Here is a 134,895-nt window from a genome sequence, read left to right as displayed (position 1 = left end):
GGAAGGAGGCTTTGGTAGCCTAATAACAAAGACGGAAGGTATAACGGAAGAACGGAAGACAAAACGGAAGAACGTAAGAACGGAAAAACGGAAGATGTTGCTTGTACAACGATCCAATAACGAATATCTTTATTCAGCATGACAGTTGCGCAGCACACTGTCATGTCCAATGGTCATAATTCACTCTGACATTTCGAAAGCTCTTCACAATGATACCGGTTGCGGACCTGACACTACAGTATATTACACAATGCTTTAAACTCAAAAAATAATAAAAAAGGGCCGATTACATTATGTACTTTTGCTTGGTTTTTACCATGGTAGAATGTGTCAAAATAACTTCAAACTGCACTATTTGACAGAAAACACCATGGCTCATGTGTAATCGCAATCTTGGAACAAAGTTGGTTTTTTCTATCCTACCACACGGTGACAGAATCTACACAGGACAAACCGAATGTTTTTTACCATGCCTTGGTAGAATCTGTCAAATCGATTTTGACACATTCTACCATGGTAAAAACCAAGCAAAAGTACATAATGTAATCGGCCCTAAAATCAGAAAAAAATTTTAAAAAAATTTTCAACTCGAAAATTTCATAAGGCTTACCCCTTACGATTTTTTTGAGAAATTTTGCAAAAAAAATTAAATTGATTTATTTTAATGCCAATTGGTTGCAATGTGTTTCTTTTCACTCAAGTAATGCTTTAAATTAAAAAAAGAGTGAAAAATAATAAAAAAATCAAAAAATTCAAAAAAATAAACATTTACTAAGGCTCATTTTTGCACCAAGTTTTGCCTATAACTCGGTCGGCATCCAACGGATCGCCAATCTTTAACTTGTGGTCGATAGATGGCACCAATGGCTACATTTTCTTCTTAGACAGCCATGCTCTCAGGTGTCCATGCCGGAAGTTATTCGAGGAACCAAGTTCCTTACCCTGTTTGAGAAAATGTAAAATTTTCCTCATTTTTGAGCGATTCAGCAAAATTTAAAAAAATGATTTATTTTAATGCGAATTTGTTGCAATGTGTTTCTTTTCACTCAAATAATGCTTTAAACTAAAAAAATAATAAAAAATCAGAAAAAAATTTTTAAAAAATTTTCAACTCGAAAATTTCATAAGGCTTACCCCTTACGATTTTTTTGGAAAATTTTGCAAAACAAATTAAATTGATTTATTTTAATGCCAATTGGTTGCAATGTGTTTCTTTTCACTCAAGTAATGATTGAAATAAAAAAAAGAGTGAAAAATAATGAAAAAATCAAAAAATTCAAAAAAATGAAAATTTACTAAAGGTCATTTTCGCACCAAATTTTGCCTATAACTCGGTCGGTATTAAACGGATCGCCAATCTTTAACTTGTGGTCGATAGATGGCACCAATGGCTACATTTTCTTCTTGGACAGCCATGCTCTCAGGTGTCCATGCCGGAAGTTATTCGAGGAACCAAGTTCCTTACCCTGTTTGAGAAAATGTAAAATTTTCCTCATTTTTGAGCGATTCAGCAAAATTTAAAAAAATGATTTATTTTAATGCGAATTTGTTGCAATGTGTTTCTTTTCACTCAAATAATGCTTTAAACTAAAAAAATAATAAAAAATCAGAAAAAAATTTTTAAAAAATTTTCAACTCGAAAATTTCATAAGGCTTACCCCTTACGATTTTTTTGGAAAATTTTGCAAAACAAATTAAATTGTTTTATTTTAATCCCAATTGGTTGCAATGAGTTTCTTTTCACTCAAATAATGATTGAAATAAAAAAAAGAGTGAAAAATAATGAAAAAATCAAAAAAATTCAAAAAAATGAAAATTTACTAAGGGTCATTTTTGCACCAAATTTTGCCTATAACTCGGTCGGTATTAAACGGATCGCCAATCTTTAACCTGTGGTCGATAGATGGCATCAATGGCTACATTTTCTTCTTGGGCGACCATGCCCTCAGATGTCTGTGCCAGAAGTTATTCGAGGAACCAAGTTCCTTACCCTGTTTGAGAAAATGTAAAATTTTTCTCATTTTTGCACCAACTTTTGCCTATAACTCGGTCGGTATCCAACGGATCGCCAATCTTTAACTTGTGGTCGATAGATGGCACCAATGGCTACATTTTCTTCTTGAACGGCCATACCGTCAGATGTCTGTGCCAGAAGTTATTCAGGGAACCAAGTTCCTTACCCTGTTTTTGAACAATTTAGCAAAATTGAAAAATGTGATATATTTTAATGGGAATTTGTTGCAATATGTTTCTTTTCACTCAAATAATGCTTTAAACTAAAAAAAGAATAAAAAATCGAAAAAAAAATTTCAAAAAAATTTCAACTCGAAAATTTCATAAGGCTTACCCCTTACGTTTTTTATGAGAAATTTTGCAAAAAAAATTAAATTGATTTATATTAATGCCAATTGGTTGCAATGAGTTTCTTTTCATTCAAATAATGATTGAAATAAAAAAAAGAGTGAAAAATAATGAAAAAATCTAAAAATTCAAAAAAATGAAAATTTACTAAAGGTCATTTTCGCACCAAATTTTGCCTATAACTCGGTCGGTATTAAACGGATCGCCAATCTTTAACCTGTGGTCGATAGATGGCATCAATGGCTACATTTTCTTCTTGGACAGCCATGCCCTCAGATGTCTGTGCCAGAAGTTATTCGAGGAACCAAGTTCCTTACCCTGTTTGAGAAAATGTAAAATTTTTCTCATTTTTGCACCAACTTTTGCCTATAACTCGGTCGGTATCCAACGGATCGCCAATCTTTAACTTGTGGTCGATAGATGGCACCAATGGCTACATTTTCTTCTTGAACGGCCATACCGTCAGATGTCTGTGCCAGAAGTTATTCAGGGAACCAAGTTCCTTACCCTGTTTTTGAACAATTTAGCAAAATTGAAAAATGTGATATATTTTAATGGGAATTTGTTGCAATATGTTTCTTTTCACTCAAATAATGCTTTAAACTAAAAAAAGAATAAAAAATCGAAAAAAAAATTTCTAAAAAATTTCAACTCGAAAATTTCATAAGGCTTACCCCTTACGTTTTTTTTGAGAAATTTTGCAAAAAAAATAGAATTGTTTTATTTCAATCCCAATTGGTTGCAATGAGTTTCTTTTCACTCAAATAATGATTGAAATAAAAAAAAGAGTGAAAAATAATGAAAAAATAAAAAAATTCAAAAAAATGAAAATTTACTAAAGGTCATTTTCGCACCTACTTTTGCCTATAACTCGGTCGGTATGCAACGGATCGCCCATCTTTAACTTGTGGTCGATAGATGGCACCAATGGCTACATTTTCTTCTTGAACGGCTATACCGTCAGATGTCTGTGCCAGAAGTTATTCAGGGAACCAAGTTCCTTACCCTGTTTGAGAAAATGTAAAATTTTTCTCATTTTCGCACCTACTTTTGCCTATAACTCGGTCGGTATGCAACGGATCGCCCATCTTTAACTTGTGGTCGATAGATGGCACCAATGGCTACATTTTCTTCTTGAACGGCCATACCGTCAGATGTCTGTGCCAGAAGTTATTCAGGGAACCAAGTTCCTTACCCTGTTTTTGAACAATTTAGCAAAATTGAAAAATGTGATATATTTTAATGGGAATTTGTTGCAATATGTTTCTTTTCACTCAAATAATGCTTTAAACTAAAAAAAGAATAAAAAATCGAAAAAAAATTTCTAAAAAATTTCAACTCGAAAATTTCATAAGGCTTACCCCTTACGTTTTTTTTGAGAAATTTTGCAAAAAAAATAGAATTGTTTTATTTTAATCCCAATTGGTTGCAATGAGTTTCTTTTCACTCAAATAATGATTGAAATAAAAAAAAGAGTGAAAAATAATGAAAAAATCAAAAAAATTCAAAAAAATGAAAATTTACTAAGGGTCATTTTTGCACCAAATTTTGCCTATAACTCGGTCGGTATTAAACGGATCGCCAATCTTTAAACTGTGGTCGATAGATGGCATCAATGGCTACATTTTCTTCTTGGACGGCCATGCCCTCAGATGTCTGTGCCAGAAGTTATTCGAGGAACCAAGTTCTTTACCCTGTTTGAGAAAATGTAAAATTTTTCTCATTTTTGCACCAACTTTTGCCTATAACACGGTCGGTATCCAACGGATCGCCAATCTTTAACTTGTGGTCGATAGATGGCACCAATGGCTACATTTTCTTCTTGAACGGCCATACCGTCAGATGTCTGTGCCAGAAGTTATTCAGGGAACCAAGTTCCTTACCCTGTTTTTGAACAATTTAGCAAAATTGAAAAATGTGATATATTTTAATGGGAATTTGTTGCAATATGTTTCTTTTCACTCAAATAATGCTTTAAACTAAAAAAAGAATAAAAAATCGAAAAAAAAATTTCTAAAAAATTTCAACTCGAAAATTTCATAAGGCTTACCCCTTACGTTTTTTTTGAGAAATTTTGCAAAAAAAATAGAATTGTTTTATTTTAATCCCAATTGGTTGCAATGAGTTTCTTTTCACTCAAATAATGATTGAAATAAAAAAAAGAGTGAAAAATAATGAAAAAATCAAAAAATTCAAAAAAATGAAAATTTACTAAAGGTCATTTTCGCACCAAATTTTGCCTATAACTCGGTCGGTATTAAACGGATCGCCAATCTTTAACCTGTGGTCGATAGATGGCATCAATGGCTACATTTTCTTCTTGGACGGCCATGCCCTCAGATGTCTGTGCCAGAAGTTATTCGAGGAACCAAGTTCCTTACCCTGTTTGAGAAAATGTAAAATTTTTCTCATTTTTGCACCAACTTTTGCCTATAACTCGGTCGGTATCCAACGGATCGCCCATCTTTAACTTGTGGTCGATAGATGGCACCAATGGCTACATTTTCTTCTTGAACGGCCATACCGTCAGATGTCTGTGCCAGAAGTTATTCAGGGAACCAAGTTCCTTACCCTGTTTTTGAACAATTTAGCAAAATTGAAAAATGTGATATATTTTAATGGTAATTTGTTGCAATATGTTTCTTTTCACTCAAATAATGCTTTAAACTAAAAAAAGAATAAAAAATCGAAAAAAAATTTCTAAAAAATTTCAACTCGAAAATTTCATAAGGCTTACCCCTTACGTTTTTTTTTGAGAAATTTTGCAAAAAAATAGAATTGTTTTATTTTAATCCCAATTGGTTGCAATGAGTTTCTTTTCACTCAAATAATGATTGAAATAAAAAAAAGAGTGAAAAATAATGAAAAAATCAAAAAATTCAAAAAAATGAAAATTTTCTAAGGGTCATTTTTGCACCAAATTTTGCCTATAACTCGGTCGGTATCCAACGGATCGCCAATCTTTAACCTGTGGTCGATAGATGGCACCAATGGCTACATTTTCTTCTTGAACGGCCATGCCCTCAGATGTCTGTGCCAGAAGTTATTCGAGGAACCAAGTTCCTTACCCTGTTTGAGAAAATGTAAAATTTTTCTCATTTTTGCACCAACTTTTGCCTATAACTCGGTCGGTATCCAACGGATCGCCAATCTTTAACTTGTGGTCGATAGATGGCACCAATGGCTACATTTTCTTCTTGAACGGCCATACCGTCAGATGTCTGTGCCAGAAGTTATTCAGGGAACCAAGTTCCTTACCCTGTTTTTGAACAATTTAGCAAAATTGAAAAATGTGATATATTTTAATGGGAATTTGTTGCAATATGTTTCTTTTCACTCAAATAATGCTTTAAACTAAAAAAAGAATAAAAAATCGAAAAAAAAATTTCTAAAAAATTTCAACTCGAAAATTTCATAAGGCTTACCCCTTACGTTTTTTTTGAGAAATTTTGCAAAAAAAATAGAATTGTTTTATTTTAATCCCAATTGGTTGCAATGAGTTTCTTTTCACTCAAATAATGATTGAAATAAAAAAAAGAGTGAAAAATAATGAAAAAATCTAAAAATTCAAAAAAATGAAAATTTACTAAAGGTCATTTTCGCACCAAATTTTGCCTATAACTCGGTCGGTATTAAACGGATCGCCAATCTTTAACCTGTGGTCGATAGATGGCATCAATGGCTACATTTTCTTCTTGGACGACCATGCCCTCAGATGTCTGTGCCAGAAGTTATTCGAGGAACCAAGTTCCTTAGCCTGTTTGAGAAAATGTAAAATTTTTCTCATTTTCGCACCAACTTTTGCCTATAACTCGGTCGGTATCCAACGGATCGCCAATCTTTAACTTGTGGTCGATAGATGGCACCAATGGCTACATTTTCTTCTTGAACGGCCATACCGTCAGATGTCTGTGCCAGAAGTTATTCAGGGAACCAAGTTCCTTACCCTGTTTTTGAACAATTTAGCAAAATTGAAAAATGTGATATATTTTAATGGGAATTTGTTGCAATATGTTTCTTTTCACTCAAATAATGCTTTAAACTAAAAAAAGAATAAAAAATCGAAAAAAAAATTTCAAAAAAATTTCAACTCGAAAATTTCATAAGGCTTACCCCTTACGTTTTTTTTGAGAAATTTTGCAAAAAAAATAGAATTGTTTTATTTTAATCCCAATTGGTTGCAATGAGTTTCTTTTCACTCAAATAATGATTGAAATAAAAAAAAGAGTGAAAAATAATAAAAAAATCTAAAAATTCAAAAAAATGAAAATTTACTAAAGGTCATTTTCGCACCAAATTTTGCCTATAACTCGGTCGGTATTCAACGGATCGCCAATCTTTAACCTGTGGACGATAGATGGCATCAATGGCTACATTTTCTTCTTGGACAGCCATGCCCTCAGATGTCTGTGCCAGAAGTTATTCGAGGAACCAAGTTCCTTACCCTGTTTGAGAAAATGTAAAATTTTTCTCATTTTTGCACCAACTTTTGCCTATAACTCGGTCGGTATCCAACGGATCGCCAATCTTTAACTTGTGGTCGATAGATGGCACCAATGGCTACATTTTCTTCTTGAACGGCCATACCGCCAGATGTCTGTGCCAGAAGTTATTCAGGGAACCAAGTTCCTTACCCTGTTTTTGAACAATTTAGCAAAATTGAAAAATGTGATATATTTTAATGGGAATTTGTTGCAATATGTTTCTTTTCACTCAAATAATGCTTTAAACTAAAAAAAGAATAAAAAATCGAAAAATAAATTTCTAAAAAATTTCAACTCGAAAATTTCATAAGGCTTACCCCTTACGTTTTTTTTGAAAAATTTTGCAAAAAAAATAGAATTGTTTTATTTTAATCCCAATTGGTTGCAATGAGTTTCTTTTCACTCAAATAATGATTGAAATAAAAAAAAGAGTGAAAAATAATGAAAAAATCAAAAAATTCAAAAAAATGAAAATTTACTAAAGGTCATTTTCGCACCAAATTTTGCCTATAACTCGGTCGGTATTAAACGGATCGCCAATCTTTAACCTGTGGTCGATAGATGGCATCAATGGCTACATTTTCTTCTTGGACGGCCATGCCCTCAGATGTCTGTGCCAGAAGTTATTCGAGGAACCAAGTTCCTTACCCTGTTTGAGAAAATGTAAAATTTTTCTCATTTTTGCACCAACTTTTGCCTATAACTCGGTCGGTATCCAACGGATCGCCCATCTTTAACTTGTGGTCGATAGATGGCACCAATGGCTACATTTTCTTCTTGAACGGCCATACCGTCAGATGTCTGTGCCAGAAGTTATTCAGGGAACCAAGTTCCTTACCCTGTTTTTGAACAATTTAGCAAAATTGAAAAATGTGATATATTTTAATGGGAATTTGTTGCAATATGTTTCTTTTCACTCAAATAATGCTTTAAACTAAAAAAAGAATAAAAAATCGAAAAAAAAATTTCAAAACAATTTCAACTCGAAAATTTCATAAGGCTTACCCTTTACGTTTTTTTTGAGAAATTTTGCAAAAAAAATAGAATTGTTTTATTTTAATCCCAATTGGTTGCAATGAGTTTCTTTTCCCTCAAATAATGATTGAAATAAAAAAAAGAGTGAAAAATAATGAAAAAATAAAAAAATTCGAAAAAATGAAAATTTACTAAAGGTCATTTTCGCACCTACTTTTGCCTATAACTCGGTCGGTATGCAACGGATCGCCCATCTTTAACTTGTGGTCGATAGATGGCACCAATGGCTACATTTTCTTCTTGAACGGCCATACCGCCAGATGTCTGTGCCAGAAGTTATTCAGGGAACCAAGTTCCTTACCCTGTTTTTGAACAATTTAGCAAAATTGAAAAATGTGATATATTTTAATGGGAATTTGTTGCAATATGTTTCTTTTCACTCAAATAATGCTTTAAACTAAAAAAAGAATAAAAAATCGAAAAAAAAATTTCTAAAAAATTTCAACTCGAAAATTTCATAAGGCTTAACCCTTACGTTTTTTTGAGAAATTTTGCAAAAAAAATAGAATTGTTTTATTTTAATCCCAATTGGTTGCAATGAGTTTCTTTTCACTCAAATAATGATTGAAATAATAAAAAGAGTGAAAAATAATGAAAAAATCAAAAAATTCAAAAAAATGAAAATTTACTAAAGGTCATTTTCGCACCAAATTTTGCCTATAACTCGGTCGGTATTAAACGGATCGCCAATCTTTAACCTGTGGTCGATAGATGGCATCAATGGCTACATTTTCTTCTTGGACGGCCATGCCCTCAGATGTCTGTGCCAGAAGTTATTCGAGGAACCAAGTTCCTTACCCTGTTTGAGAAAATGTAAAATTTTTCTCATTTTTGCACCAACTTTTGCCTATAACTCGGTCGGTATCCAACGGATCGCCAATCTTTAACTTGTGGTCGATAGATGGCACCAATGGCTACATTTTCTTCTTGAACGGCCATACCGTCAGATGTCTGTGCCAGAAGTTATTCAGGGAACCAAGTTCCTTACCCTGTTTTTGAACAATTTAGCAAAATTGGAAAATGTGACATATTTTAATGGGAATTTGTTGCAAAATGTTTCTTTTCACTCAAATAATGCTTTAAACTAAAAAAAGAATAAAAAATCGAAAAAAAAATTTCTAAAAAATTTCAACTCGAAAATTTCATAAGGCTTACCCCTTACGTTTTTTTTGAGAAATTTTGCAAAAAATATAGAATTGTTTTATTTTAATCCCAATTGGTTGCAATGAGTTTCTTTTCACTCAAATAATGATTGAAATAAAAAAAAGAGTGAAAAATAATGAAAAAACCAAAAAATTCAAAAAAATGAAAATTTACTAAAGGTCATTTTCGCACCAAATTTTGCCTATAACTCGGTCGGTATTAAACGGATCGCCAATCTTTAACCTGTGGTCGATAGATGGCATCAATGGCTACATTTTCTTCTTGGACGGCCATGCCCTCAGATGTCTGTGCCAGAAGTTATTCGAGGAACCAAGTTCCTTACCCTGTTTGAGAAAATGTAAAATTTTTCTCATTTTTGCACCAACTTTTGCCTATAACTCGGTCGGTATCCAACGGATCGCCAATCTTTAACTTGTGGTCGATAGATGGCACCAATGGCTACATTTTCTTCTTGAACGGCCATACCGTCAGATGTCTGTGCCAGAAGTTATTCAGGGAACCAAGTTCCTTACCCTGTTTTTGAACAATTTAGCAAAATTGAAAAATGTGATATATTTTAATGGTAATTTGTTGCAATATGTTTCTTTTCACTCAAATAATGCTTTAAACTAAAAAAAGAATAAAAAATCGAAAAAAAAATTTCTAAAAAATTTCAACTCGAAAATTTCATAAGGCTTACCCCTTACGTTTTTTTTGAGAAATTTTGCAAAAAAAATAGAATTGTTTTATTTTAATCCCAATTGGTTGCAATGAGTTTCTTTTCACTCATATAATGATTGAAATAAAAAAAAGAGTGAAAAATAATGAAAAAAACAAAAAATTCAAAAAAATGAAAATTTACTAAAGGTCATTTTCGCACCAAATTTTGCCTATAACTCGGTCGGTATTTAACGGATCGCCAACCTTTAAACTGTGGTCGATAGATGGCATCAATGGCTACATTTTCTTCTTGGACGGCCATGCCCTCAGATGTCTGTGCCAGAAGTTATTCGAGGAACCAAGTTCCTTACCCTGTTTGAGAAAATGTAAAAATTTTCTCATTTTTGCACCAACTTTTGCCTATAACTCGGTCGGTATTAAACGGATCGCCAATCTTTAACCTGTGGTCGATAGATGGCATCAATGGCTACATTTTCTTCTTGGACGGCCATGCCCTCAGATGTCTGTGCCAGAAGTTATTCGAGGAACCAAGTTCCTTACCCTGTTTGAGAAAATGTAAAATTTTTCTCATTTTTGCACCAACTTTTGCCTATAACTCGGTCGGTATCCAACGGATCGCCAATCTTTAACTTGTGGTCGATAGATGGCACCAATGGCTACATTTTCTTCTTGAACGGCCATACCGTCAGATGTCTGTGCCAGAAGTTATTCAGGGAACCAAGTTCCTTACCCTGTTTTTGAACAATTTAGCAAAATTGAAAAATGTGATATATTTTAATGGGAATTTGTTGCAATATGTTTCTTTTCACTCAAATAATGCTTTAAACTAAAAAAAGAATAAAAAATCGAAAAAAAAATTTCTAAAAAATTTCAACTCGAAAATTTCATAAGGCTTACCCCTTACGTTTTTTTTGAGAAATTTTGCAAAAAAAATAGAATTGTTTTATTTTAATCCCAATTGGTTGCAATGAGTTTCTTTTCACTCAAATAATGATTGAAATAAAAAAAAGAGTGAAAAATAATGAAAAAATCTAAAAATTCAAAAAAATGAAAATTTACTAAAGGTCATTTTCGCACAAAATTTTGCCTATAACTCGGTCGGTATTAAACGGATCGCCAATCTTTAAACTGTGGTCGATAGATGGCATCAATGGCTACATTTTCTTCTTGGACGGCTATGCTCTCAGATGTCTGTGCCAGAAGTTATTCGAGGAACCAAGTTCCTTACCCTGTTTGAAAAAATGTAAAATTTTCCTCATTTTTGCGCCAAGTTTTGCCTATAACTCGGTCGGCATCTAACGGATCGCCAATCTTTAACCTGTGGTCGATAGATGGCATCAATGGCTACATTTTCTTCTTGGACGGCCATGCCCTCAGATGTCTGTGCCAGTCTGTTCTCATTTTTGCACCAACTTTTGCCTATAACTCGGTCGGTATCCAACGGATCGCCAATCTTTAACTTGTGATCGATAGATGGCACCAATGGCTACATTTTCTTCTTGAACGGCCATACCGTCAGATGTCTGTGCCAGAAGTTATTCAGGGAACCAAGTTCCTTACCCTGTTTTTGAACAATTTAGCAAAATTGAAAAATGTGATATATTTTAATGGGAATTTGTTGCAATATGTTTCTTTTGACTCAAATAATGCTTTAAACTAAAAAAAGAATAAAAAATCGAAAAAAAATTTCTAAAAAATTTCAACTCGAAAATTTCATAAGGCTTACCCCTTACGTTTTTTTTGAGAAATTTTGCAAAAAAAAATAGAATTGTTTTATTTTAATCCCAATTGGTTGCAATGAGTTTCTTTTCACTCAAATAATGATTGAAATAAAAAAAAGAGTGAAAAATAATGAAAAAATCAAAAAATTCAAAAAAATGAAAATTTACTAAAGGTCATTTTCGCACCAAATTTTGCCTATAACTCGGTCGGTATTAAACGGATCGCCAATCTTTAAACTGTGGTCGATAGATGGCATCAATGGCTACATTTTCTTCTTGGACGGCCATGCCCTCAGATGTCTGTGCCAGAAGTTATTCGAGGAACCAAGTTCCTTACCCTGTTTGAGAAAATGTAAAATTTTTCTCATTTTTGCACCAACTTTTGCCTATAACTCGGTCGGTATCCAACGGATCGCCCATCTTTAACTTGTGGTCGATAGATGGCACCAATGGCTACATTTTCTTCTTGAACGGCCATACCGTCAGATGTCTGTGCCAGAAGTTATTCAGGGAACCAAGTTCCTTACCCTGTTTTTGAACAATTTAGCAAAATTGAAAAATGTGATATATTTTAATGGGAATTTGTTGCAATATGTTTCTTTTCACTCAAATAATGCTTTAAACTAAAAAAAGAATAAAAAATCGAAAAATAAATTTCTAAAAAATTTCAACTCGAAAATTTCATAAGGCTTACCCCTTACGTTTTTTTTGAGAAATTTTGCAAAAAAAATAGAATTGTTTTATTTTAATCCCAATTGGTTGCAATGAGTTTCTTTTCACTCAAATAATGATTGAAATAAAAAAAAGAGTGAAAAATAATGAAAAAATCTAAAAATTCAAAAAAATGAAAATTTACTAAAGGTCATTTTCGCACAAAATTTTGCCTATAACTCGGTCGGTATTAAACGGATCGCCAATCTTTAAACTGTGGTCGATAGATGGCATCAATGGCTACATTTTCTTCTTGGACGGCTATGCCCTCAGATGTCTGTGCCAGAAGTTATTCGAGGAACCAAGTTCCTTACCCTGTTTGAAAAAATGTAAAATTTTCCTCATTTTTGCGCCAAGTTTTGCCTATAACTCGGTCGGCATCTAACGGATCGCCAATCTTTAACCTGTGGTCGATAGATGGCATCAATGGCTACATTTTCTTCTTGGACGGCCATGCCCTCAGATGTCTGTGCCAGAAGTTATTCAGGGAACCAAGTTCCTTACCCTGTTTTTGAACAATTTAGCAAAATTGAAAAATGTGATATATTTTAATGGGAATTTGTTGCAATATGTTTCTTTTCACTCAAATAATGCTTTAAACTAAAAAAAGAATAAAAAATCGAAAAAAAAATTTCAAAAAAATTTCAACTCGAAAATTTCATAAGGCTTACCCCTTACGTTTTTTTTGAGAAATTTTGCAAAAAAAATAGAATTGTTTTATTTCAATCCCAATTGGTTGCAATGAGTTTCTTTTCACTCAAATAATGATTGAAATAAAAAAAAGAGTGAAAAATAATGAAAAAATCAAAAAATTCAAAAAAATGAAAATTTACTAAAGGTCATTTTCGCACCAAATTTTGCCTATAACTCGGTCGGTATTAAACGGATCGCCAATCTTTAACCTGTGGTCGATAGATGGCATCAATGGCTACATTTTCTTCTTGGACGGCCATGCCCTCAGATGTCTGTGCCAGAAGTTATTCGAGGAACCAAGTTCCTTACCCTGTTTGAGAAAATGTAAAATTTTTCTCATTTTTGCACCAACTTTTGCCTATAACTCGGTCGGTATCCAACGGATCGCCCATCTTTAACTTGTGGTCGATAGATGGCACCAATGGCTACATTTTCTTCTTGAACGGCCATACCGTCAGATGTCTGTGCCAGAAGTTATTCAGGGAACCAAGTTCCTTACCCTGTTTTTGAACAATTTAGCAAAATTGAAAAATGTGATATATTTTAATGGGAATTTGTTGCAATATGTTTCTTTTCACTTAAATAATGCTTTAAACTAAAAAAAAGAATAAAAAATCTAAAAAAAAATTTCAAAACAATTTCAACTCGAAAATTTCATAAGGCTTACCCTTTACGTTTTTTTTGAGAAATTTTGCAAAAAAAATAGAATTGTTTTATTTTAATCCCAATTGGTTGCAATGAGTTTCTTTTCCCTCAAATAATGATTGAAATAAAAAAAAGAGTGAAAAATAATGAAAAAATAAAAAAATTCAAAAAAATGAAAATTTACTAAAGGTCATTTTCACACCTACTTTTGCCTATAACTCGGTCGGTATGCAACGGATCGCCCATCTTTAACTTGTGGTCGATAGATGGCACCAATGGCTACATTTTCTTCTTGAACGGCCATACCGTCAGATGTCTGTGCCAGAAGTTATTCAGGGAACCAAGTTCCTTACCCTGTTTTTGAACAATTTAGCAAAATTGGAAAATGTGATATATTTTAATGGGAATTTGTTGCAATATGTTTCTTTTCACTCAAATAATGCTTTAAACTAAAAAAAGAATAAAAAATCGAAAAAAAAATTTCTAAAAAATTTCAACTCGAAAATTTCATAAGGCTTAACCCTTACGTTTTTTTGAGAAATTTTGCAAAAAAAATAGAATTGTTTTATTTTAATCCCAATTGGTTGCAATGAGTTTCTTTTCACTCAAATAATGATTGAAATAATAAAAAGAGTGAAAAATAATGAAAAAATCAAAAAATTCAAAAAAATGAAAATTTACTAAAGGTCATTTTCGCACCAAATTTTGCCTATAACTCGGTCGGTATTAAACGGATCGCCAATCTTTAACCTGTGGTCGATAGATGGCATCAATGGCTACATTTTCTTCTTGGACGGCCATGCCCTCAGATGTCTGTGCCAGAAGTTATTCGAGGAACCAAGTTCCTTAGCCTGTTTGAGAAAATGTAAAATTTTTCTCATTTTTGCACCAACTTTTGCCTATAACTCGGTCGGTATCCAACGGATCGCCAATCTTTAACTTGTGGTCGATAGATGGCACCAATGGCTACATTTTCTTCTTGAACGGCCATACCGTCAGATGTCTGTGCCAGAAGTTATTCAGGGAACCAAGTTCCTTACCCTGTTTTTGAACAATTTAGCAAAATTGGAAAATGTGACATATTTTAATGGGAATTTGTTGCAAAATGTTTCTTTTCACTCAAATAATGCTTTAAACTAAAAAAAGAATAAAAAATCGAAAAAAAAATTTCTAAAAAATTTCAACTCGAAAATTTCATAAGGCTTACCCCTTACGTTTTTTTTGAGAAATTTTGCAAAAAATATAGAATTGTTTTATTTTAATCCCAATTGGTTGCAATGAGTTTCTTTTCACTCAAATAATGATTGAAATAAAAAAAAGAGTGAAAAATAATGAAAAAACCAAAAAATTCAAAAAAATGAAAATTTACTAAAGGTCATTTTCGCACCAAATTTTGCCTATAACTCGGTCGGTATTAAACGGATCGCCAATCTTTAACCTGTGGTCGATAGATGGCATCAATGGCTACATTTTCTTCTTGGACGGCCATGCCCTCAGATGTCTGTGCCAGAAGTTATTCGAGGAACCAAGTTCCTTACCCTGTTTGAGAAAATGTAAAATTTTTCTCATTTTTGCACCAACTTTTGCCTATAACTCGGTCGGTATCCAACGGATCGCCAATCTTTAACTTGTGGTCGATAGATGGCACCAATGGCTACATTTTCTTCTTGAACGGCCATACCGTCAGATGTCTGTGCCAGAAGTTATTCAGGGAACCAAGTTCCTTACCCTGTTTTTGAACAATTTAGCAAAATTGAAAAATGTGATATATTTTAATGGTAATTTGTTGCAATATGTTTCTTTTCACTCAAATAATGCTTTAAACTAAAAAAAGAATAAAAAATCGAAAAAAAAATTTCTAAAAAATTTCAACTCGAAAATTTCATAAGGCTTACCCCTTACGTTTTTTTTGAGAAATTTTGCAAAAAAAATAGAATTGTTTTATTTTAATCCCAATTGGTTGCAATGAGTTTCTTTTCACTCATATAATGATTGAAATAAAAAAAAGAGTGAAAAATAATGAAAAAAACAAAAAATTCAAAAAAATGAAAATTTACTAAAGGTCATTTTCGCACCAAATTTTGCCTATAACTCGGTCGGTATTTAACGGATCGCCAATCTTTAAACTGTGGTCGATAGATGGCATCAATGGCTACATTTTCTTCTTGGACGGCCATGCCCTCAGATGTCTGTGCCAGAAGTTATTCGAGGAACCAAGTTCCTTACCCTGTTTGAGAAAATGTAAAAATTTTCTCATTTTTGCACCAACTTTTGCCTATAACTCGGTCGGTATTAAACGGATCGCCAATCTTTAACCTGTGGTCGATAGATGGCATCAATGGCTACATTTTCTTCTTGGACGGCCATGCCCTCAGATGTCTGTGCCAGAAGTTATTCGAGGAACCAAGTTCCTTACCCTGTTTGAGAAAATGTAAAATTTTTCTCATTTTTGCACCAACTTTTGCCTATAACTCGGTCGGTATCCAACGGATCGCCCATCTTTAACTTGTGGTCGATAGATGGCACCAATGGCTACATTTTCTTCTTGAACGGCCATACCGTCAGATGTCTGTGCCAGAAGTTATTCAGGGAACCAAGTTCCTTACCCTGTTTTTGAACAATTTAGCAAAATTGAAAAATGTGATATATTTTAATGGGAATTTGTTGCAATATGTTTCTTTTCACTCAAATAATGCTTTAAACTAAAAAAAGAATAAAAAATCGAAAAAAAAATTTCAAAACAATTTCAACTCGAAAATTTCATAAGGCTTACCCTTTACGTTTTTTTTGAGAAATTTTGCAAAAAAAATAGAATTGTTTTATTTTAATCCCAATTGGTTGCAATGAGTTTCTTTTCCCTCAAATAATGATTGAAATAAAAAAAAGAGTGAAAAATAATGAAAAAATAAAAAAATTCGAAAAAATGAAAATTTACTAAAGGTCATTTTCGCACCTACTTTTGCCTATAACTCGGTCGGTATGCAACGGATCGCCCATCTTTAACTTGTGGTCGATAGATGGCACCAATGGCTACATTTTCTTCTTGAACGGCCATACCGTCAGATGTCTGTGCCAGAAGTTATTCAGGGAACCAAGTTCCTTACCCTGTTTTTGAACAATTTAGCAAAATTGGAAAATGTGATATATTTTAATGGGAATTTGTTGCAATATGTTTCTTTTCACTCAAATAATGCTTTAAACTAAAAAAAGAATAAAAAATCGAAAAAAAAATTTCTAAAAAATTTCAACTCGAAAATTTCATAAGGCTTAACCCTTACGTTTTTTTGAGAAATTTTGCAAAAAAAATAGAATTGTTTTATTTTAATCCCAATTGGTTGCAATGAGTTTCTTTTCACTCAAATAATGATTGAAATAATAAAAAGAGTGAAAAATAATGAAAAAATCAAAAAATTCAAAAAAATGAAAATTTACTAAAGGTCATTTTCGCACCAAATTTTGCCTATAACTCGGTCGGTATTAAACGGATCGCCAATCTTTAACCTGTGGTCGATAGATGGCATCAATGGCTACATTTTCTTCTTGGACGGCCATGCCCTCAGATGTCTGTGCCAGAAGTTATTCGAGGAACTAAGTTCCTTACCCTGTTTGAGAAAATGTAAAATTTTTCTCATTTTTGCACCAACTTTTGCCTATAACTCGGTCGGTATCCAACGGATCGCCAATCTTTAACTTGTGGTCGATAGATGGCACCAATGGCTACATTTTCTTCTTGAACGGCCATACCGTCAGATGTCTGTGCCAGAAGTTATTCAGGGAACCAAGTTCCTTACCCTGTTTTTGAACAATTTAGCAAAATTGGAAAATGTGACATATTTTAATGGGAATTTGTTGCAAAATGTTTCTTTTCACTCAAATAATGCTTTAAACTAAAAAAAGAATAAAAAATCGAAAAAAAAATTTCTAAAAAATTTCAACTCGAAAATTTCATAAGGCTTACCCCTTACGTTTTTTTTGAGAAATTTTGCAAAAAATATAGAATTGTTTTATTTTAATCCCAATTGGTTGCAATGAGTTTCTTTTCACTCAAATAATGATTGAAATAAAAAAAAGAGTGAAAAATAATGAAAAAACCAAAAAATTCAAAAAAATGAAAATTTACTAAAGGTCATTTTCGCACCAAATTTTGCCTATAACTCGGTCGGTATTAAACGGATCGCCAATCTTTAACCTGTGGTCGATAGATGGCATCAATGGCTACATTTTCTTCTTGGACGGCCATGCCCTCAGATGTCTGTGCCAGAAGTTATTCGAGGAACCAAGTTCCTTACCCTGTTTGAGAAAATGTAAAATTTTTCTCATTTTTGCACCAACTTTTGCCTATAACTCGGTCGGTATCCAACGGATCGCCAATCTTTAACTTGTGGTCGATAGATGGCACCAATGGCTACATTTTCTTCTTGAACGGCCATACCGTCAGATGTCTGTGCCAGAAGTTATTCAGGGAACCAAGTTCCTTACCCTGTTTTTGAACAATTTAGCAAAATTGAAAAATGTGATATATTTTAATGGGAATTTGTTGCAATATGTTTCTTTTCACTCAAATAATGCTTTAAACTAAAAAAAGAATAAAAAATCGAAAAAAAAATTTCTAAAAAATTTCAACTCGAAAATTTCATAAGGCTTACCCCTTACGTTTTTTTTGAGAAATTTTGCAAAAAAAATAGAATTGTTTTATTTTAATCCCAATTGGTTGCAATGAGTTTCTTTTCACTCAAATAATGATTGAAATAAAAAAAAGAGTGAAAAATAATGAAAAAATCTAAAAATTCAAAAAAATGAAAATTTACTAAAGGTCATTTTCGCACAAAATTTTGCCTATAACTCGGTCGGTATTAAACGGATCGCCAATCTTTAAACTGTGGTCGATAGATGGCATCAATGGCTACATTTTCTTCTTGGACGGCTATGCCCTCAGATGTCTGTGCCAGAAGTTATTCGAGGAACCAAGTTCCTTACCCTGTTTGAAAAAATGTAAAATTTTCCTCATTTTTGCGCCAAGTTTTGCCTATAACTCGGTCGGCATCTAACGGATCGCCAATCTTTAACCTGTGGTCGATAGATGGCATCAATGGCTACATTTTCTTCTTGGACGGCCATGCCCTCAGATGTCTGTGCCAGTCTGTTCTCATTTTTGCACCAACTTTTGCCTATAACTCGGTCGGTATCCAACGGATCGCCAATCTTTAACTTGTGGTCGATAGATGGCACCAATGGCTACATTTTCTTCTTGAACGGCCATACCGTCAGATGTCTGTGCCAGAAGTTATTCAGGGAACCAAGTTCCTTACCCTGTTTTTGAACAATTTAGCAAAATTGAAAAATGTGATATATTTTAATGGGAATTTGTTGCAATATGTTTCTTTTGACTCAAATAATGCTTTAAACTAAAAAAAGAATAAAAAATCGAAAAAAAATTTCTAAAAAATTTCAACTCGAAAATTTCATAAGGCTTACCCCTTACGTTTTTTTTGAGAAATTTTGCAAAAAAAAATAGAATTGTTTTATTTTAATCCCAATTGGTTGCAATGAGTTTCTTTTCACTCAAATAATGATTGAAATAAAAAAAAGAGTGAAAAATAATGAAAAAATCAAAAAATTCAAAAAAATGAAAATTTACTAAAGGTCATTTTCGCACCAAATTTTGCCTATAACTCGGTCGGTATTAAACGGATCGCCAATCTTTAAACTGTGGTCGATAGATGGCATCAATGGCTACATTTTCTTCTTGGACGGCCATGCCCTCAGATGTCTGTGCCAGAAGTTATTCGAGGAACCAAGTTCCTTACCCTGTTTGAGAAAATGTAAAATTTTTCTCATTTTTGCACCAACTTTTGCCTATAACTCGGTCGGTATCCAACGGATCGCCCATCTTTAACTTGTGGTCGATAGATGGCACCAATGGCTACATTTTCTTCTTGAACGGCCATACCGTCAGATGTCTGTGCCAGAAGTTATTCAGGGAACCAAGTTCCTTACCCTGTTTTTGAACAATTTAGCAAAATTGAAAAATGTGATATATTTTAATGGGAATTTGTTGCAATATGTTTCTTTTCACTCAAATAATGCTTTAAACTAAAAAAAGAATAAAAAATCGAAAAATAAATTTCTAAAAAATTTCAACTCGAAAATTTCATAAGGCTTACCCCTTACGTTTTTTTTGAGAAATTTTGCAAAAAAAATAGAATTGTTTTATTTTAATCCCAATTGGTTGCAATGAGTTTCTTTTCACTCAAATAATGATTGAAATAAAAAAAAGAGTGAAAAATAATGAAAAATCTAAAAATTCAAAAAAATGAAAATTTACTAAAGGTCATTTTCGCACAAAATTTTGCCTATAACTCGGTCGGTATTAAACGGATCGCCAATCTTTAAACTGTGGTCGATAGATGGCATCAATGGCTACATTTTCTTCTTGGACGGCTATGCCCTCAGATGTCTGTGCCAGAAGTTATTCGAGGAACCAAGTTCCTTACCCTGTTTGAAAAAATGTAAAATTTTCCTCATTTTTGCGCCAAGTTTTGCCTATAACTCGGTCGGCATCTAACGGATCGCCAATCTTTAACCTGTGGTCGATAGATGGCATCAATGGCTACATTTTCTTCTTGGACGGCCATGCCCTCAGATGTCTGTGCCAGAAGTTATTCAGGGAACCAAGTTCCTTACCCTGTTTTTGAACAATTTAGCAAAATTGAAAAAATGTGATATATTTTAATGGGAATTTGTTGCAATATGTTTCTTTTCACTCAAATAATGCTTTAAACTAAAAAAAGAATAAAAAATCGAAAAAAAAAATTTCAAAAAAATTTCAACTCGAAAATTTCATAAGGCTTACCCCTTACGTTTTTTTTGAGAAATTTTGCAAAAAAAATAGAATTGTTTTATTTCAATCCCAATTGGTTGCAATGAGTTTCTTTTCACTCAAATAATGATTGAAATAAAAAAAAGAGTGAAAAATAATGAAAAAATCAAAAAATTCAAAAAAATGAAAATTTACTAAAGGTCATTTTCGCACCAAATTTTGCCTATAACTCGGTCGGTATTAAACGGATCGCCAATCTTTAACCTGTGGTCGATAGATGGCATCAATGGCTACATTTTCTTCTTGGACGGCCATGCCCTCAGATGTCTGTGCCAGAAGTTATTCGAGGAACCAAGTTCCTTACCCTGTTTGAGAAAATGTAAAATTTTTCTCATTTTTGCACCAACTTTTGCCTATAACTCGGTCGGTATCCAACGGATCGCCCATCTTTAACTTGTGGTCGATAGATGGCACCAATGGCTACATTTTCTTCTTGAACGGCCATACCGTCAGATGTCTGTGCCAGAAGTTATTCAGGGAACCAAGTTCCTTACCCTGTTTTTGAACAATTTAGCAAAATTGAAAAATGTGATATATTTTAATGGAATTTGTTGCAATATGTTTCTTTTCACTTAAATAATGCTTTAAACTAAAAAAAAGAATAAAAAATCTAAAAAAAAATTTCAAAACAATTTCAACTCGAAAATTTCATAAGGCTTACCCTTTACGTTTTTTTTGAGAAATTTTGCAAAAAAAAATTAGAATTGTTTTATTTTAATCCCAATTGGTTGCAATGAGTTTCTTTTCCCTCAAATAATGATTGAAATAAAAAAAAGAGTGAAAAATAATGAAAAAATAAAAAAATTCAAAAAAATGAAAATTTACTAAAGGTCATTTTCGCACCTACTTTTGCCTATAACTCGGTCGGTATGCAACGGATCGCCCATCTTTAACTTGTGGTCGATAGATGGCACCAATGGCTACATTTTCTTCTTGAACGGCCATACCGTCAGATGTCTGTGCCAGAAGTTATTCAGGGAACCAAGTTCCTTACCCTGTTTTTGAACAATTTAGCAAAATTGGAAAATGTGACATATTTTAATGGGAATTTGTTGCAAAATGTTTCTTTTCACTCAAATAATGCTTTAAACTAAAAAAAGAATAAAAAATCGAAAAAAAAATTTCTAAAAAATTTCAACTCGAAAATTTCATAAGGCTTACCCCTTACGTTTTTTTTTGAGAAATTTTGCAAAAAATATAGAATTGTTTTATTTTAATCCCAATTGGTTGCAATGAGTTTCTTTTCACTCAAATAATGATTGAAATAAAAAAAAGAGTGAAAAATAATGAAAAAACCAAAAAATTCAAAAAAATGAAAATTTACTAAAGGTCATTTTCGCACCAAATTTTGCCTATAACTCGGTCGGTATTAAACGGATCGCCAATCTTTAACCTGTGGTCGATAGATGGCATCAATGGCTACATTTTCTTCTTGGACGGCCATGCCCTCAGATGTCTGTGCCAGAAGTTATTCGAGGAACCAAGTTCCTTACCCTGTTTGAGAAAATGTAAAATTTTTCTCATTTTTGCACCAACTTTTGCCTATAACTCGGTCGGTATCCAACGGATCGCCAATCTTTAACTTGTGGTCGATAGATGGCACCAATGGCTACATTTTCTTCTTGAACGGCCATACCGTCAGATGTCTGTGCCAGAAGTTATTCAGGAAACCAAGTTCCTTACCCTGTTTTTGAACAATTTAGCAAAATTGAAAAATGTGATATATTTTAATGGTAATTTGTTGCAATATGTTTCTTTTCACTCAAATAATGCTTTAAACTAAAAAAAGAATAAAAAATCGAAAAAAAAATTTCTAAAAAATTTCAACTCGAAAATTTCATAAGGCTTACCCCTTACGTTTTTTTTTGAGAAATTTTGCAAAAAAAATAGAATTGTTTTATTTTAATCCCAATTGGTTGCAATGAGTTTCTTTTCACTCATATAATGATTGAAATAAAAAAAAAGAGTGAAAAATAATGAAAAAAACAAAAAATTCAAAAAAATGAAAATTTACTAAAGGTCATTTTCGCACCAAATTTTGCCTATAACTCGGTCGGTATTTAACGGATCGCCAATCTTTAAACTGTGGTCGATAGATGGCATCAATGGCTACATTTTCTTCTTGGACGGCCATGCCCTCAGATGTCTGTGCCAGAAGTTATTCGAGGAACCAAGTTCCTTACCCTGTTTGAGAAAATGTAAAAATTTTCTCATTTTTGCACCAACTTTTGCCTATAACTCGGTCGGTATTAAACGGATCGCCAATCTTTAACCTGTGGTCGATAGATGGCATCAATGGCTACATTTTCTTCTTGGACGGCCATGCCCTCAGATGTCTGTGCCAGAAGTTATTCGAGGAACCAAGTTCCTTACCCTGTTTGAGAAAATGTAAAATTTTTCTCATTTTTGCACCAACTTTTGCCTATAACTCAGTCGGTATCCAACGGATCGCCAATCTTTAACTTGTGGTCGATAGATGGCACCAATGGCTACATTTTCTTCTTGAACGGCCATACCGTCAGATGTCTGTGCCAGAAGTTATTCAGGGAACCAAGTTCCTTACCCTGTTTTTGAACAATTTAGCAAAATTGAAAAATGTGATATATTTTAATGGGAATTTGTTGCAATATGTTTCTTTTCACTCAAATAATGCTTTAAACTAAAAAAAGAATAAAAAATCGAAAAAAAAATTTCTAAAAAATTTCAACTCGAAAATTTCATAAGGCTTACCCCTTACGTTTTTTTTGAGAAATTTTGCAAAAAAAATAGAATTGTTTTATTTTAATCCCAATTGGTTGCAATGAGTTTCTTTTCATTCAAATAATGATTGAAATAAAAAAAAGAGTGAAAAATAATGAAAAAATCTAAAAATTCAAAAAAATGAAAATTTACTAAAGGTCATTTTCGCACCAAATTTTGCCTATAACTCGGTCGGTATTAAACGGATCGCCAATCTTTAACCTGTGGTCGATAGATGGCATCAATGGCTACATTTTCTTCTTGGATGGCCATGCCCTCAGATGTCTGTGCCAGAAGTTATTCGAGGAACCAAGTTCCTTACCCTGTTTGAGAAAATGTAAAATTTTTCTCATTTTTGCACCAACTTTTGCCTATAACTCGGTCGGTATCCAACGGATCGCCAATCTTTAACTTGTGGTCGATAGATGGCACCAATGGCTACATTTTCTTCTTGAACGGCCATACCGTCAGATGTCTGTGCCAGAAGTTATTCAGGAAACCAAGTTCCTTACCCTGTTTTTGAACAATTTAGCAAAATTGAAAAATGTGATATATTTTAATGGGAATTTGTTGCAATATGTTTCTTTTCACTCAAATAATGCTTTAAACTAAAAAAAGAATAAAAAATCGAAAAAAAAATTTCTAAAAAAATTCAACTCGAAAATTTCATAAGGCTTACCCCTTACGTTTTTTTTGAGAAATTTTGCAAAAAAATAGAATTGTTTTATTTTAATCCCAATTGGTTGCAATGAGTTTCTTTTCACTCAAATAATGATTGAAATAAAAAAAGAGTGAAAAATAATGAAAAAATCTAAAAATTCAAAAAAATGAAAATTTACTAAAGGTCATTTTCGCACCAAATTTTGCCTATAACTCGGTCGGTATTAAACGGATCGCCAATCTTTAAACTGTGGTCGATAGATGGCATCAATGGCTACATTTTCTTCTTGGACGGCCATGCCCTCAGATGTCTGTGCCAGAAGTTATTCGAGGAACCAAGTTCCTTACCCTGTTTGAGAAAATGTAAAATTTTTCTCATTTTTGCACCAACTTTTGCCTATAACTCGGTCGGTATCCAACGGATCGCCAATCTTTAACTTGTGGTCGATAGATGGCACCAATGGCTACATTTTCTTCTTGAACGGCCATACCGTCAGATGTCTGTGCCAGAAGTTATTCAGGGAACCAAGTTCCTTACCCTGTTTTTGAACAATTTAGCAAAATTGAAAAATGTGATATATTTTAATGGTAATTTGTTGCAATATGTTTCTTTTCACTCAAATAATGCTTTAAACTAAAAAAAGAATAAAAAATCGAAAAAAAAATTTCTAAAAAATTTCAACTCGAAAATTTCATAAGGCTTACCCCTTACGTTTTTTTTGAGAAATTTTGCAAAAAAAATAGAATTGTTTTATTTTAATCCCAATTGGTTGCAATGAGTTTCTTTTCACTCAAATAATGATTGAAATAAAAAAAAGAGTGAAAAATAATGAAAAAATCAAAAAATTCAAAAAAATGAAAATTTACTAAAGGTCATTTTCGCACCAAATTTTGCCTATAACTCGGTCGGTATTAAACGGATCGCCAATCTTTAAACTGTGGTCGATAGATGGCATCAATGGCTACATTTTCTTCTTGGACGGCCATGCCCTCAGATGTCTGTGCCAGAAGTTATTCGAGGAACCAAGTTCCTTACCCTGTTTGAGAAAATGTAAAATTTTTCTCATTTTTGCACCAACTTTTGCCTATAACTCGGTCGGTATGCAACGGATCGCCCATCTTTAACTTGTGGTCGATAGATGGCACCAATGGCTACATTTTCTTCTTGAACGGCCATACCGTCAGATGTCTGTGCCAGAAGTTATTCAGGGAACCAAGTTCCTTACCCTGTTTTTGAACAATTTAGCAAAATTGAAAAATGTGATATATTTTAATGGGAATTTGTTGCAATATGTTTCTTTTCACTCAAATAATGCTTTAAACTAAAAAAAGAATAAAAAATCAAAAAAAAAATTTCTAAAAAATTTCAACTCGAAAATTTCATAAGGCTTACCCCTTACGTTTTTTTTGAGAAATTTTGCAAAAAAAATAGAATTGTTTTATTTTAATCCCAATTGGTTGCAATGAGTTTCTTTTCACTCAAATAATGATTGAAATAAAAAAAAGAGTGAAAAATAATGAAAAAATCAAAAAATTCAAAAAAATGAAAATTTACTAAAGGTCATTTTCGCACCAAATTTTGCCTATAACTCGGTCGGTATTAAACGGATCGCCAATCTTTAAACTGTGGTCGATAGATGGCATCAATGGCTACATTTTCTTCTTGGACGGCCATGCCCTCAGATGTCTGTGCCAGAAGTTATTCGAGGAACCAAGTTCCTTACCCTGTTTGAGAAAATGTAAAATTTTTCTCATTTTTGCACCAACTTTTGCCTATAACTCGGTCGGTATCCAACGGATCGCCAATCTTTAACTTGTGGTCGATAGATGGCACCAATGGCTACATTTTCTTCTTGAACGGCCATACCGTCAGATGTCTGTGCCAGAAGTTATTCAGGGAACCAAGTTCCTTACCCTGTTTTTGAACAATTTAGCAAAATTGAAAAATGTGATATATTTTAATGGGAATTTGTTGCAATATGTTTCTTTTCACTCAAATAATGCTTTAAACTAAAAAAAGAATAAAAAATCGAAAAAAAAATTTCTAAAAAATTTCAACCCGAAAATTTCATAAGGCTTACCCCTTACGTTTTGTTTGAGAAATTTTGCAAAAAAAATAGAATTGTTTTATTTTAATCCCAATTGGTTGCAATGAGTTTCTTTTCACTCAAATAATGATTGAAATAAAAAAAAGAGTGAAAAATAATGAAAAAATCTAAAAATTCAAAAAAATGAAAATTTACTAAAGGTCATTTTCGCACCAAATTTTGCCTATAACTCGGTCGGTATTAAACGGATCGCCAATCTTTAACCTGTGGTCGATAGATGGCATCAATGGCTACATTTTCTTCTTGGACGGCCATGCCCTCAGATGTCTGTGCCAGAAGTTATTCGAGGAACCAAGTTCCTTACCCTGTTTGAGAAAATGTAAAATTTTTCTCATTTTTGCACCAACTTTTGCCTATAACTCGGTCGGTATCCAACGGATCGCCCATCTTTAACTTGTGGTCGATAGATGGCACCAATGGCTACATTTTCTTCTTGAACGGCCATACCGTCAGATGTCTGTGCCAGAAGTTATTCAGGGAACCAAGTTCCTTACCCTGTTTTTGAACAATTTAGCAAAATTGGAAAATGTGATATATTTTAATGGGAATTTGTTGCAATATGTTTCTTTTCACTCAAATAATGCTTTAAACTAAAAAAAGAATAAAAAATCAAAAAAAAAATTTCTAAAAAATTTCAACTCGAAAATTTCATAAGGCTTACCCCTTACGTTTTTTTTGAGAAATTTTGCAAAAAAAATAGAATTGTTTTATTTTAATCCCAATTGGTTGCAATGAGTTTCTTTTCACTCAAATAATGATTGAAATAAAAAAAGAGTGAAAAATAATGAAAAAATCTAAAAATTCAAAAAAATGAAAATTTACTAAAGGTCATTTTCGCACCAAATTTTGCCTATAACTCGGTCGGTATTAAACGGATCGCCAATCTTTAAACTGTGGTCGATAGATGGCATCAATGGCTACATTTTCTTCTTGGACGGCCATGCCCTCAGATGTCTGTGCCAGAAGTTATTCGAGGAACCAAGTTCCTTACCCTGTTTGAGAAAATGTAAAATTTTTCTCATTTTTGCACCAACTTTTGCCTATAACTCGGTCGGTATCCAACGGATCGCCCATCTTTAACTTGTGGTCGATAGATGGCACCAATGGCTACATTTTCTTCTTGAACGGCCATACCGTCAGATGTCTGTGCCAGAAGTTATTCAGGGAACCAAGTTCCTTACCCTGTTTTTGAACAATTTAGCAAAATTGGAAAATGTGATATATTTTAATGGGAATTTGTTGCAATATGTTTCTTTTCACTCAAATAATGCTTTAAACTAAAAAAAGAATAAAAAATCGAAAAAAAAATTTCTAAAAAATTTCAACTCGAAAATTTCATAAGGCTTACCCCTTACGTTTTTTTTGAGAAATTTAGCAAAAAAAATAGAATTGTTTTATTTTAATCCCAATTGGTTGCAATGAGTTTCTTTTCACTCAAATAATGATTGAAATAAAAAAAAGAGTGAAAAATGATGAAAAAACCAAAAAATTCAAAAAAATGAAAATTTACTAAAGGTCATTTTCGCACCAAATTTTGCCTATAACTCGGTCGGTATTAAACGGATCGCCAATCTTTAACCTGTGGTCGATAGATGGCATCAATGGCTACATTTTCTTCTTGGACGGCTATGCCCTCAGATGTCTGTGCCAGAAGTTATTCGAGGAACCAAGTTCCTTACCCTGTTTGAGAAAATGTAAAATTTTTCTCATTTTTGCACCAACTTTTGCCTATAACTCGGTCGGTATCCAACGGATCGCCAATCTTTAACTTGTGGTCGATAGATGGCACCAATGGCTACATTTTCTTCTTGAACGGCCATACCGTCAGATGTCTGTGCCAGAAGTTATTCAGGGAACCAAGTTCCTTACCCTGTTTTTGAACAATTTAGCAAAATTGGAAAATGTGATATATTTTAATGGGAATTTGTTGCAATATGTTTCTTTTCACTCAAATAATGCTTTAAACTAAAAAAAGAATAAAAAATCGAAAAAAAAATTTCTAAAAAATTTCAACCCGAAAATTTCATAAGGCTTACCCCTTACGTTTTTTTTGAGAAATTTTGCAAAAAAAATAGAATTGTTTTATTTTAATCCCAATTGGTTGCAATGAGTTTCTTTTCACTCAAATAATGATTGAAATAAAAAAAAGAGTGAAAAATAATGAAAAAATCAAAAAATTCAAAAAAATGAAAATTTACTAAAGGTCATTTTCGCACCAAATTTTGCCTATAACTCGGTCGGTATTAAACGGATCGCCAATCTTTAAACTGTGGTCGATAGATGGCATCAATGGCTACATTTTCTTCTTGGACGGCCATGCCCTCAGATGTCTGTGCCAGAAGTTATTCGAGGAACCAAGTTCCTTACCCTGTTTGAGAAAATGTAAAATTTTTCTCATTTTTGCACCAACTTTTGCCTATAACTCGGTCGGTATCCAACGGATCGCCAATCTTTAACTTGTGGTCGATAGATGGCACCAATGGCTACCTTTTCTTCTTGAACGGCCATACCGTCAGATGTCTGTGCCAGAAGTTATTCAGGGAACCAAGTTCCTTACCCTGTTTTTGAACAATTTAGCAAAATTGAAAAATGTGATATATTTTAATGGGAATTTGTTGCAATATGTTTCTTTTCACTCAAATAATGCTTTAAACTAAAAAAAGAATAAAGCATCGAAAAAAAAATTTCTAAAAAATTTCAACTCGAAAATTTCATAAGGCTTACCCCTTACGTTTTTTTTGAGAAATTTTGCAAAAAAAAATAGAATTGTTTTATTTTAATCCCAATTGGTTGCAATGAGTTTCTTTTCACTCAAATAATGATTGAAATAAAAAAAAGAGTGAAAAATAATGAAAAAATCAAAAAATTCAAAAAAATGAAAATTTACTAAAGGTCATTTTCGCACCAAATTTTGCCTATAACTCGGTCGGTATTAAACGGATCGCCAATCTTTAACCTGTGGTCGATAGATGGCATCAATGGCTACATTTTCTTCTTGGACGGCCATGCCCTCAGATGTCTGTGCCAGAAGTTATTCGAGGAACCAAGTTCCTTACCCTGTTTGAGAAAATGTAAAATTTTTCTCATTTTTGCACCAACTTTTGCCTATAACTCGGTCGGTATGCAACGGATCGCCCATCTTTAACTTGTGGTCGATAGATGGCACCAATGGCTACATTTTCTTCTTGAACAGCCATACCGTCAGATGTCTGTGCCAGAAGTTATTCAGGGAACCAAGTTCCTTACCCTGTTTTTGAACAATTTAGCAAAATTGGAAAATGTGATATATTTTAATGGGAATTTGTTGCAATATGTTTCTTTTCACTCAAATAATGCTTTAAACTAAAAAAAGAATAAAAAATCAAAAAAAAAATTTCTAAAAAATTTCAACTCGAAAATTTCATAAGGCTTACCCCTTACGTTTTTTTTGAGAAATTTTGCAAAAAAAATAGAATTGTTTTATTTTAATCCCAATTGGTTGCAATGAGTTTCTTTTCACTCAAATAATGATTGAAATAAAAAAAAGAGTGAAAAATAATGAAAAAATCTAAAAATTCAAAAAAATGAAAATTTACTAAAGGTCATTTTCGCACCAAATTTTGCCTATAACTCGGTCGGTATTAAACGGATCGCCAATCTTTAAACTGTGGTCGATAGATGGCATCAATGGCTACATTTTCTTCTTGGACGGCCATGCCCTCAGATGTCTGTGCCAGAAGTTATTCGAGGAACCAAGTTCCTTACCCTGTTTGAGAAAATGTAAAATTTTTCTCATTTTTGCACCAACTTTTGCCTATAACTCGGTCGGTATCCAACGGATCGCCAATCTTTAACTTGTGGTCGATAGATGGCACCAATGGCTACATTTTCTTCTTGAACGGCCATACCGTCAGATGTCTGTGCCAGAAGTTATTCAGGGAACCAAGTTCCTTACCCTGTTTTTGAACAATTTAGCAAAATTGGAAAATGTGATATATTTTAATGGGAATTTGTTGCAATATGTTTCTTTTCACTCAAATAATGCTTTAAACTAAAAAAAGAATAAAAAATCGAAAAAAAAATTTCTAAAAAATTTCAACTCGAAAATTTCATAAGGCTTACCCCTTACGTTTTTTTTGAGAAATTTAGCAAAAAAAATAGAATTGTTTTATTTTAATCCCAATTGGTTGCAATGAGTTTCTTTTCACTCAAATAATGATTGAAATAAAAAAAAGAGTGAAAAATGATGAAAAAACCAAAAAATTCAAAAAAATGAAAATTTACTAAAGGTCATTTTCGCACCAAATTTTGCCTATAACTCGGTCGGTATTAAACGGATCGCCAATCTTTAACCTGTGGTCGATAGATGGCATCAATGGCTACATTTTCTTCTTGGACGGCTATGCCCTCAGATGTCTGTGCCAGAAGTTATTCGAGGAACCAAGTTCCTTACCCTGTTTGAGAAAATGTAAAATTTTTCTCATTTTTGCACCAACTTTTGCCTATAACTCGGTCGGTATCCAACGGATCGCCAATCTTTAACTTGTGGTCGATAGATGGCACCAATGGCTACATTTTCTTCTTGAACGGCCATACCGTCAGATGTCTGTGCCAGAAGTTATTCAGGGAACCAAGTTCCTTACCCTGTTTTTGAACAATTTAGCAAAATTGGAAAATGTGATATATTTTAATGGGAATTTGTTGCAATATGTTTCTTTTCACTCAAATAATGCTTTAAACTAAAAAAAGAATAAAAAATCGAAAAAAAAATTTCTAAAAAATTTCAACCCGAAAATTTCATAAGGCTTACCCCTTACGTTTTTTTTGAGAAATTTTGCAAAAAAAATAGAATTGTTTTATTTTAATCCCAATTGGTTGCAATGAGTTTCTTTTCACTCAAATAATGATTGAAATAAAAAAAAGAGTGAAAAATAATGAAAAAATCAAAAAATTCAAAAAAATGAAAATTTACTAAAGGTCATTTTCGCACCAAATTTTGCCTATAACTCGGTCGGTATTAAACGGATCGCCAATCTTTAAACTGTGGTCGATAGATGGCATCAATGGCTACATTTTCTTCTTGGACGGCCATGCCCTCAGATGTCTGTGCCAGAAGTTATTCGAGGAACCAAGTTCCTTACCCTGTTTGAGAAAATGTAAAATTTTTCTCATTTTTGCACCAACTTTTGCCTATAACTCGGTCGGTATCCAACGGATCGCCAATCTTTAACTTGTGGTCGATAGATGGCACCAATGGCTACCTTTTCTTCTTGAACGGCCATACCGTCAGATGTCTGTGCCAGAAGTTATTCAGGGAACCAAGTTCCTTACCCTGTTTTTGAACAATTTAGCAAAATTGAAAAATGTGATATATTTTAATGGGAATTTGTTGCAATATGTTTCTTTTCACTCAAATAATGCTTTAAACTAAAAAAAGAATAAAAAATCGAAAAAAAAATTTCTAAAAAATTTCAACTCGAAAATTTCATAAGGCTTACCCCTTACGTTTTTTTTGAGAAATTTTGCAAAAAAAAATAGAATTGTTTTATTTTAATCCCAATTGGTTGCAATGAGTTTCTTTTCACTCAAATAATGATTGAAATAAAAAAAAGAGTGAAAAATAATGAAAAAACCAAAAAATTCAAAAAAATGAAAATTTACTAAAGGTCATTTTCGCACCAAATTTTGCCTATAACTCGGTCGGTATTAAACGGATCGCCAATCTTTAACCTGTGGTCGATAGATGGCATCAATGGCTACATTTTCTTCTTGGACGGCCATGCCCTCAGATGTCTGTGCCAGAAGTTATTCGAGGAACCAAGTTCCTTACCCTGTTTGAGAAAATGTAAAATTTTTCTCATTTTTGCACCTACTTTTGCCTATAACTCGGTCGGTATGCAACGGATCGCCCATCTTTAACTTGTGGTCGATAGATGGCACCAATGGCTACATTTTCTTCTTGAACGGCCATACCGTCAGATGTCTGTGCCAGAAGTTATTCAGGGAACCAAGTTCCTTACCCTGTTTTTGAACAATTTAGCAAAATTGGAAAATGTGATATATTTTAATGGGAATTTGTTGCAATATGTTTCTTTTCACTCAAATAATGCTTTAAACTAAAAAAAGAATAAAAAATCGAAAAAAAAATTTCTAAAAAATTTCAACTCGAAAATTTCATAAGGCTTACCCCTTACGTTTTTTTTTTGAGAAATTTTGCAAAAAAAATAGAATTGTTTTATTTTAATCCCAATTGGTTGCAATGAGTTTCTTTTCACTCAAATAATGATTGAAATAAAAAAAAGAGTGAAAAATGATGAAAAAACCAAAAAATTCAAAAAAATGAAAATTTACTAAAGGTCATTTTCGCACCAAATTTTGCCTATAACTCGGTCGGTATTAAACGGATCGCCAATCTTTAACCTGTGGTCGATAGATGGCATCAATGGCTACATTTTCTTCTTGGACGGCCATGCCCTCAGATGTCTGTGCCAGAAGTTATTCGAGGAACCAAGTTCCTTACCCTGTTTGAGAAAATGTAAAATTTTTCTCATTTTTGCACCTACTTTTGCCTATAACTCGGTCGGTATGCAACGGATCGCCCATCTTTAACTTGTGGTCGATAGATGGCACCAATGGCTACATTTTCTTCTTGAACGGCCATACCGTCAGATGTCTGTGCCAGAAGTTATTCAGGGAACCAAGTTCCTTACCCTGTTTTTGAACAATTTAGCAAAATTGGAAAATGTGATATATTTTAATGGGAATTTGTTGCAATATGTTTCTTTTCACTCAAATAATGCTTTAAACTAAAAAAAGAATAAAAAATCTAAAAAAAAATTTCTAAAAAATTTCAACTCGAAAATTTCATAAGGCTTACCCCTTACGTTTTTTTTGAGAAATTTAGCAAAAAAAATAGAATTGTTTTATTTTAATCCCAATTGGTTGCAATGAGTTTCTTTTCACTCAAATAATGATTGAAATAAAAAAAAGAGTGAAAAATAATGAAAAAATCAAAAAATTCAAAAAAATGAAAATTTACTAAAGGTCATTTTCGCACCAAATTTTGCCTATAACTCGGTCGGTATTAAACGGATCGCCAATCTTTAACCTGTGGTCGATAGATGGCATCAATGGCTACATTTTCTTCTTGGACGGCTATGCCCTCAGATGTCTGTGCCAGAAGTTATTCGAGGAACCAAGTTCCTTACCCTGTTTGAGAAAATGTAAAATTTTTCTCATTTTTGCACCAACTTTTGCCTATAACTCGGTCGGTATCCAACGGATCGCCAATCTTTAACTTGTGGTCGATAGATGGCACCAATGGCTACATTTTCTTCTTGAACGGCCATACCGTCAGATGTCTGTGCCAGAAGTTATTCAGGGAACCAAGTTCCTTACCCTGTTTTTGAACAATTTAGCAAAATTGAAAAATGTGATATATTTTAATGGGAATTTGTTGCAATATATTTCTTTTCACTCAAATAATGCTTTAAACTAAAAAAAGAATAAAAAATCGAAAAAAAAATTTCTAAAAAATTTCAACTCGAAAATTTCATAAGGCTTACCCCTTACGTTTTTTTTTGAGAAATTTTGCAAAAAAAAATAGAATTGTTTTATTTTAATCCCAATTGGTTGCAATGAGTTTCTTTTCACTCAAATAATGATTGAAATAAAAAAAAGAGTGAAAAATAATGAAAAAATCAAAAAATTCAAAAAAATAAAAATTTACTAAAGGTCATTTTCGCACCAAATTTTGCCTATAACTCGGTCGGTATTAAACGGATCGCCAATCTTTAAACTGTGGTCGATAGATGGCATCAATGGCTACATTTTCTTCTTGGACGGCCATGCCCTCAGATGTCTGTGCCAGAAGTTATTCGAGGAACCAAGTTCCTTACCCTGTTTGAGAAAATGTAAAATTTTTCTCATTTTTGCACCAACTTTTGCCTATAACTCGGTCGGTATGCAACGGATCGCCCATCTTTAACTTGTGGTCGATAGATGGCACCAATGGCTACATTTTCTTCTTGAACAGCCATACCGTCAGATGTCTGTGCCAGAAGTTATTCAGGGAACCAAGTTCCTTACCCTGTTTTTGAACAATTTAGCAAAATTGGAAAATGTGATATATTTTAATGGGAATTTGTTGCAATATGTTTCTTTTCACTCAAATAATGCTTTAAACTAAAAAAAGAATAAAAAATCGAAAAAAAAATTTCTAAAAAATTTCAACTCGAAAATTTCATAAGGCTTACCCCTTACGTTTTTTTTGAGAAATTTTGCAAAAAAATAGAATTGTTTTATTTTAATCCCAATTGGTTGCAATGAGTTTCTTTTCACTCAAATAATGATTGAAATAAAAAAAAGAGTGAAAAATAATGAAAAAATCTAAAAATTCAAAAAAATGAAAATTTACTAAAGGTCATTTTCGCACCAAATTTTGCCTATAACTCGGTCGGTATTAAACGGATCGCCAATCTTTAAACTGTGGTCGATAGATGGCATCAATGGCTACATTTTCTTCTTGGACGGCCATGCCCTCAGATGTCTGTGCCAGAAGTTATTCGAGGAACCAAGTTCCTTACCCTGTTTGAGAAAATGTAAAATTTTTCTCATTTTTGCACCAACTTTTGCCTATAACTCGGTCGGTATCCAACGGATCGCCAATCTTTAACTTGTGGTCGATAGATGGCACCAATGGCTACATTTTCTTCTTGAACGGCCATACCGTCAGATGTCTGTGCCAGAAGTTATTCAGGGAACCAAGTTCCTTACCCTGTTTTTGAACAATTTAGCAAAATTGGAAAATGTGATATATTTTAATGGGAATTTGTTGCAATATGTTTCTTTTCACTCAAATAATGCTTTAAACTAAAAAAAGAATAAAAAATCAAAAAAAAAATTTCTAAAAAATTTCAACTCGAAAATTTCATAAGGCTTACCCCTTACGTTTTTTTTGAGAAATTTTGCAAAAAAAATAGAATTGTTTTATTTTAATCCCAATTGGTTGCAATGAGTTTCTTTTCACTCAAATAATGATTGAAATAAAAAAAAGAGTGAAAAATGATGAAAAAACCAAAAAATTCAAAAAAAATGAAAATTTACTAAAGGTCATTTTCGCACCAAATTTTGCCTATAACTCGGTCGGTATTAAACGGATCGCCAATCTTTAACCTGTGGTCGATAGATGGCATCAATGGCTACATTTTCTTCTTGGACGGCTATGCCCTCAGATGTCTGTGCCAGAAGTTATTCGAGGAACCAAGTTCCTTACCCTGTTTGAGAAAATGTAAAATTTTTCTCATTTTTGCACCAACTTTTGCCTATAACTCGGTCGGTATCCAACGGATCGCCAATCTTTAACTTGTGGTCGATAGATGGCACCAATGGCTACATTTTCTTCTTGAACGGCCATACCGTCAGATGTCTGTGCCAGAAGTTATTCAGGGAACCAAGTTCCTTACCCTGTTTTTGAACAATTTAGCAAAATTGGAAAATGTGATATATTTTAATGGGAATTTGTTGCAATATGTTTCTTTTCACTCAAATAATGCTTTAAACTAAAAAAAGAATAAAAAATCGAAAAAAAAATTTCTAAAAAATTTCAACCCGAAAATTTCATAAGGCTTACCCCTTACGTTTTTTTTGAGAAATTTTGCAAAAAAAATAGAATTGTTTTATTTTAATCCCAATTGGTTGCAATGAGTTTCTTTTCACTCAAATAATGATTGAAATAAAAAAAAGAGTGAAAAATAATGAAAAAATCTAAAAATTCAAAAAAATGAAAATTTACTAAAGGTCATTTTCGCACCAAATTTTGCCTATAACTCGGTCGGTATTAAATGGATCGCCAATCTTTAAACTGTGGTCGATAGATGGCATCAATGGCTACATTTTCTTCTTGGACGGCCATGCCCTCAGATGTCTGTGCCAGAAGTTATTCGAGGAACCAAGTTCCTTACCCTGTTTGAGAAAATGTAAAATTTTTCTCATTTTTGCACCAACTTTTGCCTATAACTCGGTCGGTATCCAACGGATCGCCAATCTTTAACTTGTGGTCGATAGATGGCACCAATGGCTACCTTTTCTTCTTGAACGGCCATACCGTCAGATGTCTGTGCCAGAAGTTATTCAGGGAACCAAGTTCCTTACCCTGTTTTTGAACAATTTAGCAAAATTGAAAAATGTGATATATTTTAATGGGAATTTGTTGCAATATGTTTCTTTTCACTCAAATAATGCTTTAAACTAAAAAAAGAATAAAAAATCGAAAAAAAAATTTCTAAAAAATTTCAACTCGAAAATTTCATAAGGCTTACCCCTTACGTTTTTTTTGAGAAATTTTGCAAAAAAAAATAGAATTGTTTTATTTTAATCCCAATTGGTTGCAATGAGTTTCTTTTCACTCAAATAATGATTGAAATAAAAAAAAGAGTGAAAAATAATGAAAAAATCAAAAAATTCAAAAAAATGAAAATTTACTAAAGGTCATTTTCGCACCAAATTTTGCCTATAACTCGGTCGGTATTAAACGGATCGCCAATCTTTAACCTGTGGTCGATAGATGGCATCAATGGCTACATTTTCTTCTTGGACGGCCATGCCCTCAGATGTCTGTGCCAGAAGTTATTCGAGGAACCAAGTTCCTTACCCTGTTTGAGAAAATGTAAAATTTTTCTCATTTTTGCACCTACTTTTGCCTATAACTCGGTCGGTATGCAACGGATCGCCCATCTTTAACTTGTGGTCGATAGATGGCACCAATGGCTACATTTTCTTCTTGAACGGCCATACCGTCAGATGTCTGTGCCAGAAGTTATTCAGGGAACCAAGTTCCTTACCCTGTTTTTGAACAATTTAGCAAAATTGGAAAATGTGATATATTTTAATGGGAATTTGTTGCAATATGTTTCTTTTCACTCAAATAATGCTTTAAACTAAAAAAAGAATAAAAAATCGAAAAAAAAATTTCTAAAAAATTTCAACTCGAAAATTTCATAAGGCTTACCCCTTACGTTTTTTTTGAGAAATTTTGCAAAAAAAATAGAATTGTTTTATTTTAATCCCAATTGGTTGCAATGAGTTTCTTTTCACTCAAATAATGATTGAAATAAAAAAAAGAGTGAAAAATAATGAAAAAATCAAAAAATTCAAAAAAATAAAAATTTACTAAAGGTCATTTTCGCACCAAATTTTGCCTATAACTCGGTCGGTATTAAACGGATCGCCAATCTTTAAACTGTGGTCGATAGATGGCATCAATGGCTACATTTTCTTCTTGGACGGCCATGCCCTCAGATGTCTGTGCCAGAAGTTATTCGAGGAACCAAGTTCCTTACCCTGTTTGAGAAAATGTAAAATTTTTCTCATTTTTGCACCAACTTTTGCCTATAACTCGGTCGGTATGCAACGGATCGCCAATCTTTAACTTGTGGTCGATAGATGGCACCAATGGCTACATTTTCTTCTTGAACAGCCATACCGTCAGATGTCTGTGCCAGAAGTTATTCAGGGAACCAAGTTCCTTACCCTGTTTTTGAACAATTTAGCAAAATTGGAAAATGTGATATATTTTAATGGGAATTTGTTGCAATATGTTTCTTTTCACTCAAATAATGCTTTAAACTAAAAAAAGAATAAAAAATCAAAAAAAAAATTTCTAAAAAATTTCAACTCGAAAATTTCATAAGGCTTACCCCTTACGTTTTTTTTGAGAAATTTTGCAAAAAAAAATAGAATTGTTTTATTTTAATCCCAATTGGTTGCAATGAGTTTCTTTTCACTCAAATAATGATTGAAATAAAAAAAAGAGTGAAAAATAATGAAAAAAACAAAAAATTCAAAAAAATGAAAATTTACTAAAGGTCATTTTCGCACCAAATTTTGCCTATAACTCGGTCGGTATTAAACGGATCGCCAATCTTTAAACTGTGGTCGATAGATGGCATCAATGGCTACATTTTCTTCTTGGACGGCCATGCCCTCAGATGTCTGTGCCAGAAGTTATTCGAGGAACCAAGTTCCTTACCCTGTTTGAGAAAATGTAAAATTTTTCTCATTTTTGCACCAACTTTTGCCTATAACTCGGTCGGTATCCAACGGATCGCCAATCTTTAACTTGTGGTCGATAGATGGCACCAATGGCTACATTTTCTTCTTGAACGGCCATACCGTCAGATGTCTGTGCCAGAAGTTATTCAGGGAACCAAGTTCCTTACCCTGTTTTTGAACAATTTAGCAAAATTGAAAAATGTGATATATTTTAATGGGAATTTGTTGCAATATGTTTCTTTTCACTCAAATAATGCTTTAAACTAAAAAAAGAATAAAAAATCGAAAAAAAAATTTCTAAAAAATTTCAACTCGAAAATTTCATAAGGCTTACCCCTTACGTTTTTTTTGAGAAATTTTGCAAAAAAAAATAGAATTGTTTTATTTTAATCCCAATTGGTTGCAATGAGTTTCTTTTCACTCAAATAATGATTGAAATAAAAAAAAGAGTGAAAAATAATGAAAAAATCTAAAAATTCAAAAAAATGAAAATTTAGTAAAGGTCATTTTCGCACCAAATTTTGCCTATAACTCGGTCGGTATTAAACGGATCGCCAATCTTTAACCTGTGGTCGATAGATGGCATCAATGGCTACATTTTCTTCTTGGACGGCCATGCCCTCAGATGTCTGTGCCAGAAGTTATTCGAGGAACCAAGTTCCTTACCCTGTTTGAGAAAATGTAAAATTTTTCTCATTTTTGCACCAACTTTTGCCTATAACTCGGTCGGTATCCAACGGATCGCCAATCTTTAACCTGTGGTCGATAGATGGCATCAATGGCTACATTTTCTTCTTGGACGGCCATGCCCTCAGATGTCTGTGCCAGAAGTTATTCGAGGAACCAAGTTCCTTACCCTGTTTGAGAAAATGTAAAATTTTTCTCATTTTTGCACCAACTTTTGCCTATAACTCGGTCGGTATCCAACGGATCGCCAATCTTTAACTTGTGGTCGATAGATGGCACCAATGGCTACATTTTCTTCTTGAACGGCCATACCGTCAGATGTCTGTGCCAGAAGTTATTCAGGGAACCAAGTTCCTTACCCTGTTTTTGAACAATTTAGCAAAATTGAAAAATGTGATATATTTTAATGGGAATTTGTTGCAATATGTTTCTTTTCACTCAAATAATGCTTTAAACTAAAAAAAGAATAAAAAATCGAAAAAAAAATTTCTAAAAAATTTCAACTCGAAAATTTCATAAGGCTTACCCCTTACGTTTTTTTTGAGAAATTTTGCAAAAAAAAAATAGAATTGTTTTATTTTAATCCCAATTGGTTGCAATGAGTTTCTTTTCACTCAAATAATGATTGAAATAAAAAAAAGAGTGAAAAATAATGAAAAAATCTAAAAATTCAAAAAAATGAAAATTTAGTAAAGGTCATTTTCGCACCAAATTTTGCCTATAACTCGGTCGGTATTAAACGGATCGCCAATCTTTAACCTGTGGTCGATAGATGGCATCAATGGCTACATTTTCTTCTTGGACGGCCATGCCCTCAGATGTCTGTGCCAGAAGTTATTCGAGGAACCAAGTTCCTTACCCTGTTTGAGAAAATGTAAAATTTTTCTCATTTTTGCACCAACTTTTGCCTATAACTCGGTCGGTATCCAACGGATCGCCAATCTTTAACTTGTGGTCGATAGATGGCACCAATGGCTACATTTTCTTCTTGAACGGCCATACCGTCAGATGTCTGTGCCAGAAGTTATTCAGGGAACCAAGTTCCTTACCCTGTTTTTGAACAATTTAGCAAAATTGGAAAATGTGATATATTTTAATGGGAATTTGTTGCAATATGTTTCTTTTCACTCAAATAATGCTTTAAACTAAAAAAAGAATAAAAAATCAAAAAAAAAATTTCTAAAAAATTTCAACTCGAAAATTTCATAAGGCTTACCCCTTACGTTTTTTTTGAGAAATTTTGCAAAAAAAATAGAATTGTTTTATTTTAATCCCAATTGGTTGCAATGAGTTTCTTTTCACTCAAATAATGATTGAAATAAAAAAAAGAGTGAAAAATAATGAAAAAATCTAAAAATTCAAAAAAATGAAAATTTACTAAAGGTCATTTTCGCACCAAATTTTGCCTATAACTCGGTCGGTATTAAATGGATCGCCAATCTTTAAACTGTGGTCGATAGATGGCATCAATGGCTACATTTTCTTCTTGGACGGCCATGCCCTCAGATGTCTGTGCCAGAAGTTATTCGAGGAACCAAGTTCCTTACCCTGTTTGAGAAAATGTAAAATTTTTCTCATTTTTGCACCAACTTTTGCCTATAACTCGGTCGGTATCCAACGGATCGCCAATCTTTAACTTGTGGTCGATAGATGGCACCAATGGCTACCTTTTCTTCTTGAACGGCCATACCGTCAGATGTCTGTGCCAGAAGTTATTCAGGGAACCAAGTTCCTTACCCTGTTTTTGAACAATTTAGCAAAATTGAAAAATGTGATATATTTTAATGGGAATTTGTTGCAATATGTTTCTTTTCACTCAAATAATGCTTTAAACTAAAAAAAGAATAAAAAATCGAAAAAAAAATTTCTAAAAAATTTCAACTCGAAAATTTCATAAGGCTTACCCCTTACGTTTTTTTTGAGAAATTTTGCAAAAAAAAATAGAATTGTTTTATTTTAATCCCAATTGGTTGCAATGAGTTTCTTTTCACTCAAATAATGATTGAAATAAAAAAAAGAGTGAAAAATAATGAAAAAACCAAAAAATTCAAAAAAATGAAAATTTACTAAAGGTCATTTTCGCACCAAATTTTGCCTATAACTCGGTCGGTATTAAACGGATCGCCAATCTTTAACCTGTGGTCGATAGATGGCATCAATGGCTACATTTTCTTCTTGGACGGCCATGCCCTCAGATGTCTGTGCCAGAAGTTATTCGAGGAACCAAGTTCCTTACCCTGTTTGAGAAAATGTAAAATTTTTCTCATTTTTGCACCTACTTTTGCCTATAACTCGGTCGGTATGCAACGGATCGCCCATCTTTAACTTGTGGTCGATAGATGGCACCAATGGCTACATTTTCTTCTTGAACGGCCATACCGTCAGATGTCTGTGCCAGAAGTTATTCAGGGAACCAAGTTCCTTACCCTGTTTTTGAACAATTTAGCAAAATTGGAAAATGTGATATATTTTAATGGGAATTTGTTGCAATATGTTTCTTTTCACTCAAATAATGCTTTAAACTAAAAAAAGAATAAAAAATCGAAAAAAAAATTTCTAAAAAATTTCAACTCGAAAATTTCATAAGGCTTACCCCTTACGTTTTTTTTGAGAAATTTTGCAAAAAAAATAGAATTGTTTTATTTTAATCCCAATTGGTTGCAATGAGTTTCTTTTCACTCAAATAATGATTGAAATAAAAAAAAGAGTGAAAAATAATGAAAAAATCAAAAAATTCAAAAAAATAAAAATTTACTAAAGGTCATTTTCGCACCAAATTTTGCCTATAACTCGGTCGGTATTAAACGGATCGCCAATCTTTAAACTGTGGTCGATAGATGGCATCAATGGCTACATTTTCTTCTTGGACGGCCATGCCCTCAGATGTCTGTGCCAGAAGTTATTCGAGGAACCAAGTTCCTTACCCTGTTTGAGAAAATGTAAAATTTTTCTCATTTTTGCACCAACTTTTGCCTATAACTCGGTCGGTATGCAACGGATCGCCAATCTTTAACTTGTGGTCGATAGATGGCACCAATGGCTACATTTTCTTCTTGAACAGCCATACCGTCAGATGTCTGTGCCAGAAGTTATTCAGGGAACCAAGTTCCTTACCCTGTTTTTGAACAATTTAGCAAAATTGGAAAATGTGATATATTTTAATGGGAATTTGTTGCAATATGTTTCTTTTCACTCAAATAATGCTTTAAACTAAAAAAAGAATAAAAAATCAAAAAAAAAATTTCTAAAAAATTTCAACTCGAAAATTTCATAAGGCTTACCCCTTACGTTTTTTTTGAGAAATTTTGCAAAAAAAATAGAATTGTTTTATTTTAATCCCAATTGGTTGCAATGAGTTTCTTTTCACTCAAATAATGATTGAAATAAAAAAAAGAGTGAAAAATAATGAAAAAAACAAAAAATTCAAAAAAATGAAAATTTACTAAAGGTCATTTTCGCACCAAATTTTGCCTATAACTCGGTCGGTATTAAACGGATCGCCAATCTTTAACCTGTGGTCGATAGATGGCATCAATGGCTACATTTTCTTCTTGGACGGCCATGCCCTCAGATGTCTGTGCCAGAAGTTATTCGAGGAACCAAGTTCCTTACCCTGTTTGAGAAAATGTAAAATTTTTCTCATTTTTGCACCAACTTTTGCCTATAACTCGGTCGGTATCCAACGGATCGCCAATCTTTAACCTGTGGTCGATAGATGGCATCAATGGCTACATTTTCTTCTTGGACGGCCATGCCCTCAGATGTCTGTGCCAGAAGTTATTCGAGGAACCAAGTTCCTTACCCTGTTTGAGAAAATGTAAAATTTTTCTCATTTTTGCACCAACTTTTGCCTATAACTCGGTCGGTATCCAACGGATCGCCAATCTTTAACTTGTGGTCGATAGATGGCACCAATGGCTACATTTTCTTCTTGAACGGCCATACCGTCAGATGTCTGTGCCAGAAGTTATTCAGGGAACCAAGTTCCTTACCCTGTTTTTGAACAATTTAGCAAAATTGAAAAATGTGATATATTTTAATGGGAATTTGTTGCAATATGTTTCTTTTCACTCAAATAATGCTTTAAACTAAAAAAAGAATAAAAAATCGAAAAAAAAATTTCTAAAAAATTTCAACTCGAAAATTTCATAAGGCTTACCCCTTACGTTTTTTTTGAGAAATTTTGCAAAAAAAAATAGAATTGTTTTATTTTAATCCCAATTGGTTGCAATGAGTTTCTTTTCACTCAAATAATGATTGAAATAAAAAAAAGAGTGAAAAATAATGAAAAAATCTAAAAATTCAAAAAAATGAAAATTTAGTAAAGGTCATTTTCGCACCAAATTTTGCCTATAACTCGGTCGGTATTAAACGGATCGCCAATCTTTAACCTGTGGTCGATAGATGGCATCAATGGCTACATTTTCTTCTTGGACGGCCATGCCCTCAGATGTCTGTGCCAGAAGTTATTCGAGGAACCAAGTTCCTTACCCTGTTTGAGAAAATGTAAAATTTTTCTCATTTTTGCACCAACTTTTGCCTATAACTCGGTCGGTATCCAACGGATCGCCAATCTTTAACTTGTGGTCGATAGATGGCACCAATGGCTACATTTTCTTCTTGAACGGCCATACCGTCAGATGTCTGTGCCAGAAGTTATTCAGGGAACCAAGTTCCTTACCCTGTTTTTGAACAATTTAGCAAAATTGGAAAATGTGATATATTTTAATGGGAATTTGTTGCAATATGTTTCTTTTCACTCAAATAATGCTTTAAACTAAAAAAAGAATAAAAAATCAAAAAAAAAATTTCTAAAAAATTTCAACTCGAAAATTTCATAAGGCTTACCCCTTACGTTTTTTTTGAGAAATTTTGCAAAAAAAATAGAATTGTTTTATTTTAATCCCAATTGGTTGCAATGAGTTTCTTTTCACTCAAATAATGATTGAAATAAAAAAAAGAGTGAAAAATAATGAAAAAATCTAAAAATTCAAAAAAATGAAAATTTAGTAAAGGTCATTTTCGCACCAAATTTTGCCTATAACTCGGTCGGTATTAAACGGATCGCCAATCTTTAACCTGTGGTCGATAGATGGCATCAATGGCTACATTTTCTTCTTGGACGGCCATGCCCTCAGATGTCTGTGCCAGAAGTTATTCGAGGAACCAAGTTCCTTACCCTGTTTGAGAAAATGTAAAATTTTTCTCATTTTTGCACCAACTTTTGCCTATAACTCGGTCGGTATCCAACGGATCGCCAATCTTTAACTTGTGGTCGATAGATGGCACCAATGGCTACATTTTCTTCTTGAACGGCCATACCGTCAGATGTCTGTGCCAGAAGTTATTCAGGGAACCAAGTTCCTTACCTTGTTTTTGAACAATTTAGCAAAATTGGAAAATGTGATATATTTTAATGGGAATTTGTTGCAATATGTTTCTTTTCACTCAAATAATGCTTTAAACTAAAAAAAGAATAAAAAATCAAAAAAAAAATTTCTAAAAAATTTCAACTCGAAAATTTCATAAGGCTTACCCCTTACGTTTTTTTTGAGAAATTTTGCAAAAAAAATAGAATTGTTTTATTTTAATCCCAATTGGTTGCAATGAGTTTCTTTTCACTCAAATAATGATTGAAATAAAAAAAAGAGTGAAAAATAATGAAAAAATCTAAAAATTCAAAAAAATGAAAATTTACTAAAGGTCATTTTCGCACCAAATTTTGCCTATAACTCGGTCGGTATTAAATGGATCGCCAATCTTTAAACTGTGGTCGATAGATGGCATCAATGGCTACATTTTCTTCTTGGACGGCCATGCCCTCAGATGTCTGTGCCAGAAGTTATTCGAGGAACCAAGTTCCTTACCCTGTTTGAGAAAATGTAAAATTTTTCTCATTTTTGCACCAACTTTTGCCTATAACTCGGTCGGTATCCAACGGATCGCCAATCTTTAACTTGTGGTCGATAGATGGCACCAATGGCTACCTTTTCTTCTTGAACGGCCATACCGTCAGATGTCTGTGCCAGAAGTTATTCAGGGAACCAAGTTCCTTACCCTGTTTTTGAACAATTTAGCAAAATTGAAAAATGTGATATATTTTAATGGGAATTTGTTGCAATATGTTTCTTTTCACTCAAATAATGCTTTAAACTAAAAAAAGAATAAAAAATCGAAAAAAAAATTTCTAAAAAATTTCAACTCGAAAATTTCATAAGGCTTACCCCTTACGTTTTTTTTGAGAAATTTTGCAAAAAAAAATAGAATTGTTTTATTTTAATCCCAATTGGTTGCAATGAGTTTCTTTTCACTCAAATAATGATTGAAATAAAAAAAAGAGTGAAAAATAATGAAAAAACCAAAAAATTCAAAAAAATGAAAATTTACTAAAGGTCATTTTCGCACCAAATTTTGCCTATAACTCGGTCGGTATTAAACGGATCGCCAATCTTTAAACTGTGGTCGATAGATGGCATCAATGGCTACATTTTCTTCTTGGACGGCCATGCCCTCAGATGTCTGTGCCAGAAGTTATTCGAGGAACCAAGTTCCTTACCCTGTTTGAGAAAATGTAAAATTTTTCTCATTTTTGCACCAACTTTTGCCTATAACTCGGTCGGTATCCAACGGATCGCCAATCTTTAACTTGTGGTCGATAGATGGCACCAATGGCTACATTTTCTTCTTGAACAGCCATACCGTCAGATGTCTGTGCCAGAAGTTATTCAGGGAACCAAGTTCCTTACCCTGTTTTTGAACAATTTAGCAAAATTGGAAAATGTGATATATTTTAATGGGAATTTGTTGCAATATGTTTCTTTTCACTCAAATAATGCTTTAAACTAAAAAAAGAATAAAAAATCAAAAAAAAAATTTCTAAAAAATTTCAACTCGAAAATTTCATAAGGCTTACCCCTTACGTTTTTTTTGAGAAATTTTGCAAAAAAAATAGAATTGTTTTATTTTAATCCCAATTGGTTGCAATGAGTTTCTTTTCACTCAAATAATGATTGAAATAAAAAAAAGAGTGAAAAATAATGAAAAAAACAAAAAATTCAAAAAAATGAAAATTTACTAAAGGTCATTTTCGCACCAAATTTTGCCTATAACTCGGTCGGTATTAAACGGATCGCCAATCTTTAACCTGTGGTCGATAGATGGCATCAATGGCTACATTTTCTTCTTGGACGGCCATGCCCTCAGATGTCTGTGCCAGAAGTTATTCGAGGAACCAAGTTCCTTACCCTGTTTGAGAAAATGTAAAATTTTTCTCATTTTTGCACCAACTTTTGCCTATAACTCGGTCGGTATCCAACGGATCGCCAATCTTTAACCTGTGGTCGATAGATGGCATCAATGGCTACATTTTCTTCTTGGACGGCCATGCCCTCAGATGTCTGTGCCAGAAGTTATTCGAGGAACCAAGTTCCTTACCCTGTTTGAGAAAATGTAAAATTTTTCTCATTTTTGCACCAACTTTTGCCTATAACTCGGTCGGTATCCAACGGATCGCCAATCTTTAACTTGTGGTCGATAGATGGCACCAATGGCTACATTTTCTTCTTGAACGGCCATACCGTCAGATGTCTGTGCCAGAAGTTATTCAGGGATCCAAGTTCCTTACCCTGTTTTTGAACAATTTAGCAAAATTGAAAAATGTGATATATTTTAATGGGAATTTGTTGCAATATGTTTCTTTTCACTCAAATAATGCTTTAAACTAAAAAAAGAATAAAAAATCGAAAAAAAAATTTCTAAAAAATTTCAACTCGAAAATTTCATAAGGCTTACCCCTTACGTTTTTTTTGAGAAATTTTGCAAAAAAAAATAGAATTGTTTTATTTTAATCCCAATTGGTTGCAATGAGTTTCTTTTCACTCAAATAATGATTGAAATAAAAAAAAGAGTGAAAAATAATGAAAAAATCTAAAAATTCAAAAAAATGAAAATTTAGTAAAGGTCATTTTCGCACCAAATTTTGCCTATAACTCGGTCGGTATTAAACGGATCGCCAATCTTTAACCTGTGGTCGATAGATGGCATCAATGGCTACATTTTCTTCTTGGACGGCCATGCCCTCAGATGTCTGTGCCAGAAGTTATTCGAGGAACCAAGTTCCTTACCCTGTTTGAGAAAATGTAAAATTTTTCTCATTTTTGCACCAACTTTTGCCTATAACTCGGTCGGTATCCAACGGATCGCCAATCTTTAACTTGTGGTCGATAGATGGCACCAATGGCTACATTTTCTTCTTGAACGGCCATACCGTCAGATGTCTGTGCCAGAAGTTATTCAGGGAACCAAGTTCCTTACCCTGTTTTTGAACAATTTAGCAAAATTGAAAAATGTGATATATTTTAATGGGAATTTGTTGCAATATGTTTCTTTTCACTCAAATAATGCTTTAAACTAAAAAAAGAATAAAAAATCGAAAAAAAAATTTCTAAAAAATTTCAACTCGAAAATTTTATAAGGCTTACCCCTTACGTTTTTTTTGAGAAATTTTGCAAAAAAAAATAGAATTGTTTTATTTTAATCCCAATTGGTTGCAATGAGTTTCTTTTCACTCAAATAATGATTGAAATAAAAAAAAGAGTGAAAAATAATGAAAAAATCTAAAAATTCAAAAAAATGAAAATTTACTAAAGGTCATTTTCGCACCAAATTTTGCCCATAACTCGGTCGGTATTAAACGGATCGCCAATCTTTAAACTGTGGTCGATAGATGGCATCAATGGCTACATTTTCTTCTTGGACGGCCATGCCCTCAGATGTCTGTGCCAGAAGTTATTCGAGGAACCAAGTTCCTTACCCTGTTTGAGAAAATGTAAAATTTTTCTCATTTTTGCACCAACTTTTGCCTATAACTCGGTCGGTATCCAACGGATCGCCAATCTTTAACTTGTGGTCGATAGATGGCACCAATGGCTACATTTTCTTCTTGAACGGCCATACCGTCAGATGTCTGTGCCAGAAGTTATTCAGGGAACCAAGTTCCTTACCCTGTTTTTGAACAATTTAGCAAAATTGGAAAATGTGATATATTTTAATGGGAATTTGTTGCAATATGTTTCTTTTCACTCAAATAATGCTTTAAACTAAAAAAAGAATAAAAAATCAAAAAAAAAATTTCTAAAAAATTTCAACTCGAAAATTTCATAAGGCTTACCCCTTACGTTTTTTTTGAGAAATTTTGCAAAAAAAATAGAATTGTTTTATTTTAATCCCAATTGGTTGCAATGAGTTTCTTTTCACTCAAATAATGATTGAAATAAAAAAAAGAGTGAAAAATAATGAAAAAATCAAAAAATTCAAAAAAATGAAAATTTACTAAAGGTCATTTTCGCACCAAATTTTGCCTATAACTCGGTCGGTATTAAACGGATCGCCAATCTTTAAACTGTGGTCGATAGATGGCATCAATGGCTACATTTTCTTCTTGGACGGCTATGCCCTCAGATGTCTGTGCCAGAAGTTATTCGAGGAACCAAGTTCCTTACCCTGTTTGAAAAAATGTAAAATTTTTCTCATTTTTGCACCTACTTTTGCCTATAACTCGGTCGGTATGCAACGGATCGCCCATCTTTAACTTGTGGTCGATAGATGGCACCAATGGCTACATTTTCTTCTTGAACGGCCATACCGTCAGATGTCTGTGCCAGAAGTTATTCAGGGAACCAAGTTCCTTACCCTGTTTTTGAACAATTTAGCAAAATTGAAAAATGTGATATATTTTAATGGGAATTTGTTGCAATATGTTTCTTTTCACTCAAATAATGCTTTAAACTAAAAAAAGAATAAAAAATCGAAAAAAAAATTTCTAAAAAATTTCAACTCGAAAATTTCATAAGGCTTACCCCTTACGTTTTTTTTGAGAAATTTTGCAAATAAAATAGAATTGTTTTATTTTAATCCCAATTGGTTGCAATGAGTTTCTTTTCACTCAAATAATGATTGAAATAAAAAAAAGAGTGAAAAATAATGAAAAAATCAAAAAATTCAAAAAAATGAAAATTTACTAAAGGTCATTTTCGCACCAAATTTTGCCTATAACTCGGTCGGTATTAAACGGATCGCCAATCTTTAACCTGTGGTCGATAGATGGTATCAATGGCTACATTTTCTTCTTGGACGGCCATGCCCTCAGATGTCTGTGCCAGAAGTTATTCGAGGAACCAAGTTCCTTACCCTGTTTGAAAAAATGTAAAATTTTTCTCATTTTCGCACCTACTTTTGCCTATAACTCGGTCGGTATGCAACGGATCGCCCATCTTTAACTTGTGGTCGATAGATGGCACCAATGGCTACATTTTCTTCTTGAACGGCCATACCGTCAGATGTCTGTGCCAGAAGTTATTCAGGGAACCAAGTTCCTTACCCTGTTTTTGAACAATTTAGCAAAATTGAAAAATGTGATATATTTTAATGGGAATTTGTTGCAATATGTTTCTTTTCACTCAAATAATGCTTTAAACTAAAAAAAGAATAAAAAATCGAAAAAAAAATTTCTAAAAAATTTCAACTCGAAAATTTCATAAGGCTTACCCCTTACGTTTTTTTTGAGAAATTTTGCAAAAAAAATAGAATTGTTTTATTTTAATCCCAATTGGTTGCAATGAGTTTCTTTTCACTCAAATAATGATTGAAATAAAAAAAAGAGTGAAAAATAATGAAAAAATCTAAAAATTCAAAAAAATGAAAATTTACTAAAGGTCATTTTCGCACCAAATTTTGCCTATAACTCGGTCGGTATTAAACGGATCGCCAATCTTTAACCTGTGGTCGATAGATGGCATCAATGGCTACATTTTCTTCTTGAACGGCCATGCCCTCAGATGTCTGTGCCAGAAGTTATTCGAGGAACCAAGTTCCTTACCCTGTTTGAGAAAATGTAAATTTTTTCTCATTTTTGCACCAACTTTTGCCTATAACTCGGTCGGTATCCAACGGATCGCCAATCTTTAACTTGTGGTCGATAGATGGCACCAATGGCTACATTTTCTTCTTGAACGGCCATACCGTCAGATGTCTGTGCCAGAAGTTATTCAGGGAACCAAGTTCCTTACCCTGTTTTTGAACAATTTAGCAAAATTGAAAAATGTGATATATTTTAATGGGAATTTGTTGCAATATGTTTCATTTCACTCAAATAATGCTTTAAACTAAAAAAAGAATAAAAAATCGAAAAAAAAATTTCTAAAAAATTTCAACTCGAAAATTTCATAAGGCTTACCCCTTACGTTTTTTTTGAGAAATTTTGCAAAAAAAATAGAATTGTTTTATTTTAATCCCAATTGGTTGCAATGAGTTTCTTTTCACTCAAATAATGATTGAAATAAAAAAAAGAGTGAAAAATAATGAAAAAATCTAAAAATTCAAAAAAATGAAAATTTACTAAAGGTCATTTTCGCACCAAATTTTGCCTATAACTCGGTCGGTATTAAACGGATCGCCAATCTTTAACCTGTGGTCGATAGATGGCATCAATGGCTACATTTTCTTCTTGGACGGCCATGCCCTCAGATGTCTGTGCCAGAAGTTATTCGAGGAACCAAGTTCCTTACCCTGTTTGAGAAAATGTAAAATTTTTCTCATTTTTGCACCAACTTTTGCCTATAACTCGGTCGGTATCCAACGGATCGCCAATCTTTAACTTGTGGTCGATAGATGGCACCAATGGCTACATTTTCTTCTTGAACGGCCATACCGTCAGATGTCTGTGCCAGAAGTTATTCAGGGAACCAAGTTCCTTACCCTGTTTTTGAACAATTTAGCAAAATTGAAAAATGTGATATATTTTAATGGGAATTTGTTGCAATATGTTTCTTTTCACTCAAATAATGCTTTAAACTAAAAAAAGAATAAAAAATCGAAAAAAAAATTTCTAAAAAATTTCAACTCGAAAATTTCATAAGGCTTACCCCTTACGTTTTTTTGAGAAATTTTGCAAAAAAAATAGAATTGTTTTATTTTAATCCCAATTGGTTGCAATGAGTTTCTTTTCACTCAAATAATGATTGAAATAAAAAAAAGAGTGAAAAATAATGAAAAAATCAAAAAATTCAAAAAAATGAAAATTTACTAAAGGTCATTTTCGCACCAAATTTTGCCTATAACTCGGTCGGTATTAAACGGATCGCCAATCTTTAACCTGTGGTCGATAGATGGCATCAATGGCTACATTTTCTTCTTGGACGGCCATGCCCTCAGATGTCTGTGCCAGAAGTTATTCGAGGAACCAAGTTCCTTACCCTGTTTGAGAAAATGTAAAATTTTTCTCATTTTTGCACCAACTTTTGCCTATAACTCGGTCGGTATCCAACGGATCGCCCATCTTTAACTTGTGGTCGATAGATGGCACCAATGGCTACATTTTCTTCTTGAACGGCCATACCGTCAGATGTCTGTGCCAGAAGTTATTCAGGGAACCAAGTTCCTTACCCTGTTTTTGAACAATTTAGCAAAATTGAAAAATGTGATATATTTTAATGGGAATTTGTTGCAATATGTTTCTTTTCACTCAAATAATGCTTTAAACTAAAAAAAGAATAAAAAATCGAAAAAAAAATTTCTAAAAAATTTCAACTCGAAAATTTCATAAGGCTTACCCCTTACGTTTTTTTTGAGAAATTTTGCAAAAAAAATAGAATTGTTTTATTTTAATCCCAATTGGTTGCAATGAGTTCCTTTTCACTCAAATAATGATTGAAATAAAAAAAAGAGTGAAAAATAATGAAAAAATCAAAAAATTCAAAAAAATGAAAATTTACTAAAGGTCATTTTCGCACCAAATTTTGCCTATAACTCGGTCGGTATTAAACGGATCGCCAATCTTTAAACTGTGGTCGATAGATGGCATCAATGGCTACATTTTCTTCTTGGACGGCCATGCCCTCAGATGTCTGTGCCAGAAGTTATTCGAGGAACCAAGTTCCTTACCCTGTTTGAAAAAATGTAAAATTTTTCTCATTTTTGCACCTACTTTTGCCTATAACTCGGTCGGTATGCAACGGATCGCCCATCTTTAACTTGTGGTCGATAGATGGCACCAATGGCTACATTTTCTTCTTGAACGGCCATACCGTCAGATGTCTGTGCCAGAAGTTATTCAGGGAACCAAGTTCCTTACCCTGTTTTTGAACAATTTAGCAAAATTGAAAAATGTGATATATTTTAATGGGAATTTGTTGCAATATGTTTCTTTTCACTCAAATAATGCTTTAAACTAAAAAAAGAATAAAAAATCGAAAAAAAAATTTCTAAAAAATTTCAACTCGAAAATTTCATAAGGCTTACCCCTTACGTTTTTTTTGAGAAATTTTGCAAAAAAAATAGAATTGTTTTATTTTAATCCCAATTGGTTGCAATGAGTTTCTTTTCACTCAAATAATGATTGAAATAAAAAAAAGAGTGAAAAATAATGAAAAAATCAAAAAATTCAAAAAAATGAAAATTTACTAAAGGTCATTTTCGCACCAAATTTTGCCTATAACTCGGTCGGTATTAAACGGATCGCCAATCTTTAACCTGTGGTCGATAGATGGCATCAATGGCTACATTTTCTTCTTGAACGGCCATGCCCTCAGATGTCTGTGCCAGAAGTTATTCGAGGAACCAAGTTCCTTACCCTGTTTGAGAAAATGTAAAATTTTTCTCATTTTTGCACCAACTTTTGCCTATAACTCGGTCGGTATCCAACGGATCGCCAATCTTTAACTTGTGGTCGATAGATGGCACCAATGGCTACATTTTCTTCTTGAACGGCCATACCGTCAGATGTCTGTGCCAGAAGTTATTCAGGGAACCAAGTTCCTTACCCTGTTTTTGAACAATTTAGCAAAATTGAAAAATGTGATATATTTTAATGGGAATTTGTTGCAATATGTTTCTTTTCACTCAAATAATGCTTTAAACTAAAAAAAGAATAAAAAATCGAAAAAAAAATTTCTAAAAAATTTCAACTCGAAAATTTCATAAGGCTTACCCCTTACGTTTTTTTTGAGAAATTTTGCAAAAAAAATAGAATTGTTTTATTTTAATCCCAATTGGTTGCAATGAGTTTCTTTTCACTCAAATAATGATTGAAATAAAAAAAAGAGTGAAAAATAATGAAAAAATCTAAAAATTCAAAAAAATGAAAATTTACTAAAGGTCATTTTCGCACCAAATTTTGCCTATAACTCGGTCGGTATTAAACGGATCGCCAATCTTTAAACTGTGGTCGATAGATGGCATCAATGGCTACATTTTCTTCTTGGACGGCCATGCCCTCAGATGTCTGTGCCAGAAGTTATTCGAGGAACCAAGTTCCTTACCCTGTTTGAGAAAATGTAAAATTTTTCTCATTTTTGCACCAACTTTTGCCTATAACTCGGTCGGTATCCAACGGATCGCCAATCTTTAACTTGTGGTCGATAGATGGCACCAATGGCTACATTTTCTTCTTGAACGGCCATACCGTCAGATGTCTGTGCCAGAAGTTATTCAGGGAACCAAGTTCCTTACCCTGTTTTTGAACAATTTAGCAAAATTGAAAAATGTGATATATTTTAATGGTAATTTGTTGCAATATGTTTCTTTTCACTCAAATAATGCTTTAAACTAAAAAAAGAATAAAAAATCGAAAAAAAAATTTCTAAAAAATTTCAACTCGAAAATTTCATAAGGCTTACCCCTTACGTTTTTTTTGAGAAATTTTGCAAAAAAAATAGAATTGTTTTATTTTAATCCCAATTGGTTGCAATGAGTTTCTTTTCACTCATATAATGATTGAAATAAAAAAAAAAGAGTGAAAAATAATGAAAAAAACAAAAAATTCAAAAAAATGAAAATTTACTAAAGGTCATTTTCGCACCAAATTTTGCCTATAACTCGGTCGGTATTTAACGGATCGCCAATCTTTAAACTGTGGTCGATAGATGGCATCAATGGCTACATTTTCTTCTTGGACGGCCATGCCCTCAGATGTCTGTGCCAGAAGTTATTCGAGGAACCAAGTTCCTTACCCTGTTTGAGAAAATGTAAAAATTTTCTCATTTTTGCACCAACTTTTGCCTATAACTCGGTCGGTATTAAACGGATCGCCAATCTTTAACCTGTGGTCGATAGATGGCATCAATGGCTACATTTTCTTCTTGGACGGCCATGCCCTCAGATGTCTGTGCCAGAAGTTATTCGAGGAACCAAGTTCCTTACCCTGTTTGAGAAAATGTAAAATTTTTCTCATTTTTGCACCAACTTTTGCCTATAACTCGGTCGGTATCCAACGGATCGCCAATCTTTAACTTGTGGTCGATAGATGGCACCAATGGCTACATTTTCTTCTTGAACGGCCATACCGTCAGATGTCTGTGCCAGAAGTTATTCAGGGAACCAAGTTCCTTACCCTGTTTTTGAACAATTTAGCAAAATTGAAAAATGTGATATATTTTAATGGGAATTTGTTGCAATATGTTTCTTTTCACTCAAATAATGCTTTAAACTAAAAAAAGAATAAAAAATCGAAAAAAAAATTTCAAAAAAATTTCAACTCGAAAATTTCATAAGGCTTACCCCTTACGTTTTTTTTGAGAAATTTTGCAAAAAAAATAGAATTGTTTTATTTTAATCCCAATTGGTTGCAATGAGTTTCTTTTCACTCAAATAATGATTGAAATAAAAAAAAGAGTGAAAAATAATGAAAAAATCAAAAAATTCAAAAAAATGAAAATTTACTAAAGGTCATTTTCGCACCAAATTTTGCCTATAACTCGGTCGGTATTAAACGGATCGCCAATCTTTAACCTGTGGTCGATAGATGGCATCAATGGCTACATTTTCTTCTTGGACGGCCATGCCCTCAGATGTCTGTGCCAGAAGTTATTCGAGGAACCAAGTTCCTTACCCTGTTTGAGAAAATGTAAAATTTTTCTCATTTTTGCACCAACTTTTACCTATAACTCGGTCGGTATCCAACGGATCGCCAATCTTTAACTTGTGGTCGATAGATGGCACCAATGGCTACCTTTTCTTCTTGAACGGCCATACCGTCAGATGTCTGTGCCAGAAGTTATTCAGGGAACCAAGTTCCTTACCCTGTTTTTGAACAATTTAGCAAAATTGAAAAATGTGATATATTTTAATGGGAATTTGTTGCAATATGTTTCTTTTCACTCAAATAATGCTTTAAACTAAAAAAAGAATAAAAAATCGAAAAAAAAATTTCTAAAAAATTTCAACTCGAAAATTTCATAAGGCTTACCCCTTACGTTTTTTTTGAGAAATTTTGCAAAAAAAATAGAATTGTTTTATTTTAATCCCAATTGGTTGCAATGAGTTTCTTTTCACTCAAATAATGATTGAAATAAAAAAAAGAGTGAAAAATAATGAAAAAATCAAAAAATTCAAAAAAATGAAAATTTACTAAAGGTCATTTTCGCACCAAATTTTGCCTATAACTCGGTCGGTATTAAACGGATCGCCAATCTTTAACCTGTGGTCGATAGATGGCATCAGTGGCTATATTTTCTTCTTGGACGGCCATGCCCTCAGATGTCTGTGCCAGAAGTTATTCGAGGAACCAAGTTCCTTACCCTGTTTGAGAAAATGTAAAATTTTTCTCATTTTTGCACCAACTTTTGCCTATAACTCGGTCGGTATCCAACGGATCGCCAATCTTTAACTTGTGGTCAATAGATGGCACCAATGGCTACATTTTCTTCTTGAACGGCCATACCGTCAGATGTCTGTGCCAGAAGTTATTCAGGGAACCAAGTTCCTTACCCTGTTTTTGAACAATTTAGCAAAATTGAAAAATGTGATATATTTTAATGGGAATTTGTTGCAATATGTTTCTTTTCACTCAAATAATGCTTTAAACTAAAAAAAGAATAAAAAATCGAAAAAAAAATTTCAAAAAAATTTCAACTCGAAAATTTCATAAGGCTTACCCCTTACGTTTTTTTTGAGAAATTTTGCAAAAAAAATAGAATTGTTTTATTTTAATCCCAATTGGTTGCAATGAGTTTCTTTTCACTCAAATAATGATTGAAATAAAAAAAAGAGTGAAAAATAATGAAAAAATCAAAAAATTCAAAAAAATGAAAATTTACTAAAGGTCATTTTCGCACCAAATTTTGCCTATAACTCGGTCGGTATTAAACGGATCGCCAATCTTTAAACTGTGGTCGATAGATGGCATCAATGGCTACATTTTCTTCTTGGACGGCCATGCCCTCAGATGTCTGTGCCAGAAGTTATTCGAGGAACCAAGTTCCTTACCCTGTTTGAGAAAATGTAAAATTTTTCTCATTTTTGCACCAACTTTTGCCTATAACTCGGTCGGTATCCAACGGATCGCCAATCTTTAACTTGTGGTCGATAGATGGCACCAATGGCTACATTTTCTTCTTGAACGGCCATACCGTCAGATGTCTGTGCCAGAAGTTATTCAGGGAACCAAGTTCCTTACCCTGTTTTTGAACAATTTAGCAAAATTGAAAAATGTGATATATTTTAATGGGAATTTGTTGCAATATGTTTCTTTTCACTCAAATAATGCTTTAAACTAAAAAAAGAATAAAAAATCGAAAAAAAAATTTCTAAAAAATTTCAACTCGAAAATTTCATAAGGCTTACCCCTTACGTTTTTTTGAGAAATTTTGCAAAAAAAATAGAATTGTTTTATTTTAATCCCAATTGGTTGCAATGAGTTTCTTTTCACTCAAATAATGATTGAAATAAAAAAAAGAGTGAAAAATAATGAAAAAATCTAAAAATTCAAAAAAATGAAAATTTACTAAAGGTCATTTTCGCACCAAATTTTGCCTATAACTCGGTCGGTATTAAACGGATCGCCAATCTTTAAACTGTGGTCGATAGATGGCATCAATGGCTACATTTTCTTCTTGGACGGCCATGCCCTCAGATGTCTGTGCCAGAAGTTATTCGAGGAACCAAGTTCCTTACTCTGTTTGAGAAAATGTAAAATTTTTCTCATTTTTGCACCAACTTTTGCCTATAACTCGGTCGGTATCCAACGGATCGCCAATCTTTAACTTGTGGTCGATAGATGGCACCAATGGCTACATTTTCTTCTTGAACGGCCATACCGTCAGATGTCTGTGCCAGAAGTTATTCAGGGAACCAAGTTCCTTACCCTGTTTTTGAACAATTTAGCAAAATTGAAAAATGTGATATATTTTAATGGGAATTTGTTGCAATATGTTTCTTTTCACTCAAATAATGCTTTAAACTAAAAAAAGAATAAAAAATCAAAAAAAAAATTTCTAAAAAATTTCAACTCGAAAATTTCATAAGGCTTACCCCTTACGTTTTTTTTGAGAAATTTTGCAAAAAAAATAGAATTGTTTTATTTTAATCCCAATTGGTTGCAATGAGTTTCTTTTCACTCAAATAATGATTGAAATAAAAAAAAGAGTGAAAAATAATGAAAAAATCAAAAAATTCAAAAAAATGAAAATTTACTAAAGGTCATTTTCGCACCAAATTTTGCCTATAACTCGGTCGGTATTAAACGGATCGCCAATCTTTAAACTGTGGTCGATAGATGGCATCAATGGCTACATTTTCTTCTTGGACGGCCATGCCCTCAGATGTCTGTGCCAGAAGTTATTCGAGGAACCAAGTTCCTTACCCTGTTTGAGAAAATGTAAAATTTTTCTCATTTTTGCACCAACTTTTGCCTATAACTCGGTCGGTATCCAACGGATCGCCAATCTTTAACTTGTGGTCGATAGATGGCACCAATGGCTACATTTTCTTCTTGAACGGCCATACCGTCAGATGTCTGTGCCAGAAGTTATTCAGGGAACCAAGTTCCTTACCCTGTTTTTGAACAATTTAGCAAAATTGAAAAATGTGATATATTTTAATGGGAATTTGTTGCAATATGTTTCTTTTCACTCAAATAATGCTTTAAACTAAAAAAAGAATAAAAAATCGAAAAAAAAATTTCTAAAAAATTTCAACTCGAAAATTTCATAAGGCTTACCCCTTACGTTTTTTTTGAGAAATTTTGCAAAAACATAGAATTGTTTTATTTTAATCCCAATTGGTTGCAATGAGTTTCTTTTCACTCAAATAATGATTGAAATAAAAAAAAGAGTGAAAAATAATGAAAAAATCTAAAAATTCAAAAAAATGAAAATTTACTAAAGGTCATTTTCGCACCAAATTTTGCCTATAACTCGGTCGGTATTAAACGGATCGCCAATCTTTAAACTGTGGTCGATAGATGGCATCAATGGCTACATTTTCTTCTTGGACGGCCATGCCCTCAGATGTCTGTGCCAGAAGTTATTCGAGGAACCAAGTTCCTTACCCTGTTTGAGAAAATGTAAAATTTTTCTCATTTTTGCACCAACTTTTGCCTATAACTCGGTCGGTATCCAACGGATCGCCAATCTTTAACTTGTGGTCGATAGATGGCACCAATGGCTACATTTTCTTCTTGAACGGCCATACCGTCAGATGTCTGTGCCAGAAGTTATTCAGGGAACCAAGTTCCTTACCCTGTTTTTGAACAATTTAGCAAAATTGAAAAATGTGATATATTTTAATGGGAATTTGTTGCAATATGTTTCTTTTCACTCAAATAATGCTTTAAACTAAAAAAAGAATAAAGCATCGAAAAAAAAATTTCAAAAAAATTTCAACTCGAAAATTTCATAAGGCTTACCCCTTACGTTTTTTTTGAGAAATTTTGCAAAAAAAATAGAATTGTTTTATTTTAATCCCAATTGGTTGCAATGAGTTTCTTTTCACTCAAATAATGATTGAAATAAAAAAAAGAGTGAAAAATAATGAAAAAATCAAAAAATTCAAAAAAATGAAAATTTACTAAAGGTCATTTTCGCACCAAATTTTGCCCATAACTCGGTCGGTATTAAACGGATCGCCAATCTTTAAACTGTGGTCGATAGATGGCATCAATGGCTACATTTTTTTCTTGGACGGCCATGCCCTCAAATGTCTGTGCCAGAAGTTATTCGAGGAACCAAGTTCCTTACCCTGTTTGAGAAAATGTAAAATTTTTCTCATTTTTGCACCTACTTTTGCCTATAACTCGGTCGGTATGCAACGGATCGCCCATCTTTAACTTGTGGTCGATAGATGGCACCAATGGCTACATTTTCTTCTTGAACGGCCATACCGTCAGATGTCTGTGCCAGAAGTTATTCAGGGAACCAAGTTCCTTACCCTGTTTTTGAACAATTTAGCAAAATTGAAAAATGTGATATATTTTAATGGGAATTTGTTGCAATATGTTTCTTTTCACTCAAATAATGCTTTAAACTAAAAAAAGAATAAAAAATCAAAAAAAAATTTCTAAAAAATTTCAACTCGAAAATTTCATAAGGCTTACCCCTTACGTTTTTTTTGAGAAATTTTGCAAAAAAAATAGAATTGTTTTATTTTAATCCCAATTGGTTGCAATGAGTTTCTTTTCACTCAAATAATGATTGAAATAAAAAAAAAGAGTGAAAAATAATGAAAAAATCAAAAAATTCAAAAAAATGAAAATTTACTAAAGGTCATTTTCGCACCAAATTTTGCCTATAACTCGGTCGGTATTAAACGGATCGCCAATCTTTAACCTGTGGTCGATAGATGGCATCAATGGCTACATTTTCTTCTTGGACGGCCATGCCCTCAGATGTCTGTGCCAGAAGTTATTCGAGGAACCAAGTTCCTTACCCTGTTTGAGAAAATGTAAAATTTTTCTCATTTTTGCACCAACTTTTGCCTATAACTCGGTCGGTATCCAACGGATCGCCAATCTTTAACTTGTGGTCGATAGATGGCACCAATGGCTACATTTTCTTCTTGAACGGCCATACCGTCAGATGTCTGTGCCAGAAGTTATTCAGGGAACCAAGTTCCTTACCCTGTTTTTGAACAATTTAGCAAAATTGAAAAATGTGATATATTTTAATGGGAATTTGTTGCAATATGTTTCTTTTCACTCAAATAATGCTTTAAACTAAAAAAAGAATAAAAAATCGAAAAAAAAATTTCAAAAAAATTTCAACTCGAAAATTTCATAAGGCTTACCCCTTACGTTTTTTTTGAGAAATTTTGCAAAAAAAATAGAATTGTTTTATTTTAATCCCAATTGGTTGCAATGAGTTTCTTTTCACTCAAATAATGATTGAAATAAAAAAAGAGTGAAAAATAATGAAAAAATCTAAAAATTCAAAAAAATGAAAATTTACTAAAGGTCATTTTCGCACCAAATTTTGCCCATAACTCGGTCGGTATTAAACGGATCGCCAATCTTTAACCTGTGGTCGATAGATGGCATCAATGGCTACATTTTCTTCTTGGACGGCCATGCCCTCAAATGTCTGTGCCAGAAGTTATTCGAGGAACCAAGTTCCTTACCCTGTTTGAGAAAATGTAAAATTTTTCTCATTTTTGCACCTACTTTTGCCTATAACTCGGTCGGTATGCAACGGATCGCCCATCTTTAACTTGTGGTCGATAGATGGCACCAATGGCTACATTTTCTTCTTGAACGGCCATACCGTCAGATGTCTGTGCCAGAAGTTATTCAGGGAACCAAGTTCCTTACCCTGTTTTTGAACAATTTAGCAAAATTGGAAAATGTGATATATTTTAATGGGAATTTGTTGCAATATGTTTCTTTTCACTCAAATAATGCTTTAAACTAAAAAAAGAATAAAAAATCAAAAAAAAATTTCTAAAAAATTTCAACTCGAAAATTTCATAAGGCTTACCCCTTACGTTTTTTTTGAGAAATTTTGCAAAAAAAATAGAATTGTTTTATTTTAATCCCAATTGGTTGCAATGAGTTTCTTTTCACTCAAATAATGATTGAAATAAAAAAAAGAGTGAAAAATAATGAAAAAATCAAAAAATTCAAAAAAATGAAAATTTACTAAAGGTCATTTTCGCACCAAATTTTGCCTATAACTCGGTCGGTATTAAACGGATCGCCAATCTTTAAACTGTGGTCGATAGATGGCATCAATGGCTACATTTTCTTCTTGGACGGCCATGCCTTCAGATGTCTGTGCCAGAAGTTATTCGAGGAACCAAGTTCCTTACCCTGTTTGAAAAAATGTAAAATTTTTCTCATTTTTGCACCTACTTTTGCCTATAACTCGGTCGGTATGCAACGGATCGCCCATCTTTAACTTGTGGTCGATAGATGGCACCAATGGCTACATTTTCTTCTTGAACGGCCATACCGTCAGATGTCTGTGCCAGAAGTTATTCAGGGAACCAAGTTCCTTACCCTGTTTTTGAACAATTTAGCAAAATTGAAAAATGTGATATATTTTAATGGGAATTTGTTGCAATATGTTTCTTTTCACTCAAATAATGCTTTAAACTAAAAAAAGAATAAAAAATCGAAAAAAAAATTTCTAAAAAATTTCAACTCGAAAATTTCATAAGGCTTACCCCTTACGTTTTTTTTGAGAAATTTTGCAAAAAAAATAGAATTGTTTTATTTTAATCCCAATTGGTTGCAATGAGTTTCTTTTCACTCAAATAATGATTGAAATAAAAAAAAGAGTGAAAAATAATGAAAAAATCTAAAAATTCAAAAAAATGAAAATTTACTAAAGGTCATTTTCGCACCAAATTTTGCCCATAACTCGGTCGGTATTAAACGGATCGCCAATCTTTAAACTGTGGTCGATAGATGGCATCAATGGCTACATTTTCTTCTTGGACGGCCATGCCCTCAAATGTCTGTGCCAGAAGTTATTCGAGGAATCAAGTTCCTTACCCTGTTTGAGAAAATGTAAAATTTTTCTCATTTTTGCACCTACTTTTGCCTATAACTCGGTCGGTATGCAACGGATCGCCCATCTTTAACTTGTGGTCGATAGATGGCACCAATGGCTACATTTTCTTCTTGAACGGCCATACCGTCAGATGTCTGTGCCAGAAGTTATTCAGGGAACCAAGTTCCTTACCCTGTTTTTGAACAATTTAGCAAAATTGGAAAATGTGATATATTTTAATGGGAATTTGTTGCAATATGTTTCTTTTCACTCAAATAATGCTTTAAACTAAAAAAAGAATAAAAAATCAAAAAAAAATTTCTAAAAAATTTCAACTCGAAAATTTCATAAGGCTTACCCCTTACGTTTTTTTTGAGAAATTTTGCAAAAAAAATAGAATTGTTTTATTTTAATCCCAATTGGTTGCAATGAGTTTCTTTTCACTCAAATAATGATTGAAATAAAAAAAAGAGTGAAAAATAATGAAAAAATCTAAAAATTCAAAAAAATGAAAATTTACTAAAGGTCATTTTCGCACCAAATTTTGCCTATAACTCGGTCGGTATTAAACGGATCGCCAATCTTTAAACTGTGGTCGATAGATGGCATTAATGGCTACATTTTCTTCTTGGACGGCCATGCCCTCAGATGTCTGTGCCAGAAGTTATTCGAGGAACCAAGTTCCTTACCCTGTTTGAAAAAATGTAAAATTTTTCTCATTTTTGCACCTACTTTTGCCTATAACTCGGTCGGTATGCAACGGATCGCCCATCTTTAACTTGTGGTCGATAGATGGCACCAATGGCTACATTTTCTTCTTGAACGGCCATACCGTCAGATGTCTGTGCCAGAAGTTATTCAGGGAACCAAGTTCCTTACCCTGTTTTTGAACAATTTAGCAAAATTGAAAAATGTGATATATTTTAATGGGAATTTGTTGCAATATGTTTCTTTTCACTCAAATAATGCTTTAAACTAAAAAAAGAATAAAAAATCGAAAAAAAAATTTCTAAAAAATTTCAACTCGAAAATTTCATAAGGCTTACCCCTTACGTTTTTTTTGAGAAATTTTGCAAAAAAAATAGAATTGTTTTATTTTAATCCCAATTGGTTGCAATGAGTTTCTTTTCACTCAAATAATGGTACTCATCGCGAAGCAATCTTTCCACCAGTGGAATAACATATCGACCAATAACTTGACTGTCATGGCGGATTGCTATCGCAACGCATCACATTTTTCAACCCGTAAAACGGTGGGAACAATAGTCATGGCAACCGTACAAATCGTAAGGAAAACGTCGAGCAGTAGATAAAAAAATGGCGAATTTGTATCGGGAATGAAATATTTTTTCCACTGCGATCGAAATAAATATCTACTGCTTCGACCCAGTAGATACACAGTGGAAAACTCATTTCACGTGGAGATTCGAGAGTTCAGCTCTTTTTAGTTGTGTTTTAATAGAGTTGTTTTAATAGAATTATTTATGTGCCATGCTATTGGAAGCATGAAAATTTCAACGTAATTAATTAAATTTATATTTAATTAAAAAAATATGTTATACTCATAAAGCGACCACGGGTAGATTTTGCTGCTAAAATAAACAAAAAATTGTTCACAGGTTTGTTTAACATTTTAATAGTCAAGGAAATGAGTATGTTCCAACGATAAGGTCAGTTGTTTCACCATTCATTCTAAGCGACTACCGAAGGTTCACAGGCAAAAGCGGGTTTTCGTACAAGCGGACCAAGCGGCAGCGTGGGACCCCCGTCTTGAAGAATCCTCGAGCTCAAGTATCAAACGAATTGGTTCAGAGCGATAACTGAGAAGATGCTTGGGGATGCGTATGTCATCGTATTTTTTTGGGGGAGGGAGGAGAGAGTTGATGCCTCAAAAAAATACTCCTCTCGCCCGGTCAGCACTTTTGAAATTAGTTCACTACGCGGTCAGTATTGCCAAAATTTGGCTTCTCGCGAACGGATATAGTCGACGAATGCCAAATAAATCTCGTTGATTTAAATTTATCAACAGTGCTACCATCTTCAGTTTTGGGGCTCGAACTACCATTCAGCTTTGGGCCTCCGAGAAGCTTGGTCCGCAACTGTTCACAGGCACAATGCCTATTTATTGCGCCGTATACGATGATTGAAGCGAGTCTAGCCGTTTGCGCATTTGCCTACGGTGTCCTGCCAGATTTTTCCCAAGATTATCACTATCACTCATGAAAAATAAAACATTTAACTGATTTTAATGCACTTTTCCGAATCATTACACGTTTTCTTTAACCAACTAGCGTCGTAAAATGTAAACATGTATAATTGCAAACTCTAGATTTCACAACTAGCGTAGCTACTAGATGGGTAGATACATATTGGTTGCTTTGATTTTATCGACCCGAAAGTGAAAAGCGTTCGCGATGCCATTTCGAGTAGATAAAGTTATTGGTCGATATAGTAAAACCAGTGGAATTGATTCCACTGTTTTTAACGACTGCTTTGCCGATACCAGCCAATGATTGAAATAAAAAAAAGAGTGAAAAATAATGAAAAAATCTAAAAATTCAAAAAAATGAAAATTTACTAAAGGTCATTTTCGCACCAAATTTTGCCTATAACTCGGTCGGTATTAAACGGATCGCCAATCTTTAACCTGTGGTCGATAGATGGCATCAATGGCTACATTTTCTTCTTGGACGGCCATGCCCTCAGATGTCTGTGCCAGAAGTTATTCGAGGAACCAAGTTCCTTACCCTGTTTGAGAAAATGTAAAATTTTTCTCATTTTTGCACCAACTTTTGCCTATAACTCGGTCGGTATCCAACGGATCGCCAATCTTTAACTTGTGGTCGATAGATGGCACCAATGGCTACATTTTCTTCTTGAACGGCCATACCGTCAGATGTCTGTGCCAGAAGTTATTCAGGGAACCAAGTTCCTTACCCTGTTTTTGAACAATTTAGCAAAATTGGAAAATGTGATATATTTTAATGGGAATTTGTTGCAATATGTTTCTTTTCACTCAAATAATGCTTTAAACTAAAAAAAGAATAAAAAATCAAAAAAAAATTTCTAAAAAATTTCAACTCGAAAATTTCATAAGGCTTACCCCTTACGTTTTTTTTGAGAAATTTTGCAAAAAAAATAGAATTGTTTTATTTTAATCCCAATTGGTTGCAATGAGTTTCTTTTCACTCAAATAATGATTGAAATAAAAAAAAGAGTGAAAAATAATGAAAAAATCAAAAAATTCAAAAAAATGAAAATTTACTAAAGGTCATTTTCGCACCAAATTTTGCCTATAACTCGGTCGGTATCCAACGGATCGCCAATCTTTAACCTGTGGTCGATAGATGGCATCAATGGCTACATTTTCTTCTTGGACGGCCATGCCCTCAGATGTCTGTGCCAGAAGTTATTCGAGGAACCAAGTTCCTTACCCTGTTTGAGAAAATGTAAAATTTTTCTCATTTTTGCACCTACTTTTGCCTATAACTCGGTCGGTATCCAACGGATCGCCCATCTTTAACTTGTGGTCGATAGATGGCACCAATGGCTACATTTTCTTCTTGAACGGCCATACCGTCAGATGTCTGTGCCAGAAGTTATTCAGGGAACCAAGTTCCTTACCCTGTTTTTGAACAATTTAGCAAAATTGAAAAATGTGATATATTTTAATGGGAATTTGTTGCAATATGTTTCTTTTCACTCAAATAATGCTTTAAACTAAAAAAAGAATAAAAAATCGAAAAAAAAATTTCTAAAAAATTTCAACTCGAAAATTTCATAAGGCTTACCCCTTACGTTTTTTTTGAGAAATTTTGCAAAAAAAATAGAATTGTTTTATTTTAATCCCAATTGGTTGCAATGAGTTTCTTTTCACTCAAATAATGATTGAAATAAAAAAAAGAGTGAAAAATAATGAAAAAATCTAAAAATTCAAAAAAATGAAAATTTACTAAAGGTCATTTTCGCACCAAATTTTGCCTATAACTCGGTCGGTATTAAACGGATCGCCAATCTTTAAACTGTGGTCGATAGATGGCATCAATGGCTACATTTTCTTCTTGGACGGCCATGCCCTCAGATGTCTGTGCCAGAAGTTATTCGAGGAACCAAGTTCCTTACCCTGTTTGAGAAAATGTAAAATTTTTCTCATTTTTGCACCAACTTTTGCCTATAACTCGGTCGGTGTCCAACGGATCGCCAATCTTTAACTTGTGGTCGATAGATGGCACCAATGGCTACATTTTCTTCTTGAACGGCCATACCGTCAGATGTCTGTGCCAGAAGTTATTCAGGGAACCAAGTTCCTTACCCTGTTTTTGAACAATTTAGCAAAATTGAAAAATGTGATATATTTTAATGGGAATTTGTTGCAATATGTTTCTTTTCACTCAAATAATGCTTTAAACTAAAAAAAGAATAAAAAATCAAAAAAAAAATTTCTAAAAAATTTCAACTCGAAAATTTCATAAGGCTTACCCCTTACGTTTTTTTGAGAAATTTTGCAAAAAAAATAGAATTGTTTTATTTTAATCCCAATTGGTTGCAATGAGTTTCTTTTCACTCAAATAATGATTGAAATAAAAAAAAGAGTGAAAAATAATGAAAAAACCAAAAAATTCAAAAAAATGAAAATTTACTAAAGGTCATTTTCGCACCAAATTTTGCCTATAACTCGGTCGGTATTAAACGGATCGCCAATCTTTAAACTGTGGTCGATAGATGGCATCAATGGCTACATTTTCTTCTTGGACGGCCATGCCCTCAGATGTCTGTGCCAGAAGTTATTCGAGGAACCAAGTTCCTTACCCTGTTTGAAAAAATGTAAAATTTTTCTCATTTTTGCACCTACTTTTGCCTATAACTCGGTCGGTATGCAACGGATCGCCCATCTTTAACTTGTGGTCGATAGATGGCACCAATGGCTACATTTTCTTCTTGAACGGCCATACCGTCAGATGTCTGTGCCAGAAGTTATTCAGGGAACCAAGTTCCTTACCCTGTTTTTGAACAATTTAGCAAAATTGGAAAATGTGATATATTTTAATGGGAATTTGTTGCAATATGTTTCTTTTCACTCAAATAATGCTTTAAACTAAAAAAAGAATAAAAAATCGAAAAAAAAATTTTAAAAAAATTTCAACTCGAAAATTTCATAAGGCTTACCCCTTACGTTTTTTTTGAGAAATTTTGCAAAAAAAATAGAATTGTTTTATTTTAATCCCAATTGGTTGCAATGAGTTTCTTTTCACTCAAATAATGATTGAAATAAAAAAAAGAGTGAAAAATAATGAAAAAATCAAAAAATTCAAAAAAATGAAAATTTACTAAGGGTCATTTTTGCACCAAATTTTGCCTATAACTCGGTCGGTATTAAACGGATCGCCAATCTTTAACCTGTGGTCGATAGATGGCATCAATGGCTACATTTTCTTCTTGGGCGACCATGCCCTCAGATGTCTGTGCCAGAAGTTATTCGAGGAACCAAGTTCCTTACCCTGTTTGAAAAAATGTAAAATTTTTCTCATTTTTGCACCTACTTTTGCCTATAACTCGGTCGGTATGCAACGGATCGCCCATCTTTAACTTGTGGTCGATAGATGGCACCAATGGCTACATTTTCTTCTTGAACGGCCATACCGTCAGATGTCTGTGCCAGAAGTTATTCAGGGAACCAAGTTCCTTACCCTGTTTTTGAACAATTTAGCAAAATTGGAAAATGTGATATATTTTAATGGGAATTTGTTGCAATATGTTTCTTTTCACTCAAATAATGCTTTAAACTAAAAAAAGAATAAAAAATCGAAAAAAAAATTTTAAAAAAATTTCAACTCGAAAATTTCATAAGGCTTTACCCCTTACGTTTTTTTTTGAGAAATTTTGCAAAAAAAATAGAATTGTTTTATTTTAATCCCAATTGGTTGCAATGAGTTTCTTTTCACTCAAATAATGATTGAAATAAAAAAAAGAGTGAAAAATAATGAAAAAATCTAAAAATTCAAAAAAATGAAAATTTACTAAAGGTCATTTTCGCACCAAATTTTGCCTATAACTCGGTCGGTATGCAACGGATCGCCCATCTTTAACTTGTGGTCGATAGATGGCACCAATGGCTACATTTTCTTCTTGAACGGCCATACCGTCAGATGTCTGTGCCAGAAGTTATTCAGGGAACCAAGTTCCTTACCCTGTTTTTGAACAATTTAGCAAAATTGGAAAATGTGATATATTTTAATGGGAATTTGTTGCAATATGTTTCTTTTCACTCAAATAATGCTTTAAACTAAAAAAAGAATAAAAAATCGAAAAAAAAATTTTAAAAAAATTTCAACTCGAAAATTTCATAAGGCTTTACCCCTTACGTTTTTTTTGAGAAATTTTGCAAAAAAAATAGAATTGTTTTATTTTAATCCCAATTGGTTGCAATGAGTTTCTTTTCACTCAAATAATGATTGAAATAAAAAAAAGAGTGAAAAATAATGAAAAAATCTAAAAATTCAAAAAAATGAAAATTTACTAAAGGTCATTTTCGCACCAAGTTTTGCCTATAACTCGGTCGGTATCCAACGGATCGCCAATCTTTAACCTGTGGTCGATAGATGGCATCAATGGCTACATTTTCTTCTTGGACAGCCATGCCCTGAGATGTCTGTGCCAGAAGTTATTCGAGGAACCAAGTTCCTTACCCTGTTTGAGAAAATGTAAAATTTTTCTCATTTTTGCACCAACTTTTGCCTATAACTCGGTCGGTATCCAATGGATCGCCAATCTTTAACTTGTGGTCGATAGATGGCACCAATGGCTACATTTTCTTCTTGAACGGCCATACCGTCAGATGTCTGTGCCAGAAGTTATTCAAGGAACCAAGTTCCTTACCCTGTTTTTGAACAATTTAGCAAAATTGGAAAATGTGATATATTTTAATGGGAATTTGTTGCAATATGTTTCTTTTCACTCAAATAATGCTTTAAACTAAAAAAAGAATAAAAAATCGAAAAAAAAATTTCTAAAAAATTTCAACTCGAAAATTTCATAAGGCTTACCCCTTACGATTTTTTTGGAAAATTTTGCAAAAAAATTAAATTGATTTATTTTAATGCCAATTGGTTGCAATGTGTTTCTTTTCACTCAAGTAATGCTTTAAATTAAAAAAAGAGTGAAAAATAATAAAAAAATCAAAAAATTCAAAAAAATAAACATTTACTAAGGCTCATTTTGCTCCAAACTTTGCCTATAACTCGGTCGGTATCCAACGGATTGCCAATCTTTAACCTGTGGTCGATAGATGGCACCAATGGCTACATTTTCTTCTTAGACAGCCATGCTCTCAGGTGTCCGTGCCGGAAGTTATTCGAGAAACCAAGTTCCTTACCCTGTTTGAGAAAATGTAAAATTTTCCTCATTTTTGCACCAAGTTTTGCCTATAACTCGGTCGGCATCCAACGGATCGCCAATCTTTAACCTGCGGTCGATAGATGGCACCAATGGCTACATTTTCTTCTTGGACAGCCATGCTCTCAGGTGTCCGTGCCGGAAGTTATTCGAGGAACCAAGTTCCTTAACCTGTTTGAAAAAGTATAACATTTTCCTCATTTTTGAGCGATTCAGCAAAATTTAAAAAAATGATTTATTTTAATGCGAATTTGTTGCAATGTGTTTCTTTTCACTCAAACAATGCTTTAAACTCAAAAAATAATAAAAAATCAGAAAAAAATTTTAAAAAAGTTTTCAACTCGAAAATTTCATAAGGCTTACGTTTTTTTTGGGAAATTTTGCAAAAAAAAATTAAATTGATTTATTTTAATGCCAATTGGTTAAAATAAGTATCTTTTCACTCAAATAATGCTTTCAATGAAAAAACAATAAAAAATTTTAATATATTTTCTTCACAGCATGGTACAACCTGATCAGAAGAAACTTCGATGACAACCATTCTGACATGTTTATGTCTTCACCTTGATCGAAATTTTCTTGATATCTATTCGCAGGAGAAAATTTGGTTCGTGTTTCGTGATTGATACATTTTTATACATTAATGCATTTATATTTATATTTTGTCGTACTTTTCACGTAATAAAGTAAAAGTGGAATACAGCAAGTGGAACAGCAAGAACAGTTTCATTAATTGAGCGATTTATACAACGTTTCGATAGGCTGGTGTTTGTCCGTGCTCTTGCAGTATCGATAGCTGGAGAACGTATATAAAGACGCCGTGGGCCTTGTGGCTGGGAGCATATCAAAACAATTTACCGAGGCGAATGTACCAAATGCTCAGTCTCTATCTGCATAACAATAAACAAACAACCAGAGCATACCGACCGACAAGTGTTTTTACTTATCGTAGTGCAATTTTGCGGAATTCTTCAAAGTAGGTCATCGTGGTGAAGTGTGATGCTGTTGCACTAACGTTGAAACATTTCCACATTCAACCTGTGCCAAAAAGTGCGTGCGAACAATTATTGACGGTACCGTGTGGTTTGCTGCGTATCTGTAGAAAAGCGTATTGAAAATCGCGTAAAATGAAAGCCATCACGGTAAACTGTGCTACGGGTGCTTCCGTTCCCTCCATCGTAAGTGGCCGTGTGCGACAACGCCATCGCCGGGAATGTGAAAACGATCCGGAAATTCAAGTGTATCTTGCGAAGCTAAAGGATCTGGTACCATTCATGGACAAAACGAACCGCAAAGTGTCCAAGCTTGAGGTGATACAAAATGTTATCGACTACATCTGTGAACTGCAGAATACGCTAGCTGATGCAGACGTTTCTACGACTGCTGATTCCCGGGATGCTGCTGTAAATAAGACTAGTAACACCTGTGAATAGGATACGAGACCACCTCGCCAACAACAGTGAAAAAAGAGGTAAATATAAATTCAAGAACACAGTTTTACACTAACCCGAAAGAGCCCGAAGAAACAAAATGCGATCCCAAAAACGAAAAAAAAGGATAATACGGTTTACATTGTTTCGCTAGTGTGGTTTTCAATGTCAAATGTTTACAACAAAGCTTTTTCTGTTTGTTCAATTTACTCTACAGATCAATTGGTGGTACGATGTCATCATGTTATCCAGCTGTAACATGCCGCAGACGGAGCAATCTTCGATATTGTGCAATAAGGGGCAAAATATGCAAGAAGAATAATTAAACAAATCTCAGTAGATGGCCGAATGACTGGGGGGGGGGCCGAATGGGTATGATACGTTTATCATTACGCGGGCGGGCGGTTTAAATTGCCAGCACATAATAGCATTAGGTTTGTGTTTTAGTAAGTCTATCCTTGAAACAAGCATACATACATGAACAAATTTGTAGGTAAGAACATACCAGGAATGTAGGAAGCGTACACTGAAGGAACATCCATGTAACTAACCTCATACAAATATGCTGTGATCAGTAGAAATATGTGTTGTTTGTGTTTGATCGTATACTTATGTTGAGCATGGAACACAAACGCACGCACTATTTCAACGAATTTACAATATGTTTCACTCAATCGATTCACATCTACATCTCCTGGGAACTACAACAACAGTATTTACAGCAAACTTTATTCGCATACGCATTTTGGAAACTTGTACCGACTGCATAATGCATAATGCATATATATATGCTGCAGGTGCAAAGGGAAAATCCCTAAAAACCCTAATTGGCCTAAGGAGCACTGTGTAGAGTAAAAACATAAAAGAGAGATTTATGTGATGATTAAATAAATTTCATTTTAGCATATAATTGAACCTTAGTTATTACTACACAATGCATAAAACCGATCAACAGTAAACATTCATCACTTAGAAATTCTTACTATTTTATTGTATCATCTCTATTAACTAGAGTCTAATAAATAACATGCAAAACGTACACTATTTATGTAGACTATTTACTGTGGAATGTAACAATGAAAGAAGCAAAAAGGTTTTTCAACAATTGCATTTATCATATCAAAATAATCAATGATGAGCTCTGTAAAGTACGCACAAAAAAGGATCACCTTAAAAGAGTACTATAGCGGTAGATATTCAGCCGTAGGCCGTGTCTCTTACACACCTGCCACTTGGCCAATACTTCAAAGAGGTCGTAATGCCCTGATAAGAAAGTGAGTAAACACCTGGCTGGAGCAAACATGGGTTGGATTTGTAAGAATGAGTAGCAAATGACATAGAGCATGTGCAGAGATATGGGTACAGGTACACCTGCACTGTTCCGGTCGAGTAGAAATATCTCACTTTTTTATATAGGTTACATGACGCATGCATTCTGAAACAACGTACCACACACCTTTAAGTGTAAGAGTACTCAACGCGTTCGTTATCTATCGCCTTTCGTTTTTTTTTTTTGGTACCACTTGCACTAACCACCAAACCACAGCCATAGATAACAGCCCGGCATGCTCTATCACGGAACAACAAAGTCCAATCGATTGATCACCGGCTGCGAAAGGTATGTTTTGTGTTTCACGGGAAACGGAAGGCTGTCCTGGCCAGGTGTGTCAATATCGTCGTAGCATTTTGGGCTAACGATGACACAGTACACGTGCACCTGACGCGCAGTACTTTATTACCAGTAATCGTTTGGCCGGTTGTCGGTTGTTGTCTATCAGTGACCCGGTATCAGCTTAGTGCAAGTGAACCTATTGCTGTACCTTTATCTAACCGGTGCTGGTCAATTAATACCAGGTAAGCCCTCACTCACAATCTTGATTGTAGAATTGTCCAGGGATTCTTCGCAAATGTACTTAAACCCGATAACAGCGAGTGTGCGTGTGTGGCACGGAATGTACGCTTCATCAGCCAAACACCTGGATGCACTTAGCAATCGGGAACTTGCCTTCAACTTTACGGTTACACCACAAGCGGACACGACGGCAGATGTTTATCTGAAGAAAAAAGCATATGATGTTGTCACAGCTATAACGTGTGACATAGAATCCGTGCCAGATGGAAGCATTTTTTTATACATATTAAACATTTATTATCCTTTTTCCGTATTAAAGTGACCTCATCAATTAGTTTCAACTTTGTAGGGTGCTACAATTTTCCTCGGACTTAAGTTATCCTGGTGCACATTCGTTAAATACCGCGTTCCGTATGGGCGTATGGTGAAGTAATAGAAAATTTCCACAAAAGACAGTAAGCTTGCTCCGACAAATAGTCCAGTTGTGCCCCCGACAGATACTAGATTCATGAGTAGGAAATAAAGCATGAAATCATCCACGAAAGTGCTCGTTGTACTTACCAACTAAATCGAGCCTTCCACGGACCACGTTCCGCTTGTAGCGCTCCGTTGGTAAAGCGGACAGCTGTATCTCTATTGTCGAGTAGCGGCGATCCGAATCAAATATGCTTTCGCGGGAATCATGCACAATGCCTATGTCCACCTCGGTACACGATGGCAGACAATCGCAGACGACACCTCGGCGTCCTACCGACCATTTGGGTATTACAATGGTAAGATCTTCGTAATGATCATTGAGACAGATCAAACCAGACATGTTGCATTTGACGTAAGGATCTACGGCGATTAGGGAAGTTTAGCGATCAGCGATACAATCAGTACAAGCGGTACACTTACCCGTGTTGGGCATTAGATGGCTTGTGCAGTTGCAAATTTTCAACTGCTTGTCCTTACGGCACTGGACCGAGCATGCACTGTAGCTGTAGTACCGATGCACGTTCAGATTGTTCTCGTCCGGAAAGCGACACTTGCGCTGCGATACGCTAACCTGCTTCGCCTCCGGATCATTCTCAATATCCTTTATCGATATGTGGCGCTTGTAGGCAATGTAGTGATCGACCAGCAGCACGTCCGACTTGGGTGTGATCAAGTTGGGCACCTCCTCTTCACCGATCGTGTACACGTACGCCTCGGTAAGCACCGTAATGGTCAGCTTGCCCGGTCCCGTATGTTTGTTCGATATCATGTTCAGCTTGATCGGATGCTTAGCGCTGGTTTGCAACGAATTGACCGCATAGCAAAGACCCAGCTCGGTTTCCATCGGTTGAAAGTATCGGCAGCAGTCGAACGGTTTATCGTTCCAGTAGCAATCCTCAAGCGTTTCCATGCACGTACTCCGCACCAGATCTGCGTACGCGGTAAAGTTGTCGAAAAAGCAGTTCTCCGCCATATCGTCACCGGCACATTCGTTCACCGTATGGTACGATTCGCCCCGAAAGTATCCAATCTCGTTCAAAACCTCTTCCATCGCGAAATCGTGATCTTCACCCCAAAGTCTAACGAAGAAAAAAAAAACCATCAATCGGTGGTGCGAAGAGACCATATTCACAATGCTTACCTATCGGCAATTGCCTGAATGCGTTCCATATTGCGCATTTCGCACACGACAATCGAAGGAAAGCGTGTGTTCCAATCGCGATAGCTTGTTTCCACCACGAACGATATGGCACTGGTTTGGAATGCTTCCAGCGAGGCATCAATGAGAAATGCGGAACCAACCCAGGATATAATAACACACACTATCCAGAATATGCTAAAGCAAAGAAACAATATTGTCACAAAATGGGCATGATTTAAATGCTTCAACTAAGTATTTGTACGATGCAATGTACCGTTCTGTTGCATGGTAGGAATCATCCGCAATAAATTTCACACCATGAAACGTGGAGTTTATGAGATATTCTTTTACAATGTCCATAAACCTCATATTCGACTCGTACACTCGTAGAACCGGTGCGATCACGATCAAGTTAGAAACTAAAAGCATTTCTTTCGACATCAAAGGTATCTCAAGTACTGATTCAGATATTGGAAATTACGTCTCGATAAAGATCTCTCACAGTGTAACTGAGGGATATTGATTTTATCATGCGAAGTACTCATGTACAATTGTATCCTAATTTATTCATGTGTTCCTTTTTGGTGTAACAAAGGTATGGACTCATACCCGTTTGGAATTGATCCATTGTTGAATTTAACCTAATTAATGGACAAACTTATCAACCAGCTCAGTAAGCATTTCGGACATTCGGCTTCTATACGTAGCTGCTTCCTCGAATGCTCCCAGACAAATACGCTGTTTGCCACTGTCGCGCAAAAAACTATCGAAACTCTCCGAAGAATTAAGCATGCTTTTAGCAGCCTGCTTGGGCAACAGTGTAATGTGACCGAACAGCAACGATTCGATAAGTCCGGCCAGTGCAAAATGCTCACAGGCAGCATCATATTCCGCGCGCGGTATGATCATTTCCACACGCATGCCATTGCAGCCGGACTCTAGCAGATCACCCAGAGTTTGGTAGTAAATGTTGAGCAATGTTTGCAAATGCTGCCGGCGAAAGTCACGAGAACTGCAAAGCATTATTAGCGTCCAAACATCCAACACGGGTGGAGCGTACCGGGCCAACTGGAAGTCAACAAGTTTCGCCTCGACAGGGGTTAGCTTCATCGAGCTGGTGTTTGCTAAAATACACAAATACTAAAAATTAATATCTTTGGTACGTATTGCATCCCGCTTGAAGTGAAACGACGGATGGAATAATCGTCTCTCGCGATGTCGCCGTAAACGGTGAAGAACTAGCCGCAGTGCACTACTCTCAAACCTGAAGGATATATCGATCAACTAAATCCGATAGCATGTCCGTCATGAAATTTCGATAATCTTCGTACTGCGCCCAGGCTTCGAGACACACATCCATCTTGGCGGAGCGTGACTGGCTGCCCACAGTGCCCGGTAGTCGATGTTCTTCGCGGCATCGAGCCACTAGCTCCATCGGTAGCATCGTAACATGCCGATACAGGACACTGTCGATCAATCCAGCGAGTTGATACTGATCGCACGAATCCCGATAGGATGGAAACCCGTGCGAAAAGATTTCCCGCACGTCCCGATGAAACCAGTCCAGCTCAACCTGCAGTGCCTCGTAATACCCGTCCAGCAGCTCGTCGAGATGCCGTTCCCGAAATGTGCGTGTCGTCGTCGAGGTAAGGAACGATAAAATATCGTAGGCAGGCGGAGCGTAGCGAGCAATTTGGAAGTCGATCAGTATGCAACTCGATGGACGGGCAGCACCCGGTGCGGACCAATTGCCCAAATTGAGCACCTCGCAGGGATTTGGCTTTTTGATAGAGGAACGCTTCCGACCGCGGCGCTCACCGTTCGTACCCATCATTAGCTGGCTGCTGCTGTTCGCAGTGTCCGCGGTAGCATTTTTCTCCGCCTCTTGCTGATCCTCGCGATCCGACGTTGCTTTGCGTCCTTCGGCTGGATGCCCTTATCATGGAGATGTGACGTGAAAAGCATACAAAATTAGCTCGCAGAACGATAACAAGCGGGGGCGCTATAAATCTGCTTGCGGATCCCACCCTAGTACCTTCTTCATTGATGCCACCGTCTACGCTCGTCGGTATCATCTCGTATCGGAACATTACGTTGTTACACCACAGATCGCCATGATTTAACACGTTGCGGAAGACCGCCGAAGGTTTAGCGAAGTCGTAAATCTTGCGTACCACAGCGGGGACTTTTTCCAATATCTCGTCCAGCTTATCGGAGCGGGCGTACTTATCAATTTTCTTGATCATCTCGCACAGCACCTGTATGGCATTTTCGAGATTAATCTTCCGCACATGATCGTCATCGTCCACGTACGCATTCTCGTTCAGATATCCGGCGAACAGTTTCGGTATCGGTGTTTTCGACCGTTCCTCCAGGATGAGCGACGAGGCGTGCAGTTTTGCAATGGCCTGCAGTGCCACCTTCAAGTGGTCGAAATCGAGCAGATTCTTCGTATTTTCCACTATGCTATAGCCTTCCGATTTTAAGTTCTCGAACACTATCATTCGCTCGCCTTTGGTAAAGTAGGCGGTTGGGACGAACGGTCGCGTACCGATCATCACATCCTGCAGCCGTGGAATGACGTGCTTGTACAGCAAAATTTCCTTCCGAAAGCAACCCATCTCCTTGATGTAGTCCGCCAACTTGGGCACATGTTCGGGGATAACTTTTACGAAAAAACTTATATACTCTTCCTCGGCATACTTTTCCTCCTCTTCCGGTGTGTAGTGAACCATTTTTTCGCGCAGATTCACATCGAGCAGATAATGATCACCCAAATAGCCGACCGGTTCCTCGCACAGCCGTTGCACTTGGTACGAAACGAGCCGAAACTTTCCATTGACACGATTCCTTTTGTCCTGTATATAGCACTTCACACACTCCACTATATCACTCTCAACTAGGCCGATCGTTTCGGGATTCATTGAACAGACGGGAACTGCTTCTGGTGCCACCAAACACTGTACAATGGTAGTATACGCAACTGTACACAGCAGCTGTACTTTTATACAAGAGCATAGTTTCGTATGCAATAAAGATAAGCAATGCAAATACGGTGGCCCATCTGCGGGTGGAGATCTTGGCGACACAAATACTATGGTTTTATACCGCGTCTGCTTTGAATTAAAATCTAACTCTGTACTTCAGAAATTAAATCAATTCCAAACTCAAGGTATTGTACACAAGAATTCTTCTGTTCTTCTAATGCAATCGATCCGGTCCCTGTGACATAGACTTTGTTTAAGACTACCGAAGGTGTTCGAGTGGAAAATATCCAGAAAGGAAGGACAACGGAGGATCCATCATAAGGACAACCTTTTGGAGTTGTGGGTGCGATTAGCTCACTATCGTACTATCGTAAAAAAAACTCTTGGACGACCAAGCTCCACAGAGGAAGGTCCATAGTCCATAGTGTTTTTAGCATCTGATAAGTAAGCATTCTTCAATGGCTCCACAACCTTGGCAATAGCTTGTGATTTAAATTACCCTTAGGAAAGCCCTTTTACATGGTGTTGAGGATTACTACTTACCTCCCTTTCCGATAGCTGAGGCACAGCTGTCCAGTACTACTGTTTCAACATTTCGGATGCTAACGGACTACATCCATGGTAATGAAAGTTTCCTTTGTTGAATTGAAGATTAGTTTATTCTCCAGTCACTGGACAGAAGAAGGTGTACAACTATCGATCGGGTTCGAAACTCGCTGAAAGCATCATTCGTTTAGAAACACTATCGGCTCGTTGCAGATGAGATTAACACCACCCGCATCTATGTTTTCCAACATGATTGGATTCGAATTGATTTGATAGCATATTTCATTTAATATTTCTTCATTTACTGCCTTATCACCAAAGTCTGGCTGTAATACGGTGCTCATCGTCTCACTGCCCATGGCAGCGAAGCCGCTTTTGTTCGCGCCCGCTTGCACGTCTCGCTTTGGATGGTGTTTGTTTACGTGCGCTTGAAGCCGGGATGGGGATGTGTACGCCATTTCGCAGTAGGTGCACCGAAACGGTTTGCCAAAGTGTTGATAAGTGTGTACCTTCAGCTGCTGCTTCTGACGGAAGCTCCGTTCACAATGATTACATTTATGCGGCTTCTCGTTGCTATGAATCAGCTCGTGATCGTTCAGGTGGGCCATGGTAGTGAACTTTTTCGAACACACTGTACACGTGTGTTTACGTTTGCTTTCCGGCAATTCGTGTTCTTCGAGGTGTTTCCGCAAGAAGCTACCCTTGGCGAATGATTTGCTGCAAAATTTGCATCGATATTTTTTCCCAACATGCAGCACTAGGTGAGTTTTCAGCGAGTTTTCCTTCCCGAACGTACGGTTACATATGTGACAGACGTGACGCCGTACACCAGCATGCAGCACCAGCTTATGGTCGTTTAAGGAAGATTTTCTAGTGAAACTTTTTAAACAAAGATCACACTGAAATGTTGGTTTCGGTTTCTGTTCTGATTGTTTGTCGTTTGTTTCGTGCAATCTTCTTTTCTTAACAGCTTTTGAAAATGTTTTACTTGCTATTTGGTTTTCATTCCTTTGTAAAACTTTCCTATGCATTCTCAGCTCATGATTGTAGCGCGTCGCTTTAGCTACGAATTGCATTTCGCAGTACTGACATTTATAGTTTTTGCTGCTTGAATGGATTTCTTCATGTCTAGTCAACATTTTGCGTGTTTTAAACTGTTTTTGGCAAGTAGCACAAACTAAAATCCTAGCGTCTGCATTTTGAGAGCTTTGCAACTGCTCATCATTAGTGTTTTCTGTACATTCATTAGCCTGTTTAGCTTCTTCATTTGCGGTACTGCTTTGCTCTAAACTGTTGATAATTTTGGCAATATTCGCTTTCGTCTGCAGTTCTTCGTACGCCTTTATGGCTCTCATGCGAAATCGATAGAAATCCTTCAGCATACCTACGCACCGCGAACAGATATCGTCGTACAGCAGTTGAATCTCCGACAACAGCTTTTTCGTTGGAAGCAGTATGAGTTGTGCGTAAAGTTCTCCCAGCTGTATCATGCGGTTGGATGGTTCCGCATCGTTACATTCGTCGGCTCGGAATTCACATTTTGTAGACATTTTAAACGTAACATTTGCTTCTGCTAAGCAACATAAGCAAGTCAACTCCATTCTTGCTTCAATATAAGCAATTTTGTATGATTTTTATCACTTCGAATTTCTGCACTAAACATATCATACCATTTGTTTATTTACCAGGTGTAAACATGTCAAAAATCGACGCAGTAACGAGTGTTTATAATAAAGAGCTTAAAGCGCCACACAAAACATTTCGCGTGGCCGAACATTTGTCTGTTCATAGTTTCAACATATTTAATAGCGACATCTATACGTCAAGTGTTGCATTTGAGCGCCATCTCTTTGTCATTATTTGAAACATTTCTCTGTACTGCTTTTAGCGCCACCTATAGTCAAATACTAATTTTTATAGTACATTTCGTTTTGCCCCTAAAAGAGTATGCAATTCGTGGTACAGAAAGGTTTCACTTAATCAGCCGACAGGTATGCAAACGGATGCGCACCGGGATTAGTGTTACCTCTTTCGTAGTATGTTCTCTTGGTATCAAAAATCAGAAAATCGTTCGTTTTCTTGTTGATTGTTTGCGACAATCGAATTGGATTGGAACTTCATAATGGGTGAAGTTGGACAAAGAAATGCACTGTTTTTAATAACAAAGTTTATAACATAATTTAAAATTAAAGAACACAAAAAACAACGCAACCGAATAAAGCAATGTGGTAAATTATGTGTATAAATTTAGCTCACGTGGTAAAATCGTTTGCTGAAAAATATATTCTCTTTATCTTTGTGTAACATTACTGTAGCCTCATCAAGTTGTGTATATTTGTTTTAATATAAATTCAACAATATCTATATACATTCACACCACATTGCACAATATTTTACATTGTACAGCGAGCATTCCTTAAATAGCTCTGTATAAACCCTTTGATCAATGGAATTTGATCAAAACAATGCATTGTATTGATTGCTAGTGGCTCTTTCATATCACCATCTAATGAATAAAGTGGTTTATTGTTCTAGCACGTACTTGTCAACAATTTGTGTGATCATATCACTTATGCGTGTACGATACTGCTCATACTTTTCGAATCCACGTATGCTAGCCCGCACAAACACGCTGGAATAGGTTTTGCAATCCAAATCCTCATCCTCTGTACTATCATCTCTCTCGTAACAATCCGGCTCCGGTGGCCAGTGAAAGTACATGCAGCTTTCGATCAATCCGGCCAGATGATAGTGTTTGCAGGATTCCAGAAACTTGGATCGTGGCAAAACTTTCTCCACCTCCAGCTGGTTGGTCACCAAATGCGAAGCCAAACTGCTGTAGTACAGATCCTTCCACTGCTCTAGAAGAGGATCTCGGAACCCGCTTAGCGTTGATATCATAATGAGAGCCATCACATCGTACGCCGGTGGTGCGATCCGTGAGAACTGAAAATCCACCAATTTGGCATCGATAGGTTGAACTGAAACAAGCCATGAAATTGTATTAAAAAAGAGATTATTTTCCATGGAACTCTTCACTTAAGGCTCATATCACACTTACCGGTTTTTGTTCCATTTACTTTTGATTCATACTTGAACAGAATGTTGTTACACCACAGATCTCCATGGTTCAGCACGTTGCGGTATACGGTGGATGGTTTGGCAAAGTCATAAATTCGTCGTACTACTAACGGAATACGTTCTAGAATGAGTTCCAACTGATCCGAGCTTCGATACTTATCTATCCGCTTCGCTACTTCACACATAACTTGAATGCAATTCTCAATATTTGTAGTTCGCACGTACGCATCTTGGTTAACGTACACGTTTTCCGCTAGCAGGCATGTTCCACTTCCAGAAAGTTTGGCCGTTACTTCCATTAAGGTGGTTTTCGTGCGCTCCTCGTATATTAACGACATTGCGTGTAATTTTGCGATCGTTCGTAAGGCCATCTCGATGTGAGCCTGGTTTAGTAAGCTTGTCCCTCGGTCAATCATCATGCTGTATCCTTGCTGTTTTAAGTTTTCGAAAACAATCAGCTTCGCTTGTCTTGTAAGATAGGTGTTGGCCACCACATTTCCAATGCCGTGACATTGTTGAGCTAGCTCTGGTAACAGCTTACTGTATACGAAAATTTCCTTCTCGAAACATTTCATCTCGGCTATGTACTCCGCCAACTTTGGATTTTTCTCCGGTAGCATCTTAACGAAGAAAGATTTCTGTTTACTCTCAGCTGCAACCATTGTGTCAGCTTTGGTCGAGGATGTTTCACATTCTTCTTGCTGCCCATTTGTGTGCACCAATTTCTCCTCAACATCCACTGCTAGGATGAAGTGATCTGCCAGATATCCGATGGGTTCTTCGCTGATCCGTTTCAAGCTGTATGAAGCAACTTTCGATGAAGCTTGCAAGCTTCTTCCCATAACTAACTGTACATCCTCATCGGTGATAATATCATCAGCCACACGCTCATCCATCGTTGGTAAATTTTTGTGTCTGTCTTCAATAAACAAAGCCAAACACTGCTGTCCAATAAGCGTTCTTCATAAACGAGCAAACGGCAAGCACTTTTGCAGGTTTTGTTGGTTCCACAATCCGTGACGTAATCACATCAACAAAGTTGCTGAGTCACCATTAAACTGATTCTTTACGATTTTCATTTAAGTGTAGTACTACTGTTGATACGTTTCTTTTAGTGTAAAACCAAACAAATAAGACAAGCACAACACTTTTAACTTGATGTTTGTACGTAAATAAGATTGTAGCACCATCCAGTAAAATGCACCAGTGGCTGAGTTTTTTTTGTTGTTATCACCTATCTGGAAGACTACACATCGGGAAACGTTGTTCTCCAAGCTTCACGATATTTGCCCGTATTTATCCGAAACACTAGTTTGGGAACAAAATTTGCATTCCCTATTCGTTGAAACACTTTATTTCTTTACTGTGTTTGTAACGATACAATACGGTACGGTTTGATATATACGGAATGGTTGTAAATTGCTATAAGCAAAAATTCCTCCTTCTTTCAACCTCCAATTTGACAGATGCAATCAGCTGATTTTGACGTTTGTCGGACATGTCGGAAAATAATTGCTATGTGACCCGGATGAAAATTCAATTTTAAAACGGTAGCCACGTGACTTTACGGGATGTAATGAAAATATTTTCAAATAATCATTTTGGGATATTACACTTACATTTATAATTCCGGCACAAGATCATTATTTACACGCGGACCCAGAAGGCAGGCAATGTTTTGCGCGAATTACTCTTTAAATTGTGATTTGCAGAACATTGCAAAAAGAAAAACTCTTTCCCTTCCTTTAGTTGTTTGGCCTTACAACTGGCACATATTACATAAATAAATAATTCAATTTCAAAAACCTTATCACAAAAACAAACACTTCTCTGCTGCTCTGCTTTACGGCTGAAGTAAGGAAGAGCACGTTGTTGATGATGACTCGTGGTAATTGAGATAATTGAGTTAAGCAAATATGCATCATCACACCATGATACCCAGTGGGACCAATGACAAAAAACGCTTATCAAAATATCAGTCTTGATTGTGCCTTACTTAAGGATACAGACAGCTGTAGTAAGAATCTCCCGTAGAATCCGTAACAATACATCTTTAAAGCATGGCGGAAAAACGTTATAATTTAACCACTGATGATTGTAATGTGATCGTCCGTGCTGACCCGAAGATAGGTGGTGAAGTATTGAAAGTGACCAAGTATGAGTCGGAACAAGTACCAGGTCAACCGGGATACTTAGGCGAATATAACTATCTGACTATCTATTATAAAACAGTAAGATAACCATGTTTGTCTATGATAAAAAAAAAGTTAACTAACGTAACTATCTTCGTTTTAATCATCCGATCAGGTACATGAAACTATCATGCGTGGTAGATATTTTATGAAATCGCTTCCATACCACGATGTGGTGCTAACGAAAGCCGTGGAAGAATGGGGCGTGTTTCGCAAAGAAGCAGAATTATACTGCCAACTTTTTAACAAATATGAACGAGACCCGAACAAAGTGATCAAGTGGGTTCCGGACTGTCTTCTGGCACGTAATAATTTGATCGTAATGGAAGATCTAACGAGTGCGGGATATCGAACGACCGAGTTTCAAAATTCACTCGACGAACAACATATGAAACTAGTGTTCGATCGATTGGCCCAGATGCACGCCTGTTCTTTACACTTTGAAGCAAATCAGTTGGATGGACAATCTATTGAATCTTTGTACGGTAAAAGAATATTGTTCGAAACCACATTCACGCCGACAAGTGGGTGGTTCGTAGCTGGATTAAAGGTAACCCAAAGCGTGATGCGTTTGATGCCAAAATATGTCATCTAATTGTTGTCCATTTTAAATGTGTTTTAGGGAATTCAAAAAGTGGCACTAGAGAGAAACCATTACTCTAATGATCCGACTAAAAAGGCTATTATCGAGGATCAGCTGTGGAGTAATCTGGAGCGCATTTATACATTAACAGAAAGTACAAACGAATTTCGTTCCGTGGTGGTGCACCGTGACCTGTGGGTTAACAATATAATGTTTAAATACGACCAAACCGGTGAGCTGCAGCATAACGAGCCGAAAGATTGCATATTGGTCGATTTTCAGCTGGCACGTTATTTACCACCATCCGTTGATTATTTGAGCGCTCTGTACCTTCTAACCGACAGTGCACATCGCACTCAATATGAGGAAAAATACGACGAATATTATTACAATTCCCTGCAACAGAAGCTATCTCTGCTTGGACTGAACGGTTCTGCGATTCTACCACAAGAGCAGTTTAGAAAATCTTTAAACCATTACCGTCTACTTGCACTTGTTTGGACTGGTGTTCTTCACGGATTTGTAAACTTTCCCAAAGGTGTATTAGACAGGCTTCATCATGAAGATCCAGAAACGTATACCCGTATGTCGATGGAAAATCGAGATGATTTCATCATAAAATATTACGATAGTGATCGTTTCTATCGTGATCGGTTTAACGATCTTGTTACGGAATTGTTGCAGCACTTGTTTGATTTTAAATAACTCATAATACAGTGTGTGAAATTAAACATATTAAGCATTATAATAAAAACATTGCAATGCTCAATTAACTACACTTCATATACTATTCTTTGTTTAGATTAACAATGTACTGAAAGAAATATTTCGGATTAATGTAATGAAGCTTTAACGTTTAATCTTGAAGTTTTTTTTTAAATTCTAATTATATATATTTTCCTATTACCTTTCTCCTATATTTTCCTTTCTTTCCTTCAATTAAACGGCCTCTTACAACGCTTCAATCAAATCCTGTACGATTCCCGTCATTCTGCTACGATAAGCGCTATCATTCTGGAACACTTCTAAACACATTTTCATTTTCTCTTCGCCACTAAAACTTTCGTAACACTCCGGCGAGGAAAATATTGTGTCGATGTAACTACGCGGCAGCAATGTAACGTGATTCATGAGGAAATTCTCTATCAATCCAGATGTTTTGTATAGTTCACAGGACTCGAAAAACATTTCCTTCGGGTATAAAGCGTCGACTTCGGCACACACTGTTGGATGTTGTTTCAATTCCGCTACCAAGCATTGGTAATAGTGTCGTGTTAGCTTATCGTAGTGCTTCTGCCGAAATTCACCAGTGGTTGAGAGAGTTATCAGCATGTTTACATCGTATGCTGGTGGCGCATAACGCGTAAACTGGAAGTCAATTAATAAACACTCCACTGGCAATCGGCGGTCATTTGTTTTATCAGCATAACGGAACATCATATTACTGCACCACAGATCACCGTGACAGGCCACATTCTTAAACTTAGTCGAAGGTTTCACAAGCTCATAAATTTCCAACACAAACGAAGGAACTTTCGGCAAGATCACGTTCAATCGTGCGTCATCCTTTACAATCGTACTCACGAATGCAAGTAAAATATCAATCGCATTATTGAGCTCCTCTATTCGCGGATTGTTTGCCCTTTTAATCCACGCATTTTCGTCCAATATTCCGGGAAATTGCACCGGTAAAGTTGCGCCCTGCTCTTGCTCACAGAGTAGTGTTGCCGAATGAAACTTTGCTAACGCAGCAAGGGCACACATTAAATGTGCCTCGTCAAGCACTCCTGACGCTGCGCTGGGAATTGTTTGAAAGCCTTGTTGTGCCAAATTCTCCAATACCAACACTTTGCCCGATAGAAAACAATGTGGAGCAAAACGAGAAAATTGTCTCAGTTTAGGAAACAGTTCACTGTACACTTTCGATTCCTTGGTGGATGTTCCTATTGCTGCCAGGTAGCTGGACAGTGCCGGAATAGTGGTTGGTGTGGCTTTCAAAAAGAACGCCACACGATGATCCGATTGATCAGCAGCTAATTCCAGCAGGAAATGGTCTCCAAGATATCCGGCACGATTTTTACCGAATGGACATATCCGAGCAGACACGTTTAAAGGACGTGGGAAATTTCCTTCTTGTGTGCCATTCTTGAAAGCCGAATAATTGTGCCAAACCGAGTGTAAATCGTCTTGTGAAAGATAATTTGTTACAGATTCGAAAGGCAAATCATTTGGCACGTCCATCTTACCGATGGTACTGTTTTGAACTGGTTGCTTTCACCATGGTACCATTCACCACCACATTCCCGATTTGTGATAGCAGGTGCTTGCGTCACGCATTAAAACTTCATAGTGTTTGTGTTTCGTTGTACGCAATATATGCGCGTACAGTGCGCGCCTTTGTGCCTAGCTTTTTTAGTGTTTTGATTACGAGTGTGGTATTGATAATAGAACTCATTGTGTATGTAATTCAATACCAACTATAAGATGCATATCTACCAAAAAGGCATTTTTGAAATATAAAAACAAAAAGTAGTACCTAATTTTGTAGTACCTACAAAAAGTAAAACCTAATTTATTTAATTTAAAAAAGAATTACTATTGCAACCAAGAAAAGCATGTAGAAGAGAAAAGGTTGGGTAAATTAATATTCATAATCAATTACTTATTTATTTTTATGGATTTGTCGCTTATTCATTAACACAAAACATGTGAACAGTAAAGTAGTTAACCAAAATAAGTGTAAGACACAGCTGTGTCCATCTAAAAACAAATCAAAACTCGACCAGTACAGTAGAACTAAACTACAAAAATGCCAAGTCTATTGGTTCATCAAGTAACTTCCGAAGGTTTGCCTCTTCTTTACCTGTGCCATACGAACTGGTTTTGTTTTTTATCATCCTATCCTTTTCCGCCTGAGCCAAATTACGCGACAATCTTTTCTTATGTGCAACATTACCGTCATTGATTAAACTTTCTTCGTCATCACTTTCCTGCATCTCGGTACCTGCATCTGGAGCCGAATTCCTGTCATTATCAGCAACCGTTGTAGTTGTACGCTGATTCGACGATGGTACATGATTGTGCTTTGCGCGGCGCTCTTCCACAACAAGCATCGAACGAAGAAAGTCCTTACACAATAAGCTTATCGGGGCCATCGTGTGGGAAGATGACGAAATGATCTATGTAGGAGGAAAAAACACAATACAACAAGGTGTAATTATTATTATAAATCTTCAGAGATACGCAATGGTTCATATTAATAGATAATTGAACGTACAACTGATTACGGACTGGAACTGGAACTCTTGAAAAATGTTTTACTAAATCTTCGAAATCAAATGCTTACGATAGGAATTGAATTCCGCAACTCGTAACAATAAAGCAGTACATAAATGAATGTAAACGACAGCTAGCACAGCAGATCCATCATAGCGTGTACCCGTTATGCTTCCCTTCCTAAACTGTCCTTCAGTTTCTGGTGCTTTGCGCATTGCAAGGCTCGAGGCTAACAGATGCAACTATATAAAGCCAAATTCAAATGTTGTGGAGGTATCATTTTGCATACGATAGTTCAACAGTGTGGATATATAATACTAGCATTCATTAAACAGTGAGTTTCTATTAAATATCAAATCAAATCTGCAATCATTCAAGTTTGGTTAGAAGATTGGATTAAACATCGCTAACAAAAACCATAAACTAGAGGTTTAAATCCTTAAAAATAATTGTTGGTTTTCACCTTAAGGATTAAACACAAAGAGTGATTAGTGATCGTTTCCAATTAATACTGCTATGTAATTTACGAAACAATCCTCTTCGTTTTTGCACATGTTTCAAAAAGATTATGTAAAATGTGAAGTTTGTGTTTGTATCACAGAAAGCACTATTGTACGAACAATATTTTATCCAACAATTTTTTTTTGTTTCTAAAACAAATTAGTTTTTCATACATAGCATGATAATGTGTGCAGTTTTTACATTTTCTTTAGAAGAGTAGAGTTACATTTAGTTTTGAGACTGTTGAATAAATGATTCGTGTAAAACTATATTAAACATTTATTTGTAGCCAGCCAATCATTACCGTCCAATAGAAACATGAAATTGTACGGATTTCTTGTTTCAACACTGATTGTGATCTGCGCATTCAGTGCATGTGCTGTGAAAGGATGGCCCGTTACTAATCCAGAGGTAGTGGACAGTCTCATATTCGCCGATCCGGAAGAGGTATGTTTAAATAAAATGGATAAACTGTTTCGTTTCTTCCAAAAAAACACGATACGCAAAATGCAAACCACAAATAACCCATCATTGAGTCGGGTGTCATAATAAAAAAACAATGTTTATATTAAAAATAGCTTACATTATATCTTGTTTGGTAGTAAATTGTATACATCTCTAGACAATATTAAGCAAACAAAGCGACGTAAACTATCATATTAAAGAAAGTTCCAAACAAACCGCAGTGTGTGCCCTCCAATAGTGTCTTCCTGTCAAATGCAGATCAGAAAATGTGTGCATTTCAAAAGCAGATCTTAATTGCAATTATTCAATTTTTCCCCCCATTTATTTGCAGGCAGCACAATCGATGAGAGAAATTCCCCAGTGGCATTGCTTGCGATATTTCAAGCATGACATTCATCTCATGCGCCGTTGTAGGAACTATCGGATGCACATGCTGCGTCGGCCAACAGATACAATGTAATGCAACATAAAAAAAACCATACACACACAATACTGGAATACTATCATTCAGCTAACACCGTTATCTAAAGAAGAAATGTACTGATGCGAATAATTTGTGTTAGCATTTAAGCTACATTTTAGAACGTCATCTACTTCTTCCTTTTGTCACGTGTCCTTGATCGACGCAAATTTCCATTTAATTCGAAGTCACATATACATGATTGGAAAAACAAACGCATAAGCAAGTGTAAACAGTATCAAAACACGTGTCTTATCCACAATTTTCAATCAATAGCTGCCTGTGTTCATCGTAGAACAATCGTAATGTAAATAATAAAAAATAGCAGAACTCGGTAGATTATTATTCACCATGCCCCAAGCCCGCGTCCGTAGTCCCAGTAAGGCATGTATTAGAGCTAAGTTTTCAAATCCCATTTTTTTCATTTTTACAATTGTGTAAACGTACATCTTAAATGCAGAATACTGCCCCAATGTGTGCACCAAAAATCGATTAGATAAAAAAAAAACAAAACCCTCAATCGCTACAGCCAGTGCTTGATGACTTTGCTTATTGATAATCTCGGGATAAGGCAAACGTGAAGTTAGTACATAAGCCGATTCATAGAGAAGAGCACACAAAACATTTAACAAATAATACAATAAAAATCACGAATCAAACAATAAAAGCATTGGATAAACCTGTGGGCTCCATACTTGAAAGAGTACTTACATCTTTTAGTGCAGCATTTGAAGCATTTCCAAAACTGATTCCAGCTTCTGCTCTGCCTGCGTACGGTTGAACGTTACTAGCGCCTGTTGTTTGCTTGTTCAGCATAGCAGCAAAAGGTGTATTAAAGCTTATCGTTGGCTCGTTCATGCATACCACCGGTCCTAAAGATTCTTCATCGGTATCGGACACCAGTTGAAGCAGTTCCTGCAATAATAAAAATATTATTAGTACGATCAGTTCGGTCACTGTCCTCGTTTTTCGCTAATGTTGACGAGTGTTTTACCTGGTTTTCATCAAGGAAAAATAGCTGCGAGGTGGCTTGCCAATCCACATTGAACGATTGCGATCGAGGGTAGCGACGAGGAATCCATGCTGCACCAAACACTTTCGGCATATTGATTCGATGATAAAGTGGCATCGGGATGTTGGGTAGAAATACGTACACTGCACAATCAAATAAAGAGAAGTCAAGTCACCAAATCATACCAAACAAAACGAGACAAGTACTCTTACCTTCATTTTGTTTAGTGAATGCTGCGATCAGGTTCGTGAAGGGATCTAAAACTATCTGATCAATAGTAAGTAGCACCGATACGTGAATTTTTAACGTGAGTAAATTCCAAACAATTAAACGATTCTCCGTACAGATAAGGAGCAGATGAGAGAATTGCCCACAGCAGAAAATTACTTTTTGAATCTGAGCAAAACTTTTAATCGGCACAGCCCGATCTTCTTTTCTAGCATCTGTTTTGTTCGTCGATACAGCAGCATCGTTTGCACTGTCTTTGTATTTGTTCTGGTTTTCCGAACACAAAAATACATTTTCCAGAGATTTTCCACTTATTGAAGGCAGCTTACGTCGTTCAAAGTTTGTCAAACGACGATATTCTCGATACAGCGTGCGCGTGTCAACTTTTTCTATCAATTTATGCAAATGTTGGACCGTTTTATGATTCGGTCGTCCGGTAGTGAAGAGTTTCTGGAGGATTAGTTTTCGACTATCGTTCGTAGTTCGGCAAACTATTGCCAGTGTGTGAAACATTTCCGCCCGTTGGACCATGCTCAGATGAACATTTGCTGCTATTCTCTGCATTATCAGCTTTTTAAATTGTCTCGAAATTGTACTTGCTTTGCAATGTTTTCCCTGTTGTTCAATATGAATGAATCGTCCATTTTGCTTGCAATCACTGTTCAGTTCATCAGTACGAGAACTCTTTTCTTTTCCATTCAACAGTACCATCATGTCGGTTATAATTTTTGCACGAACATCCTCATATGATTTTTCCTTTTGTGGCGTCTTGCTAGCATTTGGCTGCTTTGCACTTGTCGGTACCATTATGATCGATCTGTTAACACACCCGTCCACGCCATTCGGTGCGGAAAGGGCACATTTTAGTTGTAAAGTTTCAGCATTCCACGTGCACAATACATTGCCAAAACCACCGGCCAGCAGGGACGCGTCTTGTGAAAATGATAGTGATTTTACGGGCAGGTTACGGTGCTGTACGCTTCCTACATACGTCCATACTAACTTTTCTCCGCCGTCAGCAGTTTGCGTATCTTCTATCGACCACACCTTGATGCGACGATCTTGCCCTGCTGTGGCACACTGCAAATCTCGTTCGCGAGTGCTGCTCGAAAACGCGATATCATTTACACCTCCATTATGGACGTTTTCAAAATTGCTACGCAGCGCATACGTTTGATGCGATTCGTCATACTTCCAGAATTTCAGACGCATTTCCATCGAGTATTGATTGTCACTCCAACTTTCGACCGTGGCCAACCAATAAGAATTGATCGCAATATTCGTCACAACCGTGTTGTGAATAATGGTTTGATCTTCGACTGTGTTGTTATTGCGAAGTGTTATATCCAGCGTGTAGAGCAAACTTTTGGTGTAGGTCGAAAAAAATTGAATGCAGCCCTCCCTTCCATTCAGGACAACGGCTTGCGTTCTGGGATTAACGCGTAAACCCGCAGGGAAGAGTGGTTGTTCCGTTATTACAGTAGATACTCCTGAAAAGTTCTGCACTACCGCTATTGGTTTAAGCGTTGCATTGAGTATTTGTATAGCATTATCGGCGGTGCTGAAGGCCAATTTAGCTCCGTCCGGTCCCATAACGATATGCAAGACAGTGTCAGAGAGTCGGGCTAATATTTTGTCTGTTTTCTGCATTCCAACTTCCCATTTAACTAAACAGCGTTCGAAACCTCCGGAGTAAAAGTGTGATCCATAATTTCCAAATGCCAATGCTTTCACCGTCTGTGCATGCCAATGATAAGTCTCTGGTACTGGCCTTCGTTTCTCGAGAAAGTTTCGATACAGCACTACGCGTCCCATTTTATCGCATACACCTACAATTGCTTCCACAGGATGGCAAGCTATTAATTGCGGCACCAAATCAGAACAGTGTGGGCGACTATCAAAATAGAATTTTGGTCTTAAACGACACCAGTACCACCTGTTCTTAGCTATGTAAGCAAAATAGTTTAACCTGCGACCTCCTGCGGCTGCCATAATTTGCACATTTTTTACATCATTATTGGTATGCTTTGTGCTTTGTGCGTCGTACAGCGTTATGTTGATGATATCCAATCGTTTCCGCTGGCGCGGACAAAATTGCATAAATACTCTTGTATATAAGGTGCCCAACATTAAAAAGCTGGACATATCATTTTCATCGTAAACTATATGAAATGATTCGACATAAAATTTGGGAGCGTTGTGCACTAGATATGTATCGTGCCGCACTCCGGAGTCTATTTTCCAGGAGAGTATCATTCCTTCGCTAGTGCAACCATAGATATACTTGCTGTTGGTAGCATCTATCACCATGCCGACCAGAAGTTTTCCGTCTGGTATATTCTCATAGTTATGAACCAACTCCCCGGTGATAGCGCTAAATGCTTGTATGTTTTTTTCATTGATTACGAACAACAGCCTGTAAACAAACAAAAATATTATGAATGTCCTTATTAACTACAGCAATAAGTACTTCATACCTTCCATCGGTAGAAAAAATCGGGGGATATTTTACAATACATCCTCCCGCAATCCGTCTTATCCGTAGACCTTCTTCGAGGTCCATATTTGCAGTGGGAGCTTCTAATTTCCCACTCTGTTGCTCTACATCTGCACTAGGTAGCTCTCCTGGCTTGTGCATCTTATCGGTGCACTTTCCGAAGGCGATTTTGTAACAAAAAACACAATTTATCACAATGGTGCTTCAACCACGAGGCAGAACACGAAACACGCCGCAATTTGTAAATAGTTCGAAATTGCGATCTGTCAAACGGCACATGAATTTTGACACCTGGTTACAGTGGGCTTTCGTTTGGACATTATTAACGACATAAAGGCAATCACGAAATCGGCGATTTTCAACTGACCGTTTAGAAAACGCGCATTTCCGTGGAAACTGTCTCTACGCGTTTCGTGACGCGGAGAGGTTGAATGGCAAAATGACTTTATTATTTGAACATCTCTTCCTAATTGTGTACCAGCTGTATTAGTTACGACATAGAATATATACACAAACCGTGCAGCTGTTTGGGAGTCATATATCCCCCAATACCGAACAATAGAATTAAATTTAAATACTTCTTGTAGATGCGGTTGTACAAAAGATGGTGATAGCTAAAATATGAACTTTTTTCATTTTTATACGCAATCCAAAGTACAAATTGTCTTTAGACATGGCTGGCCAACAGTAACAATAGGCCTGAATAGCCTGTTTCATACGGTTCTTATTCTTTTCCGAATGCCATATCTATTATCCGTTATATTACAAACATTCCACAAACAGATGTTCATAATACACATTTTAAATGTATTAACATTAGCAGTGAAATCAGATGTTTTGGATGTATTACAACTTAAATCCACTCTTGTTCGGAATCATAATAATAACAACAGCAGCAAAAACAACGGTAATAATAACAACAGTTATCTCGCGGAGACTGTTCGAACCGGTTCTAGCGGTTCGTTCCTGTTACTTTGCGCAAATCATTTGTGGTATTGCCTTCATCGTGTTGCGTGTGACTGTGAGAAACAATTCTCGATCGGTTAACTCCGATACAGTAAGTACAAAATCCGACAAACTATCTCTTTTTATACATACTGTTAGTAGAATATCAATCGTATTTGAAATTGTTAATGATCAATAGGCTTTCCGTGCAATTACATATCTGGACGTTCTAGTTTCCTTTGGATCTGCAAGAACTGTGAAGCATAAGAAAGAGGGAATAAAAAAAAGAAAAAAAAAAAGAATGTATGCATACACGATGTATGATAGTTCTAGTAGAGAATTGAGAATCATGCGATCGTTTCATATTTTGCAACTAAATCGATAGCTTTTTGGAGAATGATATGTATTGATATAAAAGCTGCTTAAATTTTGCATTGGATATACTCAAACTCACTAATCATATCTCTTACAATTACAGTTCCTTGTTTTTCACGCAGACTGATTATTTTACAACTTCAACATCAGTATTACTAATGACGGATAAAATGATCATCAGTGTTCGAACAAACTACATAAAAACTCTCCTCAGTTTTCTGACCTGTGTCGCCGTAATAGTCAGTCACTTACATACGGCTACGGCTGCTCCATTTCATTCGTCTAACAAAAAAATCGACAAAGAAACGGAGCAAATTATCAGCAAGATTGAACCACAGGAACAAGAATCGATTTCGACATACGATCAACGCCAGAGCGGTCAGTATAATATCAAAGTTAACATAAAGGATGTGAAAATTATTTTTGCCGATAAGGACGGAATTGAAGGCAGTTTAGATGATGATACCATCTACGATTATGGTGATTATGATTACGATCCTTCCCATCTTACTGTAAGCCCTTTACCCATATTTGGCATCGGATCCGTGTCCTTAACCTCCAGCAAACCACCGAAATCGTCAACGAAAGTACCATCCTCCACAACTATTAAGTATGGCACAAAATATACAACAGACAAACCACAGCGTACAACGGTGACTATTCCTTCTACTACGCCGATCCAACTTACATCGACAACAGAAATCTTCACACCGACTCCAGTTGCCATCATGCCGTTGGTTCAAAACCAACCATTAGAAGCAGAAACATCAAATGGTTTATTATCTGCTGATACTTTCGCAGAGAATCACGCTACAACTGAAAATATTCAAACAACCGTCAAGCATACTCATACTGGTAAACCTGTTAAAGTACAACAAGTACCACTCTCTGGCCATTACGACTATCAGAATATACCGGTACAAGTAATAACTGACCCGTTTTACAAACGTAGCAGCAAAATCTGAATTCTGTGCCACACACAAAATGGACCGATGCGATCGGAAATGTATTGTGAACCACACCCTACAGTTAACGATCGGCAACGTAAACAGCTAGCTAATTCGAAAATACCCCTAAATTAATAAATTTTAATCATTCAGTGAACTGAACAATTGAACTTTTTGTTTTGTTAGTTATTCTTCATCGACACATTCTCTTGTTTCTAACGTTTAAACAACTGTGCACATTTTTCATTTAATTTTTCTCATTTTTTAATCATTCTCATTTGTTTATTCGTCCGCTGGTGACCACGTAATGATATATGGTGAAGAAATCTGATGCACACGTACTTTGAAATGTTGCTTAAAATGTCTTTTAAGTTTTATTTTACTCTATTTTGTGATACCATTCCATGTAATTTGTGCTTACTGTTTGCAAGAAACTGTAACATAAGTAATTATGAATTCACACTATTGACAACGGTTGTGTCTAGCATTGGTAAGTTTAAAATGTCTTCAAATTTGTGCTATGGTAGCAATAATTAAGCTTTGCACCTAACGTAACGGTATAACATGTTACAAATAATGACCCGCAGCTTCTAACCAATCACCAAACAAAAGAAATTGCTTCAACAAAATTCATGATGTACATTTGTCACTAATTTGATTTGAGCAGTTTTCCCTGCATTATTTCAATAGTTGGGTTTCCCTTAAGTACCAAGTTAACGCATCAAAAGAAAGTGAAATAATACATACAATCGTCAAGGGCTATCCTAACCTAGGCAGCTATTTTAAAATATAACAAATCACAGCCTACAAAGACAAAATAACAACGGTATGAATGCTCCGATTGCAATGAACACTGGCAGCATTATAGAAGAATCATCCAAAGAGTACGGATTCGGTTGTTTTGGGCCACTAGTTTTTCGCATTTTTGAGGAAGTTTTCGTCGACTCTTCCGAAGATGCGCTCAGAAAATCGTCCATGATACTATCATCCGCTCCGTCGACGATCGGGCCATCGTCGTCAGCTGCGGGATAGGAATGAGAATGATACTGATCACCAATAGTATCCATCCCGCTGGCACCAGTATGATGGTCGTTAATCAGTGGCGGCAAACGGGGCAGAATCGCCTCATTGTAATCCTTAATCAGCAGAATTGCATTAATTTTCGGGTTATCTTTGAATCCCTTTAGGAACTCTAGCTTTAGTTTACTTCCACGAATTTCCGAATTTTTATCCTTAATGTACAGCCGTCCTCGCGAGATGGTAAAGAATATATACTCATCATGCGCCGTGCCTTTGCCTACTAAAGCATATATATCTAAATCCGATACAATCGTGTGCCGATCAAGAAGCACATCGAACACTTTCATATTTGGGCCGTTGAAGTACACTTCGCAAAACTTCAATATGAGCACGTACTGGCCATCACCAGATACTGGCAGATCGTAACCGAAGGTGTCGTGATGGTAGCGCTCCGTTTGATACAGGATCTCATCATGCTTACTAACTCTATTGATTGCTAGCAGCTGTCGGCCATAGTCCGATTCGGTGCCTATCTTCCCCTTCAACGGATCGCCCAAATAATATATTCCATGAGAATCAGTGTGTGCATCGCCACCAGCATTGATTGCATAAATTACATTAAAGGCGCTTCCGACAGATGACTGAAGGGTGGACAATATTGCCAATATGCTGATCCACAGTCTACCGGGTCGATGGATTACCATTGTTTAGAAATGTTTGTTGTTTTCTAATGCTGGATTATTATTGCTCTGAAATGTAGAATAGTACAGGCATTGTTAAAATAATACACCGATCACAGCAATTTAGAAGGAAGTGCAACAAAAAAAATCAATAACTTGCAGCAACTTGCCGCAAGTTAAACTTTTCCATTTACCTTTACTATATCCACAGTCGAGTATTTTCTCCATAACCTCGTTTAGCACCAACTAATCCAGTGATTTCACTGCTGCCATATACTTGTTCGCTTAATCTTTGTGGTAAATTTATCAATCGCCGGTAACATTACGTGGCATTTCAGTGTTGGGTACAAACTTTGTACACTTATGTTACTCACTCAACCTTAGATTATGCCATGTACAACCGCATGTTACACTGTGTATCGAGTAAATCGAGATGATCCAGTTTAGATTAATGTGCGTGTTGGCTTTGGGTTCACTTTGAATGGTTTTTTCTTTGTGCAATATTCGAACACAATATTTTTTTCTGAAAAATATAGAAGACAGCTTTTCCAAACAAATTCTTTGACGTTTTATTTTGACGTATTGTTTTGTTTTCGTGACGACCATTGGCGCTTGCATTTATGTGTGTTAGTTGAAAGACTCAGCATCGGTAGGGATTGTGGTTTAGCGGATCTTTTGAAAATGCTATATTATATAAATTGAAATTAGGTTGATTTATATTTACTTAACAAACAAATGTACTTATAATGAACGACAGAAAGACTGTAATCATTGCGATGGACAATCTATTTAATTCTACAACATTAAGCTAATGAGACACGAGCATTGCGAAACGGTTCCAGGCACTCACTCATGCTTATTCCCCGTTGTCCATTTGGTCACTCATTTGATCGTGACAGGACTAGAGATGAGATCAACAACTCTTTTTAGTGAATCAACTCAGAGTGAATGAGTCGTTATTAGGGGTCAGCTCGTTCAACGACTCATTTCGGAGTCGAAAAAAACCCGCCATATAAGTTAAGGTTCGGTCATTTTACTCACTCATTAGTGTAAGCATGTAGCCGTGGTGAGTCGAGTTGCAAAAAGAGTAAATACGTGAGTTGAAACAAAAATGTGCGAGTGAGTTGAACGAAAAAGTGTGATTTTTTTATTATTTTCTATTCTTTTTTTCATTTAAAGCATTACTTGAGTGAAAAGAAACACATTGCAACCAATTGGCATTAAAATAAATCAATTTAATTTTTTTTGCAAAATTTCCCAAAAAAATCGCAAGGGGTAAGCCTTATGAAATTTTCGAGTTGAAAATTTTTTAATTTTTTTTTCTGATTTTTTATTATTTTTCTAATTTAAAGCATTATTTGAGTGAAAAGAAACACATTGCAACAAATTCGCATTAAAATAAATCATTTTTTTAAATTTTGCTGAATTGCTCAAAAATGAGGAAAATTTTATATTTTATCAAACAGGGTAAGGAACTTGGTTCCTCGAATAACTTCTGGCACAGACACCTGAGAGCATGGCTGTCCAAGAAGAAAATGTAGCCATTGGTGCCATCTATCGACCACAAGTTAAAGATTGGCGATCCGTTGGATACCGACCGAGTTATAGGCAAAACTTGGTGCAAAAATGAGCCTTAGTAAATTTTCATTTTTTTGAATTTTTTGATTTTTTTATTATTTTTCACTCTTTTTTTATTTAAAGCATTACTTGAGTGAAAAGAAACACATTGCAACCAATTGGCATTAAAATAAATCAGTTTAATTTTTTTTGCAAAATTTCCCAAAAAAAAACGTAAGGGGTAAGCCTTATGAAATTTTCGAGTTGAAAATTTTTTAAAATTTTTTTTCTGACTTTTTATTATTTTTCTAATTTAAAGCATTATTTGAGTGAAAACAAACCTATTTCAAGCAATTCGCATTAAAAGAAATCAATTTATAAAATTTTGCTAAATTTCCCAAAAAAAATTAAGGCTATAGCCTTAGGAAATTTTCAATTTTTTTAAATTTTTGAGGGGAGGGATTTTTGGAGACCCTTACTGAGAATCCTCAGAGCCCCTAAAACTCTGGTTCCGATGACGGTGGAGGAGTTGTTTGGAGGCCCCACAACCGACGCAAGAAAATAAGTAAAGTATTACATTATTGTAAGACATGCATATTGATTACTAACTCTTACTCACTTTCGACATCTCTAGACAGGACACCATACAGTGTGTGACAATTTCAATCGCGATCGTCCTTGCGTAAGTTCATCTGCTTCAACTAATGGTAACGGTTTTCGACAATTTCAAATTCCACCGGTTGTGTCCTCCGCAATGGGAATATGTATTTGCAAAGTTGTAATGCCATTGAATTACCACAACTATTTTAAGTATGTTCAATATTTAAGATTTAGGTTTCCTAGTAGTAGAATGATATGAACAATGCTTGCCTTTAATTGCTATTTTAAGGTACCTTCATTGCGAGTAAATTTAATATGTAAAATCAATTTACATATCTAATCACATCCCATGCGGATTGGACAAGAGCCACATGACTGAAGATGGATTTTGTTGTACCTTGTAGTTGCTAGTCACGATTCGGAGTAGTAAAATGTGGAAAGTAAGTTCCTGCTTGCTTTGGATATTAATAAGTATGACTATAATTTGGTGTGTTAAAGAATGTAAATCTAAAACGAGAGATAGCTTCATTAACGACATGCAAAGAACTTCTATACGTGTCAAACACTTTCAAGAAGACGATTTACATATGCACCTCGAGATGCTGTTACTAGAATTAGTGGAGAAAATGAACTATGGCCACTGTTATGCTATACTCTTTGATGAAGTGTACGAAAGTGTATTGAATGAGTATTTCTTTCACCAAATTCGTCGCGCTGCTCGTTACATTGTAAAAATCGCTGAAGACGAAGACACTTTCAACCCGCGCCCAGCCTTAAAATGCATTCTCGAAAATATACGACGAGTTGGTTGCGGTGGCTACGTTATACTTATGGCCAATGGAATTCAGCTGGAACGTCTTCTAAGATTCGGCGATAAGACACGCATCATTGATACACGTGCTCGATACATTATGATGCATAATTATCGTCTATTTACCCCACAGCTAAATTACATCTGGAAGCGCATTGTCGATGTCCTGTTTGTACGGCCGCTAAGGAGGAAAAAGTTTCCTTGGAAACAGTTTAACCATTCCAACACGACGCCTGTGTACGAATTAAGCACAGTTCCATTCCCAATGCCGATCAATGGTGTGTTTTTCTCGAAAATTGTAAACTTCTGGCAAGCGGGTAAATTTCGTTTAGCTAACAGCACTTATTTTAGCAATAAAACTAACGATCTGCGCCATCAAAAAATGCACGTGGTTGTGCTAGAACATACACCGGCCGTATTTAAACTAGAGACACGTGATGGAATGTCGTCCAGCATAAACACGAGTAACGATTCCGACAGCGCCAAAAATGTGTCTGCATTTGCTCAATCGAAAACCTTCTACTATGGACTGGAAATAGAGCTACTAAAAGCAATTTCAAAAGCCATGCGCTTCGATATGGTTTTCTACGAAACTTTCGATGCCGATATTGAGCGCTGGGGCTCAGTGCAAGACAACGAAACGCTTACAGGATTGCTAAGAGAAATGTACGAAGGAAAGGCAGATTTCGCCCTCGCCGATCTACATCATACGGAGTATAATCTTGGTTTTATGGATCTCAGCATACCCTACAACACGGAATGTTTAACGTTTCTTACGCCCGAAGCACTGAGCGATAACTCCTGGAAAACGTTGATTCTCCCATTCAACCGAGAAATGTGGACTGGTGTAATGATATCCTTGTTTTCCGTTGGTTTCGTGTTTTACGCATTCTCGAACACGCTCACGTTCATTCATCATCACGAACGAGGCTATCAACCAGAGCAGGATTTACTTCAGCGCCATCACAATCAGAAGAATCACCGAAAATATTACTTGTGGACAAGATTTAGGAAAAATCGTTACAGTACAGCCTGTAAATCAAAGCTAACCAATGGCTTAACGCGCATCCTGCGCAAAGCACACAGACGTAAGAAATACTCCACAAAAGCAACGCATTACACTGCCAACGGTTTGAAAAAATTACAAATGATACCCTTTAAGCGCAAACCAGAACCTTGGCATGATCCCTTACCAGCGTACGATATTTTTGATACGTTTTCGGGCTGCATCATGTACACTTACAGCATGCTACTATTGGTATCACTGCCCCGTCTACCCAATGGATGGCCCCTTCGTGTCCTAACCGGCTGGTATTGGGTGTACTGCGTCCTGGTAGTAGTCGCCTATCGGGCCTCCTTCACAGCAATACTTGCAAATCCGATACCGCGGCTCACGATCGATACGTTGCAAGATTTGGCCGAAAGTCCCATTCATTGTGGTGCTTGGGGTGAACAAAATAAATTATTCTTCCAAATGGCACAGGATCCCTACTCTCAAGCGATCGGCGCCAAGTTGGAGCATGCGCCAAACTATAATGAGGCGGTTGATAAGGTAAGCGAAGGCATGTACGCATACTACGAAAACATCTACCTGCTGCGACAGCTGCGATCGACGAGGAAATCGGTAAAGGCTCGCCAGACGCTGCACATTATGCAGGAATGTGCCGTGCATATGCCAATATCGATCGGGTTGGAGAAGAACTCGCCCTTAAAATACCAAGTCGATCGTCATGTTAGGGCATTGATTGAAGGAGGTCTCACCCGGAAATGGCTGTCAGATGCGATCGAACGGTTCCAGTCCAACGTGGAATTGCCACCGCAGGAAGCTACGATAGATTTGAAAAAAATGTACGCCGGCTTTGTGGCGCTCTGTCTCGGGTACGTGTTGGCGCTGTTCGCATTCATCGCGGAAAAACTGTACTGGACGTATTACATCGAAACCAATCCGGCATTTGACAAATATTTGCACGGTATTACATTTCGGAAGCGAATGTGAATGTTCAATTTTCGGTTCTTCCTTTACTAATTACACCGCCCCTTCCATGCCAAATGTTCAACGCTGAGTTACACCTATAGTTTCCTGTTTTATTATATGCAAATTTTTAATTTGATGTACATTCTCCTTCTGAACGCATGTTAGTATTAAAATCCATTCCATGTTACGTTGACACATTTGTTTAACCAGATTTTGTTATGCTAAAACTTTACATTTATATAACATGGTACTAATTTTGCCTGCCTACATGCTTCTTTGTTTACATTCATCTTCTGTTCGCGGCAATTTGCGTAAAGCATTCGTTAAGCAACGCATCAGTTCCCCCAAAACGCTTAAAACTAACGCCTGAAATCTATTTCGCAATTTCATTCAAAACGCTATTGAAGACCGTGGATGACAAAATTAACACCCTAATGAGCAATTATTTTTACTCGAGTATGTTCACGTCTGTAATGCGGTAACCGTTCGATTAACTTCGTGGTAAATGTGTGTAACTAATTAATCCTCCACTTAATAGACTCAATACAAATAAATGGAATTAATCAGAAAACGTGTACCCTTTTCTAGCGGTCCTTCATCATTTTATATCAAAGTCTAATTTATTGCTTTCATCATTTGCCAATCAAAAGACAGTCCTTCGATTTTAAAAGCGAAAACGGCTGCCATTCGAATATTAATTTAGTTGAGAGTGGTGTATGCGGAGATGAATTAAATGTGTTTTACCGAAAATTTTACCGAACGCAACAAATTATACATTTTTGTGAATTAGTCACAACGAACGACACAACATACAATATTGGAAAATGTGGGAGGTTGCACATGGATTGGAAATTTAATATTTTGATTAAATCTGCCTTACACATCCAATAGACCAATAGTCAGTCCCGCGCTTATTTGCATTCTCCTACCATCATCACCTAATCGACTTGCTTTATCGATCAATCTCCATTGCAAAATATGATGGAATACACTTTCATTCTTTCTGTGTTGAACTTATTCGACGAAGAGTTTTAAAGAGGTAACTAATTTTGTCTATCGTTTTCTTGGTTTTGCGACAATCGCTAATCAATCTACAAAAGACATGCTTGTAGGACATTCGCTCTGTATTACATGTATTACAAATCCTTTTCTATATCTATCCTACGATATTAAGAATTTTCTGTAAAAAGCCCCATCCTAGTTTCAATTTGGCTTTACAACACTTGTCGGAATGGCGCATAGTGAAACACTGCTGTGTTTTAGCTTGGCTTTAGTCTGATGATCAATCAGAATTAGGAAAAACTAAAACCGATCTAAAACTTAAACACGGCAGAAATATCAGTAGTTTCAATGAATATTATTTTACGAAAGAAAATAACCCAAACTTCTTATCTTCTTGCAGTCTTGACGCCAATAAAAGAGATTGTGTCTTATACATATAGATATCTGATCTCTCGTCAGTTGTCGAATTATACATATAGATCACATATTTAAAATAAGTGATGTCCTGCTCTACATTATGTAGAGTGCATAACTGAAACCGACTGATCTGAACCGAACATTACCTTAGCGTTTCTGTAAATGACATCTGGTGCCTATAGACGCATAGCCGATTCCGTTGGAGATTTCAACACTTCGGATATTACAACAATATGAAGTGCCAATTATATACTAATCGATTGGTTTGCATTTTCTTCTAGGATTTGTTTATTGACTTAATACAACACTCAAATTAGTCAATGGATATAAAAATTTCAAATTAAATGTTTTCCCATTCGGCACTGGTCGTGCTAAACATAGCTGCTTCGTGATTTCCTTTCTTTTTATTTTGTAAATTATTAGTCTATTACTAACTAAACACTATAAATGTTACCAAGAACGGAAGATTAAATTAATTGCGTACGATTAAGATGCAATTAACGCATGGCGTTTGTCACCATGTGTTACGTACAGATACTATCGCATCTATGTATCAGCGTGAAACATGAACACGAATCAAATAAAACTTTACTACTACTGAAACTTTAAAAAGAACATATTCCGTTTTTTTAAAGTAAATTTACAGTGAGATCGAGTTCGATGCATCATCTCAATTATAACAAACTAAATCTTAACTAGTGTTACTTCTGATTTCTTCTGACCGTATGTATATGCCTTTCTAGCACACTTTTATTTTAATTATTTTCAAAAATGAACCTGGTTTGCGCCATATCTTATGCGTGTTCTATGGTGCTTAAAAAAATAGCTCAATGTAAACGAATGAATTAGTGTTACCAAGTGTGTTAACGTCCCCAGTAAAATACTCATCCAAAATCATTTAATTAAGTTAACTTTATGATGGTAATCACAGTACTGATTCTACTTCATGGTTTAGAATAAGGTTGGTTTAACCCTACTCGTCGGGGAAAAAAATAAGAAAAAAAATCCATCTCTATATGTATCGCAATAATTATATTAGTCATCGGAAAGTTGATTTCTTTGCGTCTTGATGCAATAGGGATGCCTTTGAATTATATCATTATTATTTGCTAGGTATTAGCGGATTGACTTACTTAAGTGAACAAATCGTAACTTTCGGCAGGCTTTATCTAAACTTGGTACTTTTGCTTATGTAAATCAAATTTATTTCACTTAAATGAGACTGAAAACATTTTTCATTACTTCGTATCTTTGTTGCGCTATTGGTTCAATGCGTTGAAGTAAAAAAATAAATCATACAGCATATCACTTACGAGTGATGCTCAGTCTAAAACTATTTTATGAATTACCTTTCAACGGATTCCGCAACGACTTCATTTGTATTACGGTATTAGGCTTGTCAAACCGTTTACATTGCTTCCGTAAAATCAATTTTGAAACTTTTCCATCAATATTAAGTTTTGTTCATCGTTCATCAATAATAATCCGCAAGAAAGAATTTGCAGCAAATAGTTATTTTCTCATCAAACGTAACCACGCTCACTCGCTCTCTCTCTATTTCCCTCCTTTTCTCGCTCTCTCTCTGTCTGATTGCACCAACAAGTGCGTCGTTCTATTTTATTATGTTTTACTGAGTCGGGCTATGATGCGTTTAGCTTTGCGAAGTACATTGTAGGGTTGATTTTGTTGTTACGAATAGATTCATAAATTAGTATCGATTGCGCGTAAAAATATACAGACCTCCAGAGTAATGAAATCACGTAGCATATCTGAAATTATACAAAAAACGTTTACATTCATTATTACCATATTTTTAAACGAAATGATGAGAGATATTCTTGCGTTATATAAATGCGTTAAACTACATTTCCCTTGTGAACGATATGCAAATCGGTTTCGAAAACTTCTCACAAGCAGAATTGATTTGCTTTTGATTCGTATTTACTGACAAAATTTACTCCTTTTTTACATTTTACAGTAGAACTAAAGGAGCAATGGTTGGGAAGAACTAAAATCAAGCAGATGTGAAAACGAAGATATTAAATTTAATAAAAAGAATTGTCTATAACATTCAGACATAAGAGTAAGGTAATTATCACTAGTACCAGTAATCTTTTTTATGTACTCCCCCCTATGTGCCTTAACAATCGATTAACGCTCGTATTAATACATCTTTTCGATCAATCTTATGCATGCTTACCGTTTTGTCCACAGACGAGCAATTCTGTCGTGCTCTTCTCTATTTTGCAGATATTGAGTCGCAATGCTTCCAACTAGCGGATCAGCTAAAGGGACAAACATTTGATAAACGATTAGTAAAAGCATGTATTTTTTAAAATCACATTTGGCATTCAGTTTACATACCCGGATTACAGTCTGTCAGCAGGGAACAAATCGATAGCAAGACTTTTGATATGGTCAATGCTGGTGACCAGTTATCTTTTAAAATATCCAAGCAGATGACACCTTGACTGTTTATGTTGCAATGATATATCCTAGTGCGGAATGTTACCTAGTGAATTGGAAGAGAAAATATTTATTTAATTCTGCAACCAAATGCTCCAAAGGACCACAGATTCCGTACCTTGGGTGGTTTGAAAGGATACTCTGGCGAAAAGTGTATATCCAAGAAAAACACGCCACCTTCGTAAACTGATCCGGGTGGACCGAGAATGGTGGAAACCCATTCATAGAGGTTATCACCCTTCGGTCCAGCACTGCAATTTGGAGGAGGATCTAGCGTAATTTCCGCCAATTCTTTCTGAATTCGTTTAGCAGAAGTTCCTAAGGCTTTCGATATTTTGGGATTTGATTTTGTTTCCTTTGTTTCAGGTTTCGGTACCGTCGCTTCTGCTCCAGTAGCTGTTCCACTCCCATTGCCATTACGGCGTCCTCCGGCACTGTTATTTCCATCACTGTTACTGCTACTGCCACCACTTCCGCCACCGTTACCAGTGCTGCTTGACCCGGCACTTGTCGACATTTCGTAGATGTATCCTCAAATTTTGCTAAAAGAATAACAGAGAGCAAAGCAAACAGTTAAAATATCGCTTGACTTGAATTACCAACAAACGAACAGTAAAGTTCTGCTTATGGAGAATGCACGATCGAATTGAGATTTGAACCCAGATCGAACGGGATGCTGAGTTGGTTATTTCCGATTTCAATATTGTACCACTCAAAGTTGATGACCAGCAGGAAGTTGTTGGAAAATTTATGATTATATCGATATTAGAAATCAATTATTCTTGTTCCAAATTATTTATAATATCTAACATTCAGACGAATTGAGACGAACTACAAGCATGGCTTATATATAATTAAACATCCCTTAATTTCTCTACAATTGATGGGGATTAATGGTTAATAACAGATAGGGATCAACACAACATGAGACTATCTTCAAACGATACACACTGCATTCAACAGCACTTCTCTGGTTCTATCTCATAACAGCGGCCATTTTGGCTATATTACAGAAGTGATGAATATATTTCACATCACTATTTTTTCCCAGTTCGTGCATTCATATTAACAATCGCACAGCTCACGCGTAGATAATAGTAATATACACTGAAACAACGAAACTGCATTCGAAATCTGCAATTGCATTATGCTACCAACCAATGAACGCGTCCGCCTTTCCACTATGCCGGATCGATCTTGGAAGTCTATGAACCGGGCAATGTCATTTACTCTCGGCCTTTGCTATTACACCACGAACACTAGCACAACTTCTGTCTAGCAGGCTACAGGCTATGCGGCACCGTACCGTCCAAAGATTCCAGGAAGCAAACCGTGCAAAACGGCTTTTCACAGGATTTTGCGCTCGATTGATTACAATGTGGACAATTGAAACAGTTTGATCAGCACCTTCACAAACACCCCAATTTTCATCAAGGCTTGCTGTTTGGTTTTCTTCCTCACTGAACTACCATTCCACAACATTCTTTTTTTTTACATTTGTAGTCTGCCACAAACCAATGCGTTTTCAGGCGAAACAAATATTCTAGAGCGTCTCATTTTCATACCGTTGTGTGCTTAATTCTTCACAATCTTCATTCTAATCTGTTTCATTCGTTTAATCACTGCAAAAATTACCTTTTCGACCCTTTTTATTCGGAACTACGTCGGCTTTGTTCACCACCGCTTGCTTTACCTTAAGCTACGGCCAAAGGTATGGAAAATGAAGCAAAACCAAGATCGACACAGAAATGGTGTGATGAGTCAAAAATGACAGCTTGTAATTTCACGCATAGAACCGGGTGCTGTTATAGGGTTTCGTAACCCACTATACAAACAGGTCGTTATTTGATAGCAATTTGGGTGTAGCAACATAGTTTTAATGTTTTCTTCTTATTTTTAAGTAACCTACATTCATAACTGTCCATTCCGAAGCGATTCAGAAGATATACACGTTAATGTTTCTTTCGCTCATTTCCCCTCAATGTAATAAAGCAAATCAGTATTGTATTGTTGCGAACATTTATTGGGAACATTGTTCCATGATCATTAGCATGCTGGTCGTATCCTTTCACTTAGCCCGAAATTTGAGTTACAGCAGCGCCGAGCGTGTTGGCCAGCTGTGTCAGCGTGGACTGTAGTGGCGCAAGAGCCGTTGCGTTGAGCCCACGAAGGTTGTTAACGAGCGTGGTCAGAATGGTCTGAACGTTTGCAAGGGCCGGTACCAATGTTGCAAGCGTAGTTCCCGCTTTCTCAATTTCGGTTGCGATTAGACCTGCCGCATTCGACAGCAACGCGTTAACGGTGGACAAGACACCCGTCGGAGCAGCAAACAACGAGATTGTGGCGTTGGTCAACCCGTACAGCAAAGACAGTGCATTTGTCACTACTGAGGATAATACGGACTGAGTGGTTCCTCCAGCCGCGGCGAGAACACTGTTCAGTAGTGTCGTGATTTGGGTTACCAACCTTGTGATCGTGCCTGACAACGCAGAAAGCAGGGTAAAGGGTAATTGCGGAGCTGCCTGTGTGGCCTAAGGTTGGATCGATGAATTAGTAAAAAAAAATGGACGTGCGAGAAACTGGCCAAAGAGTAATACAACACTTACCACAGCAAGGGTCAGCGCGATAGCAAGAACGTACACGGCTTTCATTTTCGAAGCAAAATTGCTGATAACGAACTTGACTGAAGATCGGAACGACTTACAGATAAATAATGATAATTTTGCTTGTTTACGCGTTGTCTTATATAGTCGAAAAACAATTATAACACCATAACAACGACGTCAAACAATTTAAAACAACCGATCTATTGTTCGGTTTTGCTTCCAGACATTTCGCGATCGCACAAACCGTCCTATTTCTATGGATCTGATCTGAGATGCTGCTCTGCTACAACAACCAAAAAGTAGTAACGGGATGTAGAATAGTAGAATGTTTAGTTTAGAGAAATACTTTCTATTTCTCTTAACGGATGTCTGGTATGAAGGGTTCTAATTAATAAACGCAAATTATACAATGTTCTACAAAAATTGATAAAAATAGGCTATTAACGATTTTTTTTGTATGGCTGAGGTGTGATGTTTGTTTAGTTGTCGGTGAGACGGAACTTATCTACTTTAGGACATTGACATCACACTTGTATTTGGATACGTTGTATTAATCGCACTTGATTATAGGATCGTAATAAATGAAATTGATTCAACAAATTTTCAAAAGTAGACTATAAGCGGTAAATGATTGTTTTGTTCTGTACTGTTCTGCTATATCGTATATAAAGTGTTAGAATTCGACTTGTAACGGATCGGTTAATCCGTAAACCCGGTCAAGGCCACTTAAAGGATGAGATGTAATTTTCACAGTAGTTTTTGATTGTTTCTTATTCTGCAACTTCTTCTGCTTTGTTCTGTTCTCCGCTGGTGGATCTGTTCTGTTCTCCGCTGATCTAAAGTATCAGCCTGCGATAAATGCAGCATCTTCGTATCTTTATGGTGCATTCCAGATCGTGGAAGTTTGCGTTTAGCAATGCGTCTCTGATTTTCGCTGCTTGCATTGTTATCCAAAGTGACAAACACTCTCAATTTGAATGATGAGCCATGCTGATTATCATGATCACACTACTTTTAAATCACCTATGAACAATGGGCCACACATTAAGCAAAGGGAGGGCATCTGTTCCGGAAATGCATTTCTAATAATCAATTATTATTATAATCGAGTGCCTAATGATTAGTATATTACTACACTATCAACTCATGTAACCGTTAGTCATAAAGTTAGAGTTGTACAGTTCACGTGATATTATGAGTATCGTGTCGATTCACGTTTGGAAAAGGTTGTGTAGATCAAGATCTATTACCTAAATATTCTATTGTTTTATATATTTTTTTCTTCATTTACCCCCAACCTGAACTTGCAGCCTGTTGCTTATCAGTGTCGCAGTGATGCACTGTACAGCGTTTCAGTTTCGTTGTCAGCAGATAAACATCAATTACACCTGCACGATCACAAGCTATAATCCAAAGTTGGAGGGGACATTCTTGTTTAACCACGTACCGGACAGAACGGACAATATTGAGTTTAAAAATCTGATTCTAACGAACGTGGACAATCTCATATTTAGCAGCATACCACCCGATGTCAGCAAAGTAACGTTCAGTGGTTCTAGCGCGGTACGAGTGATAATTGTGCCAAAAAACAGTTCCCTCCAAGCAATTAGCGTTACGGAGCCCACCATGACGCGAATGCGTTTCGAAAAGGATTGCTCACTTTCCCAGTTGTATGTAATGCAGAGTAGCTTAAGCGCGATTCCACCAACGCTAATCAACGTGCAAAATTTGTCCTTTTTAAAATTAAGCCAGTCGCCCATTGGACAGATTAGTTTAGAACGATTTTGTAACCTATCACAGCTACATTCACTTAACTTAAGAAACAATCTAATCAACATCATATCATTCCAAGGTTCCGTGATGTCTAGCTGTGGTCCAATGCTGGAGAAACTCATGTTTGGAAACAATAAGCTACGCAGTGTTAATATGACAGTGTTTGCAAACATGCGGAAACTGCGGACAATTGAACTGGAAGACAATTTAATAGAGATGATTGAAGGACGCTTCACTAATCCCAATATTGCGTCAGTTGTACTCACAAACAACCATCTACTAACGATAGATCTGTGCCGCTGGGACACGATGCCATTAATTAATTCGTTTTCTTTTAACAAAAATAGTTTGCAGCAAATACCCAAGTGTTTGGGACGGATGCCGAATGTGAAGTTTGTCAACTTCAACAACAATAAGCTAACAAAAATTACTGTCGATGCATTCGCGATGCTGAACGAGCTTAAATCGCTATTTTTCACGAACAATGTAATAAGATCAATTGTCGCTAACCGTCGGTCCGTGCCGTCCAGCTTACAGGAAATTTATCTAGAACAAAATCATCTGGACTTAGCGAATGTTACGAAGTTTTTCCCATCCTCGGTAAAAATTCACATTTAGATTTGTATTCCGCTCACAGAAGGGTTGCGATGCATAATGCTAATGAGCCTTTTTTTAATGTGTTTTTAATACACTCCTGGATTCATTTCCATTCGTTTAAAACACAATAATAAATAGAAATATAATACAGCACCAATGTCCCACTCCTAGTTTACGAGAATGTTTTTTCAGACGGGTTTAACATTGGTTTTTTATGATTTATTATCGTTACAACTTTTTCACGTGGCGTACCTAACCAACTTGTCGTCGTCAATGGCCAAAGTTACAACAATGACTATTGAAACGTGTTATAGTGATTTACTTAGTGTTCGAAGAAAGCAAAGATTGAGATACTATGCACTAGTAATCGTATGCCTAAACATAATACCCATTGCGGTGGTGGGCTTCCAGTTGGTGTGTGAAGGCAATACCAGAAAACAGTGCTTCATAGAGCATCTCAACCCGACGATGACTAACCTAAGTTCCTTATGCTACAAATTACCAACGGGTGTCGTATTTGTACAGTTTCGATACCTCGAAATCTCGGCAATCGATCAATCGATCTTCAAGTATTTCAACTCGGTTGAGAGTGTACAAATTGTGGAATCACGACCTTTACTTAAAGTTATTGTGCCCGGCAACTTTACCATCAAGCAGCTAACCATTCTAAAGACGCAGCTGATATGGATACACTTCCAAGCAAATGACTTCATTACGGGTGTGTCGATAATATTTAGCAACTTACAGGAGGTACCACCATCACTGAAGAATCTGAAGAATGTGGAAGAGATAAAACTACAACATTCCTCTATTCAGCATCTGAACTTGGATCTATTGCAGTGGTGCCGCATGTTAGATTCGTTGGATCTTTCATACAACAACATACACACGATCACGAGCACTCTCAATAGTGGCCAACGGAAAAACTTATTCTTGCTCAATCTGAGCTATAATCAACTTAAAACTCTAAATCTCGAGGTACTTACACCTCTTGGATGGTTTAAGTATCTTGATTTATCACAGAACAAAATAGAATTGTTGGTTGGACGATTTTCCAGCGATCATCTGTACAGTATCACACTTTCCAAAAATCGTCTGAAGACGCTTGACTTTTGTCAATGGTTGCCGATGCCAAGCCTGCAGCTTTTATCCCTTGATACGAACGAGCTTTTGCGTGTCCCGAATTGTATGCATCATCTAAGACACCTTACCTATATTACGGCCAACAACAATAAGCTGACGAGCATAGATATGGACGCGTTTGGGGACATGGACAATTTAACGATATTAGATTTATCGGCAAATCAAATTTCATTTATTATCTTTCGGGAAGAGAAATATCCCAAACGACTTGAGCGGCTGAATTTAAGCAAAAATAAAATACGATGTAACGATCCTAAGGATCTACCATTTTGCCCACTAGACATTGAGTTCCAATCAAACCATTCCGAGAGTAACTGGGAGCGAAATAGTGCCAATTTCCTTAAAAAATTATTGGTTCTTACATAACGATGTTTAAATCGATTTATGAAAATAAAAAGCCCTACTATGTGTAGAGTAAATGGATTCTGTATAAAAATGTTTATATGTTAACATTACGGTAGTGATCACAGTTATTAGTGTAATCTTTACAGTGTTTAGCATTTCCCGTACACGCGGAGGATTAATGGAAAAAATAACTCAAAAACAGTTTGGATTGCAATGCGTACAGTTTTGTCCAGTTACCTGTAATTAGTGTTGGGTCAAGAGCGAAAGAGGTACCTCAATGAGCTCCGCTCATCTTTTTGTTCGCGCTCCCGCACAGCCCACGGGAAAAAGTGCGATTGTGCGATGCGTTCCCATTTGAAGGCTATTTGAAGGGCCATTTCCTAACGCTATTCAGCAAAATTTATAAATGTGATATATTTCAATGCGAATTTGTTGCAATAAGTTTCTTTTCACTCAAACAATGCTTTAAATTAGAAAAATAATAAAAAATCAGAAAAAAATTTTAAAAAAATTTTCAACTCGAAAATTTCATAAGGCTTACCCCTTACGTTTTTTTTGGGAAATTTTGCAAAAAAAAATAAATTGATTTATTTTAATGCCAATTGGTTGCAATGTGTTTCTTTTCACTCAAGTAATGCTTTAAATAAAAAAAAGAGTGAAAAATAATAAAAAAATCAAAAAATTCAAAAAAATGAAAATTTACTAAGGCTCATTTTTGCACCAAGTTTTGCCTATAACTCGGTCGGTATCCAACGGATCGCCAATCTTTAACCTGTGGTCGATAGATGGCACCAATGGCTACATTTTCTTCTTGGACAGCCATGCTCTCAGGTTTGTCAGGAGTTATTCGAGGAACCAAGTTCCATACCCTGGGAGCGCATCGCACAATCGATCCTGTGTGCAGCGCTCCGTGTGGAGCTACTTGAAGCGCACCGCACAGTTTAGAGAGCGAAAGCGGTGCGCTCCGTTCTTGCAAAAGAGCTACTTGACCCAACACTACCCGTAATAATTCGTGTTCGTTAGTAACTGATCATTCGTGAGTAACTTGGAACAGTTCTTAACAGTATACTTCCTGAAACATGGCAATGACTTCTAATGAAGATATTAATGCACTAATGATGCATTAATGATAATGCACTTTTCTAATAAGATCCCATTAGATAATGGAACGAATTGTTATACATCATTAATGCACTTATTTTAGGTGATGTACGTAGCAAACTTATTGGGAAGTGTGAATTGTTAGTATGATCTGTAAGCGTTGCAAAACTTGACACCTGAATCGAGTGTTATAGCAAAGAGAACGTTTAGTGACATGTTTGGTAAACGGAAAAAGCAAAGTTTGTACGTAATTTTGTTGAACTTTTATCCACCAATACTCATGTGCTTACAATGCTTAAACATATTGCAAAGTGTGGTACTAGGCTTCCACATGGTGTGCGAAGGGAATACGAGAAAACAGTGCTTCATAGAGCATCTCAACCCTAAGAAGACTAATCCGAGCTCGTTACGCTCAAAACTACCAACGGGTGTCGTATTTGTACGATTTCGGCATCTGGAAACCTTAGCAGTTGATCACGCGATCTTTAACTATTTACATGACACGGTTGAGAGTGTGCAAATCTTAGATTCGCGACCGTTACAAAAACTTATTGTGCCCGGCAACTTCACCATCTTACAGCTGGTTGTAGAAAAAACGCAGCTAGAATGGATACACTTCCAAGCAAATGACGCCCTCAAATCGGTGTGGATAAGTTTCAGTCACCTCCAGCAGATTCCACCATCACTGAAGAATTTGAAGAATTTGAATAACATCCAACTAAAACACTCCTCTATTCAGCATCTGAACTTGGATCTATTGCAGTGGTGCCGCATGTTAGATTCGTTGGATCTTTCATACAACACTATACACACGATCACGAGCACTCTCAATAGTGGCCAACGGAAAAACTTATTTTTGCTCAACCTGAGCTATAATCAACTTACAACTCTAAATCTCGAGGTACTTACACCTCTTGGGTGGTTTAAGTATGTGGATTTATCACACAATATGATAGAATTGCTCGTGGGCAGATTCACCAGTGAGTACCTAACGACGATTACGTTTGCGCACAATTACCTGAAGACGCTCGATTTTTGTCAATGGTTGCCGATGCCAAGCCTCCAGATTTTATCCCTTGATACGAACGAACTTTCGCGTGTCCCGAATTGCATCCACCATCTGTTAGGTCTCTCCTACATACGTTTCAACAACAATATGCTAACGTCTGTAAGCATGGATGCGTTTGGCGATATGAACAATCTAACCGATTTGGATTTTACATCAAATCAAATTTCATTTATTATCTTTCGCGAAGAGAAATATCCCAAACGGCTTGAGCGGCTGGTTTTAAGAAAAAATAAAATGCAATGTAACGATCACCAGGATCTACCATTTTGTCCACTAGACATTGAATTCCAACCAAGCCAATCCGACAGTAGCTGGGCGCGAAATAGGCTCAATTTTCTCAAACAATTAAAAGTTCTCACTTAATACTGTTCAAGGCGATTTTCGGAAATAAAATCCTCTTCATTTTATGTTTCAAACTATTTCGTGTCAAAGCAGTTTTATGTGTTTACTTAAATTTACATTTAAAAAGTTGAGAATTTGAGGCGCCTGAAATTCTTGGATGGTTTGTCGCTGTTTGCATTTTTTTAATTATTCCAAGCTTCAAATATTAGAAAATCATACCAAGTATAAGATATAAAGTCACGAGTCACGCATTCGCAGTTGTTAGTCATCAAAGGAAAACAAAAAAAAAACAATCTATCGCACGATCTTCCATCAACATATTGTAATTGTACAATTTTGATACTTCTAATTGAGATAATAATTTGGAGTATGCATTCATTAGTAATGTTTGTAGAAAAAAACTGATCATTTGTGGCATGCGTTTAAATTGCATATTATTCATTTACGCTCTCAATAGGCGTAACTAAAATTTCACATTGTTTGCGATGCTACGATCATTAGGGTCATTGTATCACATTTTAATATTTATTAAGAGAATTAAATGCAAATTACCGCGCTATCGACCGTTTATTATTTATGGAGAAATTGAGGCAATTTGTGCAGAATTGCTAGTGTGAGCTGTTAGCGTTACGGAATGGAATTAGAATCGAACGTTTTACTGTACCATTTACTATGTATTGTGCGTGGAAAAAAACGAACCTTCATCAGCACGGTGAATTTTGGGTTATTACTGTTGGTCTGTTTACTCAACATATGCTTAACGTGCGTGATCGGTTTCCGGTGGGATTGTCAACAATTCTTATACACACGGTGTACCATCGAGCGTTTTAATCCTAGGAACGCTAACATCACCTTACCAAACGACGCAATGTTGCTGCAGCTTATAAACTTTGAAACCTCAACATTCGATCGTGCCACGATCAAACACTTACCGCCCACTTTGGACGAGTTGGAAATTATCAACTCTAAAAGCCTGCAACGTTTCGTTTTGCCAAGCAATTTAACCATCAGAAGGATCGCCTTAATAAAAACACAGCTAAGCAAGATCGAATTGCAATGCAACGATGTCATCCTTCAGCTGTTCATCGTCGGTAGCAAACTGCAAAAGATACCAGTCTCTCTTAGGAATCTGAAAAATTTGCTAAATTTCAAACTGCAACAATCCTACATTCATCACCTAAACCTGGACTTGCTGCAATGGTTCAATCAACTCGATTCGTTAGAACTGATGCAGAACCGAATACAGACAATCACGAGCACCTTGAACCATAGGCAACAACGAAAATTTGATATGTTAAACCTGAGCAATAACCAGCTTAGAATCATCAATCTCGAGATAGCTTCACCTATTGGATGGTTTAAGAATGTTAATTTATCATACAATAAGCTAGAATTGCTGGTTGGACGATTTTCTGGCGGCCACTTGCAGAACCTTATGCTATCTCACAATCGTCTGAAAACGCTCGACTTTTGCCAATGGGAGCTGATGCCAAGCCTTGAAACGATAGCCCTCGATTCGAACCAGCTGTTGCGTTTGCCGAACTGTATGCATCAGCTGCCAGGTATCTATAATATCTGCTTTAGTAAAAATAACCTAACAAGCGTAAATATGGACGCGTTTAGCGATATGGAGGATCTACTAGATTTGGATTTATCGTCAAATCATATTTCATTGATTACATTTCGAGAGGAAAAATATCCCAAACGGCTTGTGGAACTGATTTTAAGCAATAACAAAATCGAATGCAATAATCCGGGCGATTTACCGTTCTGCCCGTTGGACATTGAATTTTTACCAAGTTCCCCGAACAGCGCTTGGAGTCGTAACAATAACTCCTTACAGAGGCAATTGACAATCACTACTGCATGATCGATCATATATATATCATATTTATATTCGATCGTCTGCATATAAATAAAATTATGACTACTGTTACACTCTGTCTTATTCGTATTATCCTCTCTTTCCATTCATTGAAGTCACCGTCGGTTGCGGTAAAACCCCTCTAAAAACGGTTCGTTTCATAATTTCGGACAGCAAAAGAGCATCGACGGAAGAACCATTACTAATTCATCTCTTTTTCGCATGTTGCCGTTGATCGTTACTACCGATCTTATACTGTTTACACTTATAAACATTATAAGATCGAGTAATCAGAATAAAGTGGAACTGATCTCCATTTCAAACGTTTAAACCAGTACAACAGTATGGAACAACCGTTCTCAAATCAAGATTAATGATAACATGCGAAAAAGGAACTGGTGTATTAATCTAGTAACTCAAAGGCAAGTTCGATCAAGATGTATTTTTAGAAAATATTGCTTTACCATCGTTCTTTATTCGCAACTTGTCCCCAACATTGCACAAGTACTCAGGCCGCAATTATGTCTATGTTCTACTTACCGCGTTGGTTACTTCGGTAAGCGTTCGTACCTCGAGCGGCAGCTACAGTGTTCCCGTAGGAATTTATACACAGCGTACAGTACACCCAGCCCGATCGGAATGGCCAGTATCACTACGTACGAGATCAGTTGATAGAAGCGTCGCGTCGTCCAAAGAACGGTGTACTTTAGCGTGGTGCCATCTGGATATTGAGATGAAAAACGAAAGCATTCACGTAATTAGCACACACTCCACAACCCAGGCCGATTCGTTTAAATGCCTACCGATTGCCGCATAGCCGTATCCAATGTCTGGAACACTCATCCGATAGGAACACGTGGGAACGATGATTTCCAGCAACTCCTGCGTATCTTGATGGTAGCTCAGATCGAACGAATGCACCTTGTACGCGGTACGCTTGTCCTGACTCAGCGGCCGATATTGCACCGTTTTCAACCGGCTGCGATGTATGCGGGCAAACTGCGAAATGTGCAGATGTGCCGAAAAGATCACGTTCGGTTTTAGATTGTGTATCGCCTTGTAGGTAAAACTGGATGGAACGTCCAGTACTGGTATGTGGCTAACAAATATACGCAGGTAGCGATCGGAAATATCCGTCCCGGTGCTATCTAGCATGCGCGGATCGTTCAGTGTCATCTCTAGCGTAATTCGATTGATGTTGTAGATCGTTAGATTATCGTTAATCACCCAAGCCGGTCGCTCGGAGAAATACTGCCGGAAGCGTCGCTTTGCAATCGGATTCAGCGGTTGTCTACCATCACCACCGATATCATTATCACCGGGTATGTAGATCACCTTCGCGGTCGGATGGGTAGGGAAGATCGCGCCGAAACGTGTGTAGTACTCCTCGAAGTGTATCTCCGTTGAGTCGGTACCTTCGTCCATCAGGTCGCCTAGGAAAATTATGACATCCGGTTGCACATGTTCTACCGCTTGCTCGTAATACCAAGCAAGATACCGATCAGAATCGTAGTTTGCCAACCCGGCATAGAAATGTGTGTCGTACGTTTTGCCTAGAATTTGTGGATCCGCTACAAGTAGAATCCTTACACAGCCAGCTATTGAAAGGACGGTATTAATTTACAACATTAAATTCTCATTTCTCAGCTCCCGTTTTACCGCATTGTGACACGTACCTTCTTTGCAATAAATATTCGACCACTTCAATTTTTGCAACACGTAAATAAGCACCTCATTGTACAGGACAAGCAACCCCAGCACGATTACGTATACACGCCACGCCGGATGAAGCCGGAGGAACTTTTTTTTCGTCCTGGCAAGCCAATTCTTTGCCATCACGAAACAACGACGGTTCGACGGGGCTTATGTTTCGAGCGCACGGTTGTTTTGTTTCCGAGCAACGAGAATAAACTACATACACAGTTGTTTCGTAACTAGTCAGCAGGCGCTATTCGGCAACATTGTCCTTTTGTGGCATCACCGTGCTTGATAAATGCAGGAAAAGTTAATGTAATATTATTGTTCGAAAGCTCAAAGGTGTGAAAATGATAATTGTGCTTACAATGCACTGCCACTGAACTTTTTTTGTATTGTTTTGTGTACAAACAGATGTTTGGTTTTCCTCTCGTTTTTAACTTGACAGATTTGGCTGCGTACTTTTCATTGAGCGTTGCACACCAATAATCGCGTGGATGCCAACAACACGAACACTACACGTTGAATTGCGCCAAAAATACTAAGCACAAATCTACTCGTTACCTATGCTACATGAACAAAATTGTCCTTCCTTCTGTTTACATTCATTTTCGGATAAGAGATACGAAATATCATGCAAACGTAAGGTTATTCCTACCGTGGTTTCCGTGTATTATCGAATGATCATGTACTTTCAGTAATGCATTGACAAACGTGACTGTCACACTTTCATTTAACAATTATAACATTCAATAAGTTTAAGCCTTACAATTTATGCTGCTTGCAGTTAGAGTTTCATGACGATAAATATACCGAGGTTAGGTTGATGAGGTTGTAAGCGCTCAGAGCTGGTGGGTCTTATTTATGCGTCTTTTATGCGACAACCACGAGCAGTGGGGGTGAGTTTTCAATGATGGAGTACATCATCGTGCAGAGATACTGGGACCATCCGCTAGGGTCCCACGACGAATCACCCTAACGCACGACGGATCTCGTAAACTATCCTTTCGCCAACAACGGGTGGAACCATCTCGTACAGAACGTTTACTGCGGATGACGGAAGCTCTTACCAGCGAACTTCGCACCGGCACCGAGCTCCTCCTCGATGCGCAGAATTTGGTTGTACTTAGCCAAACGTTCCGATCGGCACGGGGCACCGGTCTTGATCTGGCCGGTGCTCAAACCCACGACCAGATCGGCAATGAACGTGTCCTCAGTCTCACCGGAACGGTGGGAAACCATGGTACCCCAGCCGTTTTTCTTTGCCAGCAGATGCGCATTAATCGATTCCGTGACTGAACCGATCTGGTTGACCTTCAGCAGAAGACAGTTGCAAGCCTTCTTTTCGACGGCCGTAGCAATGCGCTTCGGGTTGGTAACGGTCAAATCGTCACCGACAATCTGGATCGTGGTGTTGGCAGTGATTTTGCTCCACGCATCCCAGTGATCCTGATCGAAGGGATCCTCAATACTGACGATCGGGAAGTCCTTGATGAAGCCCTGGTACAGCTGCTCCAGCGCATCCGGAGCCAACCAAGCGCTGGCGTCCGATTTCGGGTTCTTGAAGTCCAGATCGTACTTGCCATCCTTGTGGAACTCGGACGCGGCCACATCCATACCAATCTCGACCTTGCCCGTGTAGCCAGCCTTCGCAATAGCGTCCTGGATCAGGTTCAGCGCTTCCTTGTTTTCCAGGATGTTGGGGGCGAAGCCTCCCTCATCACCGACGGCCGTCGCATCCAGGCCGAACTTGGCCTTGATGACGTTCTTCAGATGATGGTACACCTCACTGCCGATCTTCATTGCCTCGGTAAACGAGGACGCACCGGTCGGGAGGATCATGAACTCCTGCATCGCCAGTTTGTTGCCGGCGTGGCTACCACCGTTGATGACGTTGAAGGCCGGCACCGGCAGGATGATGTTGGCATTGCCAGCCAGATCAGCAATGTGTTTGTACAGCGGGACACCCTTCTTGGCAGCGCCGGCCTTGCAGATGGCCAACGAAACGCCCAGAATAGCGTTGGCACCGAGCTTCGACTTGTTCTCGGTTCCGTCAAGCTTCAGCATCAGCTCATCGAGCTAAGGACGGGGGGAGAAAAAGGCAAATACGAATCAAAATTAATCTTCCACGGCAATCCTGTCCACGGCGGCATCGTGCCGTTGCATAATATTTTCTATCGCTTTCGATGCTAATAATAGATCTCTCACTCTCTCTTCTTCCGCGTTCGGGCAGATTCGAGGGAATCGACAAGCAGAGTGCAACCGAACCTACCTCCTTTTGCTGAGTAACGCAAAGGTTAGAGCTCAGTACAGCTGGGGCGATGACCTTGTTGATGTTCTCAACCGCCTTCAGGACACCCTTGCCATGCCAGTTGGCCTTTTCGTTGTCACGAAGCTCCAGTGCCTCGTGGACACCGGTGGAGGCTCCAGATGGAACGGCAGCACGGAACAGTCCCAGATCGGTTACCAGGTCCACCTCCACGGTAGGGTTACCGCGCGAGTCGAAGATCTGGCGGGCCTTAATACTCTTGAACGGCATCTTGGATCTAAATTGGCAAGCAAAAGAAAAAAAAAAATGGAGGCAAACGACCAAAGTTGTAATATCAAGCGAATTCCATAAATATCCGTAGAACCATTTAAAAATTTCTTTCCTCCCTTTGCTCAAGGGCTTATTTCTTCTTGAGCCTTTAGAATCGATTAAAATCTACGTTAGCTACAATAATCGCAATAGAAAAAAAAGCGGAGGCCTGCCTTACATAATTCCTCGGATCATGCTCGTCCGTTGTAGAGCAATATTGGCGTTTGATGTTTAATGTATTTGGGGCGCGACTGGTTTGTATGTTGTTATTTACGTGGACGCTAAAAGTACGGAGGTTATCAGTGTAAACCCGAAAAAAATCCATTAAGAAGCATCAACGAAGGCATATGCTTGATATTTCGTTTCCTAGCGACAATCCTATTTTTTCCCGCTGTACCTACACCTGATACAACGCTTTGCTTATCGTAGGAAGTGTGGTGCTGATAGAATATTATCAACAATCTCATTCATATAGTAACCAAGTACTACACATTTGCGAATCCTTTAATTGAACGAGAGGCTTATACTCATAGAACTGCCCGTCTGTATCAATTGTGCAATTTAAATGTTTCACCAAAATGATTTAATTTTGCATCACATTTTGTCCACCCCTACTACGATTGCCCTTTTGGGAGGGGAGGATGCATGTTTCAAAATGGAAAAAGGGGGATTTTGTTAGGCGCGTCTTCATTGACCTCTAACTCGTATGTAGAGGTCATACCATACGATACCGATGCCGGGTAAAACATACGAAAAGAAAAGATTTCCCTTACAAAATGTCACAGTCTTTCTGCTATTATGCTTTTTTATGTAATCGCCTGTACATTAGAACAAGAGAAGATAATTCAACTACAAGCCAATGTACAATTCAATGTAGCGAAAGTTTTATCGCACTAGAAACGGCTCCTTTACATTGTTTAATGTATTTGCTCAAACACAGCCGGTTTGCTGGGAAACGTGAAAAACGAAAGGTGACCTTTCCCTGATAAGCTCAAGGTTAAATAAATGTTCTGCTTAAAAACAATCGTAATCTATACTTTGCCGGATGCACCGCTTAACTCATTGCACATCACACACACACACGCTGTTGTAAATGCAATTATTGTGCAATCGGATAGTTTTTTTTTCACTTTCACCACACTTCTATATGCCGGCTCTGTAGCAAGGGTTTTGCGATGAAAATTGATGGAAAATTTGCACAAAAAAACGTGTGCAAAAGTACGGATCGTTTTTTTGATATCAGCGCCCGTCTCGTGATGGAGTAGAAACAATTTGTAACAAAATTCTTTTCACACTTACTTCTTTTAATTTACTTTTGGGCAAAGATGGAGTACAAGAGACCGAGCACCGTTTTCACTGCACCGTTTGCTGTTAAATGAAACAATATGCAGCTCTACAAAGATGATGAAAATTATCAAGGATTGAAATGGTGTACGCAGGCGTGAAATCAAAACGGGCAGGCTGTACAACGTGAAGCTTTTTGACAGAAGGGATTCAACTGTACGTTCTCAGCGAAATACTAGCAATAATTGAAGCTATTTTTATGCTTCTTAACCATGTTTTACTTGTGGTCCTCCGATTTAATCCTTTTTTTAAGCCTTGCGCATGAAAACTGTTCGTTATTTGAAACTATTTTACAGATTTAATATGTCTGTCAGGGGAATACAATTGTAGGACCTGTGCTTGTACCATCCTAGTTTGACCTTGAAATGCTCTCGGAGCAATCGTGATAGTGAGAAATGGGAGAACTTCGTGTTCGTAGATGATCTTGCATTTGCATTTGTACTTAAACGATGCATTTTGTTAAACTGATGAAGACCAATAAGTCTATTAGAGCAATTATTTGCTTGTTACACATTTCTTATGCATTTGTCTCAGTTGGGCTAAACTCACATCTGTCGTTCGACTTCCCGTGTCGATGGACTGTGATTATTCAACTTGTAGCATCGTATCCGAGTACCCAATGTGATGGACTACCCATCCATCGTAAGGATCTTGACCTAGGCTTGTTCCTTAAACTTCACCTTTCATCGCAACGACACCGTTCTTTTGGCTATAATGCTTACAGCCGGGATTGTTCGTACCGCAAATGCCAACAGCCGCGTGCCACATAGATTCTTCACTTTCGTTTCATTGCTTCGGTTCGGATCTGTGCAAAGATCACGAAAAGCAAAAGAAACGCATTTGCGGAAAACAGAGCGTTTAAAATAGTTACAACGCTGCAAAACTGGTGCAGGTGCATTGATCTTTGTTATAGCGCGAACTTGTGTAATACTCTATAATCACTACACTAATGAAAAAGTCTATATATTAAGATAAATTAAATCATTTTCAACTAAGAAAATAGATAGTAACGTAAAAATGATCTTGCATTTATTCTCTCGTCTAGTTAATCGCTCTCGCTCAAAACCGTATTGTAGTACCTAACTAAACGTACTAAAATTGTAAAATCTTTAAAGTTGTTCACTTATTTCTTCATCCTTTTTTTCCTGTTCTCCTTCTATTCTTGTTCCTTCTGCTTCTCCGATTTCCATCGGTTGTACTTCGGTTCGTTCGACCGTATTAGATTCTTCTGCTACGATGCTAGTTTCCATTAACGACGGTTCCACTGGGGTGTCTTGTGCACTATCTTTATTTTCCTGTGTTGTTGATTCGGGTGCATCATTTCTCTCCTCCGGCGCGTTTAGCGTGGCTCGGTACGGTTCATCGTCCTGCAGATTTATATTCTCATTGTGAAACCCAAACTGCTGCGTTTGCTGCTGTGTAGCACCAATGTGCGTAATGGTCTTCTGCGGATCGTTCATGATCGTGACGGAGTTGGTGCAATCGCTCACTTTAAAGATACCCACAAGATAATCGGACAGTTCGAACATGTTGGAGCGCAGCGAAATAATGACAAACTGTGCATTCTTTGTCCGTTCCTGTAACAAAAAAAAAAACGTACCCGTAAGAATGCTATTTTTTAGCCATTTTTGTTACAACATACCTTGATGTAGTGTGCCACAATCGAAACGTTCTTGAAGTCTAGTGCAGCATCGATTTCGTCCATTACGTACAGTGGCGATGGTTTGTAGTAATGCAGCGCAAACACCAACGCGAGGGAGGAAAGCGTCTTCTCACCACCGGAAAGGTTCGCAATCATCTTCCAGGACTTTTTCGGTGGCCGTACACTGAACACGATGCCCTCGTTGAAGGGATCCATCGAATCGATCAGTTCCAACTCCGCATCACCGCCGAGCGTTATCATTTGGTACATTTCCTTCAGCTTCTTGGTGATGATGTGAAATCCGCGCATAAACTCGGTAAACCGTTTCTTGCGCACGTCATCGTACAGTTGTCGCATCTCGTTACGCTTGGCGGTGATCTCTTCCAGCACGGCGACACGCCTAAGGTAAGCTTCCTGCTTCTTCAGGAATTCATCGATGACGGACAGGTTGGGTTTGTTAGAGTTGAGCTTCTCCTCCAGAATGGAGATCTGGTACTGTAGATCGGGTAGCTTGTAGCTACTCAGTTGCTCCTCTGTGTATTCCTTCAGTGGTTCCTCCGGAGGAACGCCCGGAATTTCGTGCAACTTCAACGGTTTAAGCTGTAATTGGTAGAGAAATATTTAATAGCATGAATTCGAAGCGTATTGAATATAGTAACGAAACAGTCATTTTTCAAACAACGGAACAAACGTTAACGTGGTGTTCGAATCGCACACAAAACCTGTACGTCGCATGCGCCAAAAACGAGGCCAATGTTTTCACCGGTTGACAGATTCGGTCAGTTTCTTCGATTCTTCCTACCAGCTAACGAAACGACCATCGAGAACGTTTCTGAGTGTTTACCTAACAAATCGAAACAAAACTATCCACGTGCTCCTTATTTTCATCCGACACTGTTTAGCGTACTTCCGGCATCTTTATCCGAATATTTCCCTCTAAAACTAAACCCAGCTCACATTTTGCCTTGGATAAAAGAAAACAAGCAATGGGAAGCTTTTTTTCACACCCCACCGGGATGGAAGTGGTTAAGAAGAATCAGGAATACATTTCCGAGATGAACAAAATTAAGGTCCGTGATGAGTTTGCGTATCGAAGAACTTAAATCAGCATGTCGCTAAAACATATTTTCTTTGATCATTTCCTTCTACGTCCAGATGGAACGCTGGATTCAGATGCATTATCAGATGAAGGAGCGCGAAACAGCGATGCAAATCTCACGGGCACGTGAACTGTTCTATTGGCTCGCATCGTTCTACGGCGTTTCGACCGTCGGGCTGATCGGGCGATTCCGCACTACGAAACGCCCCGGAACGCTTGCACCGATCATACCGCTATCGTTTGTCGTCGCCTACTATGCTGATCTTGCGTACGGGACAAAGATACATCGAATACAAGGTAATGCAATCGATTCCTTTTACGTTGTGCTTCATAGGAACGTACGAAATTATACCGATTTACGTAATCGACCTTCTAGCGGAAGCAGAAATGATTATGCACAACGAGCCAGAGCTGCTGGAGTGGCCCAGTGGACTACCAACGGTGTCTGAGATCGATTCGGCACGTCTCGATATTGATGATAAAATTCGACTCCATCCCCATCAGCTATAAAGGGGAGTTGTTTATTGGGTGGCAAGTGCGGTAGATAATGCTACAGAAACAGTATTACGAGGTGGAGAAGTACAGTAGAGATGAGAAACACGCCAGTTAACACACCATACACTGCACGCAATGTTTGGAGTGAGATTGCACCAAAAAGTACCGTGTTAACAGCATCGGTAGATACGTAAGAACAAGTTTCCTTTCTTTGCACTATGACTTTCTTCGACTAAAAATACTTATTACAAATGAAACGTATATATCAATATTCCACAGAAGAAACACAAACTATTTCCAGAGGTTTCATGTTTTAAAAAAGGAACAGAAGCTTAATCTTAAACGATCCTGTTTTAAACTGTGCACAGGCACCACATTTTTCCTTTCTAGATGTGTTTCTATCAGCAAACTTCTTAACTTAAATACCAACAGCAAAGTTAGCCACGTCCGTTGCTAGCTAGCAACGCGATACATAGCCGTCAGTTGGAAATGGTCTAGTAACCATACTCTCCAAACGATCGTCAATGGAAAACGAAAACAATAACGAATAAGTGCATTTAATCCTTCTCACACTTAGCTGTACTCTCCACAATGGAGAAGCCAGATATAGTCGTCGTGGTTTGGGTGAGTTTAAGGAACCGCCTACACCGGTTTCAAGCTATTGCATGCAATAATAAATTTACATCCATGTAACGACTGCTGTTTGTTCCAAACTAACGAATGGGCGGCCTTGTTCGGGGTGTGCAAGATTTTAAATAACATTTTATCGTCAGTCCTGTTACAAGCGTAAATGTGAAATTGCTACATTCGTTTTTAGTATATACTAATAAAGTATTGAAAATAAAATCCTCCATACGTATCTGCGCTTACCTTGTCCCTCCAGTGGGGAAGTGTGTCCTTCGTTTCCTGCAGCTTCGTTTCGATCGTTTGCAGAATCTGCTCAAACTCGAGCCGCTTCATTTTGCCCTCGGCTTCGCGCTTTTGTAGCGCTACAATCTCTTTTTTGATGCTGGAAGAACCTTCGTGCGCTTTTGTGATAGCTTCTTTCATTGCTTCTAGCTCTTCCTGAAGCTTGCTTGCCTCCTCCTCCAGCTTCGTACGCTCATCGTTGTCTTTCCGTATTGCATCCTGGGCCGCCTCAACTTCGGCTTCCATGCTCTTGATTTTATCTTCCGATTTTTTCACATTTCGCTCGGACGTTTTGATGTCGACCGTTAGCTTCGAGATGTTAGCGGACAGTTTGTCAATCTGCTTGCCCAGTGTGTTAATTTTTGTCTGCAGCACCTTCACCTTACTGTCGGTAATTTCATTAATCTGTTCCGTGTACCGATCGACGTCTTTCTGCATCTTGTCCGCTATGCCGGTGGAGCTTACGTGTGCTTTCTTGCATTCGGCTACCTTTGCCTCCAGCGCGCGCACCTTTTCCGGATCGGAATGCGTACTGGCGACACGTTCTGCCTGCGAATCCAGTTGCGCCTTCAGCCGTGGCATCTGCTGAGTTAAACTTGCAACATCCATGCGCATTCGCTTCAGTTCCATTTCCTGCTGCTTGAGTTTTGCCGTCAGCTGCTGAATGTTGGCTTCCAGTTGGCCCTGCTGCTCCTGCACGTAGTTGATCTGGGATTGGATATCTTGCGCACGGATTTGCATCTGCTCTATTTCGCGATTCGAAATTCCCGCCGGTTCGCTGGCGGACGTTTTGGTTTGCACCGTCGTGCCCATGCGGCCACGATGTTGCGAACGACCACCACCGGACATTGTGCCGGACGTTTCAATCACGTCCCCGCCGAGCGTAACCACGCGGAATCGCTGCCGTCCGTACGCAATCCGTTGACCTTGATCGAGATTTTCCGCCACTAATGTGTCGCGCAGGGCGAAATAGAACGCGGGCAGCACACGTTGGTCTTCAACGCGAATTAAATCAAACAATCGGGGTACGTTTTCGGGTCTGCAGATAAAAGAGAGAAAGAGAGGAAATCAAACAATCGAATCAAAGTATTCATTCACAACGACTATTGGCTTCTACTCACGTCTGTATTCTGGTATGACAATTGCGCTCGTACTGTTGTATCTTCTCCAGCGCAATAAACGATGCCCGACCGATATCGTGATCCTTCAAAAATTCGATGCAAGTCTTCGCCGTGTCGACTGTTTCTACCACGATGTGATCGAGCGTTCCACAGCACGTCGAAATGGCAACATCGTATCGTGCATCGATACCGCCGAGATTTCCCAACCGCCCAAGAATACCCGGAATGCGTCCTTCGTTCTTCTGACGCATCAGCGCGTCCAACACTTTGCCCTGCGAACGTGTCGACTGCATAGCGGACATCGATTCCTGCAGCTTGCCCTGCACCGAGCGCAATTCCTGCCTCAATTCTTTCTCTTCGTTAACATTTGCTTGCAGCTTTTGTTTGGCCGCTTCAAGTTCGGTTCGCGTGGCCGGCAGTGCTTCTTCCAACATCTTGAGCCTCTCTTGTTTTTCCTTGAGGTCATTTTCGGTTTCTTCGTAGGAGTAGCGGAGCGATTCGAGCTTGCGCCGTTCCATGACCTCATCGTGCTTGCAGATCTTTAACTCGGATTCCGCTATCGACAGAGCCGATTTGCTTTCGTCGACCGCACGCTTCAGGTCGATCAGTTCCGTTTGCAGCTTTTCTTTTTCCTCCAGCAGTCCCTTCGTTTCGTCCTTAAGCGTGGCCAGGTTGGCAGTCAGCTTTGTCTCGACTTCAGCTTTCTGCTTTGTGAGCGATTCTATCCTGTGCTCTGACTCTTCAATTTCTTTCTGGTTTTTCTCCGGCACGGCGAGCAATTCCTTCAACCGGCCCTTCTCCGTTATGATCTGGTCCATCGTTTTCTTACGTCGCTCATTCGTAGCGCGCATGTTTGCCTGCACCTTTGCAAACTTATCGAGCGAATTCTTAAGCATCGTTTCCTTGCTTTCCTTTGCACTGACCAGCTCATCGTACTGCTTGATTTCTTCCTTCACGAGTTTCTCTTTTTCTATGCGTTCTGCCTTTAGCGCATCGTACGTTTCGTCGTGTTTGGCAAGGATTCCGGCGGCCTGGTCCCGTTCCACGGTGAACTCGCCGATTTTGCGCTGCTGTTCGCTGATGTACTTTTGTATCTGCTGGTTCCGTACGCGGGTCAGTGTATTTTCCAGCTTTAGATATTCCACCGCTTCGTTAAACGGTTTATCGAGGTCTTTCATTTCGCGCTCGGCCAGCTTGCAGCGGTTGTGCTTTTCCGTGCGCTCTTCGTTCAACGAATCGACCCGTTCGTTAATGTTCTGCAACGGCTGCTTATACCTCGTCGTACCGACTATATCTTCCAGGTACTCTAACAATCCACATTCGTTTTCCGTCTGTGCCTTCGCCTTCATCATCGCAATTGATTCCACCTCACCCTGAAGGATTAGAAACCGATTGTGGTCCAGATCGATGCCGTGCTGTTTCAGCAATTTGGAAACCTCCTTAAAGTGTACGCGCTTGTTGTCGATCGTGTAGTACGAACTGTTATCCCGGAAAGCCGTTCGAGCGACGACAAACGCACTGTTCGGCACCTCATCGAACGATCCATCTTCTCGATCGACGATTTGCTTGAAATGCACTCCCACCGTGCAGCTGTTTGTGTTCGGATGCTTCGAAGAGTTGTGCAACAGAACCGAGAGCTTCTTCGAGCGGATCTTCTGTGCCCGGTAGCCAAACACAAACAGCATCGAATCTATCACGTTACTCTTGCCACTTCCGTTCGGACCAATGATGGCAGAAAATCGTTGATGAAACGGTCCAAGCATTACGTGTCCGGCATAGCTTTTAAAGTTATAATTCGAGATGCATTCAATGATTAAACGAGGCCCCTTACATTCCGTGGAACAGTACGGTGGAACCGGTGGCGGAATGTAGATGCCGCCAATACGCGTCCCTCCCTCCTCGTCTTCTGACATCAGTGCATCTTCATCAACGTCGGCGTCCATCGGTTCCGATGGCTGGGGTTGTTTTGGTGGTGCAATGGTTTTGTTACTCCCGTCGCCTCCAGGACGTTGTTTCTTTGCGCTGCTCATGCTGCTTTCAATACACAAAAAACACGAACCATCAATTTATTCACAAACTATACGATTTAATACTGCCTTTCCGGAGAACAGAATGCAAACAACGCGCGCGATTATGTTTGTGTTTTATGTTGACGTTAAATGACGTTTCGCGAAATTCAAAATCTGCAGCTGTCATCATCATCATCATCGATCGATGATCATTACCAACTGACAGCGTGTTTGAAATGCTGTCAATTCAAATTTAAAACGGCGCTTGGCTGTTGATAATTGAAAGCGGTAAAATAAAGAGTTTTTGGCAAGTGTGTTGTCTTTATTGGTGCGATAATCTTAAAAGATAACTTTCTTTCTATTTAAAATGTTTTACCGGTATCTCTACGATCCGTTCCGTGCTTGAACTGCATTTTAATTTTGTTCATTAGGGGGATGTTTTCTCTGGATTGATACCTTTTGAAACACGAAACGCTATCTCGATGATGTAGTACTCGAAAACGGATTTATTTAGGTCAATTACATCCATTTCAATGCAATCGATGACAAGTGTTTTATGCAAATATTTTCTCCTCCCTTCGCTTTTTTGTCACCACCGTGCCTGGTTTGTGCTGCGCGTCGGGATGGTTCATCAGTTCCGGAGGACACACTGAAACCGGACTGGACATCAGCATCTGCTTTAGATCATAGAACAGATGACTGTCGTCCTTGGTGCAGAATGAAATCGCACAACCAGTCTTGCCAGCACGACCCGTACGACCGATACGATGCGTGTAATCCTCGATCGTTTTCGCCATGTCGTAGTTGATAACGAGCGACACATCCTTGATATCAATACCACGTCCAGCAACGTCCGTCGCGACCAGTATGTCCTTCGACCCGTTCTTAAGCGAAGCCAACGCGTACTCACGCTGCTCTTGCCCCTTGCCACCGTGCAGCGTACATGCATTGTAGCCCAACTTCTCCAAACCCTTCGCCAGCACGTCCGCTCCCTTCTTTTGGTTGACGAAAATGATGCACGGTGGTTCGACACCACGCGACAGAATTTCCATCAACTTCTTGCGCTTATCATTCTCGCCCATAATGTGTATGATCTGTTCCGTGCGCTCCGTTGGTTTACCGATCGAACCGATGTAAACGGTGGCCGGTCGGCGCAGATACGTTCGCGCCAGTCGCTCTACGGCCGGTGGCATAGTCGCGGTAAACATCACCGTTTGTCTGTACTTCTTTTTCGTGTTAAAGTTTTCCATCAACTTCGACGCATCTTCAGCTTCTTCTGTGTCCGGCTTCAAGTTCGACACGGGCATGTACTCCAAGATCTTCTGTACGTCTGGCTCGAAGCCCATGTCAATCATACGATCCGCTTCGTCCATTACGATGTACGTACACTGATTTAGCACAAGATAGCGGTTTTCCAGCACATCGATCAAACGACCCGGGGTAGCAATTACTATCTCACAGCCCAATCGTAGTCGGAATCCCTGCTCCTCACGGGACAAACCACCTACGACGACAACGGTACGAATGCCCAACGGAGTACCGAACTTTTGCGTCTCTTCCTCTATCTGCTGAGCAAGTTCACGCGTTGGCGCGAGGATAATCGCATAAGGACCTTGATCGGCCGTCTCCAATCGATCGATCTTTGGCAGTGATTGAATCCACGTCAACAGCGGTATAAGGAAGGCGAGAGTTTTACCAGAACCAGTCTCTGCAATACCGATAATGTCTCGATTTTGTAATCCGATCGGGATAGCCTGCCGCTGAATCGGGGTAGGATCCTTGTAACCAACTTTGTCGATAATTTCCAGAATCTCCTTCGGGAAGCCTGACTCTTTCCACGTGCGAATCGGGTTCGGAATCTTGCCACCCTTGATCGTAATGTTGTAATCTTCACGAAAGATACGCCAATCACGCTCCGTCATTTCGTCCACATCCTTCTCAGACCAGTGCCGATCATCCCACTTCTGTTTGTCTTCCTTCTTTTTCACCTTCTTCAAGCGTACCTTCTCCTGCTCCTTCTCCGCCTCCGTACGACGTTTCTCCAACAGATCACCGTAAAACTTGCTCTGCTTGCGCTTCTGTTCCTTAATGTCAATCCCAGCTACGTGACCACGACCGTAAAACTGTACGTGATGGCGCTCTTTGTACAAGTTGTTGTAATCGATCGATGTGTCCTCACCGGCGTCCCAATCAAACACAAACTTACGATCATTCAAGCGTCTTACGCGGCGTTTCTTCTTCACAATGCCCAAATACCGCTCCCGGATGGCTTCTTGCTCCTTTTCTTTATCTTTTACAACCGGTTCGGCTTCCGTTCCCGCTGCGCCCGATCGTCTTTTGTCAGCATCCTTTTCCTTGTCTCGCTCATCATTGGCCACCTTTCGTTCGCGTTCCCTTCGGTCATACTTGTCTAGTGGATCACGTTTTTCACGGTTCAGCAAGGTTGTTACGGGAACATCACCAAATTTCGGTACATTCGCGGCGGCGGCTGCTTTCATGGCGGCTACTTCTTCTTGCCGGCGCTTCAGAGCTTCCGCAGCGCGTTGCTCTTTTGTTATGAAGACCGGCTTGCTACGGGCGGCCTCTTCAGCTTTCTTTTTTGAAAGTAGCTCCTCCAACGAGAGCGGTTCTTTCTTCACCATGTCTGCCTTAAGGTCCGATTTCATGTCCGCCTTTTTGAGATCTTCTTCCTGCTCATCGTCCGCCTTATCTTTGCGCTGTTTGTTATCCTTATCCTCTGCCCGATCCCGGTCACGATCGCGTTCGCGTTCACGGTCCCGGTCTCGTTCAGCACGGTCCCGGTCTCCCGGACGGTCTCTTTGCGGTGGTTCCCGGTGTCGGTCTCGATCTCGTTCTCGCCTTCGTTCCCAATCACGATCACGCTCGCGTTCTCGTTCCCGATCCCTTTCACGCTCACGTTCCCGGTCCCGGTCACGTTCCCTTTCACGGTCACGATCTGGCCGGGCATCCCGCTCACGGGATCGAGATCGACGTTTTTCATTCACCATCGTGTGTGTACGGGCCAGAAACTTTGATTGGTTCAGCTGCTATACCTTTGAAAGTATCTCCGGTGCTAATTTAAAAGATAATAGCAAGAATGTCTCAATAAATTTACAAGTTGTACAAGAAAAACAATTTGCTTACAACAATGATGCAGCTTGCGTTTATTTTTTTGTAAACAATCAGCTTTTCACGCTTTGACAGCTGGGCAGTCCCTTCAGAAACGTCAACCTAACCGACATCCGAAAGAGCAGTGTTCGAAAATTACCCATTTCAAACTGAACGTTAATTGAATACAGGTATTGATGAATAATTTTCATTATCAAATGCTGATCATTATGAAAAGAACTCATAAAAAAATATTCATAAAAACCTTCACAAACAAAACGTTGTTTGCCATAATGTTAATTTTGGTTGCAGATGATATATTAAACATATTGCCAACTTTCTGCATCATTTAACACGCTATGCACACCAATTGTTTGAACAGAAAAGCCTGCTCACAATAATCGAATTATCTTTCTGCCAATAACAGCTGGAAAGGTTAAAACTTCATAGTCTATGCTAAGTCCAACTTGCACCAATTCAAAATATTGTATCCAATGCGTTCCCAAATCCCAAAATATGCCATCTCCAAACATTGCATTCCAGTGCCCCTTCGCTAGACTTAACTGTTTATGATATGATCTCGAGCAATCTAATCATGCGGACGAATTGGTCATTGAACGCACATTTAATTATACCTGTTCGCACGTAGTGTGTGTGCATCGATAATGTATCAGCTAATGGTTTCCAAAACAAGCGGCTTGTCGGCTCCCTCGCACTCGCTCACCCATCCCGGGGCGTTGGATTGCCGTCAGGAAGGTTCAAATTTCCGGTTAATGACATAATTGCACACCGTTAGAATAAATCGAGAAGCTCAGCGCCTCTAATAAACACGAGAACCGCAATGGACCTGCACGGTAACCTTAACGCAACCCCTCGGTCAGTCCCTGAGGGCGCGATGGGTTTGCTTCCGTTTTTCCCCGTTCGCAGTAATTCCCCATGGCAACTTGGTACGCATCCAACGGTGGGGCATGTATATCTTGGATAAACCCCTCGACGAAATTAATCCATCATCCATTAATCGGTATCGGTTGGTGGCGAGTGGATGGGTCGAGATACCTACCTGAGCCGTGATTGCAATCCGAAACTGAAGGCAAAGCCGAAGTCCGACTACGATGACTTCTTCCGAATTCCAATCGCGAAGGTAGAGTGGCCAATTTTCAAAAGCAATCGAGATGCGATCGATACTACAACGCTTGAAAAGTACACTCACCTTCAGTGAGGAACACGAACGCCTTGCTTTGGCGAAAAGAAACCCCAAAAGCAACGCTAGAACTGGTGCCGGTGAATTTTTGGGGAAAATTTCTGTAGAAAAGAAATAGCCAACAGCAAAAACGGCGAACCACCACGGGTCAGAGCCCGTGCATCAAAACAACGCGCACGCCCGAACGCGGGATGATGCCTCGCGTTAAGCCGGAAATAAAGTGAACCAAACACCCTTTTGGTAGGTGGTAGGTGCGCTTACACCCTGCAGCATTTTCCCGGCTTGAGGGCATCGTTTCCGAAAATCTCTGCCAAGCCCCTCCGCGGTTGGTGGATGCGAGCGAGAGAAAAATGATTGGATGTGTACAAGTATCGCCTAGGGTGGAAAGAAAGTGGCAAGTTTTGCGCTTCGGAAAAGACCTCCGGCATTGGCAACACCCCCTTTCGAGAACGAGGTGGAAAAGATCGTGTAAAGATTACAGCGATCGAGCGCCGATTGATTGCAGCGAACCCTTCACACTGGAAAGGTTTGTGTGGATAAGTTAGGCCAGATATGCTCGTGTAGTTTTCTATGCAATTTTCGCACAACTATTTTAGTGCGGTATATTAAGTTAAGGTTTAAAAAAACACCATTTACTGTACTTTGCTAATAAGAAACATTGGAGTCAAGGAAACGCGTACTACCACAAGGGTTAATAGATAGATGTAAACACAATTTACCCAGCCTCCTAAGGGATGGTTGGTGGTTTGCTCGATCATCCAAAAGGTGCGCGAACAGAAGTGAAACGAAAGTGCCGAGCGCAATAGTTTGGACTTGTAAATATGCTCTCACGTCGGTAATAATTCGTAAGACTATAATCTTCTCGCATCAGCTCAACGTTTGCTGAGACGCCGTGGCCCTTTTCGGGGCGATAGTAATATCGTTGTGCAGCGATCATCTTCTTCAGCGCGGAGAACCGGGGACGGAGTTCCCCGGGGGTTTGGAAAAGAAAAGCTTCTTCCGGATTCTTGCTGCTGTGTGTTTCATTCGTGCGTAATTTCAAGCACAAGGCGGTACTTTGTGGAGGTTCGTATTTTTTGTTTGTTTGCTACAAAAGGTGGAAAGGGCAACGGTTAAGCGGTTTTTCATTTCCGCCTCATTTTTTAACCGTTTTCCGATAGTTTTTCCGAACGGGGTGTGTTGGAGTTTGAGTAATTGTATCGGTATTGTATTAGGAAATGAAGGGAAAAAATATTGGCACAATTTCCCCGTGGTACACTTTATCAAACAACTAAATATTAGCATAACACTGTTGTGCAAGAAGCATACTGTGAGAACTTGGTTGAATTCCTTCGCTTTTGCTGTGCTACCTGCCACACAGTCTGGCTACGTGGTCCCTAAATTCATTAGCCGTAGACATTGTGGCTTTTGTTTTACCAGGCGCCATCCGATCTGGTGCAGCTAAATGCAACGCTCAGCAAATCCCTTCAGCATCCCATCTGGCCTGCTCTACCAACTAGATCAATCGTACACACTCTCCACGCACTGTCAAACGGCACTCGTCAACTTGGCAAAGTTGGTCAGCTTGGGTGTGTGTAAAGCAACGAAGAGAACAAAGCAGGATCGCGAAGGTAAGCAACGATCATTAGCACGAGCATCCCTCTTTAGCGCAAAATTCTCGAAAAGCTGACGCAAAAAATTATAATCATAGCCTTTCCACCCCAGGTTCGTACGTTTGATGCCGACCGGAAAGTGAAATAGTTATAAATTGGCAGCATTTTTCTCACCCATCAGAAGGAAGAACAAAAAAAAAACCCTCACCACGGCCGTACACATCCACCGACCAAAACAAAACAATGAATAATTGAATCGGGAATCGGGTCTCAGCCACGGGTGGGATCAAAGCGAAAGGTGCTAATAGTGGGCCGGTTCAGTTCAGGGGTACCGGTTGCTTCGGAAATCAAATACGGAGATGAGTGATGAACCGCGTTGCAACCAGGAACGGGAGCGATCGTATTCGGTAAGAAGGCCCTTTTAGGTTTTGTGTCATCCTTTTACCCATCTAAAGGACAAACTGGAAGGTGGCGGCATCGTTTACCATTTGAGGCTTTGAGGTTTGAGGCTAACCACCGCTGCAAAGCAATAACGGCTAGAAGAGCTTTAGTTTTCATTTGGAAGTAAATGAGAAATCCAGAATTCCAGAACTGTCACTCTGCTACGTGAGGCCGGTACCGTTGGACGAACTAATCGGGTTTTCGTGTGGGTTTGGCAAATGGTGCACGCCCACAGTTTTTGAACGGAACGAAAGGATCACCTTACGGGCGGACAGTTCGTCCTTTCACATCCTGCAACTTGAAAGCCTGTAATTTGGGCCGGCTTTAGCGCCACCTTTGTTGTACGCCCGCTTTTCCTTCTGCACGATATCGATACTTTTGCCACCTCAAAATCTGGTCAGACAGTGCGCCGTCTATTGTTCTCGCTTGTGTGGGGAATGCGTAAGAATTGATGTTGTGAAACAAAAAATGGGAAGACAACCTTCCAAGAGGTCGTCGAAATTGAATTCCCAAACAATTCGACTTTCGGGAGTGGGTGATTTGTTCCGGGATTGGGTTTTGATACGTTCTG

At 37.2% G+C, this 134,895-nt stretch overlaps 19 protein-coding genes across 24 annotated transcripts; 6 read left to right on the top strand and 13 right to left on the bottom strand.

The window, feature by feature from the left end:
* Nucleotides 1–70,972: 70,972 nt before the first annotated feature.
* On the bottom strand, nt 70,973–74,068 carry LOC125762808 (sodium channel protein Nach). Its single transcript, XM_049425308.1, has 5 exons — nt 73,902–74,068; nt 73,628–73,822; nt 72,907–73,565; nt 72,571–72,846; nt 70,973–72,509 (listed from the first exon to the last, which is right to left on the bottom strand). Exons 1-5 carry the CDS (start codon nt 74,066–74,068, stop codon nt 72,337–72,339), a joined length of 1,470 nt encoding a protein of 489 aa, XP_049281265.1. The 3' UTR covers nt 70,973–72,336.
* A 78-nt stretch (nt 74,069–74,146) lies between these two features.
* LOC125762786 (uncharacterized) lies at nt 74,147–76,914 on the bottom strand. 3 transcript variants are annotated; one of them, XM_049425274.1, is made up of 3 exons: nt 75,663–76,903; nt 75,455–75,562; nt 74,147–74,751 (listed from the first exon to the last, which is right to left on the bottom strand). In XM_049425274.1, the coding sequence occupies exons 1-3, from the start codon at nt 76,549–76,551 to the stop codon at nt 74,273–74,275; spliced, it is 1,476 nt and encodes a 491-aa protein (XP_049281231.1). In that variant the 5' UTR covers nt 76,552–76,903; the 3' UTR covers nt 74,147–74,272. The 3 variants fall into 3 exon arrangements, with proteins under 3 accessions (XP_049281231.1, XP_049281230.1, XP_049281229.1); XM_049425273.1 differs by having other exon boundaries at nt 74,747–75,553; nt 75,663–76,914; XM_049425272.1 differs by having other exon boundaries at nt 74,747–75,562; nt 75,663–76,911.
* A 99-nt stretch (nt 76,915–77,013) lies between these two features.
* On the bottom strand, nt 77,014–78,882 carry LOC125762787 (zinc finger protein 708-like). Its single transcript, XM_049425275.1, has one exon. It carries the CDS (start codon nt 78,759–78,761, stop codon nt 77,340–77,342), a length of 1,422 nt encoding a protein of 473 aa, XP_049281232.1. The 5' UTR covers nt 78,762–78,882; the 3' UTR covers nt 77,014–77,339.
* Nucleotides 78,883–79,393: 511 nt separating this feature from the next.
* Nucleotides 79,394–81,893, bottom strand: LOC125762788 (uncharacterized). The gene is made up of 2 exons (XM_049425276.1): nt 80,222–81,893; nt 79,394–80,141 (listed from the first exon to the last, which is right to left on the bottom strand). The coding sequence occupies exons 1-2, from the start codon at nt 81,135–81,137 to the stop codon at nt 79,684–79,686; spliced, it is 1,374 nt and encodes a 457-aa protein (XP_049281233.1). The 5' UTR covers nt 81,138–81,893; the 3' UTR covers nt 79,394–79,683.
* Nucleotides 81,894–82,209: 316 nt separating this feature from the next.
* On the top strand, nt 82,210–83,789 carry LOC125762792 (uncharacterized). The gene is made up of 3 exons (XM_049425283.1): nt 82,210–82,472; nt 82,549–82,983; nt 83,056–83,789. Exons 1-3 carry the CDS (start codon nt 82,302–82,304, stop codon nt 83,719–83,721), a joined length of 1,272 nt encoding a protein of 423 aa, XP_049281240.1. The 5' UTR covers nt 82,210–82,301; the 3' UTR covers nt 83,722–83,789.
* A 60-nt stretch (nt 83,790–83,849) lies between these two features.
* On the bottom strand, nt 83,850–85,534 carry LOC125762791 (uncharacterized). Its single transcript, XM_049425282.1, has one exon. The coding sequence runs from the start codon at nt 85,255–85,257 to the stop codon at nt 83,968–83,970; it is 1,290 nt and encodes a 429-aa protein (XP_049281239.1). The 5' UTR covers nt 85,258–85,534; the 3' UTR covers nt 83,850–83,967.
* A 123-nt stretch (nt 85,535–85,657) lies between these two features.
* Nucleotides 85,658–91,730, bottom strand: LOC125762781 (uncharacterized). Its single transcript, XM_049425267.1, has 5 exons — nt 91,436–91,730; nt 88,943–91,374; nt 88,713–88,873; nt 88,430–88,633; nt 85,658–86,195 (listed from the first exon to the last, which is right to left on the bottom strand). Exons 1-5 carry the CDS (start codon nt 91,594–91,596, stop codon nt 85,818–85,820), a joined length of 3,336 nt encoding a protein of 1,111 aa, XP_049281224.1. The 5' UTR covers nt 91,597–91,730; the 3' UTR covers nt 85,658–85,817.
* LOC125762807 (uncharacterized) lies at nt 86,558–88,412 on the top strand. The gene is made up of 3 exons (XM_049425307.1): nt 86,558–86,626; nt 87,083–87,240; nt 87,590–88,412. The coding sequence occupies exons 2-3, from the start codon at nt 87,112–87,114 to the stop codon at nt 87,716–87,718; spliced, it is 258 nt and encodes an 85-aa protein (XP_049281264.1). The 5' UTR covers nt 86,558–86,626; nt 87,083–87,111; the 3' UTR covers nt 87,719–88,412.
* A 176-nt stretch (nt 91,731–91,906) lies between the features above and the next one.
* Nucleotides 91,907–93,892, top strand: LOC125762800 (uncharacterized). Its single transcript, XM_049425296.1, has 2 exons — nt 91,907–92,512; nt 92,879–93,892. The coding sequence occupies exon 2, from the start codon at nt 92,934–92,936 to the stop codon at nt 93,738–93,740; it is 807 nt and encodes a 268-aa protein (XP_049281253.1). The 5' UTR covers nt 91,907–92,512; nt 92,879–92,933; the 3' UTR covers nt 93,741–93,892.
* Nucleotides 93,893–94,064: 172 nt separating this feature from the next.
* Nucleotides 94,065–96,334, bottom strand: LOC125762797 (malectin-B). Its single transcript, XM_049425292.1, has 2 exons — nt 95,617–96,334; nt 94,065–95,491 (listed from the first exon to the last, which is right to left on the bottom strand). Exon 2 carries the CDS (start codon nt 95,444–95,446, stop codon nt 94,520–94,522), a length of 927 nt encoding a protein of 308 aa, XP_049281249.1. The 5' UTR covers nt 95,447–95,491; nt 95,617–96,334; the 3' UTR covers nt 94,065–94,519.
* A 1,781-nt stretch (nt 96,335–98,115) lies between these two features.
* LOC125775004 (uncharacterized) lies at nt 98,116–100,386 on the top strand. Its single transcript, XM_049445383.1, has one exon. The coding sequence runs from the start codon at nt 98,116–98,118 to the stop codon at nt 100,384–100,386; it is 2,271 nt and encodes a 756-aa protein (XP_049301340.1).
* Nucleotides 100,387–102,044: 1,658 nt separating this feature from the next.
* Nucleotides 102,045–106,019, bottom strand: LOC125762802 (ubiquitin-conjugating enzyme E2-24 kDa). Of its 4 annotated transcripts, none has more exons than XM_049425298.1 (5): nt 105,886–106,019; nt 104,369–104,792; nt 104,149–104,296; nt 103,985–104,069; nt 102,045–103,553 (listed from the first exon to the last, which is right to left on the bottom strand). In XM_049425298.1, exons 2-5 carry the CDS (start codon nt 104,765–104,767, stop codon nt 103,541–103,543), a joined length of 645 nt encoding a protein of 214 aa, XP_049281255.1. In that variant the 5' UTR covers nt 104,768–104,792; nt 105,886–106,019; the 3' UTR covers nt 102,045–103,540. The 4 variants fall into 4 exon arrangements, with proteins under 4 accessions (XP_049281255.1, XP_049281256.1, XP_049281258.1 ...); XM_049425299.1 differs by having other exon boundaries at nt 105,816–105,950; XM_049425301.1 differs by lacking the exon at nt 105,886–106,019 and adding an exon at nt 105,557–105,755.
* Nucleotides 106,020–106,231: 212 nt separating this feature from the next.
* On the bottom strand, nt 106,232–107,632 carry LOC125762803 (uncharacterized). The gene is made up of 2 exons (XM_049425302.1): nt 106,857–107,632; nt 106,232–106,781 (listed from the first exon to the last, which is right to left on the bottom strand). Exons 1-2 carry the CDS (start codon nt 106,899–106,901, stop codon nt 106,323–106,325), a joined length of 504 nt encoding a protein of 167 aa, XP_049281259.1. The 5' UTR covers nt 106,902–107,632; the 3' UTR covers nt 106,232–106,322.
* Nucleotides 107,633–109,694: 2,062 nt separating this feature from the next.
* LOC125775003 (toll-like receptor 3) lies at nt 109,695–115,096 on the top strand. The gene is made up of 3 exons (XM_049445382.1): nt 109,695–110,679; nt 111,919–111,923; nt 114,107–115,096. Exons 1-3 carry the CDS (start codon nt 109,695–109,697, stop codon nt 115,094–115,096), a joined length of 1,980 nt encoding a protein of 659 aa, XP_049301339.1.
* A 434-nt stretch (nt 115,097–115,530) lies between these two features.
* Nucleotides 115,531–117,285, bottom strand: LOC125762796 (uncharacterized). The gene is made up of 3 exons (XM_049425291.1): nt 116,767–117,285; nt 115,894–116,688; nt 115,531–115,811 (listed from the first exon to the last, which is right to left on the bottom strand). The coding sequence occupies exons 1-3, from the start codon at nt 116,924–116,926 to the stop codon at nt 115,639–115,641; spliced, it is 1,128 nt and encodes a 375-aa protein (XP_049281248.1). The 5' UTR covers nt 116,927–117,285; the 3' UTR covers nt 115,531–115,638.
* A 143-nt stretch (nt 117,286–117,428) lies between these two features.
* On the bottom strand, nt 117,429–120,785 carry LOC125762790 (enolase). Its single transcript, XM_049425281.1, has 3 exons — nt 120,663–120,785; nt 119,058–119,331; nt 117,429–118,864 (listed from the first exon to the last, which is right to left on the bottom strand). The coding sequence occupies exons 2-3, from the start codon at nt 119,322–119,324 to the stop codon at nt 117,830–117,832; spliced, it is 1,302 nt and encodes a 433-aa protein (XP_049281238.1). The 5' UTR covers nt 119,325–119,331; nt 120,663–120,785; the 3' UTR covers nt 117,429–117,829.
* Nucleotides 120,786–120,881: 96 nt separating this feature from the next.
* LOC125762779 (structural maintenance of chromosomes protein 4) lies at nt 120,882–128,122 on the bottom strand. Its single transcript, XM_049425265.1, has 4 exons — nt 125,974–128,122; nt 124,814–125,891; nt 122,350–122,949; nt 120,882–122,284 (listed from the first exon to the last, which is right to left on the bottom strand). Exons 1-4 carry the CDS (start codon nt 128,001–128,003, stop codon nt 121,817–121,819), a joined length of 4,176 nt encoding a protein of 1,391 aa, XP_049281222.1. The 5' UTR covers nt 128,004–128,122; the 3' UTR covers nt 120,882–121,816.
* Nucleotides 122,972–124,793, top strand: LOC125762805 (plasminogen receptor (KT)). Its single transcript, XM_049425305.1, has 3 exons — nt 122,972–123,419; nt 123,505–123,745; nt 123,825–124,793. The coding sequence occupies exons 1-3, from the start codon at nt 123,336–123,338 to the stop codon at nt 123,956–123,958; spliced, it is 459 nt and encodes a 152-aa protein (XP_049281262.1). The 5' UTR covers nt 122,972–123,335; the 3' UTR covers nt 123,959–124,793.
* Nucleotides 128,123–128,470: 348 nt separating the features above from the next.
* On the bottom strand, nt 128,471–131,159 carry LOC125762783 (probable ATP-dependent RNA helicase DDX23). Its single transcript, XM_049425269.1, has 2 exons — nt 131,127–131,159; nt 128,471–131,055 (listed from the first exon to the last, which is right to left on the bottom strand). Exon 2 carries the CDS (start codon nt 130,988–130,990, stop codon nt 128,537–128,539), a length of 2,454 nt encoding a protein of 817 aa, XP_049281226.1. The 5' UTR covers nt 130,991–131,055; nt 131,127–131,159; the 3' UTR covers nt 128,471–128,536.
* Between the last annotated feature and the right edge of the window lie 3,736 nt (nt 131,160–134,895).

This window comes from Anopheles funestus, chromosome 2RL, assembly GCF_943734845.2.
Source record: "Anopheles funestus chromosome 2RL, idAnoFuneDA-416_04, whole genome shotgun sequence".
Taxonomy (NCBI): Eukaryota; Metazoa; Arthropoda; class Insecta; order Diptera; family Culicidae; genus Anopheles; species Anopheles funestus.
Note: the sequence above shows the minus strand (reverse complement) of the source record. Positions and strands in the feature narration are given on the sequence as shown.

What these genes read in the sequence shown, in the direction of transcription:
- LOC125762808 (XM_049425308.1), bottom strand. Translation starts at nt 74,068, where the DNA reads ATGTCGAAAGAAATGCTTTTAGTTTCTAACTTGATCGTGATCGCACCG. An exon ending in TCCTACCATGCAACAGAACG is followed by an intron (nt 73,823 to 73,901) that starts GTACATTGCATC and finishes TCTTTGCTTTAG; the next exon opens with CATATTCTGGATAGTGTGTG. An exon ending in CCATCTAATGCCCAACACGG is followed by an intron (nt 72,847 to 72,906) that starts GTAAGTGTACCG and finishes TAATCGCCGTAG; the next exon opens with ATCCTTACGTCAAATGCAAC.
- LOC125762786 (XM_049425272.1), bottom strand. Translation starts at nt 76,551, where the DNA reads ATGAATCCCGAAACGATCGGCCTAGTTGAGAGTGATATAGTGGAGTGT. An exon ending in CGGTGGCATCAATGAAGAAG is followed by an intron (nt 75,563 to 75,662) that starts GTACTAGGGTGG and finishes CTCCATGATAAG; the next exon opens with GGCATCCAGCCGAAGGACGC.
- LOC125762787 (XM_049425275.1), bottom strand. Translation starts at nt 78,761, where the DNA reads ATGGAGTTGACTTGCTTATGTTGCTTAGCAGAAGCAAATGTTACGTTT.
- LOC125762788 (XM_049425276.1), bottom strand. Translation starts at nt 81,137, where the DNA reads ATGGATGAGCGTGTGGCTGATGATATTATCACCGATGAGGATGTACAG. An exon ending in AGTAAATGGAACAAAAACCG is followed by an intron (nt 80,142 to 80,221) that starts GTAAGTGTGATA and finishes GGCTTGTTTCAG; the next exon opens with TTCAACCTATCGATGCCAAA.
- LOC125762792 (XM_049425283.1), top strand. Translation starts at nt 82,302, where the DNA reads ATGGCGGAAAAACGTTATAATTTAACCACTGATGATTGTAATGTGATC. An exon ending in TGACTATCTATTATAAAACA is followed by an intron (nt 82,473 to 82,548) that starts GTAAGATAACCA and finishes TCATCCGATCAG; the next exon opens with GTACATGAAACTATCATGCG. An exon ending in GGTTCGTAGCTGGATTAAAG is followed by an intron (nt 82,984 to 83,055) that starts GTAACCCAAAGC and finishes AATGTGTTTTAG; the next exon opens with GGAATTCAAAAAGTGGCACT.
- LOC125762791 (XM_049425282.1), bottom strand. Translation starts at nt 85,257, where the DNA reads ATGGACGTGCCAAATGATTTGCCTTTCGAATCTGTAACAAATTATCTT.
- LOC125762807 (XM_049425307.1), top strand. Translation starts at nt 87,112, where the DNA reads ATGAAATTGTACGGATTTCTTGTTTCAACACTGATTGTGATCTGCGCA. An exon ending in TATTCGCCGATCCGGAAGAG is followed by an intron (nt 87,241 to 87,589) that starts GTATGTTTAAAT and finishes ATTTATTTGCAG; the next exon opens with GCAGCACAATCGATGAGAGA.
- LOC125762781 (XM_049425267.1), bottom strand. Translation starts at nt 91,596, where the DNA reads ATGCACAAGCCAGGAGAGCTACCTAGTGCAGATGTAGAGCAACAGAGT. An exon ending in TTTTCCTTGATGAAAACCAG is followed by an intron (nt 88,634 to 88,712) that starts GTAAAACACTCG and finishes TTATTATTGCAG; the next exon opens with GAACTGCTTCAACTGGTGTC. An exon ending in CAAATGCTGCACTAAAAGAT is followed by an intron (nt 86,196 to 88,429) that starts GTAAGTACTCTT and finishes CCTCCTACATAG; the next exon opens with ATCATTTCGTCATCTTCCCA.
- LOC125762800 (XM_049425296.1), top strand. Translation starts at nt 92,934, where the DNA reads ATGACGGATAAAATGATCATCAGTGTTCGAACAAACTACATAAAAACT.
- LOC125762797 (XM_049425292.1), bottom strand. Translation starts at nt 95,446, where the DNA reads ATGGTAATCCATCGACCCGGTAGACTGTGGATCAGCATATTGGCAATA.
- LOC125775004 (XM_049445383.1), top strand. Translation starts at nt 98,116, where the DNA reads ATGCAAAGAACTTCTATACGTGTCAAACACTTTCAAGAAGACGATTTA.
- LOC125762802 (XM_049425298.1), bottom strand. Translation starts at nt 104,767, where the DNA reads ATGTCGACAAGTGCCGGGTCAAGCAGCACTGGTAACGGTGGCGGAAGT. An exon ending in ATCCTTTCAAACCACCCAAG is followed by an intron (nt 104,297 to 104,368) that starts GTACGGAATCTG and finishes CCAATTCACTAG; the next exon opens with GTAACATTCCGCACTAGGAT. An exon ending in GCTGACAGACTGTAATCCGG is followed by an intron (nt 104,070 to 104,148) that starts GTATGTAAACTG and finishes TTGTCCCTTTAG; the next exon opens with CTGATCCGCTAGTTGGAAGC.
- LOC125762803 (XM_049425302.1), bottom strand. Translation starts at nt 106,901, where the DNA reads ATGAAAGCCGTGTACGTTCTTGCTATCGCGCTGACCCTTGCTGTG. An exon ending in TCGCGCTGACCCTTGCTGTG is followed by an intron (nt 106,782 to 106,856) that starts GTAAGTGTTGTA and finishes ATCCAACCTTAG; the next exon opens with GCCACACAGGCAGCTCCGCA.
- LOC125775003 (XM_049445382.1), top strand. Translation starts at nt 109,695, where the DNA reads ATGACTAACCTAAGTTCCTTATGCTACAAATTACCAACGGGTGTCGTA.
- LOC125762796 (XM_049425291.1), bottom strand. Translation starts at nt 116,926, where the DNA reads ATGGCAAAGAATTGGCTTGCCAGGACGAAAAAAAAGTTCCTCCGGCTT. An exon ending in GAATATTTATTGCAAAGAAG is followed by an intron (nt 116,689 to 116,766) that starts GTACGTGTCACA and finishes TCCTTTCAATAG; the next exon opens with CTGGCTGTGTAAGGATTCTA. An exon ending in ATACGGCTATGCGGCAATCG is followed by an intron (nt 115,812 to 115,893) that starts GTAGGCATTTAA and finishes CTCAATATCCAG; the next exon opens with ATGGCACCACGCTAAAGTAC.
- LOC125762790 (XM_049425281.1), bottom strand. Translation starts at nt 119,324, where the DNA reads ATGCCGTTCAAGAGTATTAAGGCCCGCCAGATCTTCGACTCGCGCGGT. An exon ending in GCGTTACTCAGCAAAAGGAG is followed by an intron (nt 118,865 to 119,057) that starts GTAGGTTCGGTT and finishes CCCCGTCCTTAG; the next exon opens with CTCGATGAGCTGATGCTGAA.
- LOC125762805 (XM_049425305.1), top strand. Translation starts at nt 123,336, where the DNA reads ATGGGAAGCTTTTTTTCACACCCCACCGGGATGGAAGTGGTTAAGAAG. An exon ending in CCGAGATGAACAAAATTAAG is followed by an intron (nt 123,420 to 123,504) that starts GTCCGTGATGAG and finishes TTCTACGTCCAG; the next exon opens with ATGGAACGCTGGATTCAGAT. An exon ending in AAAGATACATCGAATACAAG is followed by an intron (nt 123,746 to 123,824) that starts GTAATGCAATCG and finishes TCGACCTTCTAG; the next exon opens with CGGAAGCAGAAATGATTATG.
- LOC125762779 (XM_049425265.1), bottom strand. Translation starts at nt 128,003, where the DNA reads ATGAGCAGCGCAAAGAAACAACGTCCTGGAGGCGACGGGAGTAACAAA. An exon ending in TGTCATACCAGAATACAGAC is followed by an intron (nt 125,892 to 125,973) that starts GTGAGTAGAAGC and finishes TTTTATCTGCAG; the next exon opens with ACCCGAAAACGTACCCCGAT. An exon ending in TTCCCCACTGGAGGGACAAG is followed by an intron (nt 122,950 to 124,813) that starts GTAAGCGCAGAT and finishes TACCAATTACAG; the next exon opens with CTTAAACCGTTGAAGTTGCA.
- LOC125762783 (XM_049425269.1), bottom strand. Translation starts at nt 130,990, where the DNA reads ATGGTGAATGAAAAACGTCGATCTCGATCCCGTGAGCGGGATGCCCGG.